The sequence below is a fragment of the Oryzias latipes genome, chromosome 10 (assembly GCF_002234675.1).
Source record: "Oryzias latipes chromosome 10, ASM223467v1".
Taxonomy (NCBI): domain Eukaryota; kingdom Metazoa; phylum Chordata; class Actinopteri; order Beloniformes; family Adrianichthyidae; genus Oryzias; species Oryzias latipes.
Window position 1 is genome coordinate 3,777,835 of NC_019868.2, and position 126,098 is coordinate 3,903,932.

Consider the following 126,098-nt stretch of genomic DNA (forward strand, 5'->3'; position numbering starts at 1 on the left):
CAGATCTGCTTGGTCTCGCCTGGAGCTGGCCCCACATTGGTGTGCTTTGCTCTGCAGGTGGGATGTACCATGGAGACATGACAGAGAAAATGAAGCTGCTGTACAAGCTCCACCTCCCACCAGGTAAGAGCACCTGTGAATTCTGATGGGGCTTGGTTCTGGTTGGTCTGCCTCTAGATTGGTCCAGGTTGTTACTCAGTCATTCTATTTGTCAGAATAAACCATACTTGCTCTGCCATCTTTTTTAACATCTTTTTGATTATTCTAATTTTTAGGATATTCTTCTGCAGCACAAATAATTCAAGTTATAGGCTAACCAATCAGATGCTTCAACAAAAGTAGGAAGTCTACTGTCAATTGTTTGAAATGTTTGATTGAAAGATTTCGTGGAGCTCGCTTTGAAAAGTTAAGGGTGTGGACTTACAACAAGCTGTTGCCATGGAAACGATAACTCAACCGGACTTGCACCAATCCCTGTTTACTGAGGATTTCTGGCTCTAACAGGACAGTGTCCACATGGCATAGAAATGACAACTGAACTGACTTCAGTGGGTCAGAGGTGGAATTGAACTGTTCTCTATCGCTGATGTCAAATTGCAACCCCCCCTACCCCCTCCAGTAGTGTTTGTAAGAAACCTTCTTTGCACAGATCTGTAAACTTGAATGCTTTGAGTTCCAATTGGACTGCAGCTTGGCTCATAGTTTGTTCTGTGATTCCAGTGAAGGTGACTGAAAGATACCTGCAGCATGTTCAGTAGGATTCCCTTTTTACAGTTTGTGCTTTTGAGAAGTTTCCCAACTGTGTAACCTTTTGGAAAGTTTGGATCTTTTAAAGCCCCAAACTGCTGTGGACCCAGCCCAGCAAAGAACCGGGCCAGAGTTGAGAGTCAGAGCTGCCGTTTTTACAACAGGGATTGACTGGTCATTTCTCTGTTGCAGCTTTGTGTCCTGAGGAGGCGGAGTCTGCTCTGGAAGCCACATACTTCTTCACTGATGACAAACGACATGGTAAATGCACGTGCACATGCACACACATGCAGCCCAATGTTCCCACACACACCCACAGCTGATGCGTGTGGCTGGATGAACAGGAGCAGTTTAAACTCAGTTTAACTAACGGCAGTCATTTCCATAATGGCTCTCACACTTTCCTGTCTGGTAAAAGTAAACGTCTCTCGGCTGAGAGGGTCCATCCACCCCTGTGACAGCCCTGTGATGGAGGGAGACGAGGGCTTGGCACAGCAGAATCACTGGGTGAAGGTTTGATCTGCGCCTCTGACCCACTTTAAAGAAGCGAGAGATTCTGGAAGTGCTCCGTCTCCGTCCTGAGGGCAGTCATGTTACAGGAACAGTGAGCCCTGCTCTGCTATCAGAACACGCACTTCAGAGCATGTCCAGAACCGGCTCACAGCTGATGACAGATCTCACAGGGAGAGACGGCATCAAGCACCTGGGCAGGTGAGATGGAGCTTGAACCTGAAAGCTGAAAGCTGTGGTGCAGACATGTCAACTGTGTCACACTTGCTCTGTTCCCATCGACGCTTTTGTCAGTTCCATCACTAAAGGCATCAAACACTAGCAGCATTCGGCACTTTCATACCGCCTGAATAGGTAGGGCCAGAGTATCTGACGACATTAGCCTCATTTGGGCATTTTCAAAAGTCTGCTGCCTTCCAGCGTTAGGAAGCGTCAGCTTTCCTCAATTAAAGTTTGGCCTCAATTACAAAAGGGGTTTATTCAGACATACCTTTGGTTTGTCTGAAGATTAATAACCCCTGTTGTTAAAGTAAAATATGTCCAACACAAGAGGCCCCTCAGTTCTCATCTGCCTGCCCAGCTGTTGGACAGGACAAGTAAAAAAAAAAAAAAAAAAAGGACGTGTCAGCCCTATCAGAAGTTTGTTCGCATGTAGGTTGGTGAAAGCCAGTTCCTCTCTGCTATCTGGACGTGTCATTGGTCTCCGTGGTCAGGCTGGGAGTGGCTGTGAGCCCTGTGGTGGAGCGGGCAGCATGAGTGCCTGTGCTCACATATACACTCTGGTTGTGATGAAGAAGTCCAGGTTCTTTGACATGCTGCTGGCTCTCTGATGTTTTGAGTTTCTGCTTCACACTCTTTCGTATCTGCATGTGCCGAGCTCAGATTAACTCCTCCTTCTGTCTGCCGCCTCCTCTCCCCCCTCTGTGGACTCCTCTTCCTCCCCTCTCATGTTTCTCTCTAGAATCTTCCTTCATGTCTGACCTGGACTCTGTGCAGCAGCACAAGATGGCCGCAGGTTTGTGTCTTTTCTCCTTGAAAACGAAGCTGTCAAATGTTGTTGAAGGTTCTTCAGAAGATTCTCCCCACAGGAAACTTCTGTGTGATCAGCTGATCCAGAAGGTCAAGGTTCAAACGTCCTTCTGAAGCTGCTAAAACCTTAAAACCTTAAAACCTGACCTGCTGTGATTTAGCGTAACTAACCAGAATCAATAATCATTTAGTCTCTGCAGACGGAAACGCCTTCATGAATCAAATCAAACTTTATTTGTTCAGCACCTTTGCAACTAATGTGACACAGAGTGCCTCACATGAAAACATGTTTTAATTGCAACATCCAAAAGCAACACAAAAGACTCTTACACACACAAAAAGGATCAAACACATGAAGAGGAAAACTGCAGCAGCATCTGAGTCAAACTGAACTGAAGGCTGAACTGAATCTGCAGATGATCATAGAATAATAATGTTTTTCCAAATCTGCAGCATGCACCAAGACGGGGGTAAACTCTGAACGCAGAATGACTAGCTGTGGTCCCCCCCCACACACACACACATGTTTGTTTTAGCCAGTTATTTTAGCTCTATGGTCATGTTGACAGATTCCCAAACAAACCACTAAAGATGAGGTGACTTTCTTTATACGGTAGTAACAGTGCTCATTGGTATTAATGACATCATGTTGAGCTCTGTGATGGATTGGTGGGAGCAGCCCCCCCTCCCCCCTACAGGAACAAGCAGGTTTAGATGGATGGTATTCTGTTAAGGCCTGTTTAGTCTTTCAAATGCAGCCACACCTGAAAGTAACATTTATGTGTGGGAGGAGCATCAGCGCTGAGTGAGAACAGTCTGCTAAACCCTCTCAGCTGATATTGCTGTTACTGTTGAGTTTTGTTTGGAGCTTCTGCTACCTCCACCAACCAGCTGGTGCCTGTTTGGCAGCACCTTTGACCGCGGGTCCAATGGTCCGTAGATGTCTGCTCCAGAACCAACGTGCCATGTTGCGTTACCTGCAACAGGTGCTTCCAGATGGGGATTGACTGATCCACACTAGAACCACTCTAGATCTACAACAGAACCACCATATCTACTCCAGTTCTACATCTGATCTACACCAGAACCATACCAGATCCACACTAGATCTACACCAGAACCCCACTAGATCTACACTTTATAAACACTAGACTCGGACCACAATCACACTTGAGCCACACCAGATCTACATCAGAACCACCATATGTACTCCTGTTCTACATCAGATCTACACTAGAACCACACTAGATCTACACCAGAACCCTACCAGATGCACAAAAAAACACACTAGATCCACACCAGATTTAAACTAGATCCATAGTTTATCCACACCAGAACCACCATATCTACTCCCGTTCTACATCTGATCTACACCAGAACCATACCAGATCCACACCAGAATCAGACTAGGTCAGCATAAGATCCCCTACAGAGTTACAACTTATCCACGCCAGAACCACACCAAATCTACACCAGAACCACAGTAGATTGACACCAAAACTCCTTCAGATTTACACCAGAACCAAATCTCATCCACACCAGTTCCATGTCTTATCTACACCAATACCACACCAAATCTATACTGGAACCACATGTCCTCAACACCAGTTCCACAACTTACCACATGAGACCCACATCTGAATCAGAGCAGAACCACATTAGATCCTTACTAGATCTACACCAGATCAACACCAGAACCTTACCAGATGAACACCAGATCTAGCTAAGATGTAAAGATGGACCAAAAAGCAGACCAACAGCTGTGTCATGCAGAACATCTGAATTAAACAGGTCCAGTAAGTTTGGTTCTGCTGTTTTCATCTAGATGAGCTGCCAAGCGGAGCTCTGGTGATTTATAAAACATGAATCTCCAGCAGAAAGACATTTACATTCTAGTCAAGTTCTATTCTGATGCTTCTCTGATGCGTCTAAGTTGGTGCTTTACGTGTAAAGAACTGTGGGATGGAATCGTTTCTCCTTGCAGAACAGATGTTCTGGTGGAGATAAAGAAAGAGGCTCCGATCCTCCTTAACTTTTCAAGTATCTGTCACAGCTGTAACTACAGTCTACTCCAGTGCAGCAGGACTGTTGCATCTTCAGTTTCGTGAGGACAAAACTAGTTTAATAACACGCATGTTGTGACAGTACAGGCAGGTCAAAGGTCAGAGGTCAGGGTTCTCGTCATTTTATCATCTGTTAATGATTTCCTTTGTGAACAGGCGAGGAGGCAAATGATGAAGATGATGAGGAGAAGAAAGGTAAACCCCACCTCCGCATCCTGACAGTTTGTCCCTCGTCTCCCTGAGTGTCTATCAGGCAGAATGTGATCTCCTCCCTGTGTTTTGCCCTCAGAGGTGAAGGACTACAGGTACTACCTGAGGATGTGGGCCAAAGAGAAGGAACCCAAGAGGGAGACGATCAAGGATCTGCCCAGAATGAACCAGGTGAGGAGTTCATGCGAGGGTAGTATAGGGAGAGCACAGCAAAGATGGGAACCTGAAGGTATGAATCAGTATAATAGGGTACTCAGCATGGAGGCAGAGCATGGGGGTATAGCAGGTGGGACTGTGTGTAACGTATGTGTGTGTGGCTGTGTGTGTGTGCAGGAGCAGTTCATTGAGTTGTGTAAGACTCTGTACAACATGTTCAGCGAGGAGCCGCTGGAGCAGGAGCTGTATCACTCCATTGCCACCGTGGCCAGCCTCTTGCTGCGTATTGGAGAGGTTGGAAAGAAGTTTGGCAATGGGGCCAAGAAGCACGATGTCCCCGATCAAGCCCCACCCCCTGCCCAAGCCCCGCCTGTGACTCTGCAGACGGAGAATGTGCCTGGAGGCGGAGCAGCAGGTGTGTCTCAGGTGTGCAGCGCTCTGGCTGAGGCCCAGCTGGAGCTGCCGGCTCAGCAGACGTCTGAAGAAGAAAACAAAGACGACACGTCTGTGTCGTCTTACTCTGTGGTGAGCCTGGGCTCCCTGCACTCCGAGGACCTCGCAGATGACCTGGTGCTGGTTGGGGGGGAGCAGAAGAAGGCCAGCAAGATGGATGTGGACTGGTCAATCACCTTTGAACAGGTGCTGGCATCTCTGCTGACGGAGCCTCCGCTGGTCGACTACTTTGAGAGGAAGAGGAACATCCAGACAAAGATGGCCGCCTGCAAGGATCAGCGGGTCCTGGAGCGACAAACCAGCTCCGCCTCTGACCTTGAACTCACTCATCATTCCACTTGACTGTCCTGTGCTTTACCTGGCCTGAGCAGGCAGGCTCCGCCCACACACACTAAGTATTTCACATACAGAATCGATTCATTTTCTGGTCTATTGGTAAGGTTGTGCTCATGCAGGCAGGAGGAGACGTGGGAATCGGTCAAATCCTGGTCTTTGCTGAATCACTCCTTTGTGCTTCTGGCCTCTTCTTTTCTTTGTTTACTCCAAATCTCCTTTTAACTTTTTAAGTTCTCCGTCCTGTCTCCTCATCGTCTCTTATGTGTCTCCATCTGGTTTCCTTCATGTCTGGATGTCATTGAGGAAAAGGTTGATAGTTCAGTCATCAGTCAGACATCATCCATCTGTGCCTGAAGTTGTTGTCTCACATAGATGACGGGGCTCACTGTTGAAGACCAGAGTAAACTTGTATCCTCCTCGATGCGTCTGACCTGGAATCATGTCGTTTCCACAGCTTTCTGGTTAAAGTTCTTCAGTTTTGTGTGAGTAAGTTTCAGGTCAGGAGTCCTGACAGTGCTGCTGTGGAGGTTCAGGCTCATGGATCTGCTGCTGTAAATCCAAACAGCTGGGCAGACGAACCTGCAGAGGTTCTGTTTGTTCCTGTTCAGTTACTCACAGTAGCAGAGCTCAGGATGCCCACAGGTCCACTTTTTCACATATTTTCATAAAATGAAAGGTTGTTTTCTGAAACGATTAATACGAAGTAAACAGTGTTTATTCTCAGACTTTTATTTTGAAGCCTTGATTTTTTTTTGTTGCTTGTTTTTAATGAAATCAACCCTTGTTGCTTACTGTCAATAGTGATGCTAGTATTTTTTGTTCCTTCTTCATACTTTGGCATTTGTGAAATCTGATCAGCTGTTTACTGATGAGTAATTAATCTGTTACCTCACATTCTAATAAATGGTGGTGAAAACCTGATGCTGCCTTCTGTTTCTCGATTCATTTAATCTAGTTTATGCCGATCATTTTTTTATGGTGCACACGTTAAGAACAGCATCAAACATATATTCATTGATTATCGGTTGGGTCACCTGGTTTAACCAACTTCCAACAGTTCCATTCCAGTCTCTACTTTGGATCACTTTATAACTGAGGTCTCAAAGGGTTGGAGAGAAAAACAAAATCCAAACACTATGGAAGAGAAGTTAAGGTGTTAACACACAAGTACACACTTCACAACAAGACTCAAAAGAAAAAAAGGTTTAAATAGATTAACATGAAATATGAAATTTCAAAACATAGTAATACTTAATTAAAAAGACAAAATAAAGATCAAACCCATCTAATGCCAATTCATTTCTAGATTTCAACGTCCAGGGGAATTTCAAAGCAGAAAGCGGGGATGGCTGATATGCAGTGGAAGGTTTTTCCCTTAGTGTAGGAACTGCTGCAGAGAAAGATCAATGCTTACATTTAAATATGGAGCCACTTAGGAGAATCTGCTCTGCAGACCTGAGTGTTGGACAGTGGGTGTGGGGCTGTTAACTGTCAGGGAGGTAAGGAAGGCCCAAAAGAGACAACATTATTTTGAAGCAAATTCTAAAATGGTCTGGTGGCCTGGAAAGTGAAGCTTAAGCCTTTGTCTCACCTTCCCTTATGGGTGGATATGAGTGAAAAATGGGCAAACCTGTACAGGACGGGGAGGTGCTCCACACAAATAGTAACCCTTGTGCTATCTTAGATGACCCCACCCTTCCATTGATGTGTTATCCCTACCATGACAAAGGTGGATAAAGGTGGAAAGATTTCATGTAATGCATGGACACCAGTGAAGATCACAAATCATTGAAGAAAAAAGGTTCAGAGCACTGTCAAGTGGGTCTAGATGACCCAACTCCCAATGTTAACCTTTGTGCTATCCTAGGCACTTTAACGTCGGGAGTTGCATTTACATATTCATCCAGAGATTGTATAAAACCCGGGCAGGAAGAGAAGACTGCTCTTTTCTTTGTGTTCCTGCTGTGAGCCCTGTTTTAGTAAAAGGCCTTCAGGGAAATTGATTGAGCCCGGATATCTGAATTAGAAATATTGTTCGGGTAATAAATCTTTGGCTTGAATTGGATACCCCCGTCTGTGCGCTTTCATTCCAACAGAATCTCCACGCTTCAATGTCAGACTGCATTGGTTTGAGTCTTGCCTATCAAGCAGAAGCTTCAAGTTGCAGACTCACCTTTCTTACCTCTTGATTTTTGGGGTCCCCCAAAGCTCAGTTCTGAAACCTCTTCCCCTCTCTATACAATTGCAAAGTTGGAAATGATATTTTTCTTAACTGTTTCTTTTACCAAACCTAATTTATAAAAAGAAAATACATGTATTTAACACCAATGATCTCACGTCCTGTTTCTGATAAATTTTTCATCATTGTGTAAGGAAATCTTGTTCTTCATGGTGAATCAAACTCCAGTTCTTGATTGCCCAACTAAGGCCCGTTGGGTTTGGGGTTTGAGAGTACTGAAGATGTGTTTTGTCCTACTGAGAGCTTGAAACAGTTCTCTCTTCAGGTTCTAGTGTTTCTTTTCATCCAACTTTCATATGTTTTTCTGCAGCTGATTGGTCCGGTAGTGAGACGATCTGCTGATGAAGCTCATTTTCATTCCGGTACCTCCAGCTCAGACTGTTTTCTCAGTTCTGATTCACAAATCCAGGAGGAGGAGGTTGTGGGTGGAGTCAAGTCCCCAACAGGCCCCACCCAGGACTCATTGTTTCCTCCCTGTTTGAAACTGAGGAAGACTTCAGTATTGACTTTTAGCAGCTTTTTTTTCTTTTTCTTTAACCTTTATTTAACCAGGAAAGTCCCATTGAGATTAAAAACCTCTTTTACAAGGGAGTCTTGGCCAAGAGGCAGCAAAAAGTTACAAACACAGACAAATAATAAAATTACAATTTCAATTATAAAAACAGTTACATTTAAAGGAGTTGACCTCAAGTGCTCTCAGTCTGGCTTTAAAATCATTTACAGAGATAAGTTCAGGGAGCTTCCAGGTTTTTTGCAGTGTGTTACATGAAGTGGGAGCGGCGTGAGAAAAAGCTCTTTTTCCCAGTTCTGTGCGGACAAATGGAACACTGAGCAACAGTTGATCATTTGAACGCAATGAATATGAATCCGCATTTCTCCTCATTAGTAAATCTCCAATGTAGGAGGGAAGCAGTCCAAGCATGGCCTTGTAGATAAAAGTGTACCAGTGCCCTTGCCTTCTTGTGGACAGAGATGACCACCCCACACGAGAGTACAGTTCACAGTGATGTGTTAATGCTCTACTATTGGTGATAAACCTCAGAGGAGCATGATACACAGAGTCTAATCTGTAAAGATAATGATTTGAAGCATTCATGTACAAAAGGTCCCCGTAGTCTAAAACAGATAGAAATGTTGCCGTCACAAGTCGTTTTTTTACCTTGAAGGAGAAGCAAAGCTTATTTCTAAAAAGAAAACCCAGTTTCAGTTTTAGTTTCTTCACAACATTTTCAATGTGGGGCTTGAATGTCAAGGAATCATCAAGAAAGATCCCAAGGTATTTGTACTCATGCACTTGCTCTATAGCATCTCCGTGAAGAGTGAGAATCTTAGGGAGATCTTTTGGCACCTTTTTGGTATTAGAAAAGAACATGAATTTGGACTTTTCAGCATTTAGGACAAGTTTCAATTGCAGAAGTGTAAGCTGCACATCATCAAAAGCTTTCTGTAAAGATTCAACTGCTTTTGCTGGAGTTGGACCAAAGCAATAGATAATTGTGTCATCAGCATTAAGATGAATATTAGCATCTTGAGGATCTTGTCCTAGTTCATTAATATATAAAATGAAAAGTAGAGGCCCTAATATTGAACCCTGTGGCACCCCCCTGTGGACATTTGAAAATTCAGAGGACAAGCCATCACATTTAACACACTGAGTCCTTTCAATCAAGTAATTTCTAAACCAGGAAAGCACATTATTGGAGAATCCGAAACAGCTTAGCCGATGCATTAAAACCGCATGGTCCACAGTATCAAAGGCTTTAGACAAATCAATAAAAAGCGAAGCACAATGTTGCTTTTTGTCAAGAGCAAGAAGTATGTCGTTGACGACTTTTGTAGCAGCTGTGATTGTGCTGTGTTTCTTCCTGAAACCTGATTGCAGCTTTGAAAGAAGTTCATTATTCGTTAAATAGTCTTTTAGTTGATCACAAACAAGAGATTCGAGAATTTTTGACAATACACATAAATTTGATATTGGTCTATAGTTAGATAGGACTGCTGGATCACCTCCCTTTAATACAGGACAAACAAAGGCAGATTTCCAAATAACAGGTATTTCTTCACTTTGGATTGAGAGGTTAAAAAGTATTGTAAGGGGCTGTGCCACAAAATCAGCTGCAGCTTTCAGAAAAAAAGGTTCTATCAAATCTGGACCAGGAGGTTTCCTGGGATCGAGCATCCTAAGTGCCTTATGCACTTGCTGCACCGTAAAAAGAGTAAAGTTGAAGGAATCCCCAGGGAAGAGAGGAGGATCTGCGCAGGAAGTATTGAGTGCTGCACCTTTTTGATTAAATAAGCATCCACTTGAAATAAAATGTTTGTTAAAGTAATTCAACATATCAACTTTGTCTAGGACTGGAACTGAGTCCTTAAGAACAAATGTTGGAAGAGTTTGAGGAGATTTAATAAGAAAAAGAGACTTAATCACCTTCCAGAATTTGGATGGATTATTAAGATTGTCAGTTGTGACAGATAAGTAATAATCTGATTTGGCTTTTTTGATAAGAGAGGTACATTTATTCCGTAATTGTCTAAAAGCAGTCCAGTCAGCGGAGGAATCACTTTTTCTGGCCCTAGCCCATGCTAGGTTACGCATGTGGATAGTGTCTGACAGCTCTGGAGTGAACCAGGGATTCTCCCGTCCCTTCACTCTGAATCTTCTAATTGGAGCATGTTTGTTAACAATGTTGGTAAAAGTGTCTTTAAAGAATGTCAAAGCTAGCTCAACGTTTGGTAAAAGGTCTATCTGCTCCCAATCTATAAGAGATAGATCATGGTGAAAAGCCTGCTCATTAAATAATTTTAGGTTCCTCTTGTAGATAATGTTAGGTTTGTTTTGGGGGATTTTAGTGTTCCTGTAAGCAGCAACAACACAATGATCACTCATGTCGGCACAGAAAACTCCCATTGCAGAAAATTTATGGGGAATATTTGTTAGAATGAAATCAATTAAGGTGGATTTCTCTGGATGTTTAAGATTTGGCCTTGTGGGAACATTAACCAATTGACTAAGATTAATAGAATCACAGAAAGTCTTAAATTCATCTGAAACTGAGGTTAGCCAGTCCCAGTTCAGATCTCCAGCCAGTAGGAGCTCAGTAAACTGAACCTTGGACAGAAGATGTTTAAAAGATGACAAAGCCTCTTTAGTGGCAGAGGGAGGCCTGTAACAGCCAACAGCTGTTATACAGAGGGATTTAGCAATTTCAACTTTTAAAGCTAAGAACTCCAGTTGCCTGCAGATTGATTCGGATAAGAATTGAAGTCTCAAAATCTTGATTTCACATAAATTACTATGCCACCTCCTTTTTTTGGCTTATCTGTGCGAAAAACATTGTAACCATGAATGTTAATTCTTTCATTAACAGCAGATTTAGATAGCCAAGTTTCAGAGATTATTACAATGTCAGCATTTGTTGATTTAGCCCAGATTCTGACCTTGTCAATCTTGGGTAATAAGCTGCAAACATTAAAGTGGATACATTTAAGTCCAGCTATCGATTTGAAATCTTCAGGAGTCTGAATACGTTGCATCTCAGGGCCAGGATTTGGATGTACATTTCCAGACAAAAACAAAAGTAAGATAATAATTAATCTTAGTTTCACATTTTGCTTTGAAATACCGTGTGTTAAGGACAAGCGGTAACTTTTATCAAGCAATAGAGTAAGTTTATGTAAGGCAATAAACTTACATGAAGAGGGCTCTGCAATGGCTGAGGAAACCACAAATTTATAGTCCAAGCCAAGTGAGAATGTGTGTGTTCAGGATACCTATAAGAAGTAAAGCAGGTGCCACTGTAATACGTGTCCCAAATGTTGAATTCATTCCTAGGAGGGGTATTTGTCCCGGCTACATTTATTGATCTTAAGTCCCATGCAGTCAATACGCAAAATAAAGTAAGGAAAAAAGCCTTCATCTTGTAGCTCAGGCTAGTAGACTTAGGGCAGGTGTAGCAGGCTCCAGGAGGGGGCTCAGGCTAGTAGACCTAGGGCAGGTGTAGCAGAATCCAGGAGGGGGCTCAGGCTAGCAGGCCCAGGGCAGATTTAGCAGCTCAGGCTTGTAGACTTAGGGCAGGTGTAGCAGGCTCCAGGAGGGGGCTTAGGCTAGCAGGCCCATTGCAGATGTAGCAGAATCCAGGAGGGGGCTCAGGCTAGCAGGCCCAGGGCAGATGTAGCAGAATCCAGGAGGAGGCTCAGGCTAGTAGCCCTAGGGCAGGTGTAGAAGGCTCCAGGAGGAGGCTCAGGCTAGTAGCCCTAGGGCAGGTGTAGAAGGCTCCAGGAGGAGGCTCAGGCTAGTAGACCTAGGGCAGATGTAGCAGAATCCAGGAGGGGGCTCAGGCTAGCAGGCCCAGGGCAGATGTAGCAGAATCCAGGAGGAGGCTCAGGCTAGTAGCCCTAGGGCAGGTGTAGAAGGCTCCAGGAGGAGGCTCAGGCTAGTAGACCTAGGGCAGATGTAGCAGAATCCAGGAGGGGGCTCAGGCTAGCAGGCTCCAGGGCAGATGTAGCAGGCTCCAGGAGGTGGCTTAGGTTAGCAGGCCCAAGACAGATGTAGCAGGCTTATGCTAGTAGGCTTGGACTAAGTACGCTTTAGAGAAACACACACTTTCCATGGTAAGGCTGTGAAGGGCTTCAACAAAAAATGTCAATAAAATGTCAAACTGTGAAATTCTGAGTAGTAAAAAAAAATAGGTAAAAACGATTAAAAAACAGATTTACACTAAGTGGCACTGAGCTGACAATAGACATGCTGCCATCTTGGATTTCTGAACCAGCTCTGAGGTTCAGGTGTGCTGTAGGTGGAGGCCATGGAATGAGGTGATATAAAAGCAGGAGTGTTGCAGCCGTGGTGCAGTGGTAGGGCGGTCGACCCATGATCGTAAGATTGCAGGTTTGATTCCCGCCTTGCACGCCCATGAGTCAAAGTGTCCTTGGGCAAGACACTGAACCCCACCTTGCCTCAGGTGGTAGGCGGGCGCCTGTGTTTGACAGCGGAGCCGCCATCAGTGTGTGAATGTGTGTGTGACTGGGTGAATGGGTCCGTGACTGTAAAGCACTTTGTCCTTGTAGGAAGAAAGGTGCTATATAAGTATACGCCATTTACCATTTACCATTTTATATTTAATGTAAAATACACAAGGATGATTCGCTGTGGCGACCCCTGATGGGAAAAGCCGAAAGAGAAAGAAGAAGACACTTGGTTCTCAAAAGCGGCCTGCTGTGCACATGGCAATACAGGTGTGTATCAAGACTCCGCCCACTCAGATTCCTTCATGTTTTTATTGTTCAGAAACAGATTCATAAAATACAGAAACAGGTTAAGGAGTCGATTAACATTTGAACAGATAGAAACTGAGGTTAAATGAAGCAGCTGGTGCAGTCACTGTGGTGGGCGGGGCTTCTTGGCCAAAGTTGGCATACTGGATGGAGTCCAGAGCCGCCCACCAATGTCAAAGTTCTTGGCTTGGTGGAGTTGGGTGAGCCAGCACCTCTCATCGGTAAAAGCATAATAACAACCCCCCCCCCCTTCCGGTCACCTGCCCCTAAAGCTCCTGCAGAAAGACGGGTTAACATCAGATCAGACATCACTCAAAATGTAATAGTCTCTAACATGCTAAAATGGTGACTTGGTTACTCACTTTCAGGGGTTCCTCGATGAGCAACAGAACATGCTGAGAGTGCTTTTCTTCATCCTTGCAGGTGGAGCACAGGTCGTAGTCTGGACAGGTTGAGCATTTATAGCGCTCTCCTATGATATCACCTTTGCAGCCGTCACATCTGATGCCAGGGTGGGGGGTGAGTGACTGATAACCAGAGGGAGTCTGAAAAGGTAGACCAGAAGGGGGGGGCACGAGGGGGGGCGGGGTGACACTGGGAATAGAGGGGGCATGAGGAAGAGCAATAGTGGGTGGATCAAGGGAAGTATTAGGGGGGCCATAAACCTGCGGAACAATGGGGGCAGGAGGCATGGGCTGACGAGGTAGACCACAAGGTGGGGGCACGGGGGGGGAGGGGGTGACGCTGGGAATAGAGGGGGCATGAGGAAGAGCAATAGTGGGTGGTTCAGGGGAAGTATTAGGGGGAACATAAACCAGAGCATGACGGGGGGCATGAGGTTCTGCACGTCCAAACAGGTAAGGGAGCAGGTCATGCAGGGCAAAGTCACGGTGATGCTCCTTCTTCTCTATAAGAGTTCAGTGTGCACAAAACAATCAGGGCTGAACCAGAGAAACGTGGGGGAGGGGGTTCCACCAACCATTTATTCAAATCCCAAAGGAAATGATTTTATTTACCTTTGATGAAGAGGCGGAAGGTGGAGTCCTTTCTGCAACCCAGGCCCATCATCAGCTCATCATCAGAGGAAAAGGCCACCAGATCTCCATCTTCATCTGAAATAGAAACCATCATGAAGGCGCCGTCTGACACCGAACCACTACACAGTCAAAGGGCAAGAAAACAGCAGAGGAACAGTTAATTTATTCTGTTAAGAGTGAGATTAAAAAGGCTAAAACAAAAACGCAGCTCAGGAGTGCTTGTTTCTTCATGACATAGTGTCATGGTTTGGGTTTCTTTGCCTTAGTTTTTGGATTCCATGTTGTTTCTGTCATGTTTGAGTTCTGCTTACTGTTTTATTTTGAAAGATTTCCTGCATGTCAGAATTTTGAGTTTTACTTCCCTGGTCCCAATCTCTCCTGATCGTTTTCGCCTGTGCCTTGTCAGTTCTGTTTGTATTTAAGTCTTGTCTCTGCTTGCCTCTTGTGCTAGTCCATACTGTCTATTCGCTGACCGTCTTCTGCACTGTTTGCCTGTTTATCTGGTTAGCTCACAGTCAGTTTTGTTTTGTTTCCCTGCGCTTTCTGTTAGTTAATAAAACCCTGGACTTGGACCTGTGTGCCTCCCGTCTCTGCATTTTGGGTCCTTCATGTTCACCAGCCTTCAGACGTGACACAAACAGTAGACGTGAAAACATCTTAATTACACACTTCCAAGGGTTATGAGATCTATACTGACCAGCTAGCTAAACAAAAATCTGTAAATCTGCTGAAACAGTCTGGCCACAGTGGAAGCTGGATCTTGAAAAGTTTCAAGCGGAAAATGATTTCAAGTAAAATTCTGCTGACCAATGTGTTGATACCAGAGACACAACAATTTTTCATCTGGATTCATGGCTTGATCTATACAGAAAGCAATGGAGAATAAATGAAAGATGTTAAGAAGATGCTTTCAGACAGATTTAGGGTGAAGGTTTTGGCCAGACTCATGGATTTCTAGGTAAATAAACTCTGTTTTGATGTGTAAAAATATCCCAAGAAACGTGTTTACAGGGTACTGAAAACATTTAATAAGCACAACTGTAAACCCAGACAGATTCCCTGTGATGACAATTTCAGTTTCACAGAAAATGCTATAAGGATGAAAAATGTAAAGATGTATGGAGAGAATGTGGAAAGCCTTATACACTGCTCAAAAAATAAAGGCAAACCTATCAAAACACATCCTATACCAGAACAAATGAAATGTTTTTTTAACCCTTGTGCTGTCTTAGATGACCCCCCCTTACATTGACGTGTTCTCCCTACCATGACAAAGGTGGATAAAGGTGGAAAGATTTCATGTAATTATGGACACCAGTGAAGATCACAAATCATTGAAGAAAAAAGGTTCAGAGCACTGTCTAGTGGGTCTAGATGACCCAACTCCCAACGTTAAAGTGCCTAGGATAGCACAAGGGTTAAAAAAAGGTAGCAGAACAAGTATGGTCCAGTCCAGTTCATATCAATGGTCCAATATTAGGCTGCAATGTTTATAAAAAGAAATTGACATGAGATATGAAACACGTATGTTTATAAATGTGACTGACCAGCCACAAACGTAATCACATGCCGCTGCCTAAAACTCATGAAGTGTTTTGAAACTCTTTCAAATTAAATACTGTCTTTGACCTGCTTTTTGGAACGTTGAATCCCATTTTAACAAGCCTTCTAGTTTACCTGTTATTACACACTCCTTTTAACACCTACCCTAAAATCAACATGTTGATGATAGACTAATTAATATTTTACCTGGCCTTTTTGAGCCTTTTCACTTGCCATTCAATATGTGATGTTGGAGTGATAAAGAGGCGTTTATTGACAAAACATGATTAACTCATGGTTCCTAATAATTGTGCCAAAGAATGAAGCTTTTTTTTTCAAGGCCATGGTGACAAAGCCGCGAAGTTCAAATGACTAAAGAAATAAAAAAATCTATCATGCGGCTCACCTTTGTAGAAGAGGCTGAAAGAGGAGTTCTTTAGTTTGGAGAAGACCGCCGCGGTTTGCCTGCTCAGTTTCTCAAAGCTGCTGCACACGTCCTGGTCCACCAGGAACCGGCGGATCTCCTTCACCTGCTCGTACTTTCCTAACAGAGAAGCCTTCACCATCAAAGACATGCTGACTCCAAACCACAGAGTAAGTTCTGATACCCGGAACCGAACCAAAGCACAGGCGCCAAACCTTCACCTCAGCAGTCCAAGGAAAACTGTGAGAGAGCAGCTATACATGTTTTTCTACTTTCACAACAGATATAACATTTGTGCCACCAGCCTGTCAAAGCATGTCAAGTAACTTGAATTTCAAGTTCACAAAATAAGAGTTTGAACATGTTCCCCTGTCTGCACATGTTCAAATTAGAGTTTGAACATGTGCAGACAGGGGAGCCTAAGGGAGAGCTTATTTAGTGTATTATTATGGCCCGCAGCAGCAGTCACTGACTGCAAGGACCATATTGTATCTGCAACAAGGGAGGAACACTCTAAAAGTTACAAAACATAAAAAAAAAACACGTCAAAATGCCAAATAATCACGTCAAAAGTCATCCAAAGCACAAAACGACACGAGTGTGTAGTACAACAAAAAATACACACAAACATCACCACAAAAACGTCCAGATGGTAACAGCAAAAATGACAACAAAAAAACACAAAAAGCCTAAAAAAGCCCTCAAAGGAAGGGTATAAGCCCAAAAAGACATGACCAGCATAAAGTCAAAGAAAAGCTCCATTGAAATACACAGCCCATCCTAACTGCAAAAACTTCTATATTGTTTCTGCTTTATTTTATTATAATGGCCCCACTGAAGCAGTCACTGACTGCAAGGACCATATTGTTTTTGCCGTTGGAAAGATTTCGGCGCCTTTCAGCGAAAATTTGACCCCTGCCACATAATCGAAAAGTCACCAAAATATGCGCACACCTTGGATAAATTGAAAATGAATTTTCCAGAAAGTCAACATCACCCCAAGCTACTGGGAAAAAAAAGTTACACTTACAAGTTGTAGATTATGAACGGCGTGCGCGTGGCGAGTTGCAAAGTGATAGATCAGCTTGTTATAACTATTGTTATAACTTATGTTTTTCAATGAAATACTGTGAAAATTGAATGCATGCATCAATGTCTGAAACTGAACATATTGAAAAACACTGCATATGGACATACAAGGAATGTGGGTGCGGTTAGCAATAAACATCTGTTGCTAAGGACATTCAAAAGTTTACTTTTTCCAATTCATCCGAAACTGATGTCGATCTGTTCATAATCCCCAGGCGACCAAAATATAAAATGGTTGCTATGGAGATAAAATCAACGGAAAAGCTACCATTTTTAAAAAAGTGGACTTTCTATCAATTTATGATATGTCGCTCTTACTAACGGAGCAATTTGTTTTTCTGAGTAGATTGATGATGCCGATTACAATGCTAGCACTTTTAGCCACATTAGCATAACTAGCATAGTTAGCATGTTAAGTGATGTGTTTTTCTGAGTGAATTATGATGCTGATCACTGCTAGCCCTTTTAGCCATATTAGCATAACTAACATAGTTAGCATAATTAGCATCTAAAGCAAATTTTTTTTGTGAGTGAGTTGATGATGCTGATTGCAATGCTAGCACTTTAAGCCACATAAGCATAACTATAATAGTTTGCATATTTAGCATTTGCAACTTTGACTAGCCTTGATCAAAGGTGGGCGGTGAGGGCGGCGGTGCTGTGTGGAGGTGGGCAGCGATAGCTGAGGTGGTGCATAGAGGCGGGCGGGAGGGGAAAATTGCGACTGCGGGCCATACAACGCTGCTTGCTGCTTTAATTATTATTATTATTAGTTCCACTGATGATGACCATGCCATGATGAGCTCATCTTGACTTTTCAAAGCTAAAAAAAGGGAAAGAATCAACATTACACAAATAATTTAACTTAGTGTGTTGGCCAGGTTTGTATTTATCAAAATGAGAAGCACCTGGTTCAACATTTGCATGGGACTTTCTGCTGTTAGCTGGAACTAATGGTTACTGCCAGCAGTGATGGAGACATAAAAAAACTTACATATATTCGTGTTGTGTAACTTGTATTACGTATGTGTCCGCCGGTGTGGATCATAGACAACACATAGACTGATGTGGCTGAGAGTAAAGTAGCAATGACATTTAAAATGGAATTTTAGCAATGTGAGAGTTCCCTGTAAATAACTGGCATGAATTAAACCAAGCACTGACACTACCTTAACACTAGCTGTGTTTCCATTGACTGTGAAATTGGGCCAGTTTGATTTGAAATTTTCCTAATGGAAACCCTTCAATTTCGAAAAAAACTTGCATTTATCGAAAAAATGTGTTTGCGCTTGGAGGAGGTGGTTATTGAGGCGCATTGAAATTGACACATTTCACAAAACTGCAATGGATTTTTTTTTTTTTTCAAATTAAATAAGTGACATGACCAACAATTCTGCACAGGTAGCCAGTTTGCATTCATTTTCTGAATCCGCTGGGGCCGCAAACTTGCCGAATACTGCTGCTGGGCAAAGGGGGTATACATCCTGGACAGGTCCCCAGCCTGTCGCAGGGCCCCATAAGGCTTCAGCGATATCTCCAGCCTCCTAAATCTTATGATATTTTTCTAATTTTCATCAAGACAATGATAAAAAGATCCTCTGGTTTGATTGCTGTTTTTATTTTATCCCTCTCTAACTAGTGTGGGTCATAGAGACTCTAAAGTTGCGACAGAAAGCGGCTTTTGCAGTGGGAGTGAAGCTCACGATACCGGGAGTGACTATGAATGATCTCATGAACTCAGACATGGAGAAGTGTTTGCCGATGCTTTTGTAGAGCTTTTTACAATAAATAAATCTGATCTCTATACATCATCAGTGTCTTCCATGCATTGTTGTGAGATATACAAAGATAGAAATGTGAAGACATCTGCTGTAAATCAAAGCATTGTTCACATCCGTGTTTTTGAATGACTTATCGCATGAGTGGTTTGTGTTTATTTGCATAAACGAAAAAAAGTAAACTGTAATTGCGAAATTGTGTTTTTTTCGACATTTCTAGACTTTCGATAAAGTTTTGTGCATGTGTGATTACAACACAGCTATTGTAAAGTGAATGCTCATCAGATTTATGATTTTGTCAGTTTAGCCTCTGTCTCCCCCTCTGACCACCAGAGGGAGCCGTCTCCTGAATATTAACCTTCACCTGATCCTCTTTAAATCACTACATCTCCCATCAGCCATCGCTCGTAGTGCCTGTACTTTTCAACAGAGGTTCCTCATTCAGTAATCACCTCACGTGTATTTAATCAGGTACCGGACGTTGCTTGGTGCACAGTCTTGTTTGTGTCCTTGCCGGCAGTCTGAGCACTATATTAGTGATGGGCAGATGAAGCTTCATGGAGCATTGAAGCCTTTCATCCAATTGGTTCCCTCAGGTGCAATATATCATGAAGTTTCATAATAATGCTCTAGAAGGACATCTGGTGGATGCAAAATTTGAAGTGCGGCTTTTTTTTAAAAAGCCTCTGAATAAACATGTCCGCAAAATATGGAAGTTTGTACATTGTTGTATACGTTTTTAATAATGTTTATTTATTTATTGATACAAATAAATACATACATTCTTTATTCTTAACCACAAAGGAAAATTAGGAACATTTGAAAATGATCATTTACAGTGAGTCGAGAGTAGGGATGGATTTCGATTTCATGGTGGGGGCTGGGGGTGGGTCTAGGAAGAGGGGAGGAGGGTGACCCTATCTTTAAACTAATTTGCTTGTTTTATAATTATGGCTCGCAGCAGCAGTCACTGACAGCAAGGACCAGATTGTTTTCTCTGTTGCTGTCTGCATCTTTGAGCAAAATTTGACCCCCGCCACATGCGCGAAAAGTCACCAAAATATGCACACACCTAGGACCCGGCGAAAAATGAATTTTTGGCATACCGGTTCTAAATGACACCCCACCCATGACATCACAGCGGGCGAAAACATAAAAAAAATTAATGGCCCTTTTCTGAGGCCATTAATAAGTGATTACAGACTCTAGTGCAGTTTAGGTGAGGTCTAAACCCCGACTGAAAGTCTTCAAAGTGGCTATTGTCCTGTAGGTGGCGGTAAAGCTGCTCAACTACAACTCTTTCCAGGATTTTTGAAATAAAGGTGAGGTTTGATATTGGTCTATAGTTGGCCAGTAGCTACGATATAAACTGGTCTTTTTCGGAAGAAGGAATAACTTGATTCAACTAATGTCTAATATTTAAGATTTTACTATCAAAGAATTTAAGGAAATCTTCAGAGCTGAGAGTAACAGGAATATGTGGTTCTACTGAGCTCTGACTGCTGGTTAGTCTGGCTATCCATTCTCTGCTATTAAAGAGGAATAGTACTGGGTTCTAGCTCTACGCAGAGCTTTTTTTAAAATATAATTTAAGAGGCATCTTAAATCCAATTTAATTGTCAAATTAGACATTTCTAAATGAATTTTGCTACACATTTACCAGATAACTTTTTGAAAATGAAATGTCAAATACCATTTTCATTATCATTTTAATTAAGTGACAGAATAAGCAGTGTTGAAGAAGAAAATGAAAAAGCATTTTGGCGGATTGCTTTTTGATTTTAATTTTGAGTCAAAAAATGCAGCTTCATTTTGAAAATGAAAAAGTATTTCTGATTTTGACTTTTATTTTTAATTATGCTACAGAATTGCTTCCATAGACATTGAGAGACTTTTTAAACTAATAGTTCACACACCCCTTTTCATCAGTGTATAAGTTTCAACCTATTGTTGGTTTGAACTAATTATTAATGTACATTGCAGTTTACTTTTAAAAAGTTATTTATGGACATTTTCATGGAAACACGAAAAAAATATTTTGGAATAAATGTACAAAATGTTTGACATGTTCAGCAGTTTTGTGTGCCATGACAAAAGCAATCAAATGAAGACTATTAGTTGTAGAAACAATGACTATTCAGCCTGTAAAAGTATACTTAATTTTGACATGATAAAAACAAATTAATAATGATGAAGAGCAAGTCAAAAGTGATCATTTTGTAAAATGTATGTGTGTACGTAATCAACTGCTCTGTGTCCAAAAGCATTTGCTATTGGATGGAATAAACATGAAATGGCCACATAGTTGTGCCCAAATGACCAAATGTTGTGGAGGTTGCACTGACTGTTGTGAGAAGTGCACCAAAGTGACTGAGAACACAGTAAGCAGAGGAACCTTCAGAGCCATGTGTGATTTTAAACCATGACGTCTAGTGTATTACCAACAATAACCTTACAAACTGCTCTTTTCAGGTCATTGACCAGCTCTGCTGCCTTGCGGCTATATTCTTCCATGGAAAAGGCTTCAGGAGTAAACCTCGAGGAGTACCTAAGGTAGCTCGACGCTGCTTGCAGCCATGCTCTGGCAACTCCTGCGACGGCGCCGATGCCAAACTGTAGCAGCCTTGCTGTTTCTTTGGATCCATTGATGACGTGGAGAGGGGGGACCCGCTATGTGGGCGATAGTCTGTCCTCCATATTACACCACCCTGGCTAGTATCCGACCTCTGACCACCAAAGCGCGAGAGCTAGGACATGTCATCCATGGTCAACACTGACCGACGGAGGCCTAAGAAGACCAGCTCATCTTGGATTAAGTCCTCACCTTTCTTAGGATCACTGAGACCCCACAAGGTGAGATCTTGCATAGAGCTCCAGTATGAGGGAGATTGACAGTCATGTTTAGCTTTTTCCAGTTCTAATAATTGCTTCAACAGTGGATCTTTTTTTCACCAAGCTGCTAGGGAAATTGCCCCGTATCCCTTTTTTGTAGCCCTGTCCAGCCTTGTGAAGGTCTTCAATTTGGTCTCTAGTGTCTTTGGACAGCTCTTTGGTCTTGGCCACAATAGTAGTTGGAGTCTTACTGATTGTATGGGTTGGACAGGTATTTTACGTCATTATTTATACATATACTTTAGTTTTTTATTAACTTATCAACCCTATCAATAACAGCTATGATTAGGTATGTTAGGTTCACTCACCGTGAAGTTTTCTGGTGCAGTGTTACTTTGAGGCTTTGCCCCACCCACCATAGCAACCATAGACCAATCAAATCATTGTTATATGTTAAGTACTGCAGTGGCCACAGTTTGAATTTATTGGCATTCATTGACTGTTAATTTTTAAGAGCTGACCTCTAATCTTAAATGGCCCATTTTACCTGATGGCCCAATTTAGCTGATGTCACCCTACCCTAGTGAGATAGTTTGTAGCGGATATGTAGGCCATCCAAACGTATTAATTGTCTGTAAGATTTGTGTGTTTGTCTGAACTTTGTCTAGTTTCTGCTGAAACACACAGACTAACCATGAGAATTTGCAGCAAAAAGACAGTTCATCATTTATTAAAATAGGGAGTCAGTATATCCTTCAAATCAGTTTGGAGAATTCTTCCTGGGCACAAAACTGAACTAATGAGCTCTGAGGGCTTGCTCACGGTCCTTTGGATCCCTGAAGGTGTTAAGAGCTGGCGCCACCTGCAGGGGAAGCAGAAAATGAAAAGAAAGCAGCAACAACAGTATTTCATTGACAATCTGCAATAATTATGTTACATTAAAGTATCTAGGGGAGAACAGTGAAGTTTAAAAGATGTTATCTTTACTTGCACACTCATCTAACCACTTTTTATTTTCATGGTTTTGAATTAGTATGATCAAAACTCCTCCGTATGTACTTATAAAGGTAAAAGTCTAAAATATTTTTACAATTTGCATATGATTAACCAAGTTCAGATATAGGTTGTTAAAGTTAAAACGTGTCTGCATCTTAACTAGGTTAGCAATGCTGATGAAGTTTTTCAACACTTGCTGTCATGAGATGTCAGCTTATTCAAAACTATGGGCAGACCATTTCTGTAGTCAAACTGGCTGGAGATAAACATGTGAAAAGGTCTCATTATATCTGGTTTAGACTGGATAGATCTGATGTTTTTAAGATGGTAAAAGCAGATGGTGTTTCAGATTTAATGTGGTAAAGTTCAAGATGTTCATTATGTCTAGATTTCTAACCTGACTAAAGGGGAAGGCTAACGTTATCTCTGTGTCTCTCTAGGCCAAATATGATCATCTCAGTTTTGTCTGTTTAACTGCAGAATGTTGTTCTGCTCCTCTTGTCCGCTGAATCCATGACAGAGTGAGTCCACTGGTTCATCTGATTTGAGAGTAATTTATTCAGAGTGTCATCTGCATATATTCAGAAGGATATATGATTGTTGTGTGTTAGCTGGCCTGAAATGAAATGCATGTAAAGATAAAAAAGAAGTCCCAAGATGAATCCCTGGGGGACCACACAGGTCAAGATTTTGTCTGTGACACAGTTTTAATGAAGTTAAGCCATTTAAGGGCTGTACTGCGTAGCCAGTCCTCTATTCTCTATAGTGGGATTATATAGTTTGCTGCATGCTACAAGACATTGTGATGAGACAATTAGGAAGAACTGTGAGTTCACTAATGAGGTTCACTAATGAGGAATGCTTTTTAAGGCCATGAAAATCCTCTTTGGAGATTGCATCTACTAACAATAGGATGGCAAAAGTACAAAAGTCACTTTAAGCCCCTAAGGGGGTTTGTTACTTCCAAATCCATATTTTTGATGAGTAAAACACTGGATGACTACAATGAAGGATTTACGAAAACAGAAATTCACTGAAAAAGAAACTCCTGATAACAAGAATCCCTGCAGACTTTTGAGGAATGTTGCTGTTCATCTTTCAGCACATCCTCTCAGTGGCAGGTGCCAATAAATAATAGTAATAATAATAAAAATTATGTTCATGTTTTGTAATTTTGTAGATTTCTACTAGGCATCTCAGACAAATCTATTTTGTTCCTCTATTAGAGGTCTACCAATAGTGTTCTGAAAGATATCTGCATGTGATCGTAACAGCCAATTTGATCTATCCAAACTAGTCTTGAACAGTTCATCTTAAGTCTTTACCTGAGATTAAAACATTTTTCTTTAACCATTCTGGGTTATTACTTTGCTCATCCACCAACTTTCAATCTATCAAATTAGGAACTCAACATCAGACTAGGGGCCAATTATGGTGAAAAAAATGATTCAACCTAAAAAGTTGTAACTTTAATGACCAAGTGTCATTTGTACAGTTAACCAGGCCCTCCAGATGTTTTCCCAGATGCTGTTGGAGGTTGCTGCCCAGATCTTCTACTCGTCTAGTAATTGTATCATTTGACAGATTTTCTTTTGCTCTGGACAAACAATGTCAGCTACTTTCAGCATTTGTTCTTTTTACAAACTCCCCGTCACGTAAGGGTTTGCTATGCCGGGCCATTTCTAAAGCCACATCTTTGTAAACATCTGCTGTGCAGCATAGCCTTGTTGTAGTTGTTGGAGCTCATTGTTGTGCTCATCGCTGGTAAATTTGTCATAGTTTTTATGATTTGTAACATAGTGACGATTTATATTGAATTCTTTGAGCGTTTATCTGCTTGCAAATAAGGCACATGACTTTATCCAGCCCTTGAGGAACGACAAAGTAAGCATTTGTTCATTTAGCTTGAAAGTGCCTTTTCTCCTCGCCAATACATATTTTTCACAATATGAGAACCCCTGCTCTAAGTCCTTTGGTCGCATTTTAAATCAGCTTCCAATCTTTCTGTAAAATGTTCCAGGTTGCAGGGGAGAGTGAAGAAATGCTTTTCTCCCCAGCTCTGTACAAGCAACCCTTCAGAGATTGGTGGAACTGGCTTCACAGTTGTGTCTGTTTCAGTACTGTTTGTCTGCCTTGTAAGGACGCATGTGAGTGTTTATGTAGTTGTATGTGTGCAGTACCTGTGCAAACTCAGGCAGTTTGACAGGCTGTTTTATGATCGGCAGCGATCTGCTCTTCCTCAACAAGACGGTTCTGGTTTCTGCTGGAACAAGAGGTTTGACCTAGAAGCACCAAAACGCATTAGTGTTAGCAACACAGTCATAAACTAACCTGTTATGTGGCATAATATTAAATGTAACAAAGGGGGGCTGCTGGCAGGTGGGGGAAAACTGATGAGTTGAATTGAAGAAGCCTAAACTTTGATAGAAGGTTTTCTTTACTTTGATTTTTTTCCCAGGGTTTTTTGTGTTTCCAAAAATGTTAAGATCCACTTTTAATTTATCCAAATCTGAGATGTTTTTGTGATTTAATTGTGGAAAAACCAACCGTGTGGGTGTTTGAACTTCCTAAATTTTACTCTCTTACCCTTTTTCCAGGTTCTCTGGGTCTGCTTAGCTCCTTCTCCAGCCAGAGGTGGCCATAGGTGTGGGAGAGGAGGTCTGCCATTTTGTCGGATGGCCTGAAGACGCATTGATTGGTCATCAGTCAGTCTGGAGTGATCAGTGATGGACTGGATTAATCAGTGATGGTTCTTACTTGTGTGTTACTCCAAACATAATGTCAGGCACTGAGCGTCCTGAAGCGTTGGGGTTGTCTTTCGAAGAGCTCCAGCTCTGGATGGGGGCTTTGGCCCTCTGGGCCCGGTACTGACTCATCTCTTTGGACGTCACCACACCGGCTCTCACAGCATCCCGGTTTAGAGACATAAAGTTTGTACTTTGAAGGAGCTCCTTGGGGCGGGGTTGCACCTCCCAGTGGGACAGAACTAAAACCAGACATGCAAATAGTAAAGCACTGCAAAGTTTTTCAGAACTGGGAAAGGGGGACTTTGGTTCAACATCCCCTACAGTGTTCCCACTTTTAGCACTGGACAGCAGGTATGGCAGACCAGTCCTCCTTGTAACTACCCCAGCCATTCCTGCTTGTGGCCCTTTCAGCACTGGACAGCACCACTGAGATAGCTGTAGGCAGTAAGACAGAATCCCTGCTCTGTAAAGGTAAAGCTGTCTGGCAACTAAAACAGGGCTTCAGCACGTCAACTTAGCATAATCTGTGCTTGCTATTGGGTAGTAATAAAGTAATTGCGGACAATTATCACCTCTAAACAGTATAAGGCCCAATGCACCTTGCCGGTTAAGCAGAACGTGACAGCGTTCATGAACCAGGACTTCATTCTCAGAGTTTAAGCTTCTCTCTTTCGCATTTTGATCGTACCAGTGTTTCATCTGAAACTGGGCAGCAGACAGGCTCCATCTTTGACATGCACCAGGAATTTTGTTTTCCTGACATACATATTCAGGGTTCCTTAAGGAGAGGACGCTAAAGATTCACAGAGACTGCTCTCTGAAGAAGGACTTTATTCAAATCTCTGTGTATGAGTTAGTATGTATTCACCTCCTCAAACAGCAGCATCAGAAGCCTTAATATAATTTAAGAATGTCGCCATCCCATCTGACAAACAACTCCAACTCTTAGGCATCTAGTGAGCTTCATAAATTCTGCCTATTCTTTTTTTTATTGGTTTTTTGTTTATATCATATATTATGTAAATAAGACAAATTGCAAACCATTCCAATAAACCCATAAATCCTAACAAAACTTGGTGACAATATTTTTCACTTATGGTAGTCCTGACAGACTGACACCACCAGAAAAAACCTACTTCTCATTATCAAACTCCATGTGGATGTGAATATGGTTCCATTTTCCTTAGATGTATACCTTCTGTCTTTATGTCTCAGACACAAGCTTGTTGGTGCACAGCACCACAGTCCTCAGTTTCCAATAGTATTGTTGTGGAAAATACTAAGTATTTGGCCAAGTGTTTGTATGTTATTCTGCACCACAGGGTTCCCACAATAACTTCATGAAATGTTAGACATCTTTCAGTATTGTTTTGGTCCGTAGCTGTGAGAACATGCTAGCAGTAGATTTGTCACAAGGGATTGTGGGAACTGAATGTCTGGAGGCTGGGAGAATGGCTGTGAAATATCAATGTGTGAATGTGCTGAGCCTTGTATTGTTGGTGGCACTTTCACTCATGCAGCCCTTCAGCGTGCAGGAAGTTCCCTTGAGCATAGTGTCAATTATGGGCACAGAGTCCCAGTCCGTTCCAAGGAAGGTCTCCAGAGCCACCGTTTCTGCTGTAGATACGAGCGAGGCTTACCTTCAGCCACGCTTCCATTACAGTGAGACCTGATTCCACATGGGACGTCTGGTTCAGGAAAAAACAGACCCCTGGAACAGGCTCTGCCTAGGGGGGGCTGCACACAAAGGGGTGGGGGGTGGGGGTGTTACAATTAACCAACATTGAATTTATGGCCAAAATCCTCTCAAATTACACTGGAGAACTTCTGAAGCAGCAAGAGCGGCTCTCTCACTGAAACAGACGCAATCACATCTTTGAGTTAGTCTGAACAATGTCATGTGACTCACCTTGATTAGCAGCGGGTTGGTCAGCATGGACTTTCTGACCACGCCCAGCCTCGGTGATGACATGCTCTTTTGTAAAGCTGACAGTGAAAGGTGATGAAGGCAAGGAGTTTGCTGAACAATGATAGGTCACAGCTACTGATCCTCAGGCTTCAGGCTGGTTTCTGAGGTCAGAGGAAGGCTCAGGTGAATCTGTGATGAATTTTTCAAGTGACACATCAGATTGTTTGCTATTATTCACGATTTAATCGAAACACTGCCCATTCTTCCTGGTCTTTAGTCATACAGTAAATGCTCACTGTCCTCATACACACGTGCACACAGATACATTTGAGGGAAAGCCCTTCAAGGCAGCCATGGAACAGAGCAGCTTTTGTAGCATTTTAGGATTACTGAGTGAATTATTGATCAGTTATCAGCATTATCCACTTCACGTCTTGTCATGTCTCGTCAAGCTTCCTGTTGTCTCGTGTGGGGTTTCCTGTTTTATTTTGAAAGTCTAACCTACCTCTCGTTCCAGACCTTCCCCTTCCTGCCTTGTCTGTTCCTCACACCTGAGTCTGCCTCATCATCCCTGATCATTCCCACCTGTGCTTCCCCTCCTCATGTATTTATAGCCTGTGTTTCCCTTTATCCTGTGCCTGTTTGTCACGTGCTTTCACCTGCCAAAGCAAGCTCATCTCTTGAATCTGAATCAAGCAATTAAATCCTTAAGCTCTGCATCTGAGTCCGGTCCTGTGTTCTGCCTGGTCACGTTTTTTCTGATTAACTCATAAAAAACATTTTTATTCTCTTCTGAAAAAAACAAAGTTATCTTTTTTTTTGTAGTTTCAACTGTTCTTCACCTTCTGCTGCTAAATCCCCAAGTCACCCGAATTTTTCTCCAGCTTTGCTGTAACACCCTTTTTTTCATCATAATGATTACATTGTTTTTGTTGTTTGAGGTTTTTTTCTACATTTTAAAACTTTTAAATCACTCTTTAAAGAGTTTGTGCTCTGTTTCTTCAGTAAACAGCTTTGGTTTACTGGATTCACACTTGCATAATCAGAGTATTGTCATTTTTATGCTTCACAGTGGTTCTTTGTTTAGACACAAGGGAGTATATATAGAATATATATATATTTTTTTCTTTTCTATTTTCTTATAAGCTGAAAGTAAACTAAATGATGTAAAAGTGGTCAAATTATTTAGGCCATTTGAAATCTGTTACATAGATTTAGAACAATACTGCAGACAGTCTGGGCTGTTGTGACAATGAGCTTAAACATGGAGGACTGTCTCCTCTTAAGTACAAGATGGACATGAGGCGGTGCCTTCTGGAGCGAGCAGGAAACAGCACCAAACTGCTTCATTTCTGCTGAAGCACAAAGTCCACAGTGAAACTGATGTGAACAATGTTAGCAGAGTGGACTACAGCAAACAGTGAGACAGTTGCACTGCAGCTGAAGTGGCTCACTGTTTCCTTAGGAAGAAAGCAACAGAATCCCCTCTGAGGTGGAGCAAGTGGACAATTATACTCGTGACTAAGGCCAGACCAAGGTTTAGTTTTTAATTCTAGTCTGCTCCAATCAATCTCAAAAAATGAAAAACAAGCAATACAAAAAATAAACTGCTATACTCTTCAGAATTATTAAATAACCTTTAGACTGAAGTTTGAAACTAAATAAAAAAATAAAAAAATGCACACACACACTGGCTTTTGGACCCAACACATGTAAAGAATACTCCACTCTAAAAAAACAACACCTAGCCATGCTTCATCAGAGAACATCCTCTTTGTGTTGACATTTAAGAGAAACTTGACTTAAACATTTCCAAATGAGGTTAAGGACGGAGTCTGCCTCCACTAAAAGTGGTGAAACTTTGCATTACTTTGACTCTTTAGGTTCAGACGGTTTAGTTTTTCTCCTTGAGTTAGTTGCTGTAGTTTCTTCTCAGCATAAATGTTGACTTTAGTGTTCGCTTTGACCTCACTGCACTTGAATGAAGACAAAAATAAACTGCTTTTTTATTGTAATTCATTTATATAAAATGAGTATTTTTAGATGAAAATTCCCGTTTTTAGTGAAAGAGAATGATAACTGAATATTAGGAGAGGCTACAGAACCACTGATCTAGCAGATAAAATGTAAATAAACGACAATTTAAAAATTATCTTTGGGTTTAAGAAACTTCATCATCAGATTCAACAAAAGGGAGTTAAACAGAAAAAGGACTCACTTTGGTGTCGTGTCGGTGTCTTCTGTTGTTATGGCAACACGAACCATTGGCACGGATCCAAACCTACGGAAGCCCGCTGCGCTCAATGACCTTGATGAGGCCAAAAATATTCCCCAAGGAGTCATGAGTAAATAAATAAATAAATAAATAAATAAATAAATAAATAAATAAATAAATAAATAAATAAATAAATAAATAAGGGGTTTATTTCGTCCTCCGGCCGGTTGAGGGCGCTGTCAAAACGCAGGACGCTGAAATTCTCAGGTGACGTAGCAAAGCTTTGAAGTTCTCCTGAATCCCGCGAAACGCGACTGTTGGAAAAGCAGAAAAATTCGAGCCAAACGGCTGCCGTACCAGAGCAGAACCGAGTCGGGGAAGAACTGGAACAGCTGGGGGTCGGCCATGGTGCAGGAATTCCACGTGGTCAGGTGTTTCAGCTGTCAGAGCTTCCAGGTCCAACAGGTGACTTCTGACCACAGCACAGCAGGTTAACGCGAGCAAAGCGATCCTCCCACCAAGAAAACAGTTTGGCAGTGATATAGTAATCGATAAGCTGCTTGGCTTGAGGAATTACTAAATGTTCTTCTTATTTTTAACCCATTACAAGTGAAATATATTCACAGCCTGACACAGAATAAGGTTTGTTTCATTTTTGTAAAATGATAAATAATTTCTTGAACATACAGTAAAGCGGAAGTAAGAGATTGCATTTTTCTGATAATGATTTAATGGAGGACTTGCAAAGAAAATTAATATTAATATTTCCGAGTATTTATTTATTCAAATCTTTGTGAAACAGGAGCAGACAAAAATGCTCTATTTGTGACTTTAAAAATATGCTTAGTGGTCCCCCTGCTCTGCTCCATTCTGATGCATCTACTTGCAAATAGATCCATGAAGGTCTTTGTTTTCCTCGTCTGAGCTGGAATCTGGATCTAAACTGGATGGATAGATCTGATATTGCTCATTATTTTAGTTGCACTGCTAATGTTAGGTTGGGGGTATGAGGGGCTGTTAGCTAGGGGGAGAGCTGGTAAAACAGATTGATGAAGAGAAGTTTGGATGGGTTTATTCCTCACCAACAATCCTGCCCACAATTCTAACTCCTGCTTTTTGTTTTTGTTTGTTTGGTTTGTTGCGTGATGGACTCCAGCAGGTATTCCTTTTGTTTCTGGTTCTGTTCTTAATGTTTCTGGACAGACTTTGTAGGTGCAACCAAGGACTAGAAGGTGTTTGGTTTGGTGAGAGCTTTAAGTATCTTGGAGTCTATTCATGATGGAACGTGGGACTGACAGGCATATGATGCAGCAGCTACAGTAATGCTCTTGATTTACTGTATTTACTGTGTTCCCACTCTCACCTGTGGTGATGAGCCGTGGGTCATGACTGAAATGATGAGTTTCAAGATACCAGCGACTAAAATGAGTTTGGAAACGGCGTGGGAGATGAGATGAGAAGCTCAGTCATCCAGGATGACCCTCTACCTCTAAAGCTGCTGCCCCATACTGAGATCCCACCTGAGATGGCTCAGTCAGCTCTTTCAGATACATCCTGGGGAGGTTCTGGACTTATCCCTCCAGGAGAATCCCCCAGAGAAGACACAGGACATGCAGGAGGGACGATGTTTTGGCTTCCACTAGCAGAACGGGAGGCAGTTTCCTTGGAGAGGAAGGTCTGAGGATCTCTGCCAAGGCTGCTGCTCTGGTGACTCGGGTCTGGATAATGCTAGATAAGTCTTACTGAACATAAAAGCTACGTGCTCAGATGGTTGATATTTCTGACATATCCAAACCTTCAAACCTTTGTTTTAGGAAATCTGCCCAATGGATGACATTTTTGTCCTTGCTCTAGGTTCATAGGGGTTAAACTCTCACACATAACAGACTTGTTCTTTTGTAGGTTTGTGTAACTGATGCTGTCGTTTAAAAGAAGAAAGCTTTGCAGAGGTTTTTGCTGATCTCCTTCCATTGTGACTGTCCCTGATGATGATGCAGCCACTGCATGTTTCTGTGTCTACCAGGTGAAGAAGGTGAAGAAGTGGCTCTGCAAACTGTGTGGACAGAAGCAGTCCCTGCTGAAGGTCTGATGTTACCTGAGCTTCTCTAGAACTGCAGCAGAGCCAGGATTCTGTTGGACCCACATCCTGAGCTGCAGCCATGACACCAAAGACAGATGCTGTATATCTCTTACATGTAACACGCGTGCAGAGAGATTTAAGTCGGGGTCATTTTGATTGGCAGGAGTTTGGGCGAGGATCCGGCGCTGACTGCCGTCGTCACGTTCAGACGTTAAACGCCATGAGGGGAGCCATGATGGAGGAAGAACACTGCACCTGGGCATCACAGTAACCAGCTCCAAATCTCCTCTCTGTTGGTCTGGGAAAACTTGTCTGCCTGAAGGATGGAAGTCGGTGTTGATTCGTTTATCTTCTTTGACAAACGACGTGAAACTGGAGAAAGAGAATCTCCTCATCTCCTAATGTTCAACCTATCCAAACCTATTGGAGCAAAACAGGAGGGGAGGAGCAGCAGAACCTTAATAAACAATGCTAGAAACATCTAAAACTGTTAGAAATATCAGTAAATGGTCAAATATGAAGCAAAAAGCATAAGAGAACAAATGTTTACGAAACTAAGAATAAAGTTAGGAAAAACTAAAGTGCCAGTGGAGATGTCCTGATGGAGCTAAAGGTCTAAAAACTAGAATGCAGAAATACTTTCAAGTATTTAGGAGTCCTGTCAAACGTCCAGAAGACGATGTCAAGATTGTGAAAAATCTTCAGCCGTATTCCTAAAATGTACTAGTTTTTTGTTCTTTTTTTGCCTTGTTCCTGAGCGTTACAGAAAGATGTGAAATTAGCTCATTTGGTTCAAACGTCTTGACACAGATCTGTAAACCTGCACAGGCTCTGAAAACAGCTCTGCAGCTTTCCACTCCGAAGTTCCACTCCGATCCTCTTTGGATCCATTTACAAAGCGTTCCCAGTGGTCTTTTAATTATGATGATTGATGCTGCTTTTAGTCAAAATCCAAAAACCCGAGTCGTTTTCTAGAACATAGTTTCTGCAGAGCAGCAGGCGTTCTTCAGAAATTCACCCCTGAGTTGTGAGTAAGCCCTCTCTCTCCCAAATGCAGAGCAGACACTGAGCTTGTGGCCCCACCTGCATACTTTTATGTCACAAGATCTATTTTCAAATTGATTTTTTTGGGGGGTCTGAACCTGATTGAATAAGGAAATACTCAGAATTACGAATACATTATCTTTATTTCTGTCCCCATCATCAGAAAAAAGCTACAAGAACATGTGTAAAACACCAAAATCCGGTGATCAGCTCTGACCCTTTTCCACAGCTGTCCATGATGAAAAGTGAATGTGTCCAGATCCTGCAGCTGAAATGAAACTTATTTAAACCAGATGCAGTCTAAACAACAAGAAGGTTACGAAATCATAACAAAGGATTTCTGAATGTTCTGTGATGAAATATGACCAGCATTATGTCTGACACAAAAACAAATTCAAACGCAGGTTTACTTCATCAAACAGAAATGCATTAGGAATCTTTCAGGAAAATGAAAGATCGTATTTGTAAAAAATGTCCTAAAAATCCCAATCAAGACTCTGAAGCCAAAATGTTCAACTGGAGATCCATTCTGTTGTTTGGTTCTGCTTAACCTTTATCATTTAAAATGTATAGAACTCAAACATCTTTTATAAAACAGCTTATATATTAATTCCCTCTGGTCTTCACTTTGAGACAATTTCCATAAAAAAGGAAATAAAACAGATTCTGAGAAATCCGGCAGACTCTCAGGTGGGAGGAGCCTGAACTGAGCTCAGAGGTTCTTCAGGTACGTCTGCTCCAGTCCAGGTTCACGTCAGACTGTGACCACAGCAGTCTGTGCAGCTTTGGAAAGTTGAGCCTGTATTTCTATCATTTCAGCCTAAACTTTGTCAGCATTTCCATTTTGTGAAATACCGGCTTTTTGTGAAAGGGCTCAGTTGGATGAAGAGGAGGAGGAGGAGGGGGAGCAGCAGGTGGAGGTGGAGGTGGCGGCGGCCAAGGAGGTGAGATGGGTGTGTTTACAGCAGGATCCATAAAATGGGCTCTTTCTGACTTCCAGTTTGGCTGGCTGCAGGTGAGCCTGGGGAGTCGGTGGAGCAAGTACCTGAAGACATGTGAAGAGGCGGAGCCAGAGTCCCCACAGCAGGAGGAGGCGGGGTCTGAGGCTACAAAGCAGCTCTGTAGCAGCAGGTACAGCTGTGACGATTACCTGAGTTGGTGTTTCCTCTTTGGGCTGGCTCTGTCCTCACACTCAAGCTTTATGAGAAAGTTTCAGTTCATTGCAACAGGCCTCATCATCACTTTGACCATCCAGTTATGTCATCGGCTCACCTTTTGAGTGACAAAGATGGAAAAACATCTGAAAATCTAGACAGAACCAGTGGAAGGAGTTCTGAACAGTGATCACACGTGTCACTCCTAACAGGAAGAGGAGGAGGGCAGAGGAGCTTCCACACACAGGAGGAGGAGACGAAGACTCTCAGGTGAGCTGCAGAGCTCTATCAGAGAGATCAGACATGCTGAGCTCAGTCATCTAGAAATACTCACACAACACTGAGACTTGGTGTTGTACCCCCCCCCCCCCCCCCCATCCAAACCTTAGTGCTGAGTATCAGGGAGGATTTTTAAAGTCTTTTAATGTGTGTGTGCGTGTGTGTGCGCGCGTGCGTTTGTGTGTGCACGTGCGCGTATCCAACTGCATGATTGACACAAATTTCTAATCATCCAATCACATGGCAGCAACTGAATACATTTAGACTTGTAGACATGGTCTAGACGATTTGCTGCAGTTCAAAGCGAGCATCAGAATGAGGAAGAAAGGTGATTGAAGTGACTTTAAACGTGCCATGGTTGTTGGTGCCAGACGGGCTGGTCTGAGGATTTCAGAACCTGCTGATCTACTGGGATTTTCACCCACAACCATCACTAGAATTTACAAAGAATGGTCCAAAAAAGAGAAAATATCCAGTGAGCAGCTGTTCTGGGGGCCGAAATGTCTTCTTGATGTCAGAGGTCAGAGGAGAACAGCCAGACTGGTTCCAGCTGATAGAAAGACAACAGGAACTCAAAGAACCACTGGTTCCAACCGATGTCTGCAGAAGAGGCAAGGCAAGTTTATTTGTATAGCACAATTCATACACAAAGTAATTCAAGGTGCTTCACAAAACAGAAAAATGCATTAAAATCACAATACATCATAGAAATAATCAACATAAAATTTACTTTAAAAGAAAAGAAAAAAAAAATTGAAAACTGATTTAAAAATAAAGGAAGGAAAGGAAAGAAAAGTGCAGATAGGACCTTTCAGTCATATACACGGCTAAACAGAGGTAAAAAGTCAAAGTCAGCTTTATTGTCAAATATGCTGCATACACAAGACATTCAGCACAGATGAAATTGCTTTTCTCTCGCCCCACAGTGTAAGCAGCTTATAAAATAATAAATAAAATAAAATAGATAAAATGACAGTAATAATGATAATAAGAAGAAGAGTAATCTAAACAGTGCAAAAGAGCAATGAGATGGTTAAAGTGGCAGTTGAAAGTGACAACAGTGCTAAGAACAGTGAGTAGATGAGTCTGTGATGGCGGTCTTTGGTGAAGATGATGTTCTGAACAGGCGTGAAAGTTTTCAGTGTGAGTTTGAAGCAGGGAGTGGAGGGGGCAGAGGGGGGAGGGCGGGGAGGAAGTTGAGTTTCCTTATCGCCTGATGGAGGAAACTGTCCTTGAATCTGCTGGTTCTGGCCTGGAGACTTTGCAGTCTCCTCCCTGATGGCAGCAGGAAGAAGTGTCTCTGGGATGGGTGGGAGGGGTCCCCGGGTAGGAGGGGTCCCCTGCAATCCTCATGGCCTTGCGGGAGAGGCGGGATGATAAATGTCCGAGAGGCCAGTGAGAGGGACCCCGATGATCTTCTCAGCTGTTTCTCCAATGTGCTGCAGAGTCTTCCGGCAGGACGCGGTCCAGGCTCCGTACCACATGGTGATGCAGCTGGACAGGATGCTCTCGATGGCGCCCCTGTAAAAGGTCTGCATGATGGGGGGAGGAGCTCTGGCCCTCTTCAGTTTGTGGAGGAAGTACAGGTGTTGTTGGGCTTTCTTGACCAGTGATACAGTGTTGAGGTTCCAAGACAGGTCATAGGAGATGTGTACCCCCAGCAACTTGGTGCAGCTCACCTTTTCCACAGCAGCACCATTGATGATCAGTGGAGCGTGCTGGGTGTGAGTTCTCCTGAAGTCCACAACCATCTCCTTTGTCTTCTCCACATTCAGGTGGAGATTGTTGTCTTTGCACCACAGAGCCAGCCTGTTCACCTCACTCCTGTAGGTGGTCTCATCGTTGTTGTTGATGAGACCCACCACTGTTGTGTCATCCGCAAACTTGATGAAGAGGTTGGAGCTTGATGTTGAGGTGCAGTTGTGAGTCAGTGAGTGAAGAGAAGGGGGCTCAGCACACATCCTTGGGGGACCCCTGTGTTCATTGTGATGGTGCTGGAGGTGTTGCTGCCGACATGAACTGCCTGTGGTCTCCCTGTCAGAAAGTCTGGCAGCCAGTTACACAGGGAGGTGTTGAGTCCAGGTTTGTCCGGCTTGTGGATGAGCTGCTGGGGGATGACTGTATTGAAAGCGGAACTGAAGTCAATGAATAGCATTCTGACATGAGTCTTTTGTTTCCAGGTGAGTGAGGGCTGAATGGAGGGCTGTGGAGATGGCATCATCGGTCAAACGGTTAGACCGATATGCAAACTGGTAGGGGTCCAGAGTGGGCAGAGTGGGGGGGAGGGTAGACTTGATGTGCTGCATGACCAGCCGCTCAAAGCACTTCATGAGAATGGGGGTGAGAGCGATCGAGCGGTAGTCGTTGTAGCAGGACGGAGAAGACTTCTTTGGGACCGGGATGATGGTGGTGCCTTTGAAACATGACGGGACAACAGCCTGGCTCAGTGAGAGGTTGACGATGTCGGTGATGACATCTGTGAGCTCATCAGCACAGTTCCTCAGGACACAGCCAGGAATGTTGTCAGGTCCTGGGGCTCTCTGTGATTTTATCCTTCCCAGTGAGCACCTCATGTGATAGCGTCAGCGCCAGGTCACTGGGAGGGGGAGGAGTCTTATGTGCTGGGGTGCTGGTGTCTTCCTCAAAGTGGCAAAAGATGGTGTTTAGCTGGTCCAGCAGAGGGGTTGAGTCGTCGCAGGCCTGGGGGGCGGGCTTGTAATCCGTGATGGTCTGAATGCCCTGCCACAGGTTCCTGGTGTCACTGCTGTCTCTGAAGCGGTCAGCCATCCTCCTGCAGTGCTCCCTCTTGGCCACCCTGATGCCATGTGACAGGTTGGCCCTGGCTGTTCTTAGACCAGCTTCATTCCCAGCTCTGAAGGTGTGTTCCGTGCCCTCCAGAGTCTGTGGACATCTCCTGTCAGCCATGGCTATTGGTTGGCTTGAAGGGTGATGGTTTTGGTGAACGCACTGAACGCACAACGTGTCCAATCTTGATGCAGAAGACCGCACCAGGTCTCACTCCTGTCAGCTAAGAACAGGAAACTGAGGCTGCAATTCACTCAGAATCACCAAAACTGGACAACAGAAGATTGAAAAATGTTGTCTGGTCTGATGAGTCTCCATTTCTGCTGCCATATTTGGATGGTAGTGGCTTTTATCAACGGTTCAGACTGATGCTGGTGGTGTAATAGTGTGGGGGATATTTTCTTGGCACACTTTGGACCCCTTAATACCAGTTGACCAATGTTCCAATGCCACGCCTACCTGAGTATTGTTGCTGACCATGTCCATCCCTTTCTGACCACAGTGTACCGTCTTCTGATGGCTACTTCCAGCAGTATAAGGCACCGTGTCATAAAGCTGGAATCATCTAACCCTTGTGCTATCCTAGGCACTTTAACGTTGGGAGTTGGGTCATCTAGACCCACTAGACAGTGCTCTGAACCTTTTTTCTTCAATGATTTGTGATCTTCACTGGTGTCCATGGATTACATGAAATCTTTCCACCTTTATCCACCTTTGTCATGGTAGGAAGAACACGTCAATGTAAGGGTGGGGTCATAGCACAAGGGTTAAGCTATGTGACCGGAACTTCTTTTTAGCCGTACATTATCACTGTGGATTATCATTTTTTAATGGGGTCATAGGGTGGGGTCATCTGGACCCCATAGGATAGCACAAGGGTTATGTGGTTTAAGGCAGTTCTGAAGGCAAAAGGGGGTCCAAGGCAGTACTAGCAAGGTGTACCTAATAAAGTGGCTATTCAGTGTATATTTCTTGTGGTTTGACATTTTATATAGAAATTCCTACTATTTTGGTGATAGCCATATACATGCATTTCTGCAGTATTGCATTTAGGTGTGCCTGTGCTTTACATCAAAGCCTTCAGTTTGGAATAACGGACACTGGCAAGTGTGTGTCTTCTTTCTGAATTTGTGTGTCTGGCATTAGGAACAATGTTACTTTTGAAGCAATTCTTTTTTTACAGGTTTTTTTGAAGGTAGTTTGTGCTTTGTTTTCTTCAACTGATTGTTTTAAATTCTTTTATGCTTGAACTGAAACACATCTTTCCTTTGTCTTTGTTCTGAATGTTGGCAAAGAGAAAATCTGACGACCTTTTTAAACTATATTTACTTTTGTCTTTTTTAAATCTTTGTTCATATATGGCAGACAATTCTTCTTTATATATACATTTGAAAAACCTTTTATATTGTAATATTTTTTATTCACTGAATAATGGATTATATAGATGTGTGTAATTACTGCCAGTGATAATAAACGTTATTGCCTTTTTTGTAGAATACAAATTAGCCTGTTTCCCTAAATTTCAATGCAGTAGTTTAGAAATGGAAGAAACTGAGTTAAACCGTAAAAACGGTGCTTTGTTATCAAGAGCTGACTTAACTTTATGAAACGCCAAGTAATGCCCTCAATGATGACTCCCAGAAATTTCACATTCTTCACTCGGTCAGTTTTAATTCCATCCATTCAAATAAATTATATTTGGGTTTGTGTCTCTGTTGCCAAGTATCAAGAAGAAGATACGTTTGAACCTTTTGGATGTGTTAGCAATGTTATGTATATACAGACTGAAGAACTGGTCCTAGAACAGACCATTGAGCTACTCCACAAGTTCTATTCCAAAATTGTGATTTGATCTTATTTGTAGATACTGTCGTTTACATGAGTTGTTGGCCGTTGAAGAGCTTTCCCTCCAATGCTATATTTGAGTTCAAGGAAAATATTGGGGTTTGTGTCAAATACCTTTTTTAGTTCAAGGAAAGTTCATGGATTGTTGTTGAATGAGAATTTTTCTTTCAATATGAGAGATCAGGCTGCTGTTTAGCACGTGGTCACTTTGAGTGAAACAGTTCTCTCTTCAGGTTCTGGTGTTTCTGTCATCCAACTTTCACTACTGTGTTCTTTATCTGCAGCTGATTGGTCCAGCAATGAGACGTTCTGCTGATGAAGCTCACTTCCATCCCCGCGCCTTTAGCTCAGCCTGCTCTCTCAAATCTGATTCCGAAATCCAAGAGGAGGAGCCTCCAGCTTGTGGGCGGAGTCAAGCCCCCAACATGCCCCACCCAGGACTCAGTGTTTCCTCCCTGTTCGAAACTGAGGAAGACTTCAGTATTGACTTCTAGCAGCTCCTATGTGTAGTCTGGTTCAAGTGTGCTGCTGGTGGAGGTGTTGCCGTGGAAACAGGTGATATAAAATTACATTTAGTGTTTCATTTGGACTGTTTTGGTTCTCAAAAGCAGCCTGCTGTGCACTTGGCAGTACAGGTGTGTATCAAGACTCCACCCACTCGGATTCCTTCATGTTTTTATTGTTCAGAAACAGATTAATAAAAGACAGAAACAGGTTAAGGAGTTGATTAACAGTTGAACAGATAGAAACTCAGGTTAAATAAAGCAGCTGGTGCGGTCACTGTGGTGGGCGGGGCTGCTTGGCGTACTGGATGGCGTCCAGAGCCGCTCCAATGTCAAAGTTTTTGGCCTGGAGGAGTCTGGTGAGCCAGCCCCCCTCATCAGTGAAGCCCATCGACAGCATCTGAGCCAGAGACTCCACCAAGTGGGGGTCCGCCTCTGTGGGGGGCAGAGGGAGGAGCTTACAAGAGGGCAACAGTCATAGCAAATGATACTTGTGAGAACTAGACTCACCTTGAGGCAGGTGGGGGTACAGCGCAGCCTCCCGCAGACCTGTTGGCCCCTGCTGCCCTCCCGACGGGGGCCCCTGCTTCCCTCCCGACGGGGGCCCCTGCTGCCCTACCGACGGCTGCTGCCCTCCCGACGGGGGCCCCTGCTGCCCTCCCGACGGCAGCTCGCACTCGTGGTTCTTGGGGTCTAAGGATTGCAGCTCCCCCGTGGACGGGTCCACCTCTTTGGAGCTCAGGTGAGTCCACTCCTCGTCAGAGTCCCGGCTTGCCTGCGTGTACGTGGGGACGAGGGTCAGTTGTTGACACGTTCATTTCAGTCATTGATCAGTGAACACAGACTGACCTTTGACCTCTCAGCAGTTGCAGACTCCCCTTCGTTTACATCCATTGCCACATTGTCATCCCCCCCTCCAGCCTGAGTGGGTGGATTCACCTTCGACCTCTGCCCGTCATGCTCAACATCAATGTCCACGTCGATTCCTGCATGGAAATCATGACATCACTTCCTGCCTGTCCCCCAAAAACAGCAACTCCACTATGTACACTCACCCAGGGGGCTCAACATGGCGGCAACCCCCTCCCCAATGTTCTTCAGGAAGTCCACACTAGCCTGGGAAGCTGCAGAGGTCAGAGGTTAAGGTGGGAGCATGTTAATGCCCTAGGCTCAAACGTTTTTTGAGTTTCTCTCACCTGATGGTTCTCCACCGTCACCCGAAGATGCTGATGGCCTTGGCTGGTCCTGCTGTTCCTGCTGCTCTGGGTTTTGGTTTTGATTCTGGTTCTGGTTCCACATGCAGTGTCTCATTCTCTTCATCCACTTTCCACGGGGAAACCACTGCAGACACAGTTTCTGGTTCAGTCAGTGCATTTTGGCTTTGACCAAAAAGTCCTTTCTTTTAAATCAGCACGATGTCCAGACAGAAGTGGAAAGACGATTAGATGGTTAGATGGAGTAACTCACCTGCAGGGGGTGCCAGATGGGCAGCAAAGCGTGCTCAGTGTGCTTCCCTTGAGCCTGGCAGGTGGAGCAAAGGTCGTAGTCGGGACAAACGGAGCACTTGAACCGCATTCCCACAACCGGCCCTTCACAGCCGTCACAGGTGACGTTAGGGTGCAGGGCGGGGGGAGGGCCGTGATGTGGAGCATGAGGGGGGCCATGGGGTGGTGGGTGTCCAAACATGAAAGGGGGTAGGGCATGCAGTGGGAAATCACGGCGGTGCTCCTTCTTCTCTGTCAGAGTTCAGGAAGAAAAAAAAAAAAAAAACCGTGAGGGAGGACTGCTGGGAGGTCACTCTGATCTCACACAGGAGGCCGTGCATTTACCTTTGATGTAGAGGCGGAAGGTGGAGTCCTTCACGCAGCCCAGGCCCATCATCAGCTCATCATCAGAAGAAAAGGCCACCAAATCTCCATCCTCATCTGAAATATAAACCGGAATCACACCTGAAGCTCCTCCCCTCTACGTCATAAGGTCCCACCTACTCCGCCTGTGTTTGTGTGTGGGTGTGGGGGGGGGGGGGGGGTCTAAACTTCGGGCCTCCTGATCAACTGAATATTTTCAATTGCGCACAAATCAAAGGACAGAAATTTGTGGGCGTGGCTACATGCGTCACGTGACAGCAATCCCTTTAAATTAGCTGTTTCTTAAATAAGTCAGTGGGCGGATTATGTTTGTACAGATTCAAATGTCTACAGTCCTTCTATATACTCGAATGTTTCTCTAAGTTGGTCTTCCGCGTTACTGCGGCTGTTTAATAAAGTATTGACAAAAAGTTCGGTTCCAGGTTAGTGAGTATGACGGTTCCGATCAGACCCAGCGGATCCCGGCTCTGTCTGACCCGGCCCATGCGGCTCACCTTTGTAGAAGAGGTTGAAGGAGGAGTTCATCAGGTTGGAGAAGACCGCCGCGGTTTTCTTGCTGAGATATTCGAAGTTGCAGGACACGTCCTGGTCCACCGCGAAGCGGCGGATCTCCTTCACATGCTCGTCCTTCCCCAGAAGGTAAGCCTTCACCGTCACAGACATGCTGCTGCTGCTGTGGACTCCGAACCACAAAGTTCTGACACCGGGAGCAGGACCGAGACACAGACGCAAAACCGTCACTTGAACAGTCCAAGAAAAATCCCAGTTTGTGACGCAGCGATAAATTTCAGCCTCTTTTATGTTTACTTCCGCAGGTGACGTGATTCTGTTAACAGTTGCGCAGCCGCGGATTGGTCCGTGTAAAAGGAACGCCGGTTCCAGAGGTCCAATCAGAGGCCGTCTTGTGTGTCACGTGATCAGGATCCCAGCAGACAGTTCACACACATCGCGGAGTCACCGTGAGAAGGCAGACTGCGGCCATGAAAACACGGAAACGATGAATCGCCTAGAGACGTCCTCCTGTGTTTATCAAACCTGTGGCCCATCGGAATGGATCCTTCTAGAATTAGTAGGAAAGTTCTAGACTGCTTCAGTACTTTTAGTGTTTCAGACTAAACAAGGGAAAAAATTTAATCTTTTCAATTTAAAACTATGGAAGTTCATTAAAGAGAAATTAGTAACTAACCATAAAATGTCAGTTATTTTAAATAAATAATTCATTTAACATTGGAATTTTTTTCCTTAAAACAGTTAAACTTCATTAGATTTTTTCTTTTGGAGAAAAAAAACGTTATATGTTTTTGAAATTTGTAATTCATTTTTTCTCAGCTGTTCAAGGAGGAGCCTACATTTTTATGTTATTCTTGTTAATGTTATAATGTAATATTTATTCTTTAAAATTATTATTGTTTTAGAGATTACTTCCAAGTCAAAAGGAAAAAAGTTTGTCACAAGAAAATAATAATAAATAATCAGGCCTTATAACATCGAAGACAAGTGAACAATCTAAACCTAAGATACAACTTTACTTAAATAAATAAACCAAAACTACAACGCCATTGTTTATTGAAATCATCAGGGTTTTTTGTTTAAAGCCAAAGAGACCTAATGGAAGGTTAAAATAGCTGCATGAAGACTAATATATTGTATTCTAGTAAATACTCATGATTAGTTAACTGTAAGCATTTTTCATGTCTACCATTATTTGTCCTGGATCACTGAGAGGGAGTTGATGTCTAAAATTCTTCAGTTATTTTTCCTATTCAGAGGGAAAAAAAGAAAAACAATTTTCAGAAGTGTAGTAAATGGATTACATCTGTAAACTACCAGTAATGATAAATTCATAGTCAATGTTTATGAGGAAATCTCCTGATATTCTGTCCACCTTTAGGTCTTCTCTTCAAATCTTAATGATTAATTCACCAACATGGGGAATTTGCATGCTTTGTTCAGTTGTGTGTACTGTTGTGTGTTTGTGTACTCTGCCTTCATGCACGCCTTTGTGGTGATGTCACCCACCGTCCTGAGCCAATCAGCTGACAATGACTCACAGTCACATGAAGTCAGTAAAACCAGTTCAATGACCACTGAGGAAAAAACCGTGAAGTCATGGAAGGTGGTTCCCTGAGAAACCACATCAACCCTGAAGACCTGAGAGAGGCTCACCTCTGCAGGACTGCAGCCTGGAACCTTAGTGACCTGGAACCCAAAACCTTCCGTTTATCTGAAGCTCCCACAGTTTCACAGATGAAGAGTGTGACGATCAAAGAGTCTGACTTTCACCTGTTTCTTATCTTAAGAAGAGTCTGACTTCCTGTTTCTTTGTTAGGGTGGGTGTGATCTCGTCTTTGTTCTGTCTAGATCACTGTTGACATTCAATGCAGACACTTCAGAGCTTTTCTCCAAAGCTGTAACCAGTCCACCAAATCTCTGCTTGTATCAGTTCTCATCCTCAGTCTGATGCCTGTTGTTGATGATGACACACAAGGAGGTAACACTGACAGTGCTGCAGCTACACCAGACAGAACGGTCTGTTGTGATTAACTAAGATATATTGTGACATTTCATCTCAATAAAGGAGATTTCCACAGCTAATCACACAGGAAGACCCACCATCCAATCAGAGGAACACGCAGATACAAAAGCACCAATCGCAGCATTTGTTGACAATAGACAGCAGGAAGACATTAACCGTCTTTTCTGAGCTCCTCTTTTTGGTCTCCATCTCTGCACCTCCTCTCTGCTCCTCTTTTACATCTGCCCCCAGCTTCCCCTGTCTCTGCTCTTTCAATTCACTCTTATCTGTTGCTGCAAATCCTCATTTCTGCTTGATTGTTGAACTTCTGTGAAAAAGTCTGTTCAGCGAGCTGTGAATCTGTGCAAATAATGAAATCCTCTCACCTTTGTGTGAACTGAAAGTCCGTGTTACTGTCTCCGGCTGGGATACAGTTCTAATATATTCTTTAACTCTGGATAGAAAATCCCCACCAGACCTGAGCAGAGTTTTTCTCTATCTGCTCCTGTATGGTTTATTATTGGCAGTGACATTTTGGAGCTGGGATTGTGATTTCTTGCTCTTGATGAGCCGGAACAACAACCTTCTTTCTTAGTTCTGATGAAATCAGGCTTATACCAACAACAGACAATCTATTTGAATCGATTGAAATTTATTTTATCCACAAAGGTCTATTTTATCCACAAATATTTAATATTTAACAGTTTCTGTACATATTGTTCATTTTTTGTTAAGAGTTGTAAATACAGTATTTCTATTTCCATTCTATTTTTTATTTTTATTTTATGCAACTCCTTCACTCCAAGGCTGCTGCAATTTCATTGTATCCCCATGTACAATGACAATAAACGATTCTGATCTGATTCTGATTAAATCAAACTGTGCTGATAAAGATAAATAAATACATGGGGGGGGGGGGGTCACCAAATCCAATCAACGCGGGAGCACAGCTTGGCTCACCTTGAGTTTATCTTTATTTTATAGTACAGACCTTTGACTCAAAATGAATGGGGGAAAAATAATAAATTGTGGCTCTAAAATGAGCATTTTTGACCATATTTGACTGAACAGACGAGTCCGGACTGCAGCCACGGATTGACCTCAGGGTTAAAATGAAAGAAGGAAAGAAATTCACTGGATTCTGGCAAAAAAAGGTTCATTTCAATACCGAGCATTTTTACTTGAAGCTCCAACACTAAAAACTCATGAAACGTCATTTCAGTTTTATCCACATCGCCAAAAAAAGTGACATCAGAAAAACATACAATACTCTCAATTCATACAATTAACATAATGTTTATACTTCATTAAATATTATGAAGTATATACCAATGCTTTGCTGGATAGCCTATATGCTGTTTCCTGTGGGAATAATTTCCTATAGAAAACATTTAAAATTGTTTTAGTTGATAGAATGAACTTGAAAATTAAAGCTTAATAGCTGAATAATCCAAAAGGCAGAAAAAGTCTCCTAATTTTACACTTGGAGATAAAAATTGTTTGACTTATCCACCCAAGATTCTGGTATATTTTAATTTTACAAAGATGCTTTTCTAACGGTCTGTAACCCTTGTGCTATCCTAGGCACTTTAACATTGGGAGTTGGGTCATCTAGACCCACTAGACAGTGCTCTGAACCTTTTTTCTTCAATGATTTGTGATCTTCACTGGTGTCCATGGATTACATGAAATCTTTCCACCTTTATCCACCTTAGTCATGGTAGGAATAACACGTCAATGTAAGGGTGGGGTCATCTAAGATAGCACAAAGGTTAAGCATAAAAAAAGTACATTTCAGGCTGAAATAAGTTGGTTTCTAACTGACTTATGGAAAGCTTTCGTGTTACAAAGTTGGTCTTTGAAGGGGCAAAAGTTACAATGAAAAGACCTTTGTAAAGGAAAGCAATCAGGCAAATCTGTAAGGGATTTCTTGAATAAGGATTATTTATGAAATATCCGTTTAACTGAAAGAAGCATCATGACTCCAGCATCTTTGGACAGTAGAATCAAAAGGTTTGAACATGTTTTCATGTTGACAGATTTCTCTGGAAGTGATTTCTAATGTCATGTAAAATGAAGACAGCCATGGATGACATTTTGAAAACTACATTTCCGTATAAATCAAGACACTGAATATGGACTTTTGCTGCTGAGTCAGATGGGGAGCTCTTCCACCTCATCTAGGTTCTCTCACAATCCTAGAAGAGGTGGAAGACGAAACAAGCTAAATGTTTACAGGACTGTAATATATCATTTTCTTTACTTTGCACTACAGCACACTATACCATAGAAGTCTAAACTACAGACACTTGTATGATTATGATAATACCGAGCAAATCAACTTGTGCTGAATAACCCTTGTTCTATCTTAGATGACCCCACCCCCTTCCATTTACGTGTTCTCCCTACCATGACTAAGGTGGATAAAGGTGGAAAGATTTCATGTAATCCATGGACACCAGTGAAGATCACAAATCATTGAAGAAAAAAGGTTCAGAGCACTGTCTAGTGGGTCTAGATGACCCAACTCCCAATGTTAAAGTGCCTAGGATAGCACAGGGGTTACCCTAAATTACACTTGTGCTGGTGTACTGTGAACTGACAGTAGCTCTCCCAACATTTTGCAGCACTCTTTGACCAGCCACAGCCGTGACTTTCCACTTGATCCACAAAAGTTTCCCTGATTTTATCAGCAATCTGTGGTTTGCTCCTTCTTCCCTGGTTTAGTCCCCTTCCTCCATCCCTCCTCACCCCTCTTCCACAAGGCTGACCTAAGTGTTGCAGTTTTGTAGATACAATAAACACCTCATGCTGATCCTGTAAGTTTACAGAATACATACGGTACTTGTAGAGTGGGAGTTCATGGGGTTCATCTGTGTGACGTGACGGAGAAGCTTATCGTTGCTTTGAACTAATTGTATATTGAGGTTCACTTTTAAAAAGTTATTGGATATTTTCATGGAAACACAAAATCATTTTTTAAATTAATGTACAAAATGACATGTTCAGCAGTTTTGTGTAGATACAACCAATCAAATGTAGAAACAATGACTATTCAGCCGGTACAAGTATACTTAATGTTGACAGACACGATAAAAACAAATGAACAATGATGAAAAGCAAGTCAAAAGTGATCATACTCATACTTAATTAACTGCTTTGTGTCCAAAAGCATTTGCTATTGGATGGAATAAACATGAAATGGCCACATGGTTGTGCCCAAATGACCAAATGTTGTGGAGGTTGCACTGACTGTTGTGCAAACTTTAATTAAAGTGATTGAAAAAAAAAGACATTATGGATAAAAATGGCTAAAAGATTTTTCCCTCCAGAATTGTCATGCGTTTGGTTGCATGTCTCTCACATTTACACCCTAAAGCAAACAGGAAATGCAGTTTTCCGTTTTAGGTGTTTCTCAAGCGGAGAAAAAGTCAAGAATGAAACAACACATTCATGTGTAGGTGGACGACAGAAGACGTTTAAGCTCATTTAACTTGTTTTAATTGGGTTTTACAAAAAGTCATCATCCTCTTTAAATAACTTCAATCTAACATTTCTGCAGCTTTGATCCTCTGGGGAACCACAGTGAATGTGAAGCTAACATTTCAGTAAAAGGTCAACAGTCGGTCATGGCGGTGGTAGGGCCATGGTTTGGGGCTGCTTTGCTGTTCGAAGACTGTTGCCATGGTAACTGATCATATGAATTCTGCCGTCTACCCAGAAGGATGCGGTCCTGGTGATCTCAGACTGGGTTCTGCAGAAGGATGAAGATCGGCAGCTGAGAGCTGAAGAAAAGCTGACAGAAGTCTTTGAAGTGACCGAGACTCTTTAAATTCAGGTTTCTGTTACATGACTTTAAAATGGTCATGCTGGTGACCGTTTTGATAACCGTCGCACAAAACTAAGGAGATTTTTTCCCCCCTGAATTAAAACAATTCTGCTTTTTTTATTTGTGCCGATTTCTTTGAACGGTTTGCAAGTGAAAACATGCGAACAAACGAGTCAAACAGGACAAACAATCTTTCAATCACTGTTCAACACCGCCGAGGCGGCTGTTGCCCCAAAGACAGCCGTTTGCTCACACGGCCGTGCTCGTTTAAAGCTTGAAGCTCTGTGCAGCGTCTGTCCTGTTTAAATGGGTGCAGAGTTCAGACGGGTCCACTTCAGCCAGACGTTTTATTCAAACTTAAACTAATCTGAGCTCAGCTCCATCACCTTCAAACAATCCATCACCAGGAGGAGTCTGGCTGAAAAAAGCAAAAGTCACTGTTGATGACATCACAGAGCGGACGCGGCGGTGTCCAGTAGCAGCTGGGTTCCCGCCGGCATCACGCTCAGACGTAGAGGGGGTGGTACTGTCGGGAGGTGAGTCTCTTCCTGCAGGTGGGGCAGGTGTGCGAGGAGGTCAGAGAGTCTCTTAGACACTGGCTGCAGAAGACGTGACCACACTTTGTGGAGACGACCAACCGGCCACTCCCGACAATCTGAGGAAGAAACAGCCAATCAGAGTGCAGCTTTCATGAGCATCATCATCATCACTGACCGCCTGACATCAGAATTCTGATAAGCTCCATCTTCTGTTCCCATGCAGAACTCTGCTCAGGCTAAAGGACCTCTGGAGGATCTAGAAATGTCTGACACTAAAACAGAAGCAGAACCTTCAGCCATCAGGCTCTGCTCAGCTGGAACTGGTTCTGGACTCGGGAGTCAGAAGGTTCTGAGAAACACTTTTATGAGCCAAGCTGCTGTTCTCACAGCATCAAGAGGAACAAAGTTAGGAAGAGAATAGATTGCTTTCACAGGTGGACAGCTGTCTGCATTTCTGCTGTTTTTCTAAACGTTACCTTTCCATGAGACAAAGGTTCTCTTTAGATGCCGAGTTTTTAGTTCTTTAAACGGGTTCTGGTTCAGACTTCAAAGGCAGGTTCGTTCATGCCTCTCACCCGTGCATTTCTCTTACCTCAGAGTACAGATCCAGACAGACCGGACAGCTGATCAGGCCTGGCGTCGACCTGAAACCCAACAAGAACCCAGTGACTTTTACTTCAAGAACCTGAGGAGCTTTGCTGCTTTCTGTCCTGGTTCTGCAGAACCATGAGCCCTACTCAAACTGATGTGAGTCCGTCTGTGTTCTCCACCCTCCTGTTTTGAGTTCACACTCCGCTCATCCCTTTCTAAATATCACCACAACATTTACTGTGACCTCTATGGATTCGGGGGAGCTTTGGTGTGCACGCTCCCCCGTCGAGCGTGCACACCGGGACGCTCCCAACTCCCCTGAACTAAACGCAGGCGCAGAGTTCGGTTCTTCACCTTGATGCATGTGCGGCCGCCGCGGTGGCGGCGCTGCTGAAAAGGGGCGTGTCCTCATCTTCATCACTGCTCAGGACGTAGCTCTCACCTGCAGGGACTGTGCTGCTCTGAGGATCTAACACAAACAGAAGGTCAGGTGACCCTCAGATGACCTGGTGACACACACTGAGGTCCAGGAGGACTTACCCTCATCCACCAGCTGGAGCGCAGAGACAAGAACAAGAGAAGAACATCAGCTTACAGCCCGTTTCCACAGCCCCCCCCAAAGTGAATGATGAATGACAGAGCGTGTTACCAGCACAGAGTCGTTGTTGTTGGTCAGGTCCACCACAGCAGCTTCTGCTCCCTCACAGGTAAGGTCCACCACCTCCTCCACACCTGCACACACCAGCCGTCGGTTACAAACACCTGAGGACAGCGAGGCCGTCAGAACCTCCAGGCAGCACTACAACCACCTGCTTTGATCCCTGAGGAGAAGCTGCTGCTGTGTTTGGGTCTAGAGGTCAGACTGAATCTTCCTCAAAAGAAAAGCTTCTGCTGGAAGCGTCTCCAGACCATGACACTTCCACTGCCGTGCTACAGGATGAAGACAGAGCCAGCTGAAGCTTACAGCAGACCCGTGCTCTCAGAGCAGAGGTTTAAAATGAGCCTAAACCCCATTTCCAAGTGAATCCTGGGGAAAAAAAAGGCTCCCGGAGGCTGACACACTGACCGTCGTCCGTGTTGTCCATCACGTCGATGGTCTCGGCAGGGGGAGCGGAGTCTGCACCGGTATGAGTCCCCCGGTTGACCGCTCTCCTGGATTGAGCAACTCTGCTGGTCTTGATGCTGGGCCTGGAGACCCGAGGACTTTCGGTGGGCCTTCTCTTCCTCTGGGCCTGAAAACACATGAACACGCAGGGCCTCAACCACCTCAGGTGAGCTCAAAGGCTGACCTGACACCTGGGAGTCAGGTTCACAACAGTCACAGTGAGCATCACTGAAGCAAGGAAAGCTGCTGCCAGTTTTCAGTGTGGTCAGAATGAAGCTCCACCCACTGCTCCACAGAAGCTTTAGGTGGAAACTGCTGACTGCAGCTCAGAGCAGCTTCCACAGAAACTGCTTTTTTCCAGATGATGATGGAGGAAAGCAGACGTTCCTTTATCATTACAGGGCGTGATGAAGAGAGGCATGCAGACGTACAGAGCTACTCATGTCCGTCCAGGAGCTGCGGGCGGCCGGGCCTTCGGAAGCTGCGGGGGGCCGGGCCTTCGGGAGCTGCAGGGACCCAGAGGAAGGGTTAAGGTTAGGATTAAACCCCCAAATGGTTCCTGAGCACTGCTGTTTCTGCAACTCGCCGCTCCTCCAGAGGATGGATCAAAAGAAGGTATCTATTTTTATAAATAGATTACTAAAACTGTCCCATTTCAAACTGTCGCGACTGCTTTTCAAACGTCGGGAGAGTTTCTTCTGTTGTCATCTGTGAGGGACTAGAAATGTTTGGTCAGACAAGGAGGATTAGGGGTGGATTATGTCAGACTTTTGTATGATAGAAAGATATACAAAGAGAATGTCAGGCATGGCCCATTGAAACATTTTGTTAAAATGCATTAATCTCCATTGGTTTAAAACATGTACTCTACAATCACAGAAGAAAGACGTTTGATCTTCCACCGCGCCACGAAAAAAGCTCCATCCAGCACCAGCAGTGTTTCCCTGTCCTCAGCTTCTGTTTTGTGCCTACACGCTTTCCGTAGCAGGTACAATTGGTCATTTGTCCTCAGTTATATGATTTATTCATCTGCTTTTTATATCAAAAAACTATTTCATAACGTCTCATTCGAACAAGCTAACAAGAACACACGTGCAGAGTGATTGGAGCAGTTATTCAACCACCGCTGGCTGCAGTTAGAACTGACGTACAGAGTCACGTGAGGAGCCGGTTTCCAAAGTAAACCATTTCTGTCACAACACCAGCATTTCGGTGATCTCTTTCTCGACTCTTACCGTTTGATGTTGCTGTCGTTTGCTGCTTGGCGCCTTTTCGGCCTCTTATTTTACTCCAAAAGTGTTATCCGAAGAACTGAGTCTGGTAGAGGCTATACACGCTGTCTGGACCGAGTCAGAACCGAACTCAGGACCACTGACACCATCTGGGAGAACAGTGGAGTGTGGGCCTCTATCTACTTCCGGTCTGCGGGCTCTTCTTCTGCAGCTGCGTCTGATCTGAAAGCTGCAGCGCCACCGTGTGGACAGGTCACCTTGTGTTTACCAAAATAAAACACTCAAAGGAAAATGGTGTTTTGAGTTTTTGACATATTTTTGCGGCATTTTTTTTCATCATGGGGCAAATGAACATATATAAAAAAAACTAAGAATAAAAAAGCATTTCTAGGCATTTTTTTTCCAAATCGTGGTGAATCAAGAGCAGATTTTATCCTTAGTTTTAGAAATGTAAATTTAAAAAAAAAAAAAATAATTAAAGATATCTTTTTAATTTAGCATTTACAAAACGTCTTTTACTTTTTTATTTGGCCTTTGAGTATTTTTTGATTTATCACTTATACATTTTTACCCTATTATTCTAGACGGTACCTTCTCAAACCATCAGCCGTACCGGTTTGACCATTTTATAATCATCTTCTGATGTTTTTAGTCTTTGATGTGTCATGATTTTTTTCTTTCATCCTATGATTGTGTCTTTTATGTTTAGTACCTTGGATTCTACCCTTGCTCCTTGATAGTTAGGTGCTCTGTAAATACATTAATGGAAAAATATATTTTTGTTTTGTATTTTGTTTTTAATAGCTTTTCCCCCTCTGTCAGTTTATCATATATAAACTAAACTCTGCTGAGATCCTGTTTCTGTCCTTTCCTGGTTCCTGTCTGAGCTCAGCGTGAACGTTGAAGACGTGTCTCGTTAACATCCTGCTGTGCATGCGTAGAAGGACCAAAAATCATGTCTTAGTCACTGCAAAACACTGAAGAAACTCGCTTCAGCTGTGTTCACACAGCAGGGACCCTAGTGGGCAGAGGACCAGAGTCTGAAAAAAAAGAACTTAGTTACATCAGAACAAAGAGTTTGGTTAGACTGTCTCATCTCTATCTCAGAACCTGCAGCTGCACCAATGTAAACGTCTGTGGAGCCATCAAGGGTCTACAACATGTGTCAAACTCAAGGCCCACCATGTCATTTTCTGTGGCCCGCCAGAGCATAAAAGCTTTTAATTTCTTAAAATAAAAGTTGGTGTGTATTTATTCATATCTAGGGGGAATCTGACTTGAAATATCAGATTGGGGAACTAAACATTAGGACTTAAACACTGTCTATATAACCTAACCTGACAGAATCAATTGTTAAAGGATTTATGCTAGAATAACAAGCAAACATATGTTTTCTATGCAACTGGAATTGTCACTTTAAAAACTTATAATAAATAAATATATTTAACATTAAGGAGTAGTTACATTAATTTTTCATTACATTTAGTTACATGTATAAGTTATATCTGGCCCTTTGAGGACAACCGCTATGCTGATGTGGCCCTCAGTGTAAATGAGTTTGACCCCCCTGGTTTACAGGGACTTGAATGTTTCAGGAACCAGGCAGCTCTTTCCAGTTAAGACTTTATTCATGAATCAACAACACTTCACACACATCAATTCATGAGCAACAACTCGACCGATTCCTAGGGTGATCAGTGTCTGTGACACATCACACCAGATTTCTGTTTGACCTTAAACATTACGGTAAAAACCAGGACATAAGCTCCATCTTCAGACGGCTGAGGTGGGGTGCAGCTCTGTCTGTAGTGGCTTCCTGTCAGAGGAGTCTGCATGTCACAGTGGTCCTCAGTCTCTGCTCACACCGACAGCAGATGGAACTTATCCACCGGCTGCTTCTCACCGTCTTCATGCTCGTTCTGCTCAGACTCTCAGAGCTAAAAACATCTCAACTAACATGCAGAATGGATGCTGCCGGGCCACAGTCCTGATCCAGAAAGGGTTCTGTGCGCTCAGACTCAGACGTGAGGACCTGGGTCTGACCATCAGCCTGTGAAGGCTGAAGTCAGCTGCAGGAGCCAGGCGTTCCCCGGGATCCTGACCGAGGGGTGAAAGCAGCAGACTTTGAACGCACCACTGCTGGTTTCAATGAGCTGAAGGAGAAGTCAGGAACTTTCTCACTCTGAGGACCACAGAGGAGAGAAGTCCAGCTTTCCGGGTCCGTGTGGAAAAAGGAGGAATTCCAGATGTTATTGGTGCGTGTGATGAGAAGTGATGTCATACTGAAGGACAGCTTCAGAAAAAACATCAGCTCAGAGGATCAGGAGACAGGAAGTGCAGCAGCATCATATCCTGTTTGTGCCCCTCCCCCACCCAAACATGAAAGTCTACACTGAGAAGCAGTGGGCCCGACCAGTGCATTGTGGGTACTGCAGCGCGCGGTGAGCTGGTGCAGAAGAAGAGTCTTTGTGGCGAGGAGAACATCAGGAGAGACCCCTCAGTGTCTGCTTTAGGGCCAGACCTTCATGAACGCCACAGACCGAATGTCCTCCTGAACCAGGACACCTGAATGCCGCACGGCTGTGGACACACAGGAGAGAGGTCAGTGGGTCAGCGTGGTCCGGTGTTCAGGGTCAGACTGAGGTCTCAGCTGAAAGTTACTGAATGGCAGCGTCTGCAATTACTCTGTCACATTTTAAGTTACGAGGTAATCTGACTACTACTGACTGCCGTTTGTGGATACTGCTAACGCGGTACGTCACTGTAGATGGATTGAGCAGGTTAACAACAGGATGAACGACTATGATTGGCTACTGCGGTGTCACAGGAGCCAATCAGAGCCCACATGGGGCGATGGAGGTCACGGTGATGTAATTTCCCCTCCAGAACGGCGTCTATTGCTGGCGCCGCCTGTGTCAGAGAAGGGAAGTGACATCACCATAACCTTTGTCACCCGATGTCAATCATGTCCCCACTAGCCAATGAGCTCAAAGCCCCACCCCCATAAAAAATTCTTAACTGTAACTGTAAACAGAGGATTGAAAGCAAATAAGAGAAACAAAAAAAAAAAAATCAAAAGCTGAAAATACAAAACACCAGTAACTTACAGTAATTTAGTAACAATTTGAAGATTATAGGTTTTTAATTAAATTTACTGTTTTCATTTTTCAAGTTTACAATGTCTATTTTCGTGGGCGAGACTGTTTTCCATTTTCTTCTATCTAAACTGGTTTTTCCATTCACTTAAGCTGATCCTGACTTAACCCCAAAGAGGTTTTAGGTCTCAGCCAATCACAGGGCTGTATGACTGAAGCTCCTCCTCCTCTGCTTAAAAAAGGAGGGTGAAGCGAACCCTGGTTCCAGGAGCATGTGAATCTTGTAGTGTGAAACTTCAGAGAAGGAGTGAGACGGCATTCCTCTGAAACGACCAAAGGCGGCGGCGGCGCCCTCACAGGTGCAGACACCTGCTGCAGGTCCATGACGGTTAGCGTGTGTCAACAACAACAAGCAGGCGTTGTCACGACGATCCAGTGTTTCTACAGTCCCACCCCGAGTGAACCTCCTGATCTCACCGTAAGACTGTCCTGTTGAAGACACATTTTTGTGTGTAACGCTGTATACATTTTCTGGTTGGAGGTTTAAAAAGGATTAAAAATAATAATTCCTGTCTATTATGAGCTTCTTTTCAAAGAAGTCATAATTTTTGGCCTATCGCTACACAACAAAGTAAATAGTTTATGTATCAATACTGTGTTATGTTTAGCCATGTTTTTATACACAAAAAAACAGATTACAGAATTGTCACCCCCCCCAACATGACCTTCTTTAGTAACAAAGTCAATTTATACTTAAAATCCATAAGATTAACCCTTGTGCTATCGTATGACCCCACCCTTACATTGACGTGTTCTTCCTACCATGACAAAGGTGGATAAAGGTGGAAAGATTTCATGTAATCCATGGACACCAGTGAAGATCACAAATCATTGAAGAAAAAAGGCTCAGAGCTCTGTCTAGTGGGTCTAGATGACCCAACTCCCAATGTTAAAGTGCCTAGGATAGCACAAATGTTCATCAATTCACCAAAAGCCATAACAGTTCATGATAATCCAAATACCTGAGACCGTTATTTCAATGTTGCACCCCCCCTGCATTTGTACCACTATCAAACTCTGTAATTGTGGTTTCCTTTTTCGTTAAGATTACGTGTATGTTCATGTACAAGTGTGCTTCTAGCTATGTACTCTACTTTTTTTGCTTCCTTTTAAATTGCGGTATTCCTTCCACTTGTATCCGCCATATTTTGTGATGTTATGTAAGTGTTCTGGTGTTGTTTTGTGATGTGTTCAGTAAATTCATTCATGCACAAAGAAGAGCGTGAGTGTCACCTGTGGGTGTAGCTCTAAGTGGTGGAGAAGCCGGTGTGCTCGGCCTGGTTCATCTTCAGGTGGGTGTCCAGGATCTGGAACATCTCCTGGATGTTGGGCACATAGCCGGACTGCAGCTTGGACCACACGGGAATGTCTGAGGGACACAAACAGTTCCAGGAGGAGAGTTCCTGCACGACCGAGCTTAACGGGACGAATCCGTTAACGTTCTTTCACGGACGCCCCTGAAGGTAGCAGCTGCTCCCTTCAGGGGCGTCACAGCGTCTTCTTCTTCATCACCTTCTGACTGTGAATTTTCTTCACTCGTGAATGGCTGCTCTTTGTAAACTCCTTGTTCCTGAAGCTTCAGTCCTGACCAAGATTACCTGGATCTATCTCCAACCAATCACAAGCTAGAGCCATGACTCCTGCCTCAAGCTTTGGGCCAATCACAACTCACCGTTCAGAGACACCTCAAAGGCTCCAGTGGACAGGAAGTGGGTCTCCATCATGTTACAGAGGAAGAAGACCATCAGGCAGGAGAAGATCTGGGGAGGTTACAGACAGTTAGCTGTGGCGCCAACGGCTGCAGTGCCAACACAGCTGCGGTTCCACACCTTGTTGTCCTGACTCCAGGTCCAGACGCTGGGGGTGTCCAGTCCAATGTGACCAAACGGGTTTAGACCAGTGACGATGAGGAGGATGGAGAGCAGCTTCAGGTAGGAAACCAGGTTTCCAAGAACCCTGAGGAGGCGAGAGGACGACACTGATCAGAACCCTCTCTGGACACATCACTAACAGCTGACAGACGCTGTTCACGGCTCCTTGTTACGCCCCTCTTCAGGGAGGAGGGAGAAAATAGGTAACGAAAAGAAAATATAATAACCAGGCGGGGTTAAAGTCGGCCACACAGCCGTTTAATTGCGTGACACATAAAAATGAAAGGAAACTAACCAAAAAAAACACCAAAGGTGAGATAAATTATGGACACTACCAAGCAGACACTACCAGGGGTCGTAACACCCCTCCCCTTAAGGGACCGCTGTTGCTGTGAGGCCAGAGCGCCAACCACCGAGCAAACAATCGCAGATGTTGAAGCAGATTCTGGACACCAAAAAGGACATTTAGTAGCCTTATCAAAAAGAGTTTTGTGTTGACGATGAAGAACCAAGTCATCCATGTAGACGCAAAGATTTTTCTCGACTGCTTCCTGGGGGTTACCCGACTTTTCTTCTCCGTCTGATTTACATAAAACGTTTATGGAGTCCTTTCCCCTTGCAAACACCCTGATCAAGGCCTCTCACCTGTTGATGGGGGTGGGGGGGTAGTTGTCTCCCTGGATACGGACACCCGGGTACACCTGGCTGATGGCCTGGGAGTACTCCTGGAAGACTTTGCTGTAGCCTCAGGAGATGCTGCAGACACAGAGGAGCAGAGGAGCAGAGGAGCCTGCTGAACTGGGAAAAGACGCTCCGCCTTCAAATTTGGGGAAAAACCCCTCACCCGCCCCACCACCCTTCCCTTGTGCCCATGGAAACCCAGTTTTTCAGGGAGAAACGCATCATGTGTTTTTGAGCTGAAATTTCAATTTAAACATGAGAGGCGTTCAAGGAACCCTGAAAAATTCCACTTCAAGAATCAAGTAATGTTCACAACATGAGGTTCCTTTTAAACTAGTCCTCAGAATTAATCTACAATCAATGTGGTCGAATATTTTTTTTTCTTAATAAAAAATGTAAAATGTAAATCCACTCACCAGTACCGGAACCTCAGCACGGGCCCGGTGTACGCGGAGGCCCTGGCGTGTTCTCCGGGTCCCGTGTCCGGTAAGGGGCTTGGACCGTCGGCCGGCTGCTGCTTGGACCTCCCGACGTAAACATCCCGCAGCGTGAGTGCGGTGAAGAGCAACAGAACCGCCAGCAGGCCCGAAGGCCCGAATTCCGACATGACTGCTTGAGGAAGGATCGGTCTGCGCAGTCTCAGATCACCCGGCGACGATCGCAGCTGCGCACCTTCACAATAAGACAATCAGAATGCACGGTAGAAATGACGGGGCGCAACAAGGAAGGGTTCAACATCATATCATAACTCATACACGTAACGGCTCACCTGCTGACAGATGCTCACGCGTGTACGTCTTTATGAGCATCTGTTGAGCGTACACACCGGCCCATGCAGGAGTCAGAGCTTTTATTGTGAAGGTTGACTTGGAGATGTTCCGGGTGGTGTGTGTCGCTTCATGATCTGCAGTTATCCGCTGGCTTTCCTGAGGTTTTGACATTTATCCTGAACGCGGACACACGTTTTCGTCCTTTTAGTAATGATTGGTGTTTGGAGACATCACTCTGAGCGCTGTCGCTGACCAGCATGCTCCGGGTGGGGGCGCTGCTGCGGGCCGCGCCGGGACTCCGCCGGACGGAGCTCCTCCGCGGCAGGTCGTCCTGCTGTCCTCGCCTGCTCTGCTGCGCCCCCGTGCCTGTGGCCGCCTCCAGGGGCCTGTCAGGGACTGACAGGAGCCCCGGCGAGGCCCCGGCCCCGGCCCCGGGGTGGTACGGCAGCCTGTCGGACTCGGCGCCCGTCCACCTGTGCGAGGACCTGCTGGTGAGCGTGCAGCAGCTGAGCGGGCTGCCGTGGTGGATGAGCATCATGGCGGCGACGCTGACCGTCAGAACCGCCGTCACTCTGCCTCTGGCTGCGTACCAGCTGCTCATCGTCTGCAAGGTGAGGCGGACCCCGCTGGACCCGGGGTCTGGTTCAGCAGACAGCGGCCTAAGACTTTAAACTTAAACTTTACTGTTTAAAGTCCCACTGCGATCCTCCTTTAATCTCATTTAAAAGCGTTCCCAGAGGCCTCTTACTGTTTTTCCACATTTGTTTACACACATTTTCTGAAAGTATGCCTTCATATTTATCGGAACTCTACACACAAATAAATAAATAAAAAACACACACAATGGGCAAAAATGGGCAATTTCCTGCGAAACGAAAATTTGCATTCAAAACAATGTTATTTCCTCTCAAAAATGGAATTGTGTTTTTAAAAGAGACACACACGAACCATCATATGAATAGACATTTATAAGCACCAGCTGAACACTGATGTGATCAATGGAAAACACTCATTCTCCATTCATCATAACAACATTTCCACAGTCTTCTCTGTTCCTCAGCTGCTGAGGAGAGCTGAAGGTTTCCATGGCGACACAGATTCAGTCGCTGCAGTGGGCTTCAGTCAGAAGTCTCCACATGACGTAAACAGGTTTTGTGTTTTGGTTAAAAGCGATATATTCGTACCTAAAAAACCAGTTTGAAAATAGATCAAAACATAGTTAGAGTGGGACTTTAAAGATGCACAATTCAAGACCGTAGCAGATCGTTTCCTCTGTCCCTGCAGACTGCATAAATGCACAGACACCTTTGCCCTGAGAAACCATGGTAACCATTGCAGGTGGAGGCGCTGCAGGCGGAGATCTCTGAGCTGGCTAAGAGGCTTCGCTATGAGGTGTTGGTGCGAGCCAAAGAGAGAGGCTGGACTGAAAAACAAAGCCGGTGAGGAAAAAGAAGTTTTTATTCCATTAAATAAATGAATCCCCATCAGACATTACTGGCGCCTGGTTCTAGGTAATTGTTCTAGGTTTTAGGCAACTGTAACAATAACTCCGCTTTAAAAGAGTCTGAAAATGTTCCTTCTTTAGAAGTTCAGGTCCAGAAGGAACTGGAATTCTGAAACGTTCAAGGAGGTTTTACATTTTCTACTGGTTCTAAAGAATCAATCAGTCTTTATTTATATAGCGCTTTAAAATCTGCCAGACATCCAAAGTGCTGCACAAGTATAAATACACTAAAACCATAGGTGAAATTCAAAGAAGCACAGTAAAATGATAACAATAAAATCATCAATAAAGTAATGTAATGTAAAAAGATGAGTTTTTAGCAGAGATTTAAAATCATTTAAGCATCTGGCAGATCTCACTGACAGGGGAAGACGATTCCAGAGTTTAGGAGCAGCCACTGAAAGCGCTCAATCCCCCTTGGTCACAAGTCGAGTCCTTGGAACCACTAAGAGCATCTGGTCTACAGATCACAGAGCTCTACGAGAACGATGGCTCTGCAGGAGCTCAGAAAGATGAGGAGGTGCCAGACCCAGACCATGTAAACATTTGAAAACCAAGAGGAAGATTGTAAAATCAATTCTAAAAGAAGCAGGCAGCCAGTGCAGAGAGCGCAGTATTGGTGTGACGTGATCACGCCGTCTAGTCCCCGTTAGAAGTCGGGCAGCTGAATTCTGGACCAGCTGAAGACGGCGGAGGAGAGACTGGTCCATCCCGGAATAAAGGGAGTTACAGTAGTCCAGTCTGGAAAAGATGAATGCATGAACAACCCTTTCCAGGGTGTCATGGGGGAGATCAAGTGAGGAGCTTATCTTGAAGGACAGACGCTTCATGTCCTAAAAGCCTTTAAAGTCATCTATTGATCTACTTTCAAAGCTTTCTCAGTGGTCTTTTAAATGTGAGTATTTTTTTTACCATATCTGTGTCATCTGCTAGGACATAGTTTCTGGAGAGCGGCAGTATTTCATTACAAACTTTCCTCATAGTTGTGAGGGGGGACTGTTGTGCGGAGTAAGCCCGCCCCCATTTTCCATCATCCATCTGTTTACATTCTCTACTGCTTGCTTACAGTCCGTAGAAATCATCATTTTTTTCATCTGCTCATTGATTCACAACAGTTTGAATACATAAACACTCAGAAATGCAATTTTGAGCTTAATTTTCTTTATATATGTCCTGCACCAGGAAAGGCCTCTAGAACATGCTAAAAACACCATTTTCATCAGAGTGGGTCTTGAAAGATCCGTGAGATCATCTGAGTCTGGTCCTGAAGAGTGTTCTGGATCTGCAGCAGTTCGGTTCTGGGAGAGTCTTTGTTCTGTGTTCAGGTTCCAGTTTAAGAAGAATCTGCGCCGCATCGTCTCTCAGCTCTACATCAGGGACAACTGTCATCCCTTCAAAGCCAGCCTGCTGGTCTGGGTTCAGTTGCCCCTCTGGATCAGTCTTTCTCTGGCGCTCCGGAACCTGAGCTTGAATCAGTCGGGTGAGTTCAAGTCTGCCGGGTCAGGCTGCCTCGTCCCGGAATGGACCCTCATAGTCGACCGATGTTGTGTGCAGCCCTGCAGGAGGAGCTGGCAGCAGGGGGCGCTCTGTGGTTCTCTGACCTCACGGTACCGGACTCCACCTGGATCCTGCCCGTTTGTCTGGGTCTCACCAACCTGCTCATTGTGGAAGTGAGTCTGTGCGCTCACGGCGATCCCCTGACCTGTAGTGATGTCACACTGAGCATGCTCCGTGTCTGCAGGTGTTTTCCCTGCAGAGAGTGGGCGTGTCTGGCGTGCAGCGGCTGGTGCTGAATGGCATCAGAGGGTTCTGTGTGCTGATGATCCCCATCGCCGCTGTGGTTCCCTCTGTGAGTCTCACACACACATGTGCTGTTGTTCAGGTGTGCATCCCTGCAGGTCTCTGGGGTTTCGAGCTGATTGGCTCGACATCTGCAGACTCCCCAGACCTGATCCAGAACAGGCTGGACATTATCTTTGCAAATGAAGATTGTTTCCTTTTTTTCTGTTTAGTTACTTTCTTGTCTGCTTTTACTTTGAAAGGTTCCTTTATGTTCTGCTCTGACGCCTCTGTTTCTCCCTCCTCCCCCCAAGTCCATGGCTCTGTACTGGTTTACCTCCAGCCTGGTGGGCTTCAGCCACAACCTCATCCTTCGCTCTCCTGCTGTCCACAAAATCCTTCGGCTTCCAACTCGGCGCTCAGAGACTCCATACAGAGACCTGCTGTCTGCCTTCATCTCCAAGTATGGCAAATGACGGCCTGAGTGTCTGCAGAGAGCAGCTGCAGATGGAGCATCCCACCTGCAGCTGCTCTGGAACCTCTGTTCTGGACAGAAAGCTGCGAGTTCACGCTGAAACGCTTGTTTGTCTCAGGAATCACTTCTCTGTTCAAATCCCTATCCAGATGTGGTCTGAAGCAGACCTCCAACGTGCCAGACTCTCAGTTCTACAAGCTCTGAGAGATGAAGGATCATGGGAGAAAAGCTGCATGGTTCTGAAGCTGATCTGCCTGAACCAACCAATCAGAGGCTTTCATCATAATTAAACGTGGAAACTGAGGAAAAACTCTGATCGGGAAATGAAATAGAGTTCAAATTGTGGAGAAAGATAAGTTTGATGTGTTAACAGACATGTCTATAAACAAAAGTTTTGCTTTTTTGGTTTGTTTTTGACTAGAAATGTCTTTTTTGACTTGGTGTTTTGTTTTTGCTACACTGGTTTGGGTCAGGTCCTTTAACAGAAATGTTCCTCCTCTTTTGACAAAAACACCACAAACTGTGTTTTCAAAGAGATGAATCCACCAGCAAATCTGTTTTTTCTGAAGGAAGTACAGACTTTGTCTTTGCTCAGCTCAGAACGATTGTTGCACTTGGGGTAAAATTTGGAGTGGAAGTTGTCTTGAACCCATGTGTGCAGTTACAATAAAATCTAATCTAATATGTGTGACAGCCGTTTAACCCTTTGTGAAAACAGCAATATTATGCAATACCAGCACTACATTGTAAAATTTGACCTGTCATATCTGGATCAATGTGATGTCTTCATCAATAAGTTCATCTTGGTTATTTGATACTATTAATACTTATGGATTTGATAAATGATCTGCACCTGGACTGGTAAAGTCCAGGTGCAGAGGAGGTTAAGTCCATAACTCTGATTAACATTTATGAACCAGATTATGTAGAGAATAAGTAAAAAAGTTCAAAACAGGCTGGTCTAAGTCTTGGAGCGAGTTCTTTCTTTCCAGCTAGAACTTCTGCAAAGCCTTTGTGCCAAACATTTTCTTTTTCCTCCACCACAGTTGGACTGATCTCTGCAGGCGGTGATCTCAGCAGTGACTACTGAGGTTTTTTTTTTAGCTCCTTCAGGACGTGTTATTTCTGTCTGGAGATTGTACCTGGACAGAGGAGGCTGCATTTTCCTTTCCAGATGTTCCTGAATTTTTTTGTGTTGGTAGTTCTTCAGCCACCACACTCTGCTGTGTCTTTTCAGGAACAGCGGCTTCTTCTTCTCTTCATCCCCTTTAGCAGAATCACCAGCTGTTGCTGGTCTGCGGGAATTGGGTTTCATAAAACCTACAAGACGCAGTTTACTCTGTCTTTTCACTTCCACTTGTCCAAAGCTACAGTAGGGACAGGTTTCTGGACTGCAAATCAGGGTGAAACTCTTGCTGTTGGGTCATGCTGGGAGCCACAGATAACCCTTCTCTGTTGGGCCATTCTCTTGGTAACTCTTCCCACAAACCCCACTTCTACCATGTCTCATCAGTGTGTGTGAGTCTTTACTGCTGATCTGGCACATTAACACTGTCTCCTTCTTGTGGAACATGTCGTGTGTCTTTAGTGAGCTCTTCTGCAACAAAAGCTGCAGTTGAAGGGCTTTTCACCTGTGTGGATCCTCATGTTAGAGATTGTCGAACTGTCTGCTTTTGCTCTCCAGAAGGAGGAAGTCGGGGTCATCTAAATCCTTTATTGGGTAAAGAATTCCTGCAGATCTTGCAGGAATGAGGAGTCAAACCTGGTTTTCCATGTTTGTTGGCTTTCAGATACCGGGCTTTGGACATGCCGCCTGAGCTCTGTGCTCGTCTGTAAGCCTTCAGCACAGACTTTGCAGCTGAATGGCATCTGCACTCCAGCTTAGTGATGTTGTCAGGAGTCACATGTTAGTCAGATGACTTTACTTCATATGATCAATGTTCAGAACGTGCTGTGTTAACAAACCATGTGCTCTGTCTGCATTTGAGCTGAAGCTCTGGGAATCTTTCTCTTTAAAGGTTTGTGTTGTTGTACCTGCTGTGCTGAACTGGAGAGAGTCCTGATCAACATCTAAAAAATGCATGAGAGCTGCATGAGAGCTGTCAGATGTGGTTTCAAGGTGGAACTGCAGCAAAGATCAGCTTTCAGCTCCTTCTGGTTACTGTGGTGATGGACAGACTGACAGAGGAGGTTAAAAAGGAATCTCTGTGGACCTTGATGTTTGCAGATGACATTTTAGTGACTTTGTAGGGAGCAGGTGGAGGAACATCTAGATTTTCCGGTTTTGGACAAAAATAAACTAAAAATCAAATAATGAAAACCTTTAAGGGATCTGGAAGTTAGAGTAAAGCTTCAGGCTCCACTAAATTGAAACATGCTTTGTTACCATGGTGATGATCCTTCCTGTAGAGTTCATTAAACCTGCTTATTGGAACCGAAGCAGGTCATGTGACATTTTGCAAGTAAGTAAACAGAATCATTTGAGTCCAAAAAAAAGAAACAGATTTATTTTCACCAACAAAAAATTAAAACTAAAAAAAGGTTTTCTACTTCCAATCCCATTCGTAGATGTCAACAGCTCTGTCTGCTGATTGGCTGTTATGCTCTATGATGTCATCATGCGAGGAGCGATGCTCATTGACATTAGTTCCTGGAAGAGCAACTTGCAGGCGTACGGCATCCGGATCAGAGAGATCTGCACCCAAGCAGGAGAAAGAACCGTCATCCAGACAAACCTCTCCCAGACCCCAACCTTCTGTAACCGGTCGCTGGGATTTACCTGAGTCTTGTTGCGGCAGCCGCGGCACTCGTACGTGTGCGTCCGGGTGTTGGCGATGGCCATCAACCCACACAGGTTGCACACGTGGACCTGATACGGGTCTGAGGCTTCAAACAGACGCTCTTTCAGGAACTGAGCAGCTCCGTGAGCAATTTGACAATCACGCTCCATCTCGCCGAAGCGCAGGCCGCCGTCCCTGAGGACGCAGAGAAGACGATGCTGACGACCGCTGCCACCCGAGCCTAAGGCATCACGTTCATCTCAGCCGGCAGACAAAGCCTGCTGTGTGCGACACTCACCGAGAGCGGCCCTCCATGGGCTGCCTGTTGAGAATCTGGACCGGGCCCCGGGCCCTGGAGTGGATCTTATCGTCCACCATGTGCTTCAGTCTCTGGTAATAGGTGGGCCCGATGAAGATCTGAGAGGTCAGCTTCCTTCCAGTGAAGCCGTTGTACAGAACCTGACCGTCACAGAAACTTTATTAACAACACGATCAGCTACAAGCCTGTTACCATGGTTACTGATGCTGAAAACTCTGTCGGCACGACAACAGCCGAAAAACAAAAATAAACACCCCCCACCCCACTGCAGCCACAGCAATCCTTCAGCAAACAAGAATCAATGAGAAGCTGACAAACGTCAAACCACATCCAGCCTCCATCCATCTGTGGATGGGATGTTGGAAGAGCGTCAGCAATAGCAATAGTTTGGTCGTGAGTGGAACATCTTCAGATCTTAGTCCTCAGATCAGCTGTCAGCAGACAGGACTCCTAGTGAGGAGGATTCTGTCATGTTCTCTGTCTTGGTTTTATCTGGTGTTGACTGTACAGAAATGCTTTACAGTAACTGCTGTGAACCTCAGGGTCACCAGTGCACAGATCCATGTAGAGCAGTGTTTCCCAACCCTGGCCCTCAGGGAACGCTGTCCTGCATTTTTTAGTACATCCCTGCTCAAACACACCTGCCTTTGATGACTGTCAGTGTCAGGCTTCTGCAGATCCTGATGATGAGCTGAATCAGGTAGAAAACGTGCCGGACAGTGAGGACCAGGGCAGGGAAACACGGATCAGTGTCCAACAACAAGCTGATGACTCCAACAGTCTCAGTCCAGATCTTCAAATTTAGCAGATTTAGCAAAACCAGAAGCCATCTGAACCTGCTTCACTGCGTTTCTTCTCCAAACAGAGTTCACATTTACTGGAACTCTGAACTCTGTTCCAACACCCAAAGGAGGGGAGTAGATCAGGTCTATCAGTGAGGACCAGCATTTGTGAGGAAGATGAAGCTCCTTCCTGAAGAAGAGCTGTAAGGACTTCAGTCCAACTGACAAGACAAGGAACAGGGTTCCCTCACTATATCGCAGTTCACCTTTCGCTGTTTGCAGTTTTTTTTCATTGAAATTTTGCACGTTTATTTTTAAATACACAGTGCTCTGTATTCTGCTGTTAACCTGATCAATCAACCTCCTCTGTGCCGTTTCTCCCATACAGTTTGGCAGAGTTACATTAATCTCTGATCAGATCTTTGCTTTCATTCTATAACTGTGAACTTTTATTTAAATCAAGGTTTAAACTTTAAGAGTTTAAGCAAAAGAAAAAAGTTCATGTCTGTCTGAGAAAAGTATATTAAGTTTATTGAGAGGACTTTTACAGCCTTAGAACATCTGTAATCCTACTTTCACTTATGGGTTAATTTCAGAACGTAAATCCTCACGATAATCGATGGAACACTGTAGACTTTAAATCTAGTTTTCAATTAAAAATATTAACTATGAATGGAAACTGTCAGTCTGTCATTACCTAGTTCCCAGAATGCACCTGTGCTGCACCAATCCTAATATATGAAAACGTAATCACAAAAGCTCCACTTCAGTTTGTACAGGTTTTTGGTTCCCAGTAAAAGGAATCAAGTCGACTGACAGGAAGTGACTTCATCCTGACCTCGTTTCCTCTCAGGTGGTATCCGTACTCAGAGAGCAGGTTTGAAACCTTCTGAACGTTGACGGCGTCGTTGAACGGAGTGGCGTCTCCAATCTCCCCTTTGTTGGCAGAAACCTGGAAAAGGAAAAGCCGATCAAAAAGATATTCCAGCGCCTGCAAGTCAACACCCAGGGCAGCATTAAGGTCATCCATCATTACCTTGCCCTGCAGACACTCGATCAGATGACCAACTGTCATTCTGGACGGAATGGCGTGGGGGTTGATGATGATGTCAGGCGTGATCCCCTCACAGGTGAATGGCATGTCCTTCAAAATAAAAGACATCCTGTTAAAACCTTAACACCCACTGCATGACTTCAGCTGGGGGTCCCAGATGTGTCATTTGTTTAGGAGACACAGCATCACATCACCACAGATCAGACTCCTGAGGGAGCTGGATGTTGATGATGGGGGCGAAATCTGCCATGAACCCCAACAACAGCTTGTTGATCTCTCTGCTTCAGAGCCAAGTCAGTTTTACCTCCTGTCTGTACTGAATGCCACAGGTTCCTTTCTGCCCATGTCGACTGGCAAACTTATCCCCGATCTGAGGGATCCGCACAGAACGCACCTGCAAGAGAGAGCATGCTGATCAGGAAAAGACGCTCATGACTCTGGGAGGACGGGGCTCTCTGGAGCCTCAGGCCCAGATGTGGCTGTGAGCTCATACCCTGATCTTACAGAACTTGTACCCCTCCTGGTTCAGGGTCACCATGACCTGGTCCACAATGCCAGTCTCACTTGTTCTCAGGAAGGTGCTGCAGTCCCTCTTGGTGTAGCGCTTGTTGGTGCTGTCGAGCTCATCGTCGTTTTCTGGCAGAGTTACCGTCTTTCCGATGATCACGTCTTCGCCGGACACACGAACGCCGGGCGCGATGAGTCCGTCATCGTCCAGTTTGTCATAGATGGCATGCCTCATACCTGTGAATGGTTTAAATTCAGTGAGTGATGCTCCACTGCGTGTCAGTCACATGGCTGGAGAGAGGCACACACCCTGGCAGGTTTCGCGGGTGGGTTTCTCAAAGATCTCCTCCTGGTCGAAGCCTTTCTTAGACTCCTGCTCTTTGTAAGAACGATAGAAAACAGACCTGATGAAGGAAACAACAATGAGAACAGCAGCAGCTAAACAAACCCTGAGCTGATCCAGGTGAAGACGTCAGCCACGCACCTGAAGAAGCCCCGGTCCACAGCAGATCTGTTCATGATGACAGAGTCCTCCTGGTTGTATCCCGTGTACGAGGCTATAGCAACAATTGAGTTGATTCCTACAAGCAGCATCAGAAGACGTTAGACTGCGAGAAACAACGGTCTGTTACAGGTGTGAAATGTTGCAGCTTCAGAGGTTTCAGCTGTGAGATTCTGATGCGTTTTGTGTGCCGGTGCCTCACCTGCAGGCAGCTCTCTGAAGCGCAGGTACTCCATGGATCGAGTAGTGACCAGCGGTTTCTGAGGGTAGTACAACACGTGCGCCAGTGTGTCCATGCGCACGTGAAAGTTGGTGATGTACACACCCATGGCCTGTTTACCCATGGCAGATTGGTACGTGTTCCTGGGAGACTTACATGGGAAAAAACAAAACGGCATCACCGTGGAAACCGTCACGAGAACACGTCAAACAGGGAGGTTTTCCGTTTTGTACCTGGTTGTGGTCGGGGAACGGGATGATGGACGCGCAGACTCCCAGGATCATAGAGGGGTGGATCTCACAGTGGGTGTAGGTGGAGCAGTAGGCCACGCCCTTCTCCTGGAGGTCATCGGGAGTCATCGCCAGCATGACCGTCTCCTCCTCCAGCGTGTCGATGTACTCCACCACGCCACTCGCCACCAAGTCCTGCCAGCTGCTCCCAAAACAGACAAAATGGTTCATTCAAGATGCGCCATCTTGCTAGATCAACTCACGCTGTCTCTGTATGTGGGGGGGGGGGGGGGGGGGGGGGTCTCAGTCCTCCTTTACGTTACAGGGTAGGGGGAGGGGCCACAATAGTTTCAAGAACAAGGTCTGTTCAGAATCTCTTTATAATTTAGGGCATATGGAGAACGAGCGACACAGACCCAGCATGCACCTCTTTCCAGGAAGTTTACATGCTTGACCAATCACACAATAGTATTGAACAAAGGTGACACAAGCTGCCAGATGTAAATCATGCATCGTCTTAGCAGCGGTTGTTCAGCAGTTGACACAACAACTGAACTTAGAGTGGACCAAAGGTCTGACCTGTAGTTGTTGTACTCTCTCTCCTTCAGTTGGTCAATGTGGCGTCTCTTCAGCAGAAGTTTCTGCTTCTCCACGATAAGGAGCGGCCTGCAGATCCGACCAGCGTCCGTGTAAATCCTGATCTCACGCTCTCGAATGTCTCGAATCATTGATACCTGCAACGGCATACATCACGTCACCAAGAGTGACAGGGGGCGGCACTGTGAAGACTCAAAGTTACATTCACTAACAAGAACAAATCCCGCTGAGGAATATCATTTCAATCTCTTACAAACCACTTTTTACTGATAATAGAAGAACTTATTTGTTTGTGTGAGACGTCATTTAGAGCAAACACTTCCTAGTTTATGAAAAAAAATGTACAGAAAGTTTGAATATTGATAAAGATTCTTGGGATTTTTTTAAATATTTGAAAGAACCAAAAAGTACTTCAAGGAAGCATAATTATTGCAATGAGTAAATATATATGGTCAGTAAGCAACAGTCCAGATGAACCAGTGTGCTGTGGGAAATTGCCCTCATTAACTGATCTAAAAACATTTCCCATCTCCAGGATTTCAGCTCTCTGTTCATCCAAACAGGCCCTGATAAAACACTGAGGAGTTAGGAATATAAAAGATCGTAAAATACTTTTTCTTTGCGTTTATTTTATTTTATTTTATTAAAGACATTTTGATAAGAATGACGGCAGCGCGATTCAGCTACAGCTCCGGCTGTATTTAGGAAAAGTCCCCCCCCTTTACCTGTCTCCACCAATCATTCTTGGAGGCTTAATCACATGTCATCAGTCTGACCAATCAGAAGTGGTTAAAGTCTTCACTTCCTTGCTCTGATTCTGCTCAAAGTCTCTCAGTTCCAACAAAAATTCCAGCTAAAGCTCGTCTTTAGCGGTGTAGCTTTCCACAGAATCCGGTGTCAGACCGTGGAACAAGTGAACAAAATAATGAAGCTCAGAGAAGAGAGTCTGTCTGGCATCACTACATCTCCCATGATGCATTGGGTTAAAGTGACAGCGTCTCAGCGTACAATGAGTCGTCCCTGTTAAACGTCTTGAAACCACAACGAACCACCATCAAACAGTTTTTAAATCTTCTTGATGAAATCAGAGGTCAACAGTTTAGTTCTCCTTCAAGGTTTGTGTTTATTGACAGCCAAACATCCCAGAGTTTGGTCCAAGTCATCTTTCTAACTGAAACACTTTAGAAAAACTAATTAAACCTCAACATGTTCACTTTTTGTGTAGCTACAGAAAACATTAGTATAATGTTAGTTTGTTTGTATAAATTTTATCAAACAAATTGTGATAATTAGTTTATTTTGGACCAACATTTAAAAAAAATGTTTAAAAAATAAATGACTATTTAGAAAGATAATATTTGTTTTTTTTTGTGAGGTTACATAAAATTGCATGTTAATAAACTGAAGGGAAAAACAACAAGCAGAGTAAAATTTCAAATAATTTAGTTGAAAATTATTCTGGAAAACTAACATAACTTTGATTAATTCTTTTAGAAAAAAATAGCTGCAACTTCCAGCTTTTTCTGCCACAATTATCACAAAAATGCATGCGAGACTGTGGAGGGGCTGTACATCAATAGAGACTATAGAGTTTCTCCTTTTTATAATTTTTGGATGCTGGTTTGCATTTCTGTCAAGGATGAAGTGTGCCTTGACTCAAAAAAGGTTGAGAAACACTGATCTATACTGTATGACATCTATGGTTCCCATTTGTGGTGCCTTAAATGAGCACAGGTACCAAAGTGCAATGAACTGTACTAAACTGAATGAAACCGTTATGAACCAAACTGCACTAAACTGTACCGAACCATTTGAAACAAAACCAAACTAAAGGAAACAGTACCAAACATGACTGAAGTGCACCAAACCCCAACGCACAAAGCCAAACCTCCCAGTGCTGTACACTGATGAGGATGCAGCTGTCCTGAGCCGGTTACCTCGGAGACGATGATGTCCATCTGTCTGCGCAGCTTTCTCAGAGTGTTCATCAGCTGCTCAGGATCTTTGTGGATTCCGACCCAGCAGCCGTTCACAAAGATCTTTGTTGCACTAAAACATCAAAAGCACACATCAGGCCTGCAGGTGAAGAAAGCGGGAGTTGAGGCGTGAACCTGGGAAGAAAACAGGTGGCTGACTCAGCAATGGCGGCAGGTGAGATCTCCTCCAGGTTCTCCATGCTCCACTCCTCCAAGAACTCCAGGATGGGGGACGGTTGGGAGCCCACAGAGATGTAGGCCATGAGGGCCAAGTTCTTCACCAGACCCACAGCATGACCCTGCAACCGGGGGATCCAGTCAATAATACGGGACTCAATGACGCTCTCAATGCCAGCCTGGACTAAACTGAGAATGCCTTCATTTTGATGAACTTCTGAGTTCTGGTTGACCCACAGGAAACCCAGAGTGAAGAGGAAGTTCACCTCTGGAGTCTCAGCCGGACACACCATCCCCCACAGGGTGTTGTGCAGCTGCCTGGGCTTGGCCAGCTTTCCGTCTCTGCCGATGGGAGAGTTGACTCTGCGGAGGTGGGACAGCGTGGAGGCGAAGGTGAGGCGGTTCAGCACCTGCAGGCACCAAAAATCACCTGGAGGTCAAGTCACGTGGAAACATCTTTTCTGAGCAAAGGCACGACTAACGGGGCAGATTCTCCTCTCACCTGCGACACACCGGCCCGAGCCTGGTGGGCTTTCTTCACGTCCCCCCAGTTTCCGGTGGCCAGAGAGTATTTGAGTCCATCCGAGATGATGCGAGTCTTAATGGCGAGCTCGAGATTAAAGTCCTTTCCTCTGTCGATGAACTTCTGAGCGTAAATCCTGATCTCCTTCAGCAGGTTTTTGAACATGCTACAAGTGTAGAGACACAAAGCTGTCATTATGCAGACCCTGCAGGGAGGAAGCCTCCTCAGACCACCCACAAGGTCGATGCTCCTTAAGGACAACCTAATTCTAACATCCACCTATGGGGGAGTGAGGTACTACTCTGTCATGGGAGGGGTGCTCTTTAAAAAACACTGGAATGAAGTTATAATAAGGACAATAGACTGGGATGGCTCCTTGGGAAAGTAACCAAAGTTTAGCTACAAGCTCCAGAGGAACTTAGTCTTATTGAAATATTTTTTTAATCAAAGTGCGTGAAAAATGTAATTTCTTTGGTCAGATGCAAACCTGCAGGCCGCCAGGCTTGGTGGAAGCGTTTGAACCCTGATAACTCTGCGGGATGCATTCAGATGAACAAAAACGTGAGTGTTGTAGGGACAGCAGCCCTGCTGAAGCAGGCAGGAACGTCCGCCACACTCTTTGGTGGAAGAGCCTTTTTTTTACTCTATTCTCTTCATGGTTTCTCCACAGAAACCATCGAGCGTGTGTCTGAGTGGAAGCATCAGCAGACCCACCCTCTGAACAGGAAGGCCAGCAGCGGCCCAGCCAGGTCCAGTCTCTTGTTTCCGTAGTGATCTCTGTCATCCAGCTCTCGTCTGCCCAGGGCAGCCAGCAGCAGCCTGTGGACCATGTACCTGAAACACACCAGACGCACACCTGAAGACACTCCAGCTCACCTGCACAGGTGGGGAATCCTCCATCCTCAGTGTTTCCTTCAACATATTCGTAAAGACCCTCCGTGTGGAGGTGGGGGGTGAGTCCACTCAGGCTATCTCTGGTGTTTCTTTGGCGTATCCTGGATCATTTCTACATTTCTAATGTTTTCTTTTTCCCGCAGATACATTAACATGTAGACAAAACGTAACAGACATCAACCTTATCATTACGCTGGCTTGTAATGTCATTGTTGGCACTCCTACAGTTTAAACAGCGAAGGCTCAGAGATTTGATTCTTCTCTCACTTCTATTCAGTTTGAGTATAAAAAAAGATTTGCTTTCAACAACACACTAGTATTGACCGTCTCATCAGCTTTCGACACTGTTGAACTGCATAGATAGCAGCTCCTTTGATCCATCAGCTGTTTTCAGGGAGTCTCACCCTAAGAAGTAGGCCTTCTTGGTCTCACAGAAGTCGCTGACTCCAACGTGCGGCAGCATCTCTTTCTGTAAAACCTCTTTTGCGTATTTGATTCTCCGCTCTTTGGTGACTCCTGGCTTGGCTCCTCTGGAACCGATGAAGTTCAGCGCCACATTCTGCTCCTGGATCACAAAGGCTTCATCCAGAGAAGGCTTCACCTGAAAACACGGTGGCGTGATCGTTTCGGTGACACTGTTGCCTTCAGTTCCTGTTGGAACTGCGTGACAAACGCACCATCTCCATCATCTCGGGGTCATCAAAGTCGTAGATGATGTGTTCCAGGATGTCTCTGTCAGACACGAAGCCCAGAGCTCGAAACACGATGATGATGGGAACTTCCTGTCTGATATACGGCAGCGTGGAGACGATCCTCTGGCCGATGGCGCTCTTCTTGACTCCCTGCACCGACGCAGCCGTTTGTGAGAAACTCTTCACCCAGAACCAACATGAAGCAACTCTCCTGAGTGAGGAGGACTCACCTGTCCACCCCTGGCCATCATGCTGACCCAGATGGTGCTGGTGGGCCGAGAGGAGTTCTCCAGACAGGACCGACACTCTGCCGTGTAGGCGTACTTTGAGTCCTTTTTGGCAAAGACGTAGACGGTGTTGGTGGCCATCTTCTCCTGCGCGATCAGCACCTGGAAAGTTGAGACACAGGTTTCAGGCGTCAGAACCAGCTGGAGCGCCCGTCTCTGACCCGGACAGCAGGCGCCGGTCTCACCTTCTCTGAGCCGTTGATGATGAAGTAGCCTCCGGGATCCAGCGGACACTCGTTAAGCTCACACAGATCTCGGTCGGTCAGGCCGCTCAGCAGACAATAGGTGGAGCGGAGCATGATGGGTATTTTCCCGATGAAGGTCTTCTGGTGCTGCGTCTGTAGCTGGTCCTCCCCCTCCTTAATGATGGTCTTCGTGATGTCCACATAAAGGGGGGCCGAGTACCTGCGGGCCAAGCAGACTGGGTGAGGGCGGCGCAGAGCGACGTCCGGGGAGCGCACGCTCGCAGAGACCTACGTGAGGTTTCGCAGCCGCGCCTCGTTGGGCATCATGGGGGAGGGCGCTCCGTCTCTCTCCCAGTGGGTGGGCTTGGACAGGTAGATCTGCTCAAACTTCAGCAGGAACCGAGGCTACAACAGAAAACACAGTTCTCCCTAAAAGCCTCCGGTAGGCATTTGAGTGTGATGGAGAGGAACAGATGAAGGCTCCGGGGTTTACTTGACAACAAAGCTGGTTTTTGATAGAGCTGCACGATGAGGAAAACTCGCGATATTAGTGATCAATATAGCGATAGCGATTTAACTTGCGATACCTGAACAAACAGCAAAACAACCAAGAACATCCATTTAACTGCAACAGTTTAAAAATGACACTCAATGATCCTCGTCTGCATGGGAGGCAAACGTCTAACATAAAAGAGCTCCATCTGATTGGTCAACAACGTGAAGGCGTCCATCTGATCGGTCAAATGCATAAATGGATTTATTTGATTTGTTAAATTCTTCAAGCAGCCATAAGATTGTTTTAGCACATTTAACGTAACCGTTTATTGCACTTTTCGCCGCCTTTTGCGATTGAATGTGATCCTTTCACCTGTGCTCTCTCTCTTTACCCTTCCATCCCCCCAAAAAGCTTCAGAATGACCTCTGGGGGGGGGGGGGGGGGGGGGGGGGGGGGGGGGGGGGTCATGGACTTGGATTTGCCTTTAATCATAAGCCGAGACGGTGCACCTCATGGTTACTGACGTATTTATTCGCTCGTGATTTTCTAAATACATGCAGTCCATGCTGAACTTTTCTCTGGGTCACACAGACCCGGAGGAAGGTTTAGGTTTTGGTTACGGTCACGGCGGTGCATCAAACGGGTTACGGCAGCACACCGCTCCCGTCCCGCGGGACTCGGGTCAGCTGAGGAGAATAAATGTCCCACACCTACATGCGTGACAGCTAACGGGGCTTGAACTTTAAACACGCTCGAGCAAAAACAAGATTAGTTTTAGACACACTGAAAATACGTGGGGAAAATGCAACGATAGACGTGTTTGAGATGAACCGGCACCTCGCCTGGATCGTTAGGGAGACCAGGCGGGGGGGGGGGGGGGGGGGGGGGGGGGGGGGGGGGGCACTGTGAGATGAAGGCGAATCTGCAGCAAGACTGAAGGACAACAGTTGGAGTTGTCCTTAACATTCAATTTAGTTTTAATATTCTTCTCCCCCTTAGTATGATCTGTGTTATTATATATTTTATGATTATTTTAATGTTTTGTGATGTATGTAGCCTTTTTAATGAATTGGTATTTTAAATTATTTTAATTAATCACTCCACTACAAAAACCATCAGGACACATGTCCCATAATGCATTGTTTTGTAGTCTCTAGTTTCCAGCTGTGTCCGGGTAGGTTTGCCCCTTGCTCCCACCCCTTTCTCGCGATATTTTTGTGATGATTGACAGTTGATGTTGGAGCAAAAACAAAAATATATGTCTCACACCAGGTGATCTGTGCAGCGTTGAGTTCACCTGGGTGATCTCAAACACACTTATTGTGCATCTTGGCTGCACCTATTTGGTGTCACAAAGATAAATTTCCATCTGTTTTCTTTACTATTTGTACTGTCATGACAGCGATGGTGCTGTCAGTTTACCTTCTTGTTGCATCTTCAAAAGTGAAGAATAAAATGTGACACTGAATTTGAAACAGCACATTTTAATTTCTGCATCTATTATTAAAGTATTTATTAGTAATACAGTGGAAATGAATAGATTTGGTTAGCATGTTGATTTACGGTATGCGCCCCTAGAATTTTCAGTTAGGGGCCACAGTGCTCCTAGTGAAAAAAGTTAGTCTGGAGCCCTGATGTGGCATAAAAATCAGAAGCTCCTACTAAAACTGAAGGACCTGCAGCCCAAACCAGCCAACGCAGACTCACCGGCTCCTCCACCTCCCCTGACGTGTGCTGTGCTTCAGCCTGCAGGTCGATGGGAGGCGCGTCCTCCACAATCCTCTGCACGGACATCTGGATGAACTCATCGAAGGAGTCCAGCTGCTGCCGCACCAAACCCTTCTCATCGAAGTACGAGCTGCAGAACAGACAGCAGTTCAGGAAGAGCTCGGAGAGCTGCAGCGGATCAGAACCGTCTGCGTCACATCCTGCACCAGAAACTCACAGAACCGATGATTAAAAGAGATGACTGAAGAGGCTTAAAGTGTAAAAGATGATCAGAAAAAGGTTCAACTTTTCCTTTGTTTTTTATTGAACTCTATCTAAACAGCAGTTTGGGTTTCTGATGCAGAACGCTCTGGTGACTGCGTGACTGCTGCGTGTGCGGCAGCAGAAACCCACTCATGTTTTGTCACAGTGGGCCTGACAGGTGAGCTTACCTGATGACGATCCAGCATGCTTCCTGCCACAGATCTGGGGTGATTTCATCATCGTCTTCATCATACTGGTTATCTAACAGACACAGAAATGATGAGGCCACATCCACACTAAGACATTAAAGGTAACTGACAGCAGCTGGTCATCAACACTGAGCTGTTGGTTCCTTAGGGTTACGCTCTAGTTAGTTTGGTGGGTGTCCGTCATCGGTCTGGACTGCAAATAAAGGTTTGTTTGTATATGACTGTGTTATCATGACAGAGGGAGTGAGGGTTTATGTTCATATTCCTTCTCTACATCCTAACTACTTAAAAAACTATCTATTGCCCTGGTTATTAAAGCCAATTAAAGCCATGTTTACTGCTTTTCTTTTATGGCAAATATGACATTTTATGACGTAAATCTGAACATGTTTGATGATGACCATCATCATCATCATGATGATGGTTAATAGAAATTCCTTTAAATACTTTTTTTTCAAATGAAAAATTGTTCAAACGCAATGCATTGTGGTCCAAATTCACCAATCAAGTGACCATCAAGGCACACTGGTTTTTCGCAGAGACTTCTGGGAAATTTCTAGCGATCTGGATTTTGGAATTGTAGATTTGGATTATTCGGACAGTCACTTAACCAGAATCAGTGAGCGTGTTTACAGGTTAACAAACAGACTGAACAGATGTTAAAGCCACTCAGCTGCTGCTCCTGCTGCTGTGGAGCGGCGCTGCTCCTGCACGGCAGTCACCTCCCACAGCATCCCACTGACCAGGGAGGGTGGTGGGCCCATTCCCAGAAAACAGTCTTCTTCTTCTTCAATTCTCCAACTATTCAATGATGACCATATTGGTGAACAAACATTTCTGGTTTGGCATAAAATACTTCAAAATATCGCGACAAAGTGCTAATGTTTCCCCCCAGCCGGACTGACTAAAGTTATTTGCGTGTTTCCTAGTCTGCTCGTTTTCCACGCGTGTTTTTCCCCCCTGGTTACTACGTGCGTCTCGGTTTTAAGAGTCTGTTCAACTACAGAAAGTCCGGTTCCAGAAACTTGCTGCATGCAAAGAAGCTTCAGACAGGTTTTGGTTGAACAACATGGAACATCATGATCATGGATGGAGGAGACGTTCGCCATGCGTGAGCGTTCACGCGCAGCTCTAACGGCGCTGCGTGGAATCCGCGCCTCACCTTCGTCCTGGTCGTACATGATGGCTTCCGAAAATCCCTCAAAACAAAGACGGCTTCAGAAAAAAGAAGACAAAAACACGGAGAAGCGGCGCGCAGCCTGACACAGAGACCCGGAAACACTTCTTCTTTTTCTGCGGGGTTTCCGGTGTTTGGCGGTCATCTGCTGTGACAGCGCCCCCTGCGGTTGAGGCCAAGAACAGCAGTGTGCGAAGTGCAGTTAGTAAAACAAATGTAACAATAATAAATCAGACATCAAAGCTAACTATAGATACTTAACATTTTACTCTAATATCATTAGGTTTTCCCTTCAATCAGTGTTCAACTTACAATGTTTAAATATCCATAAATTCAAGAAATTGTAGAAGGAAACTTTTGTTTCTCAATATGGAGATGAGAGGACTTACAGGTCATTTTGTGTTCATGTAAATCCCAAATATAAGGATGTGTGAACTTATAACTAATGTTTTTGTTGATAATCAATGACGCTTGGTAGTGCATCTTAATGGTCTAATGTAACGTGCATGTGTTCTGTATGCATTAATGCAAAGCATCTATTTATAATTATGAATAAACACACTGTCAATATGATAGCATCATCTCATTACATCTTTTTTCTTATCAATTATTACTTTTTATCTGAAATGGATTTAATCTGTTTAAATTTTGGATTTCTGTTCTTTATTGTATAATTCCATGATTTCAATACTTAAAATGAATCATAAAATTAACTATAAAAAAATAATCACTGCAGTTTAACAAGAGGCCAAGTGGACTTCACTTCCTGCCGGAAGCCTTTCCTCTGTGTTGATTAGAAAATAATGAAGTCACAGGACTTTTTTGAAAGGATTTTAAGTATGTTTGATTAAAATTAACAGTAAATTTGAACAAATTGACAAACATCCAGAAAGTGAAGCTTTTAGTAAAACATGAGCAGAGATGCAGCAGGTTTTACATCTGATCCGTTTTCCTAACATTATTTAAGTTCACTATCAGAGGTTTTAAGGTGTTTCTGTAAAAAAGAAGATGGTAGAACCCAAATAACGTATAAATCCAGATCCATCTGAAACAGACGTAGCCTGTAAGTGTTACAACCCTCTGCTACATAGTGGAGGGAAAAGCAGAAACTCTTCTATTGATTGAAAGATTGTCTAAAAATGAGATTTTATTTTTTCTAGTACTGTTGGGAATTTTATGTAAAACCAGAGTTTTATAACGATCTATTTTCTGTACCATCAGTGAATGGAGTCTTTGATGAGGAAAAGCTTAGTCATCACAAACGGTCCTATTGTTGCAGCTTTTAATCCCCCTCCCAACACCTACAGAACAATTCTAATCTTTGTAGATAATCTGGGTTAGCTAGAACTGTATTTTTCATAATTGACACATCAGAAGAGAGAGAACTCCACCATCAACTGCAGCTCATGTGAAGGACGTGATGTGATGGATTTGAATGCCACTCTAGACGCTGCAGGAGGACCAAGAACCACAGAAAGGAAGGGATTCAACCATTTATACAGAATTCCTTTTTACAAAACTGATGTTTAGTGTAAAGCTGCAGGGGGTGGAAGTCCAACATTGATAGAAATCACGAGTCATGGTAAACGGAGAAATAAATGCTGCATTATCCAAAACTACTTGTAAAAAGTTAAATTTTTTAATAGTTTAACATAAAATGACTTGAAAATCAAACAAGAAAACAAAGACAGCCCAAAAATGGAATAAATGTCTAAAAAAAAAAAGGAAAAAAGAATTTTCTTTTGGTTGTCATTAAAGCGTAAATGATTGAAAATCTTTGTGGGATTTTTCAAAGCTGCAATTCAGTGAACATTTGAAATGTCGTTGCTCTCAAAGAGCTTTCCCTTCTTCATCCCTGAGCCTAAAACAGAGGGATTTTTGGAAATGACAGCTTCTCATCACTCATCCGTCTTCCAGACAGCGCAGCTGCTTTTTCAAAAGTCGGGTAAAGGAAATAAAACACACACACGTGTTTACAAAGCATTGTTTAATCAGAGCCTTAAAAAAGTGTCCATCCGTGGTTAAACCACCACAGGCTGAAATAAACCCGTTCATGAACGCACCACAGAGATGCGTCACACAAACCCTCCGAAGGAAAAGATCCAGGTCCACGGCTCTTCCAAAAAAACAGGAAGAGCCGCTGCTCCTCGTGAGGAGTCTGTCCCACGCAGATGGAGGGCCGCGCCTCCTCCTTTATCGTCCTCCTGCGAGGAAACAGCGACACAGCTCAGACGACACAAACAGCGCACAGTAGGACGCCTGACGGTGAACCCACCTCTGAATCCTCGGCCACCACCACCTCCTCTTCCTCTGAAGCCTCCTCCACCGCGTCCACCTCCGCCCCGCCCACCCCGGAAACCTCCTGAGACAGACCCGCAGGACCGTTACTCCTTTCTGATTCCACGACTGTCATGCAGTCATGTCATGTCATGCCTCACCTCCACGACCTCCTCCTCTTCCTCCACCTCGCCCGCCGCCCCGCCCTCCCCGGGGCGGACCCTTTTCCCCCGGAGGCCTGGGCAGAAACCTCTGCAGTGGGAGCAGCTTCATGGGGTCTATGTAAAACTGATAGAGAGGGGTGTGAGTGTCCCACAGACACAGCAGCATTCAGCCACACAGCAGGAGGAAGAGGAGGAGGAAGAGGCCTTTACCTTCTGCAGCTTCTTGAAGGAAGACGCCTTCATGTTTTCAGACAGTTTGACAGAAAAGTACTGCAGGACTCATAAGGAGCATGCTCTCATGCCGGTGTTTCAGACTCGCTCCGCTCACGCACCAAAAGGATACGAAGTCCCGCAGCTGCCCGAAGATCTCATCCACTTTCCCGATCTGCTCCTTGTTTTCCAGGTAGACCGGAGCGTTGAAGTAGGGGACTTTGTTCTCCTCGGTGGTACACTTGCAGACGATGTCATCTTCACAGGGATGGACGAACTCGCCCAGAGCTGCAGAGACAGGATTGAAGCAGGCGGTCACCTCGTGTCAGATCCTCTGAGGTGTGAAAGCGTTTGTGTTCCAGGCTGCAGCTGTGTCCCCGTTTACACGCGTGTGACCCCGTTATGCCAACCAGGAACCACGCTGAGAACGTGACCTCCTCTGATGACCTTCAGGACACAGCAGCTGCTCCTAACAGTCTGCATGGACGCCTCTACTGGCTGCTCTTACCGACCACATGCTCGGGGGGGCCATAGTCCTGTTGCCTGTTAAAGCCCCCTCGTCCACCTCCGCGTCCAAACCCTCCGCCTCTGCTAAAGCCGCCTCCTCCTCCTCGGTTGAAGCCTCCTCCCCCTCTGTTAAAGCCGCCTCCTCCTCGGTTAAAGCCGCCGCCTCCTCCTCGGTTAAAGCCCCCTCCTCGTCCGCCGCCTCGTCCGCCGCCTCTGAAAGACATCCTGGTTGGATCCTCGCCTCACACACAAACACCTGAGAGAGTGGGAGGGGCCAAATGAGAGGGTACATTTAATTACAATACTGCCCCTTTTATCTCGCCCACAACAGCCCCACATTCTTCAAGGGTGGTGTTCTACGTAAGTAAGTAAATCTTTATTTATATAGCACTTTTCTCAGAGAGCGACTCAAAAAGTGCTTCACAATGTTAAAACAATATAAAATCAGTAGTGAAACCCAATAAACAAACACAAGCATAGAAGTAAACAAACAAACAAGCAAAAGTGAACACAAATAAAAGTCAGCTAATAGCTCTCTTAACTTGAGCTTTAAAACACTCGACTGAGTCAATCTGGCGGAGAGACGGGGGGAGGTCGTTTTCTGCCTGAAAGGCGAGGTCTCCCCTAGTTTTAAAACGAGTCTTTGGAACACATAAAATATTTTTATCAGTGGAACTCAAGGAACGTGCAGGAGTGTAGGGAGTTAAAAGGTCAGAAATATAGTTCGGGGTTTGTCCGTGCAGGGCTCTAAAAACTAAAATCAAAATTTTAAAATCTATTCTAAATTTAACAGGAAGCCAATGTAGAGATGAAAGCAGAGGGGTGGCATGAGTGCGCTTTTTGGTTCCAGTTAAAAGCCATGCAGCATAGTTCTGGACCAGTTGGAGACGTTTAAGAGACTTTTTGTTAAAACAAGTAAAAAGAGAATTACAATAGTCTAAACGAGAGGAGATAAAAGCATGGATGATCAACTGAAGGTCAGATATGGTTAACATTGTCTTCAGTTTAGCCACATTCCTTAAAAACAGTTTTTGACCAAGAGCTTTGAGTGAGTCTAGAGACATAGATTTGTCAAACCAGACACCAAGATTCCTGAGACTGGCCTGGACAGAAGAGCTCAGTGAACCAAGGTGTCTTTTGATGGCGGGAATTTCCTCATCAGAAGCAAAAATGATTGTATCCGTCATAGTAGGGTTCGGGAGTAAATGGTTGTCATTTAACCAAACTCTAATGCTGGCCAAGCAGTCTAATAGATACGATAGATTTGCGTAATCATTTTTTCCAAATGAGCAATAAAGTTGAATGTCATCAGCATAAAGATGATACAAAATATTTGAAATTTTGCTGATGAGTCTCCCAAGGGGAATCATGTAGAGAGTGAATAGAATGGGTCCCAATACGGAACCTTGGGGAACGCCAAAAGACAGGATTTCTGCTTCTGAAGATAGAGAGTCAACACAGACCTTATAAGATCTACCACTGAAATAGGAGACGAACCAGCTTAGGACGGAACCAGATAAACCGTAGTCGTTATGAAGACGGTTGAGCATGATTTCATGGTTTACAGTCTCAATTGCAGATTTCAGGTCTAAAAGAACGAGAACAGTGTATTGACCAGAATCTGCCGCCATGAGCACATTGTTGGAAACTTTTAAGAGAGCCGTTTCAGTTGAGTGGTTCTTTTTAAAGCCAGATTGGAAAAGGTCACAAATGCTACTTTGTTCTAAGAATGACCTTAGTTTCTCCACTACAACCTCCCCCAAGATCTTAGCAGTAAAAGGAAGTTTTGAAATGGGACGGAAATAATTTGGATTAGAGTGGTCCAAGTTAGGTCTGCTCCTCCATCCACTCATGACCTCATCAGAAGGACTGAAAGGGCTGTATTTATCCCAGAGAACACACAAGTTCACGCATGTCTGAACGTAAAAAACATGTGATTTTACAAAATACTTTTGTTGTGAAATTATAATATCTGTGTATCAGATGATTAGGCAAAATGCAAGAATAGGTAAAAAAAAGATCTTTTCTAGGTTAAAAGGCCTTTATCTTGAAAAGTGGTTATATTATTGTCTGGTAAGTAAACTTCATTACCCACCATGCATTTGATTGATTTATTTATAATTACAACAAATAACATTTGTAGAGTTAGTTTAAAGTTTCACAGAGGCCGTGTTCATTTACAACCCAGCCTTGTCTCATCCTTTTTAAATACATCTTGTTAAATTGATATTATTCTCACCTAACTACTTCTTTGTACTTAAAATATTGAAGTCAAAAAAAGCAATTAAAACGTGTAATTTTGCTCGGCTTTATAATTTAATATAAGTTTATCTTGTGTTTGTATCCCCCCTGGCGTGTTCTCTGAACAATTCATGTACAGTTTATTGTTCTTTGCTGTATTTCACATGTGTTCTGAAATTAAAAAAAATAAAATAAAAAATAAAAAAGGAGGGAGAAACTCATATAAGCTAAAGGAAAATAAGGAAGACTTTCCAACAGATCATAGAGCTTTTTGTGGAGAAAGATCGACACACAGACTCAAAAAGTAAGACCAAACATGTTTTTCAATGTTTTTTGTTTTTTAAATAACATGGGAGTAAGTGGATAAAAATGTAAGTAAAATCATTTTTTTATGTTTTTGATCATTTTCACAGACAATATTTGATAACTGATTAAAGCACCAGAATTTGAAGTTGGAAAAATAACGGAAATAGTTACTAAGGGTCAAATGTGTGCTGAACACATCTGTACACTTTATTTGTTTACAGTACATTTGAATAATTTATACACAGGAAGAGAGTTCTATCCATCTATAAAAGAAATATTCTCTGTAGGACAAATATGTTCTTGTGTGTATTTTATGAGCTGTTAGCTACTGTTGGATGAAAGGTGAAATATTTAGTTTTATCATCGTAAATCTGACTCCAGAGGAGTTGGTGACTCACCAGCCATCAACCTCACCGCACATCACTGGAACGCAGTATACAAACAAACAACAGTAACAACAACTAACTATACAGGTAAACATTAACAACCTTTTTTAAAGTGCAAAATAGAGCAAAAAGTGAACAAGTGCCGCTTAAATTAGTAGGGCTGCTGCTTTAATTTTTCTGTCTTCATGTTGCGTGACAGGAACACCAACATGTCAAACTTAGCGAAGACCTTAACGAGGTGACGATGTTTCCAGCTGCACTGAGTACACGCTCCGATGGAGTGCTCTAGCGCAGTGTTTTTCAACACCTGTGGAAGATGGTCAAGTGTGCCGTGGGAGATTGCCCTCATTAACTGATCTAAAATCATTTCCCATCTCCAGGATTTCAGCTCTGTGTTCATCCAAACAGGTCCTGATAAAACACTGAGTAGTTAGAAATATGAGAGATCATAAAATAATTTCTTTGTGTTTGTTTTATTTTATTAAAGACACTTTGATAAGAATAACAGTACTGCGATTTAAAAAAAAAGTCCCGCACCTATAACTGTCTCCACCAATCATTCTTGGGGGGCTTAATCACATGTCATTAGTCTGACCAATCAGAGGTCAGAAGTTAAAGTCGCCACTTCCTTGTTCCGATTTAGCTGATTAAGTCTTTCAGTTGAGTTCCAACATAAATAGCAGCTAAAGCTCGTCTTTAGCGGAGTAGCTTTCCACAGAATCCGGTATCAGACCGTGGAACAAGTGAACAAAACCATGAGATCTGTTGTTAAACGTCTTAAAACCACAACGAACACACCTCAAACTGTTTTTAAATCTTCTAACTTAACTTTTATTAAATCTTTTAGAAAAAACAGCTGCAGCTTCCAGCTTTTTCTGCCACAATTATCTCAAAAATGCATGTGAGATTGTAGAGGGGCTGTAGATCAGTACAGACTGAGTTTCTCCTTTTTTTTTTTTTTTTTCAATTTTTGGATGATGTTGTGCCGCGGGATTTTTTTAAAGGTTAAAGTGTGCCGTGGCTCAGAAAAGGTTGAAAAAAGCTCTAGCACATACAGACAAATATTTTCTTGCCACTTTTGACAGAAGAGGGAATCGAGCCTGACCAGGCAAGGGGATCAGAGTGCAGATCCAGGGCTTCCTCCTGCAAATATCTCCTGACTTCAGTGTCTGCACGGATTCTTTTTGGACTGTTGTAGCTACGCTTAGAGCTGTGACGGTGTGGGATTTTTGATCACCACGGTGATGAACCAGCAGGGGGTTAACCGACTGTTCCTCCCTTGCGCAGGAGGATGCAGGCTTTTTACCCCAGAAGCCCTTGCAGTTTGAAAATAGAGCTCGCGGAAAAAGTAAATTATTAGCAAAGACGAATGTTTTTATTATAGTTCAAATCCCACACCATATGCAAGCCTGTAACTTTAAAAAAAACCCAACAAGAACAGGAGGTGATGAGTCATCACTGCAGTGATGCGGTTATCGTCACACCCCTAAGTAGGGTTGGGCGATGTCCCTTAAATTGGCCGTTGACGATGTTTGCCGTCAACCATCGGGATGGACGATGACTTTTTTCATTTTATTTCCCAACTAATGACTAATCCGCGATGATCCAGTATAAACAGAAGGAAGTGACTTTAACAAAAAAAGTAACAAAATAGAAAAGAAGTAGTCCGCTCCCGCACTTCACTAGTGAAGTGAACCGGCGGAGTGCGGATTTACAGCTTTGTGTTTGATGGGAAGGGGGGGGGGGGTGTACATGAGCGGTATGTGTGGGAGATTTAAGACTGCGATCCGTCCCGCAGCTCTAGGGGTACTAGCTACCGAACTCAGAACCGGGTCTAAAAGTGTGTGTCTGACTAGCTGTAACTCACTTAGGGGTAGGGTTGTGCCGATGGACGATATCATCGTCCATCGTGATGGGTGACTGACATCCCGATGGAGAGACCACCATCGTGATGCCACGCCCCCGCCACGTTGCGCGTCGACACCATAAGCCGCGGTTACATGTACAAAATATTTTGATGGGATCAATGGTCGGATTAGAATCCAACCGTGTAGATGGGCCCAGAAAAATGTTTTCAGAATATATAAACGTTCACTAAGGTCACAATTTCGGTCGGAATAAATCATTCGCACATGCGCAGTTTGAAAACCGGAAGGGGATACAACTTCCGCCGAGCGGCTTTTTTTCCCAAACTTTATTGAATGTAACAATTCAATACAAAACGATAACAGGGCCGAGCGGCTATATACATTGACATGTCAGCTCGGTAAAATACGAGATGATCTAAACGTGCTTTTAATAATGTTACGGTTATTATGAAACACCTGTTCGCTCATCATTTGAATTTTAATCCGTGTGGTCAGTGCTTTTTCTGAACGAAGCCAGGATTAGCAGTATGCTAACACGGGCTAACAACATAAGCTTTGGGTGGCGCTGCATCCTGTGAATAACATCAGCCTTTATTTAGTCGGGACACGACTGGAAACACAAATCCACGTGATTGTTTGAATGTTTTCTAAGGACTGAGCGACATTTCTGCTTTGATGCTTAAACCTCTGTGTGTGCTGACGATCCGAGCTGTGCTCAGACACACGTTGGTCGACCCGGTTCTGAGTTCGGTAGGTAGTACCCCTAGAGCTGCGGGACGGATCGCAGTCTTAAATCTCCCACACATACCGCTCATGTACCCCCCCCCCCCCCCCTTCCCATCAAACACAAAGCTGTAAATCCGCACTCCGCCGGTCCACTTCGCTAAATGCGGGAGTGGACTACTTCTTTTCCATCTTGCTTGTTACTTTTTCTGTTAAAGTCACTTCCCTCAGTTTATACTGGATCATCGCGGATGAGTCATTAGTTGGGAAATAAAATGAAAAAAGCAAAATAACGAATAGCAGTTATATAAGAACGAAAAATGTAAAAAATCCCCCCCCCGACGATGTCATCGTCCATCCCGATGGTTGACAGCAAACATCGTCAACGGCCAAATTAGGGGACATCGCCCAACCCTATGTCTGACTGAGCACAGCTCGGATCGTCAGCACACACAGCGGTTTGAGCTTCAAAGCAGAAATGTCGCTCAGTCCTTAGAAAACATTCAAACAATCACGCGGATTTGTGTTTCCAGTCGTGTCCCGACTAAATAAAGGCTGATGTTATTCTTACATGTTTACGTGCAGCCAGCAAGCAGCACCACCCAAAGCTAATGTTGTTAGCCCGTGTTAGCATACTGCTAATCCTGGCTTCGTTCAGAAAAAGCACTGACCACACGGATTAAAATTCAAATGATGAGCGAACAGGTGTTTCATAATAACCGTAACATTATTAAAGGCACGTTTAGAAGATTGGCTCGTAAATTACTGAGCTGACATGTCAATGTATAAAGCCGCTCGGCGCTGTTTAACATTGTTTTGTATTGAATTGTTACATTCAATAAAGTTTGGAAAAAAAAGCCGCTCGGCGGAAGTTGTATCCCCTTCCGGTTTTCAAACTGCGCATGTGCGAATGATTTATTCCGACCGAAAGTGTGACCTTAGTGAACGTTTTTATATTCTGAAAACATTTTTCTGGGCCCATCTACACGGTTGGATTCTAATCCGACCATTGATCCCATCAAGATATTTTGTACATGTAACCGCGGCTTATGGTGTCGACGCGCAACGTGGCGGGGGCGTGGCATCACGATGGTGGTCTCTCCATCGGGATGTCAGTCACCCATCACGATGGACGATGATATCGTCCATCGGCACAACCCTACCCCTAAGTGAGTTACAGCTGCTCATTTCTCTGTAGAAGTCTATGGAAATTTGGCTTCTTGGAGACAGCGGGAACTTCCTGTTTGGAACTCTACGGGAGAGGAGTCACTCAGTCCAGTTCTCATATACAGTCAACTGTCTAAACAGAGGGAATTGTAAGGAACTGGGTTGAAAAATATGAAGGGTGTCAGTTGGTCTGGACTGAGTCTGCTTAGTTTGGTCCAGATTGAGTCCTGAGCGTTGCATTGGGTCTGTAGTCAGACTGCCTTCAACCGGACATTTCTGTTTCCAACCAACCAAAGCTTGTAAAAAAAAAAACGTGTGACTAAAGATCTCTTCAGTCATTGGCCAGGAATTACGAGGGCAGTCAAAGACTAGTGCACTTTGCAATCCCATTGGTCCAGTGGAGGCTGGCTGTAGGGCGGCTAACGGCAAGAGTCACTGATAAGACTTTATGACATGCAGATGGTCGGGAAAACAGTGAGAAGCAACGTGCGTCACATTAAAAGTTGTTTTAATGAGCCTGCATTTATCCAATCACATTTCAATGAGTTGCTGTGTCTCATCGTCATGGTTACTTCCTTTTCCGTTTACATCCCATACGGAGCGGCTACGGTGGCCATTTTTGGTTCCGTTGTTCCACTCTGGGAACAGACTGTATTCAGACTGAAGAACCTTAGAGTACACCAAAGCTCAGTCCGATTGGAAACGAACTGAGAGACCACCTCCACAGATGGAACCAAGCGGTTCCTGGTCCCGCACCAGGGCCCACTTGGGTTTATTCAGACTGAAAATTTGTTCCAGATTGTCGGGGGAAACGAACTTCTGGTTCACTTTAAGAGAACCAACTGTGTGGAGTCTGAATCCACCCATAGACTGATACTATGGGGTAAGGAATGTGTCAAAAAGAAACGCATTTATGAAGACAAAGTTGTGCGGCTGGTTAGAATCTGGACCAATCAGCAGGCTGTTTGTTGGCACATATGTCACGCTAAACTGAGACTTATGAACGTTAAATCAAAGATAGGGAAACAGCGAAATGAGACGTGTTAAAACGCAAAATTTTTTTTTGAAAGCAGAAAAAAATTTAAGAACTATTTAAGCAACTATTTAATACCTTCACTTGCTACTTAAAAAGTTTTGTTTGCAATGTGTTGGCATAAATATCACTTCATTCTCAAAAAATACGGCAGGACATCGCCATTATAATCTGTTTTTTTTAAACAAAACTATGATAAAGATAATTTCCCTTCTAGAAGATCAATAACATTTCAGAAAGTTTAATTCTGTTTTTAGTTTAATAAACGAGGCTCAACGCGCATGCTCACTCAGTTGAATTGAATATCGGGACTCTGTGTATATGCCAATGACCACATGGCGTATATTTGATACTTTTTTAAAGAAAAAAACAACAACACAATGAACAAAGAAAACACCAAAAGCTGAACTGACAAACGCACCAAAACCATGAGCTCCCATGATGCACCTCGCCCGCTGATTGCTATGGCAGTGGGCGGAAACCGAGTCGTTACAGTAAGAATGCAAACAAATGTTTTACTCCTTACAGTCTTACAAAATAGAGCACACAGATAGCCGCCCGCCGCTTTACAACCGCGGAGTGATCCCGTCAACGAATCCAGTCTTCAGCCGCGTGCGACCGTCCCGTCCCGTGTCCGCTGTGCAAATAGTGCGAGTGTTTAGCTGGCAAACACAGCGACACGACAGGTTGCAGTAACCAGAAACACGCGTGGAACCGTGTCCGGAACTTTAACGCGCCCTGAGGCTCCCCCGGTGCCTCACGCGCTAAAAAAACCGGCTTCGGTGAAAGGATCAGCGAGAGCACGTGCTTCCCGGAGCAGCTCACCGTAAACACGACCGTTTAGGCGCGAAACCACCGCTTTCCAGTGGGTTCTTTACACACCCCGCTCATCTGCTGATAAATAATATGACACGTGGAAAACTATTACCCAAGAAAATAAGATGTAAAGGCAAGAACTTACCTGTTATCGCAGAGGAAATGTCCACGTGACAACACGCGCAAGCGCAGGCTGCCGTAAAGGTTGTCTCTGATGTCGCACAGGAGGTTGCCAGATCAGATCATTTCCCGACAAAACTACGCAGTAAAATCAGTAAAGGCAAACACAACCCGGACTAAACTTCCCCCCACATAAAAAAGCTAAACTAAGACTTTTTAATGGTAATTTACAAAATCAAGATAGATTTATTTTATAAAAATATATAAATCAATAAACTATTAGTTGTCGTCTCCTTTTGAGTGATTTGTTGTTTTTATCAGTCTCTTTTTAATCTTTTGCATTTTCTGTGTGTATTTTCTACACAATTGTTCGTGCGGTTCCTAGTAACTTGAGCTGTATTCATAACTTTTTTTGTGGTATTTGCATCATTTGTTATTTAAAAACACTTAAAAAATTATATTAACAAGAAACTTAGCAAATGCAATAGGAAACCTCTGCTGCTGAGTTACACTACGATTTTCCTCTGACTGCACAACCATGACCAGAAATCCAACTTGCATCTGGATCAGACTTCAGCATGTCATTTTCAGGTGTTTGACTGCTTTAAGGTCTGTCACTGCTTCTTTTCATTTGTGAAGTAGGACTAAACTCAGTTTAATCTTTAAAGTAGAATAATATTGGTTATATTGTGTGGGCTATGTGTGAAAACAAAGATTTCAAACTTGTATATCAGTAATTTTTTTCACAATAAGCCTCACAATAGCTAAAGACTGAAATCAACCCCATGTTCCTTTTGACCTTTAGTTGACTGTAAATGTAAATCAGCACAATAATTTGTGGTTATTTTTTTTTACCTTATTCCATAATTTTACACCTCCAGTTCAATATGTTCAATTTTTTTTTGTTTTAGGTGTTAATTGTTTCTGTAATATTGATAGTTATTTGGATGAATACTTTTTTATGTGTGAATAATATTTTAAAGTAATTCTAAAGTAATTTACTACAGCTCTTTCTAGTGACATCTGGTTAACCAACAAAACTCTTTAAGCATAATTTCTAGAAAAACATTTTTTTAAATTTAAAACAAAACATCAGTTTTGAGAAAAACAGCCTGAATTTGTTCATTTTGCCAACTGCAGATGTGTCCAGCCCAAAGAGTTCCAAAGAAGCGGAAACATGACCGATCTGGCAACCCTTGTCTTCTTTGTGTCATAAGCCGACCTGCCCCGTCCTTAAAGAGACAGACCACTCTGACTTCATCAAAAGTTTCGCCAGACAGACGCTGCTCCAATAGTGGAGATGTTTAAGTGTTTGTTGGCTTTTTAAAATTCTGCTGCGCGGGTAACTATGGCAACAGCTGGTCAGGGAGGAATGCTTTTGTTTTCCGAGAGTGTGTGTGTGAGAGAGAGAGAGGAAAGAGTGTGTGATTGTGTTTGTAACCAGTCGTTGATAGTCACATGCACAAACAGCTGAAGCAGGTGTGCTTTCAGAGGTGCAAGGCAGCTGTTGCCTGGAAGCCCAGGAGATCCCTCACTGTGGAGGAGATGGAGGTTCCCCCACCAAAGACCCATGAAGTCCTGGTCCAGGGGAGGCGTCCTTTTAGGCCTTATGTTTGGCTTCAACTATCAGTTAAAACTCAATGAAATGACCCAATTTTATAACTACCCTAGTTATCCCACAAAGCCTCTCCATGAAGTCCTGGTGGAGATGACAGATGGCGGCGTGGACTACGCCCTGGAGTGTGTTGGAAGCCCGATGGTCATGGTGGGGGTCTTTACATCTTCTACCCTCAGTGTGCAGTTAAGTTTTGAGCACATGTGAGGATCTTGTGCTCACGTTCTCAGAGAGAGAGAGAAGGAGCAGATGGATCCACGTCCTGAAAGTCCTTCTGGGGCGCACTTGAAGTGGACCTACTTTGGGGGTGAAGGCAGTTTAGAGGCTGGATCTTTTGAATAACTTTAATCTGCATTTCCTGATAACATGTTAGCAGGGAACCAGAGTTAACCCGGTTCTTCTCTCCGAAGGCCAGAAGAGCGTAGTGGAGGTGCCTGAGTTGGTGGACGAGTATGTGAACCAGAAGCTGAAGATGGACGAGTTCATGAGCCACAACCTCTCTCTGGAAAAGGTCTGTAACCACTGCTATATTACTGTGGCTAAGGTTAGCATAAGGTAGTAAAAGAATGCATAAAGCCAAAACATCCTCCATCAAAAGCATTCTGGTTTCTGGTCACAACATTCCGCTTTCTTCACCTGTGATAAATCATGGTGTCAAAATCGATTCTACTCTAACATTTGATCATCATGTACGTCACCTCTCCAAAGTCTCTTTTTTTCCATCTCAAAAACATTGCAAAGCTCCGCCCCTCAGTCACCCAGTCTGATGGAGAAAAAACTGATCCATGCATTTATCTCCTCCAGACTGGATTACTGCAATGCTCTCCTTGTTGGGTTTTCTGGCAGGAGCCTGGATAAGCTCCAGCACATCCAAAACTGCGCTGCTAGGGTCCTGACAAGGAGACACAAATTTGACCACATCACTCCTGTTCTTCAGTCACTTCCCTGGCTACCCATTTGTTCCAGAATTCAATACAAACTATGTCTCCTCACCTACCAATGCGTCCATGAAACTGCCCCTGCCTACCTCAGTGAGCTCCTCTCCCCACACGCCACTTCAGGACTCCTCCGCTCAAATTTTACACATTGCCTTCATCAACCAAGGACCAGGCTAACCACAATGGGAGACAGAGCCTTTCAAGCTGCTGCCCCTCGACTCTGGAACAATCTTCCAGAATCCCTCAGAGCCTCACAAAGCCTTGGCACATTTAAAAAAGGCTTAAAAACTTTCCTTTTTAATAATGCTTTTTAGTACTTTTATTGTTGTTTTTTGTCTTACTTTGTTCTTATTTTAAACCATTGTTATTCCTGCCTTCATTGTAGTGCTTTGAGATTTTACCTAAAATGTAAAAAGCTTTCTAAATAAAATTTATTATTATTATTATTATTATTATTATTATAAAGCCAACAGAACCATTCTAAAGCTGAACGTTCTGAATAAACAATTATGCTAAAGTTAAACATCGATCCATTTTTTCTCAATCCGCTCCATCCCTTTCTGAGTCGCAGGGTTCTATCCCAGCAGAGTACATCCTGGACAGGTCAAAGTTAAACAAACGTGCACTCTTTTTGTGGTGTTTTAGTGTTGGAAAAATGTTTGTCCTGAAAAGTGAAAGTAAGACTAAAGTCCTGTCAACCTGAGCAGCATGGCTCCTCTTCGGACCACAGTTTGGATCTTCATAACTCTCATAACTCCATCCACGTCAAATCTTGTTTTCATTTTTACACTATCTTCACGCCCCTCCCCTCAGCGTCAGGTAAATCATGCCTCCCCTCTTCTGTGCCATCAACCTTTATCTCTTTTCTCTGGAATTGTTCCTTCCCTTTTTAAAGCTCCTGCTGTCACCCCAGTGTTAAAAAGGCGGAATCAGATCCAAGTAGCTGCAGTAACGAACCTCCTATTTCCCCTCATCTCAGAAATCCTTAAAAAAGGCCAAACAACGTCTAACTCAGATCTCTATAAGCCGTTCCGGTCTGGTTTTTGCCCCCCCCCCCCCCCCCCCCCACACACACACACAAAAAAAAAATCATTGGATTGGATTATTGAAATTCCCAGCAACCTCCTCCTTGCAGCACGCTCTGGATCCCTCTCCATCCTCACCCTGCTTGTCCTGCATTTGCTCTGTCAATCAACACCCCTCCCACCAGTTTTCTTCAAGCTCAACAGCAACAAAACAGAACTTCCTTTTGTTGGTACCAGATCTTTCTTCTCCAAAATAAACAGCTTTTACCCCCGGGTAAAGAGATCTCAGGATGATTGACCTTCTCACCGTATTTGAGTGTAAACTGAAAGACTTCTGGATGAACTAGCGTCTTCACTATAACTGTGTCTCTCTCTCTCACTGTAACATCTGTCGTCTCCTTGCATGGCCTCAAAGAGGCTTCAAATGAAAGATATAATTATTATTTATTTATTTTGTACAGGTGTTGCTGGTTACCCACCCCCATTTATAGCAGATGTGTGGGAAATTTGGGGAAAATTCTGGAAAAAAAAAGTTGTTCCCCGTCGAGGGGGAAAATGTGTGACGGGGGGTGTCTTTGGCTGATTATTGATCCATTTTTCTTTCAGCATTCAGACTGTCATCCGCCTGCAGGAGAAACAATGAAGGCTTCTTTCTTATCTGAATTTGAGTCTGAAAAAGGAGAAAATAAACTTCTCTTCTTCAATTACATTATTCTCCACTAGGTGGGAGCCTTGTTTTGTGAACGCCGCTGATCTCTGTGCTGCAAAAAACACTTCTTTTCTGATTTCTGAATTTTATAGGTTTTGACGGAAACAGGTTTAAATATGAAGCCTTTGATTCAGATTCAAGCAGCATCTGCAGACAGAATCCCACTGGATCCAAGATGATCCGGTTCTGGAACAGCTTCTGCTGAAGGTGAGCTGAAAGGCATGCAGAGCAGCGCAGTGTCTTCATCAGCCGCAGACGGCTGACTATTTTATAAGCTGATGAACAAAGACACAGGACAAATATCTTCTTGTTAAAGCTGAATCCACAAATAAATGCTAATTTTACTATAATGTAAAAAGTGCATCACAGAGGACAACACACATGTGATGTCATCAGGAAGTGATCAGTCCATCATCACAGTCCAATGTGTGGACACACTTTGAATTTAGCAAAGTCATGTGACCATCCAGTGTCTAGAATGTTCTAAGAATGTTCTCTTTGGATTCTGTGGATGTGGAAAAACAACAGTGGTGAACTTTAGGAAACTAGAATGTGAATGGATTTGACATTTATTCTAGTTTACTTGTTTGTTTGGACACATATTTCATTTCCACTTGATGATCTGGAAGAAATCCAAGAATCTGGAAAACTTCACTGTTCAGTAGCAGGAATTTCTCTCTGAGTCACACTGGTGGAAGTTTTAGATAAAGATGTTCTGGATCCATTTTAGGTCAGTGAATCAGATTGTTTAAAATGAACCAGTATTGACTATGAATGGTATCAGCAACCACAAGTTATTACATGAATCTAATGGAATTGTTCAAATGATTCATTACACCACAGACCAGCAAAAAACATCCATGCAAGGCAGGTTTCATCCTATCTGAGGTCACACCCACGATGCCCCAATCTTCCCTGCAGCGAGTCTCAGGCCAGATGAGAGCGGAACCGTTTTGATGAAATTCATTTCCTGTGCAGGTTTTCGGCAGCATTGGCCTGACTGTTTCATGCTGTTGTCGATGTGGGTCATCTTTTAAAGAAGGAGCTGATGCTGCGTCAGTTTAAAGAACAACTTGTGTGGCTGAGGCCTTCCTGAACCTCAAACCCTCCAGAGGAACTCATCGTCGTCTCCTTGCCAAACCAACACAGGTTGTGGTCATGGTCCCGGAGCCTGTGACGTCCTTTCTGCTGGAACGCGATCAGAAAACAAAGAAGAAGACTCGACCACACAGCCCTTCACACGTGCACAGTCACGAGGAGGTCCGTGCACGACAGCTCTAAGCTTTTGTTGTCTTTAGTCTGACAGTAAAGCAGTAATTGAGAGATTAGCTGAGGCTCTTTTGGGGACACTCCCTTGTTTGGTCTCAGGCACACCGTTCAGCCTGAGCAGGAAGGGCCCCCCCTCACAGAATTAGCAGTCTGGTTCTTGGCTGGGTCCAGAAATGACCTGCAGTGACCTGTCGCTACCTTCCGAGCCAACACCTTTGTTCTTAGCAACACCAAGACATAAATTCCATTGGTTTAGATCTAAGAAAAGTGCCCTTTTATTCTGAGCGTGGTGCCCCCTGGAGAGCAGATGGGAACAGTTGACTGTCTGGATCATGGAGGACTTTTTGAAGAAGAATTATGCTGTTCTATCAGAGAACCTTATTAAAAACATTAGCAGTTGGCTTTTATGCTCAGGTAAAAAAAAAGGATATTTTCTTCCTGTTTACCTCCCAGATTACATCATCATCAACCTTGCTACTGAGAAACACAAACAGTGTCTGCACTTCAGTACATGTTCATGTTCTTCTCTGCATGAGGAGGAAAACATCACTGATGTCCAGCTCTGTTGGCTGTTTGAAGAGGACGTTTCTGCTGGTACTGGAAACGGGCCACAGAACCCCCCAAACTCCAAATAAAACATTAAAATATCTGAGTTTCCTGCAGCAGAAAGAATCGTGTAAAGGAAAAACTCTGAGAGGAGTTTTTCTCTGGTCTGACATCATCCAAGTCTTGCTGCAGTTTCAAGGCTGCGGTGAGATGAAAAACTCCAAATGAGCGTGCAGTGAGTCACAGACGGCCACAGTGGAGTTCATCATTCTGTTTTGCTGCCCTGCTCACAATAACTCACTGTTTTTCTTAGATGAGCCTCGCAAATCAGAGTCCTTTGGCTCACTGGCTGGCCACAGAAGGGCTGGGCCGCTCCCAAAGAACCCACTCCATACCCTGCCGAACACTTGTAGCTGTGGTGCGTCGGCCCATTACTCACTCTCAGGAAGGCCCAGAAGGAGGGGCTGGAGGTGACCTCGCCAAGTTTATATTTACGGCTTGTTCATATATGTTGGCTGCAGATCTTGGAGGATGTGGAGCCAAGAAGTCTGATCCAGTTTGGTAAAACTTTAGGCTCAAACTCGAGTCCATCCGTCTTCTTCCAAAAGTTCTCCTATTCAGGGACTCAGGGGGGCTGAAGCTTTCGTCACCATCCCATCAGACACATTCACGTGCACACACACGCACGTACAGACAAAGGGCTATTGGACATCCTTTGTTCCTCAAAATGGGCTTCTGTCTCATTCAGCTCTGACTGAGTTTTGTCTTAGACCCAAACAGTGAAGCATCTCTGACTGACTGCAACATCTTTCCCTGCAGCTGGAGAGACAGTTCTGAGAAATCAAAACCACAAACTCGTCTGCAGATTTCATCTTTCCAGCATTAAAGCGAGAAGGATCTGTGAACAGGATGGAGTGGTGGGGGGTGTTACTCCAATGCTGCAGAGGAGGGAAGGATGAGGTGGCAGATGTGTGTTGGAAAAAAGATGGATGCATTAAATGTGATTCTCATGGGGGACTGCAGGAAGGCGTGGATCCGAGTCTGCAGCTTCCTGGGGGCAGCAGGTCAGCTGACTGTTGAAAAAAAGTTTGCAAATGAGGCCTTGAGTTTGTGTAGAGTTTCTGCTGATAATCAATCCATTTCACACAAGACAGACGAGTGCTTGTTAGCATGATTGAAAACATCCTACACAAACTTTACGGCTGATCTGTTGGAAACATGCATAGTGACAAGGACGAACCAGAGACTAAAAACAGACAGAACAGAAAACTGATGTTTGAGAATGAATCAAAATCCCTTTTAGGGGAAATAGAATTGGGTTAACAGTTCTGAAAACCATTTTGTTTACATATTCATTCAATCTTCCTTTTTGTTCTCCAGTCTCAGTCTATTGAAAGAAATAAAAATGAGAAACCTGAAATGGGAAACATTTCCAAACAAAGTAAAAGTTTTTTGAAGAATAAATTTGTGTTTCTGCTGTTTCATGTTAAATAAGGAAACATTTCCAAACATTAAACTATAGTGTATTTCAAATGTCTCAGACTACAGTGGCCCTGAAGTGCAAATCACACCATTGACCATTAATCAAAATAGAATTCTAGAACCAGAAGACAATTTAAACAATGAAACTAACTAAAAAATAAACATTTGGAAAACAACAGTAATTTTCAGAAAGTACACAATGAGCACAAGAGGAAAGCAGAAAAGGTACAGTAGGTGCAGTGGGACATCACTGATTGGATGATGACGTTTGTCCATCATTTCAACAGGTTGTTATTTGGCATGAAGTGATGCTGCAGATCATCATCCAATCAGTGATGTCCGGTAGTGTCGACCTTTTTCTGGTTTCTCATTGTGTTACATACAGGTGTTACCAGAATCAGAGGACCTAGAGAAAACTGCTCCTAGCTGTGGCTGGTGTTGACAGATGTCCTGAGGCCTTTTAGAAATGAGTTTTTAAGAAGCTCCACTTATGCAAGGTCAACGTTCCTGCCAGAAAACACAGATTTCAACTTTACCCGTGGATTAAGCACCAAATATGTCGTCCTAAACGGATCGGATTGGACGTGGGTTTTATTCCTACCGTTTCACACTGAGAAAATCAACAACTCGTTGCTTCCCCCCTGCAGACCCCCCCCCCCCCCCCACACACACACACTTTTTGTCTGACAGTTGCCCCACATCTTAGCTTGATTTCGGTGTGCTGCGTGTTTGCCTTCCTTTCCCAAATCCCACAGAGCAAACACCAGGACGACGGATTAGCCCGATATCAGCCCCGGCACTGGATACACAAAGAGAAATGTCAGCGCGTCCCGGGGGGGTCATCAGCGAGCCCTCCATCCATCCATCCGTCTGTCCATCCGTCCATTTTCTATCAATCCATCCATCCATCCATTCATCCATCCATCCATCCATCCATCCATTCATCCATCCATCCATCCATCCATCCATCCATCCATCCATCCATCCGTCTGTCCATCCGTCCATTTTCTATCAATCCATCCATCCATCCATTCATCCATCCATCCATCCATCCATCCATCCATCCATCCGTCTGTCCATCCATCCATTTTCTATCAATCCATCCATCCATCCATCCATCCATCCATCCATCCATCCATCCATCCATCCATCCATGTGTGGGAGAAAGAACAGATGAGGGAGAACCAGCTGTAAGGAGACCATCACTAATCTTTTAGACAAACTCCTCTCCCCCCGTTGAGTCTTCCTTATTCCATTATGGGTCTATAAATATGCCCCCCCCCCCTGCCCCCCTCCTCAATAACTCTCACAATGTCTCTTTTGACTTCTGAGTTGGACTTCAGTCTGAGCTGCAAACACATCTTATTCACTGCACCCTCCTCCTCCCCCAGACTTATTGGTTTACTTTAATTAGTGACAGTGAAAGCGGGGGCACATGGAACCCCCCCTGCAAACAAACTGGGAGCTGAGTGGGGGGGGGTGTCGGTGGGAGCAGCACTGATGCTGCTGCGCAGACGGAAGAGGACACATGGTGTAAGCAAACAGGCATAATTGCATTAGACTCCCCTGACACACAAGTGATCAGCCTTCCTGCATCCCACAGCACAACAGACCCCCCCCCCAATATGTTTCCACTCACACACAAATTCCCTCTTTTGCAAATTATTAATGCAAACCCTCAGCATCATTGATCATTCAGCACCACAACAGAGGAATAATGATGCTTTAGAGATGGACTGGCAGCAGGGCTCAGATTCAACGCCTCCTGTCCGTGATGTGCAGCCTGTTAGAATTCATGCACGAGTGTGTGTGCAGCAGTGCACGTGCAGCAAACAACTGTTTGATACCTGCATCCTCAGACTGCAAGACAGGAGAGTCTGAGCAAACACATATGTTTGAAAGGGATGTTCCCGAAGGGATGTTCCGTCTGAACCCTGGTGGGCTTGTAGGTGAAAATCTCATCCTGATGGAGACATCCAGAGGACACACACTCTGCAGGAGACACTCAGGGCCTGACATCACATCTTCATTTGATTGGCTGTAACCCTGGTAATGAGTTTCCCACCAGGGGGCGGTACAATCAACCACATGAGCACTGATGCTCTCAAACATCTTCAACAATCTATATATATATATATATATATATATATATATATATATAACTCAATGAAGTTATATTATATATATATATATCAATGAAGCTGTGGAAAACCACCCTTGAAGCCAATGGGAAGCCACTTGCACAAGTGTCCATCAAATGTGGGATATACCAAGGTGACGCTCTGTCCCCACTGCTGTTCTGCATAGGTCTGAACCCCCTCAGCCAAATAATCAACAAGACTGGCTATGGATACCGACTCAGAAATGGGGCCAACATCAGTCACCTCCTCTACATGGATGACATCAAGCTATATGCTAAGAGCGAGCGTGACATTGACTCCCTGATCCACACCACCAGGATCTACAGTACTGACATTGGGATGTCATTCGGGCTCGAGAAATGCAGCCGGATGGTGACAAAGAGAGGCAAGGTAGTCCACACAGGAGGGGTCTCACTCCCAGAAGGAACAATAGCAGACATCGAGGACAGTTACAAGTACCTCGGAATTCCACAGGCAAATGGCAACCTGGAGCAGGCAACAAGGAAAGCTGCAACAGCTAAATACCTCCAACGGGTAAGGCAAGTCCTGAGAAGCCAGCTCAATGGCAAAAATAAGACCCGGGCAATAAACAGCTACGCACTGCCAGTTATCAGATACCCTGCAGGAATAATAAGATGGCCAAAGGAAGAGGTACAGACCACGGATGTTAAGACACGAAAGCTCCTTACCATGCATGGAGGGTTCCATCCCAAATCCAGCACCCTAAGACTGTATGCTAGCCGCAAGGAAGGAGGCCGAGGACTAGTGAGCGTAGAAGCCACTATCCAGGATGAAACATCCAAGATGCATGAGTACATCAAGCTCAAGGCCCCAACTGACAGTGTGCTCAGTGAATGTCTCAGGCAATGGAGAGCAGAGGATACAGTGCTGGAGGACAGATCCTCATGGGAGGACAAACCCCTGCATGGGATGTACCACCGGACCATAACTGAAGTGGCTGATATCAAGAAGTCCTACCAATGGCTAGAAAGGGCTGGCCTACAGGACAGCACTGAAGCACTCATCCTGGCAGCTCAGGAACAAGCCCTGAGCACCAGAGCAATAGAGGCTCAGATCTACCACACCAGACAAGACCCAAGGTGTAGGCTGTGCAAAGAGGTACCTGAAACAATCCAGCACATAACTGCAGGGTGTAAGATGCTGGCAGGTAAAGCATACATGGAGCGCCACAATCAAGTGGCTGGAATAATATACAGGAACATTTGTGCAGAATATGAACTGGAAACCCCAAGGTCAAAATGGGAAACACCCCCGAAGGTGGTAGAGAATGAAAGGGCAAAAATCCTGTGGGACTTCCAGATCCAGACTGATAGGATGGTATGGCGAACCAACCAGACATTGTAGTGGTGGATAAAGAACAGAGGAAAGCCGTTGTGGTGGATGTGGCAGTGCCAAGCGATGGAAACATCAGGAAGAAGGAACATGAGAAACTGGAGAAATACCAGGGACTCAGAGAAGAACTGGAGAAAGCATGGAAAGTGAAGGTGACAGTGGTGCCTGTGGTAATTGGAGCACTCGGGACAGTAACCCCCAAGCTGGAGGAGTGGCTACAACAGGTACCTGGAAAGATCTCAGACATCTCAATCCAGAAAAGAGCAGTGCTAGGAACAGCTAAGATACTGCGCAGAACCCTCAAGTTCCCAGGCCTCTGGTAGAGGACCCGAGCTTGAGTGAGAAACCACCCACGAAAAGGGTGAAAGGGGCAAGTTTTCTTTTATATATATATATATATATATATATATATATATATATATATATATATATATATATATATATATATATATATATATATATATATATATATATATATATATATATATATATATATATATATATATATATATATATATATATATATATATATACAGCATTTGAAGTAACCAAATAAAAGAGAAAAACTTGAATTTAGATTTGGTTCTTTCATTTAATTATTCTAGAAAAATATGTTTTAAGGCGCTGTAATCGAAAAGATGATTACCGTAATTCCCAGACTATAAGCCGCTACTTTTTTCCTGCGCTCACAGCCCTGCGGCTTATACTACGACGCGGCTTATGTATGTTTAAAAGTAGTTAAACACGTGAAAATGGGCGGGTGCGGCTTGTAATCGGATGCGCTTTATAGTCCGGAATTTACGGTACATTTCAAAAGTCTGAAGTGAATTGTAATCTGAAAATACTTTTTTATTAAGACCCACTCTGTTATCTAAAATATTTTTTACATGTCCATTTCTGATCTTGATTCTGATCTTAAAATAAAAAGAATAAAAATATCTAATCCTTTATTAAAATGTTTGAATCTAAAATCTTTTGTAGTCTGAAAAATATTTAAATATATTTTTTCTGTAATTGAAACACTGCAAAATGATGAAGCCAAATGTCACAGGTTTATATGACAGGGGGTTTGTTGGTGATGGTTGCACGTTTGCGTCCGTCCCATAGAACGCATAGAGGCCATTGCTCAGACAGCTCCAGAGTCAGCGATGACTCTTTCTGCCCTGTGGGGTAAACCGGACGAAGGTCCAAATCCAGCTGAACCAGCTCTAAAGGAGGAGCTTGGGGGTGGGAGTGGGGGTGTTGACCACAGACACTGATCAAGGCCCAGCCAGCTGAGGAAGGTTCTGAGGGTGTTTGTGGGATTGTAAGGCTTAAGGTGCCAAAGGCTTCATGTTTGTGTGGCCCCGGGGCCCATCACCACTAATCTAACATTAATGCTGGAGTCCAGAGGACTCAGTTCTACTTCATGCTGAACACACAAGTGTGTATTAATGTTTTAAATGTACATCTCTCGTTATAATATCAATAAAAGCTTTGGCTGCAGCCTCTAAAAATGTTCTGGTTTTACGTTTCAGAGGAAACAGATGAAAGGAGAACCCGCATTAGGATCAGTTCAGCTCTTCAGAACTACGTCAGTCCTATAACTGCAGTTTCATTCATGATCAAAAGCCACATCTGACCTCTGATGATTGACAGGCAAACAAGCCAGAGGGGCTGGGGAGGGGTTCAGGAACACCCACCAAGTTCCTGAGTGGGACGACCCGGCAGAATCAGCCCGTCTAACCCGACTCCTTACCTGTTTGCAAACACCCAGATTACCCAGTAATCCCTTATCCCCAGAGTGCTGCAGGCTCGTCCTGACACGCCGAGCACTCGTGAATCTGCAGGAACACCCACAGAAAGAACCACTCTGAAGGAACATCTGGAGCTCAAGAAGAGTTTTAAAAAAAATGTAAAAGAGAAACTGCAGAAAACTCCAGAAGCTTCAGGTTAAAGGATGAACTCCAAGCAGGAAGGAAAACAATCAGAAAAAAAAACGTAGTTGAGGGTTTCTTCAGGGTAGAAGACATGAACATGTGGAGAAATAAAGGTCTGATTTCATCTGGACCTTCAGGACATAGGCTTGGCCCGGTTTTAACAGAACCTGCGGAAGAAGAGATGAACAGGAATAGAGTTTGTAATGATAAACAGGCAGTGCATCTCGTTTCATAGCCTCACCACAAGGGGGAGCAAGGATATTCAGTATGACTCCAACCTCATTTCCTCATAATTTAAGCGTTTTGGTCTTCATCATTGTAAATTAGAACTTCATCAGATGTTTCTAGATGGCTTCTTTGTTCATATTTCAGAGAGGAAGAGTTGTGTGGTTCTATAGAGCTGCTCTAGATTTTCAGTTTAAAAGATTAATTAGAAAAGCTCAAATTCTCACCAAATGTATAATTTCCTTATGTTTTACATTACATGACTTGTGGGCTCTAATAATTTGTGGGTTTTACACATCCTGTCATTATTTTGGATAGACACAAAATGATATTATTTAGAAATTATATCAAGTTTCATCATTCTCTAACCTTTATTGTATTCTTAGGGAAAGACAGTATTGGTATTGATTTGAATTCCTGAAATGCTTTTTTTTATTCTGTCTGTCTGGAAAAAATAAGGTAAAAACCCCGTCGGTCACTTCTCCTGCAGTGCACTCCTGTCAGGAGGACTGCTGGTGGTGGGTTTCATCACTCAGAGGAGAGGTCTCTGCAGTTCACTGCTGCAGCCCTGCATGGAGTCCTGAACACATGTGGGACCTGCTGCATCTTGTTATCGTGATCGGACTCGACCATGTCTGTGGTTTCAGCTTCACATCAGGTACAAAGTGTTGGGTTGTTTTGTCAAAAAGTGATGCTTTTCCCTCAGATAGATTTCTGCGATCGTGACTGAAACACCATTGAAAATTCTCAGAAGCTGTGACAGAAATCCCAGAAAAGCCGCATAAATTCCTGCAGGATTCACGGCTCTTTAAAGCAAGGTCACAGTCTGGGCTTTTAGCCGGTGAGCGAAAAGCCGGGGACGATCCCGGCTAGCAGCTCGCAGAGTTCGGTTGACGTAAAAGAACTGCAGTCTTGTTGAATTTGACAATAGAGTACAGAAGCATCAGAAAAGGCTTTGGTACCTTCTGGGTTCTGATTCTGATCAGGTCCTGGTGTCTGCAGGACCTCGGCTTGCTGAGTGGCCTGTCTCGGTCAGCAGCACATCATTGCACTTCATGTTCACAGTCCTGGCTCATGGTAACACATGTTCAAAACATCCTAATCCTTGAAAAAATGTTTTACGGTAAAGGTTTGTGGAACAGATCTTTGTGTAGACGGCAGCTAGTTTGAGTTCCAGGACCATTAGAATGGGATCCGGATGGAAAAGATGATCACTGGTGCCTTTCTCACCTCTGTAATGTGGCTGCAGTGTCCTTGAGCAAGGCCTTTAACCCCCTGTTGCAGTCGGGTGGCTCAGAGGCCACAGATGGGTCTCTACAGCTGCCAGGTATCGGCTCTTTATGAACAGTTTGTGTTTAATGAACATTCCCTGTACTACTAAACGTCAAGTAAATGTTTATGTCATATGATTTGTATAGAATAAGAGCACATGTGTGCTCACCTGACAGAGAAGAGATGAGGAAACTGTTCAGGTGAGGTGCTGGATATCCTCTCTGACCTGTGCTCCATAAACTGACAGCTGTCTAAATCCCAATGATTTGATTTATTCAGAACATATTTTAGGGGAAACACTGAGATTCAAAAGCTCTTACACTAGGAGTCTGCATCTTTCAAACACTTAAAGAGACATTCAGGTCAATTTCTCACTGACAGCAACCGCTGCTGCGGTGGGGGTCTTGGTGTGGGGATGGCTGGGCCCTCTCCCTCCTTCTTTTCACATTCCACCATTCATTTTAGAAGAACATAAACACTCACCTGAGCACAGGTGTTAGCTCACCTTTGCACTAATAATTTGTGTGATTGAATGAAATATTTCACACTGGTTGATTTGTAGGCATAAGTATGTGTGTGTGAACACTATTTGTTTTGTGTACATGCTGACATGTGAAAGTTTTTGGAGCCAACAGGTGTGTTTATAACATATGAGTGTGTGTGTGGACAGCTGTTGGACAGGACAGGTTAAAAAAAAAAAGTTATTTTGCTGTTTGTGGTGCATCTCAGCCAGAAATGTGTACATCTAATCCCAAATTAAATCAGTGCTAATTAAGTGACCCTTAGTGTATTTTTCCCACCATAAGGCAAACTTAAAATCCTTAAATTTGCTCAGTATTAGAAAATCTGCCTTATAATTTGGTGCATCTGAGTTCTGGCTGAGCTTACTGCCCTTCAACAGATTCTCTGCACACAGCACTCAAAAATCTGTCAAACTGTTTGAGCTTGACTTGGGATATGTACTGTCCGTTGACTGTTGGTGAATAAGTTGAATAAAGTTTAGTTACTTTACTTTCTTAACCTTACTACTTACTTAATTTTTACTTTACAGTTACCTTTCAAATTTGACAACTTTTAATTTTAATTCTATTCAATAACCAGAGAGCAAAAATGGAGGGGTAAAAGAGCCACATGTAGCTCCGGAGGTGCTAGTTGCAGAACAGGCTTTAATGTTCAGGCTGAAGTGTCAAACTGCACAACTCAGATCTTCCCAAATGAAATGAAATGCGACGGTTGTGGAGCTTTGGTCTCTGCTTTCTTCGGAGCAGAATCATCATTGGATGGAGCGGATCTCTGAAGATGCTAATGTTTGATGACCGTCTGTTATTTTGCTGCAGTTTTCCTGGGTGTGATTCATCACAACTTGTGTTGTGTCTTTGCAGGATCTGCGTTTGATCTGGTGTGTTTTTTACTCAAAGAGGGGCCTGAGGACTGCTTTGCTGCTGCTGGTTCTTGTGGAGCTTTTAGGAGGCAGCTGGTTCACTAAAGTGATTCATCACCAAAACAAAAACTGCATATCCCATATCTGAAAATAATGTTTTATTGTTATATGATTAATTATTTGGAACTAGTTAATTATGTTTTCTTATTTTTTACACAAATTACATCTGTATGCTCTGTATAAGAATGAATATTCAAAAATGTCAGAAAATCTGTGAGAAGTGGAAAATAAAATGCCAGAATTAATCCCAGATCCATGATGCCTGCAAGTAGAAGTTCATTGGGATTTTCCCATAATATTGGGTCGAGATTGGATTGTTTTTATTGAGAAGAACATTCCAGAGATGTGAAAACAAAACAGTTTTTCAGATAAAGCCAGGGACAGTCATCTTCTGCCCAAATGCAGCCTTCCTCAGAGTGATGGGGGGTTCCCGCCCTCATGTGCTCACACGCAGAAGCAAATGAGGCTCAACTGTCAAAGGCCCAAGCCTGTGATTGTGTGTAATTAGGATAATCTGGGGTTACAGTTAAAAACGAGCCTCTCTAAAGTTCTCGCAATGTGGACTTAACCGAGCAAACAGACTTACAAAGAACTCAGAAAATTGATTTTTTCATTAATCTTAAACTGCTTGGAATAAACCAAATAATTCACCAACGTCTTCTTTCGTCAGAGACTTAAAATGTTTGCTCAGCAGTCCATCACAAACTGTTGGCATCAAAACCAGACGACACACAAGAGCTTCAAGGGTACCGAGATGACGGATGTCTTCTTCAGGTCTTCTCAGAGTTTTGGTTAAAACTGGAGCAGAAAGTTCAGCTAAAATCTCCATATGATGAAGTTTTTGAGAGCCGACCCACAGGTTGGTTCAGGTTTGACCCGGGTACACCCTGGCTGAAAAACAACGGAACCAGGCACTTTATTGGGAAGCAAATTAGTAAAAGACATGCAGTTTAAATTACTAGCAGTACAAACATATGGTTTAACAATGAATTATTGCAGACCTGAAGTAAAAATAATCAGTGTTTTGTGGCATAATGGGAGGGGGCAGCGGTGGAGGGGGGGGGGGGGTCTGGGGCAGAAAGATGGAGTGAAGATTGAGAAGGCGCATGGAGTCTCTCATTTTGGCATCCAAATGATCATGAAAGGAACTGCTTTAAGATGTTTCACGTCATCTTAGACTCCAGTTTGTTCATGCAAAAGACGAGTTTCTTACCCTGAAGATCAGTAACGGTGCAGCACAGCATGCTTGGTACAGTTCTGTTTAGTCCAATCGTCCTTCCATTCAGGTAAATTATCAGGCACCACTGCACATGTTGCAATGCTGATGATACTGTGACATATCTATCTATTAAACCAACACATTTCTCCTCCTTTGAAAGGCTTCCAGTATGTGTTCAAGATTTAAAGACTTGGGTAAGTTCTCATTTTACATTCCTAAACCTGGATTAAACCAAGGTTGTTTGTTCTTTGACATTCATTTGGTCTCCAGTCCTACTGTGTAAAACCTTGGAGTCATTTTTGATGAGGACTTGACTTTTAACTTTCACATAAATCTAATTTCTAGAATGCCCTTCTTTCATCTCAACAATTTTTCTAATGTCCAGAACATCCGGTCTCAGAATAAAGCAGAGAGATGAGTTCTAAATGGAAAAATATCACTTTAACACATTTTATTTTCTCTTTTTTGCTTTTTTGCCGGACCGTCACTTTAGCGGGTAAGCGAAAGCCAAGCTGCTAAAGAAAGCAGCTTGGCTTTCGCTTACCGCTAAAGTGACGGTCCGGCTGGATCGTTACATTGGTGTCAGAAGTGGGATGCTTAGCCGCTGCTACGCTATGGGGAGCTACGTCATGGAGTGAGGGACGGACCAGCAGACCCTGGAGGCAGTTTGGGTCAAGGGAGGAGTAAGGGCGACATCATCTTCCTGATGGTTCGAGCACCCGCCGTCATCTGCAGCCTGTCCCTAGGAGTCGGGTCCTCACGACACCAATGGACCGTCAAGAGCAGTCTGTGATGACAGTGTGCAGCCCAGCTGAACTCTCATGACACAATGGCTTCACACCGCTGGAATTACACCTGGCTCAGGTCAACCTGGCGACCGGCCATGATGGCTGGAATCCCGAGGAGACTCGTCACACACCCAGGCCTGGCGTTGGAGAGCGCTACACTCCAGGCACTGCTGGACCTCCCACCTGCGGAGCTGCGAGACCTGTCAGTGCGGACAGCAGAGCTTCCCTTTGGGGAGCAGGATTCAACGTAACGGATCCGACAGCAGCTGGAGTCTCGTCGCCATAGCGACAATGACGAACGCCTGGGGACCTACGCTGCCGATGTTCAGCTCTTCGCTCGGAGAGAGTCTGCTCCCCCATGGTGACGTGCACCCTGATGGTGGTGCCTCCACGGAGGCGGGGAGTGATTCTCCTGGCTGGGCACATACTGGCATGGGACTGTGTCAGTTGCAGATGTGCTAACCAAGCTAGTTGGGAGGAAGACTGTACACGTTGATGGCTGGAACCCAGGATTGTGCGAAGGAGTCTTCAACCAGTGTGTTCATGTGTTTTGCTGTTGTGTTGTGGTGTTCAGTTCTGCAGTTATGTGAGGGTTGTGGGGACACTAACCTTCTTAGGTGGGGGCAGTGTAGCGACCTGGGGGTTAGCCCTGCCTTCAGTCCCTAAGGCTCATGGGAAGTGGGGAGTTTTGGGGTGAAACCTTGAGTGAGAGGGTTGTGAATTGAAGTGACTTCCATGCTGTTTGGGCTGTTTGTGTGCTGCTTGTTGCTCAAAAGGAGATATTGTCTCTCTTAGTGTTATTCTTCCCTGAGACTTTTTGAGGTCATGTGGTTTATGGGGCACGGACAGCTCTCCCATGAAGCTGCTTTATTGGCCAGCTTGGTTTCGCTATCCCGCAAAAGTGACGGTCCGGCTGGATCGTTACAATATTCTAAATCACTTTAGTTTACATGTGTCAAACTCGAGGCCCGCGGGTCAAATGTGGCCCTCCATGTCATTTTCTGTGGCCCGTGAGAGCATAAAACTTTTTAATTTCTTAAAATAATAAATAGAAACTGGTGTGTATTTATTTATATCTAGGGGGAATCTGACTTGAAATATGGGATTGGACAACTCCGCGTTCCGGGTTACGACAGGAAGCGTGCGTGGCGTGGCTCTCTGCGGATACAACTATCTTCAAATGACTTAAAAAATTAATTTTCTCCCAAAAAAGAGAGCTGACCATGCCCCCCAAGAAAAGCCAGGAATACGAAGACCTTAAAAAGATTCTTGATGATATCAAAGCTACGCTGAATTCTTTTATGGAGCAAGTGTCCGCTAAGCTAACGCCACTTACGGAGACGATGAAAGAGTTCCGAAGATTTCGGGCTCAAAACGAGCGGCGGAGAATCTCTGGAACAGCAAATACATTCATTTCTCACATCTAAAGGGATTTCCCTGGATCTCAATACCATCGAGAACTGCCACCTGCTCCCCAGGAGAAAGGAGACGGATAAACCAGCGATCCTCATCAGGTTTGTGAATCAAAAACACAAGCTAGCTCTGATGAATCAACGTAAAAATCTCAGAGGTTCCGCTGTTTATCTGAACGACCATCTGACCAGAAGGAATGCTGAAATCTCAAAACATGCACGGCTTCTCAGGAAGCATAAGCAGATTGAGAACACTTGGGTTAAAAGCTGCAGGATTTACGTCAAACCACTCGGTCCACCGGACCGGTCCAAGAGTCTGGTTGTGAACACCATGAAGGACTTTGAGAAGTGTTTAATCACGGACGTCTGAAACAACATGGAGTAATAAATCAAGGAGCCAAATAATTTCAAGAAATATGACACCTGGATTCCTCACTTTCTCCATACGTCTGACGTCACCTGAATAACAGCAGAGAGTTCTGACATGCAGACAACTTGACCTCAACTTTCAGCACCGCTGATATCAGCTGAAGAAGGATATGGACCTGAATCTAATGTCTGCAGACATAACATCGAAGAGAACTATAAACTCTGTTTAAACCCAGAAGAACTGCTGTTAATCAGCAGAAGAAGGAATACCAACCTTGGACAATCGACAGATTATGGACCCTTTTTATTTTCCCTTACAGCATTACTTTATAATAAAAAAAAAAGAAAAAATACAAAAAAAGTAAAACAAATGATTAATCACTTATTGAAAATGGTTAAATTGATCGACGTCAATGATATTACTTCACTTGCTCCAAAAATTGATAAATTGCTTCAAAAATCTTTCCTAATGTAATATAATTTTGCAGGTGTTTTTTAACTTTTTATACTTGATGAAATTTTGCTATGAAAATTCCTGAAACAGTGTTATGTCTATTTTACTGATATAGTATTATGTTTTAATCATATGAATGACTTTTATAAGTAACATAATCTGCATATATTTTAGATAACTGATCTGCATTTGCTATGTTTATTTCTGAAATAGTTATTTTTGCACAATAATTAAGTAATTCATCTTTGTCATGTGCTTTATTGTTACGTTATGATTCTTAATTCTGTCTGATAAAAGCTAGGAACCGGATATTGATAAATCATGTAATAAAATGGTTATAGTATAACGGGGTGGGATTATATAAGTTCGCGTCCTTCCACTCCTTTTCAAGCAATATTTATTAATATGTCTAATTATCCTAAGTTTGATTAGTTACTGTATGAATGTATAACTGATGATTATATTGCTTTTGTGTATTATTTCTACTTAATTGCTTGAAATGAACCATTTCAAATCAAAAATCAAAAAACTACACATTAGGACTTAGACACTGTCCATATATCCTAACCTGAAAGAATCAAATGTAAAAGGATTTATGCTAGAATAACAACAAATATATGTTTTCTATGCAACTGGAATTGTCACTTTAAAAAGTTAGAATAAGTAAATATATTTAACAGTAAGGAGTTGGTAAAATTTATTTTTCATTACATTTAGTTACTTGTATACTTCATATCTGGCCCATTGAGGACATGTCAGGATGACTGCGTGGATACAAACGCAGGACAACAGCAGGTTATAGTCGAATAACTGTTTTAATTGTGGAAGAACTGGAACTCCTAACACTCGTGAGTAAATCATACAGAACAATCCAGTGACAAAGACAGGGGAGACACTGGTTATATACAAAAAACAGTGATTAACAATAGGTGACATCAGGGAGGGCAGGTGAAACCAATGAGGAAGATGGGAGAATGTAAAGACAGCGGAAAGGTAAAAGGGCACGAGAACCGGAAACAACAAAATAATAGCATAACAAACCCCGGAGAGGGAAAACAAAAGCCTAACAGAAACCGCCCTGACCCCAGTACCTGACAGGACAGCCGCTATGCTTTAAATGTGTAGCTTGCAGCTTCTGATCGCAGCAGCAAAGTTTCCATAACTCACTTACTAGTTTTAACTCTGATAACAGAGCTTGGTGCTGATTTCTTGGCTCTTTATTTGTCTTTTACTCCACAAACTAAAAAGAGGGATTTTGTAAGTCAAAGACCTTCATCCAGAGTCTTTATCAGTGTTTGAAGGTGTCTGCTGGACATTTGGATCCACAACTGCATTGAGTGTAGCGGCTGGATTCTTTCAATAACCCCACCATCCTCTAACTGCAGAAAATCCTTCTCTTGGATCAAAGAACATCAGGAATTTAGATCAGTGACTAGAACCTCATTGATTCTAATCAATCCGTTCAATACAAATGAACTGCTCAGAAATGATTCTAAACAAAATGTTTTATTTTAATGAAAAAGCTTTAGATAATATCTCGTGAGGCTATTTTTGAGTGAGAAAGCCTGCGCAGCCGCAGCCGCAGTCACAGCCGCAGCATCCGCAGCAGCGGGTGAAACACACGTTCGTTTATGGAGCAGCAGATACTCTAAGTTAGTGTTTTTACAGTGAATGTTCAGGCTCAGACTGCAGGAGTCGTGTGTGCGACAGTAATTAATGCTGAAGTTTGTGTTTGCCAGTTTAAAGGAGGAAAAGCCGGAGCCAGACTCACAACCAAGGAAATGTTGGCTGCTGCTCCGCCAGACAAAATGTCTTCCCTCGCTCGTCGCAGTAAATCCAGAAAAGAAAGCTCAAAACAAAACAGCGGAGAGGATAACCATTGATCCTATGTAAGCCGTGCTCAATCACACTTAAACGGGCCGGCTCTTCCTACCAGAGGAACCAGAACAAACCTTTAAGTCCACAGCTAATGCTCACTTTAGTCAGCCTCCTCCTCGTTTTCTCCTCTCCTGACGGCCGACCAGCCCTCACTGGGGGGGCTCCCAGGACCTGCGGAGGCCCTTTGGCACAGTCGGCCTTTGCGTTCCATTTTGTTGGGGCTATTGTGCCCCCCACCCCTGTCCGGTTCTTCTTTGTGGCTCACAGAACCCTCAAAAGTGCCACTGCCCCACCTCTTGATCCTCGGTGCCGGGACCACCAGGCTGCATACAGCGCTGGAAGATGACATTTCCTCACCCCCCCACAATGACCCCTAATCCAATCAGCGAGGTCTGACTTTTTCTAATATACTGGCCGTCTCACACTCTGACTTGATCCCTGCAGCTGTGCCGGACCGCTCATTGGCAGGATTAGGGCCTCTGCGTTCCTCTGATCATGTATTTCAATATGAATGGCTCCAATAAGGGGGTGGATTACGGCTTAGTTACTTTAGAAATCCAAGGCCCCCTTTGATGCCCCCGGGTTTGAGCGGCAGTGGAGAAACCCGCCTGGTCTGCGTGGCGTGGCAGCGGCGCCACCTGGCAGTCAAATGTTTGCTCATATGCGCTCATTAAACAGTGGCGCTGGCAGCACGGTTCCACGCAGGCCCGATGGCGAGCTCGGCCGCGGACAGATGGCGGCAGCGCCAGCGTGCCAGGTGGGGTTCGTCACTGCCACTCTTGAGACGCCTCGTGGCTGAAGGATGGGGGTGGGGGGGGTGGGGGGCTTGTTGGCATGCTAGAGCAGAGCAAACAAAGAGCGAGTCCAGTTACCTTCACTCCCCCTTGCCTGCAGCTGAGCTCAGAATAAGACATCCATGCTCGGTGCCCGTAAACAATCAGAGTCTAAACATTAGCAGCTCAGACGGGGGCCTTCAGGTGGGCGGCCGCATCAGAGCCCCTTGGGGGGGTTTCATTAGTTGGTAAGGGCCATGTCTTCTTGTGGACACCCCCCATCCCGACCTCTTTTGTGTGTGAAGTGGTGGAGGTGATTAATATTTGTTTTTCTCCTCTGTGGGAGAGGAAGACCCAGCTGACCCCATCTGAACCCCCCACCCCAGGTCCACTGAGCCTCTCCTTCATTCGCCTGCTCCTGCCTCAGGGGCGGCTCCCCCCCCACACTGACCCTCACCCTGCAAGAACTGGGCATTTCTTTAGAGATAAAAACAACCTTTTGGAGGAAAAGAAACATGAAGATGAAGTCAGTTCTCTGGAGCGGCGGGGGCCAGGCCCTGCGGTTTGAGGGTTTTGTGGACGGCGTGTCTGAGTGGCTCGCAGGGTCTGCTGAGGACTGGATGGTGCTGACAGAAATACTGCTGCCCGTGTGATGGAGGTGACAGGTGCAGTCAGGGCAGCATAGGAGGACAGACGCTGCAGCGTTGGATTTCGGCGGTTGTAAAAACACAGCTGCTTGCTGCTCTCCGTCTACAGATCTGCAGCTCCTTGTTGCCTTGTTGGCTTGGATGCTGAACTCGCAAACACAGACTTATGGGTCTTAGCTCTTTAGAAGAGCCTCAGTGGGGAAAACGCACAGATCCGTATTAACGAGCAACACTGCTGGATAAAAGCTCTTAGCAACTGGCTGAAAACACTGCCTCGGAGTAACTGATAGTAATGGGAAACTGCTCTGGCATTTAACACGCACACCAACAATGAAACTGCAGCAGAGCAGCCATGAACATGCAGTTCAGGAAGGAATCACACAATTATGAAGCAAATCAAGAAATGGGAGCTTTGACCGGATCAGACGGAACTGAATGAAATCCTTTTTTATATTTGATAAATCACAAGAGCATAAAAAACAGATTGAGCAAAGATTCTGGATAAATAAAATGACAAAAAAGAGAGGTATTTCATTTTAATTCTATTTTGTAATTATTTTCATCATTGGGAGCCAAATTCCTGTTATATCTGTCCTCATAAAATTAATCTGATATTGTTTTATTATATCCTAATGTATAGATTTGCAAATTAATACCCCTTTTTTTAAACATTCCAATAACACAAAATAAAAATATCTTGGTTTAGAAACCACATTATGATCAGCTTAAGCTTAAGCAAAATTATTTTACTAATTTATTTCTGATTAACAGAAATATTTCAAATGGGCAAAAACTAAATTATATCTGGAGTTTAGTTTATCTGTGTATCTGTGTGTGTGCTCTGTGTAATTTTGTGTTTTTCATGGATCTTTTAGTCCAATTAAATTAAAAAACAAACATAAATGCAACAGTATTTCAATCTTTTTAAATGGATATTTTATTAAATGGTTAATTTTATTTTTTCATATTCTTGTAAAGAAAATTAAAAAATGTGTTTAGATTTTAAATAAATGAAATTAAATAAGTCATCTAAAAAAATGTGTCACAGATTTTTTGTTTTCCTGTAAAAATACATAAGTAAAGAAAAAAGATATAAGACCCTGAAAAGACTTTAGAACTTTGTTTTTTTCTGTTTTCATTTGAAATGTTGCTTTTGCTCAAAAATAAATTTAAGAATGAAGTTTAAAACTGTAAAAATAAAAGAAAGTAAAAATACAGAGCCCCTTGAGGGACGTTTCTCGTGAGCAACCAGTGATATAGATATATATAAATGTATTTATTTATATATATATATATATATATATATATATATATATATATATATATATATATATATATATATATATATATATATATTGTATTAAATTTGTTTACTCATAAACAAGCAGCACAATAAAATCACATTTTTACAGTAATTTACATTAAACACATAAATCCAGCTGGATGTATGTTTATGCCAAAAAAAGTCCTGCCTGCAGAAAACACAACTCTGGCGGAAATTTGATGAAGCTAAAAACTTTGTTTAGTCAAAGTTCTCTTTCCAGTAATGTGACAAAAAAGACTAACATTTATAAATAAATGCTTAAAACGTTGTTTAAAAAACATTTTAATCAAACTGTGATGTGCAAATGAGGCTGAGGAGCAGCTTCATCATTCACCTCAAATTCATGAAGAGGACGAATCCTATTTTTTTGTGTGCACATTTTTTCCTTTCCCAGGCTGATTCCTTTTTCTCCATGATTTATTTATGGATATGTCTTCTAAAAACCTGGGATTGGAAATATTTTTTCTTCAGTGAAATCAGAACATTAAATGTTATCAACACCCTGACAGTTTAACGGTGGATTGATGCAGTACATGAATGCCACTGTTGCCGAAGCATTTATCATTAAATCATGTTGCTCCACAGAATTTAAAGTAAAAGATTTTATAACGTTATTGTTTCAGGATGCAATTTACTTTGAAATAAACCCCATTTTTAGGTTTTTACTTGTTAGGCATTAACCGCACCCTTATGTGAACATCAAGCGGCTGCTGATGGACTTCCGGTGGGAGAAAGGTGAGGAAAAACGGTTAGTTGCAGAAGGAGGGGGAAATGGAGAAAGTAAAAAAGAGCAGCTTTTCTACCAGAACATGTGAACAAGCTGGTCTGTCTCACTGACTGACTGAGAAAGAAAAAAGAAACAAGTGTTTGGTTATCATAACGACTGTGTTCGTAAGAATTTCAATTTTGATGTGCCAACTGAAAGCACTTTAATTAACATGTCTGTTTTATTTTAGATGAAAAGTTTGTGCCACAATGTCAGAAATGTACAGGAAAATACCTAAAAATGAGGCTTTTCAAATCAATTATAAGGTTACATCAGAAATAGATTAAGTACAGGTCATGATTAATTATTACTCTACTTACAAAATATTCACATGACATCACTAGTTAAGCTTCTTTTTATCAGAGGATGCTCTAATGGCCTCTGATAAAAGCCTTTCTGATTCCAAAGGGATATTTACAACATGCAGTGGATGCAGTTTATGTTTTTTACAGACAGAAACTCAGCTATGAACGCTTTTTTTTCTTTTTTGCATTATTCCATATATAAAAACACGGCGTAAAAATCTTTATAGATCTAGATATGCTTGTGTTGGATCTGTTGTAACCAACAGGGTTTACATCTAACTCTATATGCACTGACTCTATGCTGTTGGGAATAAATCAAATTCACATCAACACATAATATTTTATTCTGAATTTTAACAATACTATAATATAATAATTGATTAGGAGAATAATACTCAAATCGCTTTTCAAAGAATTGTAATTTGACTTTTAACATAGTTTAATAATAATAAATGCTAATGTAGAGGTGAATTTGGTTAAAATATATCAATCTAATGGGTGACAAAAATAAATCTTTTTGATAATTTTTAATACTTTATATGTATCAGTGACCTCATCCAAAAGCCCAAAGGCTTTACAAAAACGATGTGATACAATGAAGCACAAGAAAGGGAAAAAAACTGAGTCAATGTGCGTGGTGCACGCCACCAACGAGGATGAGCGCAACAACAGAAATCATGTCTGCTCATTGCTCAGCAGTTTAACTGATGAGTGAGGCTGTTCGCAGAGCTTTAATGTGGAGATAAGCCAGCCTCTGTGGATGAGGGATGCAGCTGAAGTACATCTGTGTTTGTTTGTGTAGGACAGCTCCGTTATTAGAGAAACACTGTGGGAGGCCGATGTGTGTCTGAGATAACAGGAGCCGAAGCCAAAACGCTTCTAACCCCACGAAAACACGACTCGCCTCACTCTCATGTTTGCAGGATAAATAGAAATTCTAAAGTGAGAGGGCTGAAGCTTCATGGAACTCATTCAGGACTTCCACATCTGCTGCTGAAGGTGAGACTCCATCAGCAGATTTGTATTTTTTGCTGTGTGGGTGGGCCAGCATGGTCTGGCACTGGAACAAAGTTGGCCCGGGTTGTTTTTTAAAAAATGACATGAAGCTTCTCAACCAGCAAACCCAGACTGACGGCGGCGGATGAGTGTTGTCCACAAACACAATTTACACATATTCTGCCATAAGTGAGCTCCCCCCAGCCTAACAAATGTCAGCTTCTGATTTAAAAGTGGAACACTTATTTTAATTAACTCATTAAAACCTAAAGTAATAAAAAAAGCAACAATTACATTTCTTATTTATTCAGAAATACAAACAAGACAGTTGTGTTATAATTCTAATTTTTAAAGCTACTTTTGCTAATCAAGCTTCAATGAATCATGTTCAGTTCTTTGAAACAAAGCACTCATTTTGATTAAAAAAACTATTATAAATTTATAAATGTCAAATTGATTTTACTTGTTCCTCTGGCTTAATTTTTCCGTTTATCTTCAATAGAATAGAATAGAATGAAACCTTATTGATACCACAAAGAGGACATGACCTAATTTTTCCTTCATTCATTTGTCTAATCTGTTTTGTCCCTTTCGGGGTCACGGAGCTGCTGGAGCCTATCCTGGCCACTTGTTGGCGACGGCAGGGGTACCCTGGACAGGTTGCCAGTCTGTCACAGGGCCATAATCACACACCCATACACACCCACATTCACACCTGTGGACAATTTAGAGTAACCAGTTAACTTATGAAGCATGTTTTTGAACGGTGGGAGGAAGCCAGAGTCCACGGAGAAAACCCGTGCATGCATGAGAGGAACATGCCAACTCCACACAGAAAGGTCCCCCACTGATGTTCTGTTCCAGGACCCTCAGCTGGGACTTGAACCAGAGGCCTCCTGCAGCCAAAATGAAATTCCCTAATTTGAAATTTAAAATGTTATCAAAATGAAGCCCACCTGTTCTCCACACTATGCTTTTTTTTATATGGACCCCATAAACGAACAGGCTAAAGCACAAAGAGGTTTATTTTGGGATTCAGGCAGGACAGAAAAATGGAGCTTCTGGAGCAACAGAGTCATAGGTCAGCAGGTGCAGCAGCGGTCTCTCCATAAGAGAAGAAAGTTATATGTCCAACCACAATAGTGGTTAATGACAGGGGGACTTGTTTTCTTGTGCAAGGGATGCTCATGGATGCAGGAGTCCAAGGCGAGAGAAACACGAGACCCTGAAAGGATCAGTTCGTGGCAATAGGACAGAGGCGAAGACGACCTGACGCTGACTGAAGTGCTCCAGGTCCTTATGAAGTCAGGCACACAGGCGGAGTAAGTCAGCTGATAGCACTGCTAAGATCAGGGGGGGATTCCAGAAAGCAGGTTATGCTAGCTCCCACGGTAAGTTTGAGGCTAAGGAAGCGGATAACCTCAGCTTTCGGTTCCAAAAACAGAGGTATTTTTCAGGGTATGTCAAGTTGCCATAGCAACTCATGCTCTGAACATAACCAGGTCATGCGCAGGTTTAGTTGAAGGTTAGTTTGTTTCCAGAGAGGTGAAGCAGCATGGTGTGTCCATTTGAAGATGATTTAGTGGATGAAGAAGCTCAGATAATACTTTTTCCACCATGAGAGGGTGATAAGACCACATATGGATGTTGGAAAGATAAACTTTTTTACTTTGATCTAATTTAACTATTTGCTTCAGTTAAGATAAATAATTTTTTTAAGTCGGTCAACTTAAAAATAACACGTAGTTATCAGACATTTATTTTACTTTCATTGACATTAATTCAATTAAGTGTAACTTTGGTGCTGCTGTTAGATCGGCACCGCAAGGGCTTGTGGGATACCATTCCCTTTGCCAGTCTGGACGGATTTGGATTTAAGTGTGGGTTTTTTTCCGAGTTATTTGTCCTGTTATGTTTAATTCTTTCTGCACCATGAGTGAGAGGGAGGGAGAGGATGATGAGAGCACCACTAGTGTGAAAACATATTTATAGCCCTTAAGATAAAGTCAGAATCATAGCAACTAAGTTCAAGCTACATAATGCAAGTCCACACTGTATCATTTAATTTAATGTTATAAAAATGAGAATATATGTGGCCTCCTCGAACTTAGACATATGAGAGTTCAAGAAGTACAATAAATTAAGAGGGAAAGACATTTAATATAATTGGAGTAAAATGACATTTAGTTGGATAAATATGTAAATTTGAGCTGTATAAATAGAAACTGATGCGTTTACTTTGTCCGTTATTTTTCACCAAGCAGAAACTCTTTCGTGTTCTGATGCAGCCGTACTACTTTTTTGACGGACGTATAATCTTCATACGCTGTCATTAAAATCTCCGACTTAGTTTCACTGAAGTATAGCGCTCTCTTTTTTTCTCCACGTGTTTCCTTGGTGACTCCGGAAATCGGCGATCCATTGAGAATGTCTTCATGTCTGCACGTGCGTTAACCCAGGGTTACCAAGTCGAGCGTAATCACGCTAACTCATATCCGGTCTTTTGGAACCGACATACCCAGAGTAAGCAAGTTCAGGCGGATTTCAGCCGGAGTTCAGGCTCAAAGTCAGGGTAGTTTAAACATGCTTCCTGAAAGATCCCCTGGTGGATTGGCTCAGGATCATGACACAATCATGCAGCAGAACTGAAAATGCAGCAGAACTAAACAGTCAGTAGATGATGCAGGCAGAGGACTGCTGTGGTGTGAGGCTGAGTTGGGGGAAGTAGTTCAATGTTGTCTGTTAATCCTTTCTTCAGAGGTCTTCCAGACGGAGAATGAATGTTGGGTGGGGGACAAAAAACGAAACAATAATGAGTTTGGGAATGCCCTCACTCTCTATTTCATGCAACCAATGAGCTCTTTGCCCCTGGAGTCACCTGCCTCACCAGGCTAATCCTGATACTGCTATGGGATTAACACTTTCCCACTCAATGCCATTGCACTCCGAGCAGGGAAAACCCAGAGGTAAATGTCGACAGTTCTTGTTAGAGGTTCAGAGGATCAGGGAGAGCAGCATAAAGGCTGAGCAGAAACGTGTTAGGTTTGTCTTTTTTCTGATTTTTGCATCAAATGGTCAAGTTAATACATCTTTTCCAGACCTGACAACAAAGATTCAAATAGGACAGCTGTTTTCTACATCTGAACCTGTCAGTCAAATTCCTGTTTATAAGATGAGACTGGGAAGATCTTTACCTAGAACTTTCTGACAGACTATTCACAATACCTGTAACTCCCAACCTTGTTTGCAACGTAAAAAAAAAACACAAATTGACACCGCTGCACGTTAGTCGCATCAGCATATTGACAATAACATCAAATCTTGTTTGCAGCTCATGAAAAAACAAACTGACTCTGGGATACCTGCATTGTGAGGATTATTGATTTTATTTTTAGGGTGTATTCAGACTGGACACATTTGGTTCTCTTAAAGTGAACCAGAGTTCATTTCACCGATAAGTCTGAACAAATTTTGAGTCTGAATAAACCCAAGCAGACCCTGGTCTGGGACAAGGAGCCGCTCTCGGACCCATTTTTGGAGGTGGCCTTGGTTTGTTCCCAATTAGACTGAGCTTCAGTTCACTCTGAGATTCTACCGTCTGAATACAATCCATCCTTGGAGTGGAACAACTGAACCAAAACGGCCACTGTAGCCTGGCATTATGGGATGTGGAGAAGGAAGGAAGGCAGGAACCGTGACGATCAAACACAGCAACTTATTAGAATGTGGTTGGATGAATGCAGGCTTATTAAAACAACTTTTAAAGTGATATATGTGTCCATATGAGATAAACACTTATCAGTGTACCTTCTTAGCCATTGTCTCCTCATTCAGCCCACAGAGCTGAACAAATGGACATGTTTGTTCTCATGAGGACATGAGGGCGCTGCTGCTCATCTTCTCCCTGAGAGTCTGACCCTCAGTAAGAATCAGACTTGTGCAGCTTGAAGGGAGCAGAGCTCCATTCTGCCGAGTAAGCAGCACCAGTCCTGAGGGGGAATGGTGTCCACTGTAGATGGCACTGTTAACCTGGACTTGGCTGGGCTGCTGAGGAGCGACCGTCTGCTTCTTATTACTGTTCGAGTCCAGGAGGGAAATGAACTGCTGGGATGGGGGGGGGGGCTGATAATGATGCTAACAGAGATTATTTCTGTCATCACAGTTATGAAAACAACAACAGAAAGGTCTGGGGGCGTTTGGGGGCCGAGATAAACACCCTGCAGCTTTTATCTCCAAACTGAAGGTATGGCTGCTTCTTCTTGCTCCTGCTGGTGTTTTTCTGAGATGTGGAGCAGTGATCGTGGAGGGTGGGGGTGCGGTGAGGAAGGGGTTCAAGGATTGAGTGAAAGACAAGTGTGTTATTGTGTCAGGACCTACAGGGGGGGTCACGGGAAGGGCAGCGGCTGATTGCACGGGCAGCCGGATTCACACAGGAGCACCCCCCCCACCCCCAACCCACGTCCACTTTTCTGTACTTTACAGTCACACTGCATCATGGGAAAACCACCAGCACAATGGTGAGTCACCTTGCGTCCTCTCATGGGGAGGTGACGTCCATTCGTCTGGTTAGAATGAGCTCAAAAGACAGATGCCTCTGAAGTTTGATCCTCGCCTTCAGGACCGATGGTTTCATTCCTGAAGTGCAGCCCGCCTGCAGACATCTGCGTTTCTGCAGATGTCCGTGCGTTCTCCAAAAACACCCACTGAACTTCTGAACCCCCACTCAGGCGTACAGACCGGCCCCGTCTCCTGACCGGCACTCGAACTTTTCCCCATTTTGACTCTCAAAGGCAGCGCCTGACCTCATGTGCTGCTGGGATATTACTTTCTGTCTTCATCAGGACTCTTCCTCGTGGCTCCAGAGCAGACGGTCCGGCAGTCAAAGGAGAGCTGAGTCCTGAGGCAGGTGTTAAAAGAGAAAAGCACATAGAGAACTGTAATGGCACTAGTGGAATGTTCCTTTGGAGGTTTTTCATGATGTCTGTAAACAATGAGCTTCAGATCCAGATAAAATCAGTTTTCTGCTCTGTAGCTCCTCCAGTAGCCCCCATCCAAACTTATTGTTTTAAATTGAATTCAGCTCGGAGCCACTCGTCACGTTACTTTTGATGAAGTTCTTTGGCTAAAAGAGTCATCTTCAGCTGAGGTCCTCCTTCTCATCTTTGTCTCCAGCAAAACTTGTTTCAGTTCCTCCTCTGAGTCGGGGCGCCACCTTCACCTCCTGTGTTTTGACTGGAACAGGAACCGTCTGAGAATATCTGAGAAGCATCGTCACACATCTGATTACTATTAGCTAACTTTGAACTATGTTGACTTTTTTTTAACCAGTTTTCTTCACAGGCTGAAGCAGTAAACCAGGCCAGAAAAGCAGAATGAAGCATGAGATATGGCATCCTCCCAACCTCCCCTGTGTGCTGCTGCTGTTTTTTTCTGCTGCACTGGTTTAAATAAACATAACTCTTTTTGATTGAGGAGGAGCTTAAATTTGAGAGTTAGTCTTCATGTGTCACATGGAGCTGTTGAGGAGTAGCACTAAGATACACTCAGTTTTGTGGGAAATGCCAGATTAATTACCAACCTTCATTTGGGTTGGAGAGCTTTCACACGGAACCTCCAGGAACTGCCCCACAATTCCAACAGGAGCTCCCATGGGGGCAGAATTCACATAAATTAAAGGAAGATGTTTGTCATGTCAGTCTTCTGACTATCATGCATCCACAAATGTTTTGCCTCCTCGCCACACCATGCTTCATAAATGATAAAAACGTTTTGTGATTTGACCTCCTGAAGATTTGCTCTGTAAGCAAATGTTTGCAAAAATGTATACATCATCATTTACATTATCTAAACGCATTAGTTTATTATTTTGTTTTAGAGACATTTATTTCGGTTATGTTAAACACACAAACTTAAAACATCAACATAAACATTGACACTGAACAAAATTAACCTAAAAAGGTGTTGGGTGAAGCCAAGGCTTATTTCCCCGACCTTGATTACAAACATCACATCTACCTACAAATTGATAGAACCTTAAAAAAGAAAAAAAAGAAGAGGACAAAAACAAACACAAACACTTCTCAAAATTACTTACAACCACCAGAGTCTCTCAGTCCAGAAGGTATTTTTGATATATTTTAAATGTATACATTTTCTTAAACTGATATATGGAGTTTGCATTCTTCAGATCATCGGATGATAAATTCCACATTAACCCCCTGAACAAAAATACTATTCCTTAGTGAATTAGTTCTGACCACTTTGTTTTTAAACATTTCTTTACCCTGAAAATCATAATTATTAACTTTAATTTCAAACAAACTCAGTATTTTGGCAGGTACACATTGTTTTTAAACTTTAAACATAAAAATTCCAGTACTAAGATCAACTAAATCCAAAAATGTAATTGCCCTTAATTTTGGAAATATTTGTTTTGTGTATTGATTGTATGAAGAGTGGTTTACAATTCTAATTGCTTTTTTTGCAGAATAAAAATAGGTTTTGTATTTGACTTGTAACTATGCCCCCAGATTTCAAAACAATAGGTAAAATAAGGCATTATGAGTGACAAATATAGAATATGCAATGTAGCTGTGTTTAAAAAAATACTTGACTTTATGTAGAATGGCAAATGATTTGGACAATTTAGAGAGAATATGTGTTATGTGTGGTTTCCATGATAATTTATGATTCAAAATTACTCCAAGAAATTTTATTTCATGTACTCTTTCAAGAACAACATCCTCAATTTTTAACTGAGAAATATTTTCCAGTTTTCTATGGCCAAATATAATGTACTTGGTTTTATTTTTATTTAAAGACAGTTTGTTTGAATCAAACCATTGTTTGATTGTGGATAATTCTTTTGTTATGTCTGCAAGAAGCTTTTCCAGATTATCTCCTGATAAATACAAAGTAGTGTCGTCAGCATATAAAACACAATTTAACAAATCAGAAACTTTACAAAGGATGTTTATGTATAAAATAAATAATATAGGACCCAGTAGGGTCGGGTAGGGTAGGTACTCCACATGTTACAGGACACATATCAGATTTTTCGCTATTGAAATAAACATTATGTACATGAACATTGTGAATAGGATATGTCCAAAATCTGCTGGTTTGTGTGTTTGGATGAGACTGCCTAGAGTTCAGGTGAGCTTGCACACCTGCAAAAAAATTCTGCTCTGGACCAAACAGTCCAGTGTGAAAGCTTTGCATCTGAAGCCGGATCTGATGCTGGAGCAGGATGCTGCAGACATGATCACGAGAGAGATTAAACCTGTTGCTGTTGTCCCTTGTAGAGAAGTGGGATGCTAATTAAACATTCAATTGAAAAAGTTGATCTAATCTTTCTGTCGGAGAGATTTTGCACAAACAGATCCTCTAACATCTGAACCAGATACCCTCCAACAGTGAAACCACTTCCTATTGACCTGCTCCTATGTATTTGACCACAGAACTAAACAAGGTGTCTGCTTTAGTTTTATTGCAACTCTTTTATACATATGATCATACCAGGAAAAGAAAATCTATCGTCCCTCTTAGTCCTGTTCATGGTCAGTAGGGTTACTGGAGTCTGTGCCAATGAAGGTGGGGTAGATCCTGACCAGTTCTCCAAACCATCACAAAGACAAACTCCACACACAAAGGACTTAGCTGATTTGATTTGAACCTTCCCACTGGTGAGACAATGGTGCGGACCACTACACCACCACACACCTGGAAAAGAAAAGATCCAAGTTTTTAAGCAAACAAACAACCATTTGGGAGCCACTCTGACAGAGTCATGCAGCTTATCTAAGCCTTTGCCAATAAACACCAACGGTGTGTCTAAAATATTGTCACAGGTGGGAGTTCAGACCTGGAATAAACAGAAAACAACAGAAAGATGAAGACTTCATGGAGGATGATGTGGGGGCAGTTGCTCAAGTAAACATTCAGCATGAAAACACTCAAACCACCTAATGTACAGCTCCTCTGTGTCCCATCCCAATCCTGCTCGGTCTCCTTCGACGTCCCTCCCCCCCAGTGCTTTTTTTGGTGGTACTCACCTGATGCAGGTGATCAGCAGCAGGAGGGGGGTCAGAGAAGACCATGAGCACAGGACTCGGATTAGACACCTCTGCTCTAAAACAGCAGAAATGTCAGAATGTCAATCACAATGCCCCCCCCCCACAGCAAAGTAGAAACAGTAGGAGCTTCAATTCATCAACAGAAATGATCTTCTTTCACAACCAGCTGAGAGAAAAGGTGGGAAGTTGTTAAAGTCTTTCATCTAACAGATAAATCAGTAACCATAAGCCCCCCAAAACACATAAAATGGCACCCTGTGAGGTACCCCCCCCCCCTCCCACTGCAAGCTCACCCTATCTGGAATATTTGGATAATTCTGCTCTGATTGGGTGTCGGCGAGTCCTCCTCAGCTGCTTCGTGTCAAGCCGTTCTTGTACCAAGCAGCCTGGAGAGTGCAGATAAAGCCTGCCCATGTTGGGGGGGGGGGTTCAGGATGTGTGGGTGTGGGTGGGGATGCCGCCTGCTCAAGTGTGACCAATGAAAAGCAGGCGAGCTCTGAGGCAAATCATAAATTCATGGCAGCCGTCAGTGAGGCGGAACTTCAACTAAATTTATAGTTATTGCACTGAGAACGTGCACGGCATGAACGTCCTTAACAATAATGTGCAGAGCATGAACGTGCACATGTACGTGCACAGACTGCATTTAGCTAACTTTGGTTCTTTATCGTCTTAACGTTTCCTAAAGGCCTTTTTTTAAAACATCCTTTCGGCAGCAACAAACACAAATGTTTGTTACATTTGTTTCCTTCATTTTCCTCTGACCATGAGGAACATGAGAGCCTTCACTGCACACCTGTACAGGCGTTGAAGTGTTAGCAGATAGGCAGTACTCCTCTGATGAACTTTATCTTTAGGCTAATTTGACGATGAGCGCTGAGAGCTACAAAGACAGGAGACAGAGCTGCAGAGGTTTGAAAGAGAAGAAGAACAGAAAAGGAAGATGAAGGTGACGTTCTGAAAGGAGGAAGACTTCTGCTGCCAGACTCTGAGTTTATCATGTCATTGATTGATTTCTATTTTCTTTTAATTTTACATAGCTTGGTGATTCTTCATGCTGAAAGAGATCAAGCTTTACAGTTTTTGCCTGTTTCTACGTTGGATCTTCAGAATTGAAACTAGAGACGACAAAGTGAAGTTTGTGTGTGAAGGTTGAAATCCTTTGAGGCATCAGGACCGGCTCTTCCTCTTTCAGTCTGATGATGCTCTTCCTCTCCATGCAGATGTCTTCTGTTTTTTTATCCACTCAGACAGATAATGACCAACGTCATGACACTGGGATTGACTTTTTCAGATGGAAGTTCTAGAAATCTGAATTTCTTTGCTGTCTCAACAGTTTAGCAGGAAAAGGAAGCGTCTTAAAGAAAATCCACGTTTAGTTTTTCTGGTTTCCATGTTGCTGAAAAGTGCTGTGGGTCCGCGGTGGTCCTGCCTGTTTGTTATTTTGATCTAATTTTTTGTTTTTGTCTTTTTTTTTGGGGGGGGGGGGGGGGGCAGCACTTATCACACTCTGACCCTGCTGCCCCCTCCCCCTTTCCACATCCATCAGTTTGTGAGCAGCGTCGTTTGTTAACCTTTATCTGGTGATCTGAACTGACCTCTGCGTCACCCGGTCCTGACGGCGCGCATGCAAACTCTGGAGACGTCTCTGGACCGACTGCTCAGAATCACCACAGAGAGGATCTGCAGGAAGTGTAGACTTCCCCATCAGCTGCTTAAATGATCCAAGATGATTGCAGACACGCAACATTTACTTTCATCTCGTGAGCAAATATGATGCTATAGTGATAGAACTATGGAAGGTATTTCATTATCAGGCATCAGATTATCATTCAGGGCACATCAGCGACGCGCCGCTAACACTGAGACGATGCATATTCATGTGTTTAACATGCAGACGTGCGTTCCTGACGATGAAGGAGAGGCTTGAATGCAGTGCAGCTCATTAATACTTGTTACCATGCATGTCAACCCCCCAGGAAAACACGTCAGAGGCGTTTCTGCTTGTTCTCAGGTGAAGATGAACGCTGAAACGATGGCATCTCGTGTTTGCTCTGCCTACAGAAAAGACTGCTCTCATTAACATTTCCTCACACTTCCACACTCATGTCCTGCTGCAGTCTCTGGTATCTCTTAACCAACTTGAATCCTGAAAGTGCATTTATTAAATCAGGATTTTAAATAAAAGGTGTATATTAGTGCTTTTCTGCTCTGAGCCATAAACTGAAATATCACATTAGGTTTTCTTTCTGGGTTTTTTCTTTAAATGCATCTTCAAACAGAAAATGTTGCTCTATGATAAAGTTTATACATGACTCCATAGCTGCATGGGAAAAAGAAAGCAACATGTTTCTCCTGATCTGCAGCTGTTCTGTGTGAGTTTCGCTTTCACTCCTCAAGTTTGCATTTCGTATCAGACCCAGAGTAGATGAACGCCTGAGGAAACCAGACTGTGACCACATCAGCCTGACTCTCACAGTGAGCTGGCTCTGACTTCAGAGCAGTGAAGTCTGGTCCTCAACCAGCAGCCTGAGCTTTAAGAACTTAATAG

The 126,098-nt window shown here is 43.5% G+C and overlaps 10 protein-coding genes and 3 long non-coding RNA genes across 18 annotated transcripts in view; 4 read left to right on the top strand and 9 right to left on the bottom strand.

Annotated features, from left to right (window-relative positions):
* The window catches only part of tbc1d9b (TBC1 domain family member 9B), an 18,776-nt gene extending 12,351 nt beyond the window's left edge, over positions 1-6,425 (top strand). The window contains exons 18-23 of one of the 2 annotated variants that reach the window (XM_004086543.4): positions 58-123; positions 940-1,008; positions 2,219-2,272; positions 4,506-4,544; positions 4,639-4,730; positions 4,893-6,425. In XM_004086543.4, coding sequence (XP_004086591.1) covers positions 58-123; positions 940-1,008; positions 2,219-2,272; positions 4,506-4,544; positions 4,639-4,730; positions 4,893-5,510 — 938 coding nt within the window. In that variant the 3' untranslated portion in view covers positions 5,511-6,425. The remainder of the gene's footprint in view (positions 1-57; positions 124-939; positions 1,009-2,218; positions 2,273-4,505; positions 4,545-4,638; positions 4,731-4,892) is intronic. The other variant, XM_011473159.2, reaches the window with a different exon arrangement.
* Positions 6,426-13,283: 6,858 nt separating this feature from the next.
* LOC101165790 (sequestosome-1-like) lies at positions 13,284-16,642 on the bottom strand. The gene is made up of 4 exons (XM_004086544.4): positions 16,003-16,642; positions 14,034-14,129; positions 13,380-13,924; positions 13,284-13,292 (listed from the first exon to the last, which is right to left on the bottom strand). The coding sequence occupies exons 1-4, from the start codon at positions 16,169-16,171 to the stop codon at positions 13,284-13,286; spliced, it is 819 nt and encodes a 272-aa protein (XP_004086592.1). The 5' UTR covers positions 16,172-16,642.
* Positions 16,643-22,433: 5,791 nt separating this feature from the next.
* cfap77 (cilia and flagella associated protein 77) lies at positions 22,434-29,693 on the bottom strand. 2 transcript variants are annotated; one of them, XM_023959541.1, is made up of 7 exons: positions 29,590-29,693; positions 27,372-27,532; positions 27,103-27,199; positions 25,473-25,701; positions 25,302-25,395; positions 24,896-24,997; positions 22,434-22,581 (listed from the first exon to the last, which is right to left on the bottom strand). In XM_023959541.1, the coding sequence occupies exons 2-7, from the start codon at positions 27,432-27,434 to the stop codon at positions 22,516-22,518; spliced, it is 651 nt and encodes a 216-aa protein (XP_023815309.1). In that variant the 5' UTR covers positions 27,435-27,532; positions 29,590-29,693; the 3' UTR covers positions 22,434-22,515. The 2 variants fall into 2 exon arrangements, with proteins under 2 accessions (XP_023815309.1, XP_023815310.1); XM_023959542.1 differs by having other exon boundaries at positions 27,372-27,560; positions 29,590-29,667.
* A 94-nt stretch (positions 29,694-29,787) lies between these two features.
* Positions 29,788-39,508, top strand: mrnip (MRN complex interacting protein). The gene is made up of 7 exons (XM_023959540.1): positions 29,788-30,051; positions 31,610-31,669; positions 31,830-31,933; positions 33,582-33,654; positions 33,726-33,841; positions 34,077-34,134; positions 39,078-39,508. The coding sequence occupies exons 1-7, from the start codon at positions 29,992-29,994 to the stop codon at positions 39,285-39,287; spliced, it is 681 nt and encodes a 226-aa protein (XP_023815308.1). The 5' UTR covers positions 29,788-29,991; the 3' UTR covers positions 39,288-39,508.
* On the bottom strand, positions 39,457-41,997 carry sqstm1 (sequestosome 1). Of its 2 annotated transcripts, XM_023959539.1 has the most exons (9): positions 41,659-41,997; positions 41,126-41,221; positions 40,764-41,032; positions 40,493-40,637; positions 40,352-40,420; positions 40,146-40,282; positions 39,954-40,071; positions 39,807-39,911; positions 39,457-39,731 (listed from the first exon to the last, which is right to left on the bottom strand). In XM_023959539.1, exons 1-9 carry the CDS (start codon positions 41,825-41,827, stop codon positions 39,571-39,573), a joined length of 1,269 nt encoding a protein of 422 aa, XP_023815307.1. In that variant the 5' UTR covers positions 41,828-41,997; the 3' UTR covers positions 39,457-39,570. The 2 variants fall into 2 exon arrangements, with proteins under 2 accessions (XP_023815307.1, XP_023815306.1); XM_023959538.1 differs by having other exon boundaries at positions 39,807-40,071; positions 41,659-41,827.
* A 5,166-nt stretch (positions 41,998-47,163) lies between these two features.
* Positions 47,164-51,182, bottom strand: rnf4 (ring finger protein 4). The gene is made up of 8 exons (XM_004086490.4): positions 50,979-51,182; positions 50,175-50,249; positions 49,705-49,870; positions 49,288-49,370; positions 49,179-49,191; positions 48,993-49,107; positions 48,640-48,691; positions 47,164-48,163 (listed from the first exon to the last, which is right to left on the bottom strand). The coding sequence occupies exons 2-8, from the start codon at positions 50,184-50,186 to the stop codon at positions 48,014-48,016; spliced, it is 591 nt and encodes a 196-aa protein (XP_004086538.1). The 5' UTR covers positions 50,187-50,249; positions 50,979-51,182; the 3' UTR covers positions 47,164-48,013.
* Positions 51,183-52,584: 1,402 nt separating this feature from the next.
* On the bottom strand, positions 52,585-57,346 carry LOC101172641 (selenoprotein T2-like). 2 transcript variants are annotated; one of them, XM_020701728.2, is made up of 6 exons: positions 57,099-57,344; positions 56,647-56,757; positions 55,960-56,086; positions 55,803-55,890; positions 55,364-55,499; positions 52,585-53,555 (listed from the first exon to the last, which is right to left on the bottom strand). In XM_020701728.2, exons 1-5 carry the CDS (start codon positions 57,287-57,289, stop codon positions 55,378-55,380), a joined length of 639 nt encoding a protein of 212 aa, XP_020557387.1. In that variant the 5' UTR covers positions 57,290-57,344; the 3' UTR covers positions 52,585-53,555; positions 55,364-55,377. The 2 variants fall into 2 exon arrangements, with proteins under 2 accessions (XP_020557387.1, XP_020557388.1); XM_020701729.2 differs by lacking the exon at positions 52,585-53,555 and adding an exon at positions 54,206-54,559 and having other exon boundaries at positions 57,099-57,346.
* Positions 57,347-57,566: 220 nt separating this feature from the next.
* Positions 57,567-61,912, top strand: LOC101166537 (mitochondrial inner membrane protein COX18). Its single transcript, XM_020701707.2, has 6 exons — positions 57,567-58,063; positions 58,791-58,891; positions 60,282-60,436; positions 60,511-60,626; positions 60,698-60,805; positions 61,050-61,912. Exons 1-6 carry the CDS (start codon positions 57,710-57,712, stop codon positions 61,209-61,211), a joined length of 996 nt encoding a protein of 331 aa, XP_020557366.2. The 5' UTR covers positions 57,567-57,709; the 3' UTR covers positions 61,212-61,912.
* A 1,777-nt stretch (positions 61,913-63,689) lies between these two features.
* On the bottom strand, positions 63,690-76,908 carry polr2b (RNA polymerase II subunit B). The gene is made up of 25 exons (XM_023959544.1): positions 76,774-76,908; positions 75,591-75,663; positions 75,139-75,289; positions 73,228-73,340; positions 72,936-73,155; positions 72,694-72,852; positions 72,449-72,613; positions 72,176-72,372; positions 71,592-71,711; positions 70,857-71,043; positions 70,621-70,764; positions 70,337-70,476; positions 70,139-70,250; positions 68,184-68,338; positions 67,608-67,806; positions 67,357-67,525; positions 67,137-67,233; positions 66,962-67,056; positions 66,639-66,889; positions 66,450-66,539; positions 66,128-66,235; positions 65,930-66,043; positions 64,289-64,449; positions 63,990-64,185; positions 63,690-63,905 (listed from the first exon to the last, which is right to left on the bottom strand). The coding sequence occupies exons 1-25, from the start codon at positions 76,790-76,792 to the stop codon at positions 63,816-63,818; spliced, it is 3,525 nt and encodes a 1,174-aa protein (XP_023815312.1). The 5' UTR covers positions 76,793-76,908; the 3' UTR covers positions 63,690-63,815.
* A 1,850-nt stretch (positions 76,909-78,758) lies between these two features.
* On the bottom strand, positions 78,759-88,719 carry gar1 (GAR1 ribonucleoprotein). Of its 2 annotated transcripts, none has more exons than XM_004086492.4 (7): positions 88,632-88,719; positions 79,948-80,202; positions 79,573-79,727; positions 79,440-79,499; positions 79,227-79,353; positions 79,064-79,150; positions 78,759-78,992 (listed from the first exon to the last, which is right to left on the bottom strand). In XM_004086492.4, the coding sequence occupies exons 2-7, from the start codon at positions 80,168-80,170 to the stop codon at positions 78,982-78,984; spliced, it is 663 nt and encodes a 220-aa protein (XP_004086540.1). In that variant the 5' UTR covers positions 80,171-80,202; positions 88,632-88,719; the 3' UTR covers positions 78,759-78,981. The 2 variants fall into 2 exon arrangements, with proteins under 2 accessions (XP_004086540.1, XP_020557401.1); XM_020701742.2 differs by lacking the exon at positions 88,632-88,719 and adding an exon at positions 88,496-88,512.
* Positions 88,720-90,262: 1,543 nt separating this feature from the next.
* On the top strand, positions 90,263-94,808 carry LOC105353707. The gene is made up of 5 exons (XR_908426.3): positions 90,263-90,371; positions 90,452-90,528; positions 90,632-90,732; positions 92,986-93,100; positions 93,872-94,808. It is a non-coding gene; the product is annotated as an uncharacterized LOC105353707 (long non-coding RNA).
* A 23,156-nt stretch (positions 94,809-117,964) lies between these two features.
* Positions 117,965-121,827, bottom strand: LOC105353708. The gene is made up of 3 exons (XR_908427.3): positions 121,051-121,827; positions 120,576-120,730; positions 117,965-120,369 (listed from the first exon to the last, which is right to left on the bottom strand). It is a non-coding gene; the product is annotated as an uncharacterized LOC105353708 (long non-coding RNA).
* Positions 121,828-122,946: 1,119 nt separating this feature from the next.
* On the bottom strand, positions 122,947-123,940 carry LOC110014743. The gene is made up of 3 exons (XR_002289744.2): positions 123,841-123,940; positions 123,527-123,602; positions 122,947-123,194 (listed from the first exon to the last, which is right to left on the bottom strand). It is a non-coding gene; the product is annotated as an uncharacterized LOC110014743 (long non-coding RNA).
* Positions 123,941-126,098: the final 2,158 nt, after the last annotated feature.

What these genes read in the sequence shown, in the direction of transcription:
- sqstm1 (XM_023959538.1), bottom strand. Translation starts at nt 41,827, where the DNA reads ATGTCTGTGACGGTGAAGGCTTACCTTCTGGGGAAGGACGAGCATGTG. An exon ending in CCATCTGGCACCCCCTGCAG is followed by an intron (nt 40,638 to 40,763) that starts GTGAGTTACTCC and finishes CTGTGTCTGCAG; the next exon opens with TGGTTTCCCCGTGGAAAGTG. An exon ending in TGACGGTGGAGAACCATCAG is followed by an intron (nt 40,421 to 40,492) that starts GTGAGAGAAACT and finishes TGACCTCTGCAG; the next exon opens with CTTCCCAGGCTAGTGTGGAC.
- gar1 (XM_004086492.4), bottom strand. Translation starts at nt 80,170, where the DNA reads ATGTCTTTCAGAGGCGGCGGACGAGGCGGCGGACGAGGAGGGGGCTTT. An exon ending in CCTTCAAGAAGCTGCAGAAG is followed by an intron (nt 79,354 to 79,439) that starts GTAAAGGCCTCT and finishes CCTCTCTATCAG; the next exon opens with TTTTACATAGACCCCATGAA. An exon ending in AAGAGGAGGAGGTCGTGGAG is followed by an intron (nt 79,151 to 79,226) that starts GTGAGGCATGAC and finishes GGTCTGTCTCAG; the next exon opens with GAGGTTTCCGGGGTGGGCGG.
- cfap77 (XM_023959541.1), bottom strand. Translation starts at nt 27,434, where the DNA reads ATGTCATCACCGAGGCTGGGCGTGGTCAGAAAGTCCATGCTGACCAAC. An exon ending in TAATGGAAGCGTGGCTGAAG is followed by an intron (nt 25,702 to 27,102) that starts GTAAGCCTCGCT and finishes GTCTGGTTTTAG; the next exon opens with TTCTGTCCCACTGGGAGGTG. An exon ending in CCAGAGAACCTGGAAAAAGG is followed by an intron (nt 24,998 to 25,301) that starts GTAAGAGAGTAA and finishes TGGTGCTTCTAG; the next exon opens with GTCAAACCTCTTGTTCCAGC.
- mrnip (XM_023959540.1), top strand. Translation starts at nt 29,992, where the DNA reads ATGGTGCAGGAATTCCACGTGGTCAGGTGTTTCAGCTGTCAGAGCTTC. An exon ending in AGAGCTTCCAGGTCCAACAG is followed by an intron (nt 30,052 to 31,609) that starts GTGACTTCTGAC and finishes TGTGTCTACCAG; the next exon opens with GTGAAGAAGGTGAAGAAGTG. An exon ending in CACTGCACCTGGGCATCACA is followed by an intron (nt 31,934 to 33,581) that starts GTAACCAGCTCC and finishes TTTTTGTGAAAG; the next exon opens with GGCTCAGTTGGATGAAGAGG.
- polr2b (XM_023959544.1), bottom strand. An exon ending in ACCCCGAGATGATGGAGATG is followed by an intron (nt 72,373 to 72,448) that starts GTGCGTTTGTCA and finishes CCGTGTTTTCAG; the next exon opens with GTGAAGCCTTCTCTGGATGA. An exon ending in CTTCAGAGAGCTGCCTGCAG is followed by an intron (nt 67,234 to 67,356) that starts GTGAGGCACCGG and finishes TGCTGCTTGTAG; the next exon opens with GAATCAACTCAATTGTTGCT.
- LOC101165790 (XM_004086544.4), bottom strand. Translation starts at nt 16,171, where the DNA reads ATGTCTTTGATGGTGAAGGCTTCTCTGTTAGGAAAGTACGAGCAGGTG. An exon ending in TTTCAGCCTCTTCTACAAAG is followed by an intron (nt 14,130 to 16,002) that starts GTGAGCCGCATG and finishes TTTCTATTTCAG; the next exon opens with ATGAAGATGGAGATCTGGTG. An exon ending in CTTCCGCCTCTTCATCAAAG is followed by an intron (nt 13,925 to 14,033) that starts GTAAATAAAATC and finishes GAACTCTTATAG; the next exon opens with AGAAGAAGGAGCATCACCGT.
- rnf4 (XM_004086490.4), bottom strand. An exon ending in GATGGACAACACGGACGACG is followed by an intron (nt 49,371 to 49,704) that starts GTCAGTGTGTCA and finishes TGGTGTGTGCAG; the next exon opens with GTGTGGAGGAGGTGGTGGAC. An exon ending in GTCTGGATCTGTACTCTGAG is followed by an intron (nt 48,164 to 48,639) that starts GTAAGAGAAATG and finishes TTTCTTCCTCAG; the next exon opens with ATTGTCGGGAGTGGCCGGTT.
- LOC101166537 (XM_020701707.2), top strand. Translation starts at nt 57,710, where the DNA reads ATGCTCCGGGTGGGGGCGCTGCTGCGGGCCGCGCCGGGACTCCGCCGG. An exon ending in TGGACTGAAAAACAAAGCCG is followed by an intron (nt 58,892 to 60,281) that starts GTGAGGAAAAAG and finishes TTCTGTGTTCAG; the next exon opens with GTTCCAGTTTAAGAAGAATC. An exon ending in CCTGAGCTTGAATCAGTCGG is followed by an intron (nt 60,437 to 60,510) that starts GTGAGTTCAAGT and finishes TGTTGTGTGCAG; the next exon opens with CCCTGCAGGAGGAGCTGGCA.